Source organism: Mesoplodon mirus (genome assembly GCF_964341445.2).
Source record: "Mesoplodon mirus genome assembly, chromosome: 18".
Lineage (NCBI taxonomy): Eukaryota > Metazoa > Chordata > Mammalia > Artiodactyla > Ziphiidae > Mesoplodon > Mesoplodon mirus.
In genome coordinates this window covers 48,631,041-48,752,936 of record NC_138994.1, presented here as the reverse complement: position 1 = coordinate 48,752,936, position 121,896 = coordinate 48,631,041, and the positions used below count along the sequence as shown (strand labels likewise).

Genomic DNA, 121,896 nt, shown 5'->3' with positions numbered 1-121,896 from the left:
CTCAAGTGCTCTCCTTGCCTCTTTGCTCTTGTGTTCTTCCTGCCTACAGCCCTGTGCCTCTTCTTGCCTTGCCCTCGAAGCCAAACACTCGGCAACACTTAGCCATTCCTTTGGCTGCCCTTGGCCACGCATCTGGTTCCCCCTCCAGCTTATCCCCCTGGGCCGCCTCAGAGAGCTGTCCCTTTTGGCCACGGGACTAACTGCACGGTGGACAGTGGTCCTGTACGCTTGCTCTAGGGCTCCCAGTGCCACCAGAACCTGCTGAACTGGACCACATCCTTAAGGGGCAGGCGGATGAAGTATTACTAGCCTCGGTTTGTTGTTGTTGTTTTGTTTTTTGGCTGCACTGGGTCTTCTTTGCTGCGCACGGGCTTTCTCTAGTTGCGGTGAGCAGGGGCTACTCTTCCATGCGGTGCACGGGCTTCTCATCATGGTGGCTTCTCTTATTGCGGAGCACGGGCTCTAGGCACACGGGCTCAGTAGTTGCGGCTCGCAGGTTCTAGAGCGCAGGCTCAGTAGTTGTGGCGCACGGGCTTAGCTGCTCCACGGCATGTGGGATCTTCCCGGACCAGGGTGCGAACCCGTGTCCCCTGCATTGGCAGGTGGATTCTTAACCACTGCGCCACCAGGGAAGTCTACTAGTCTTGTTTTGCAGATGAAAAAGTTGAGGTCTACAGAAATGAAGAGGTCATATGGACACACAGTGACAGAACCAAAACTCAATCTGCATCTTTTGACTTCAGACCTAGTAACCTTTCCATTCTGTGACACCATTTGGTCTTTCTCTCAAGCAGATGACTCTTAGATGGTCTAGAAAGTCTTAGTAGATGTAATTGTAAGTGGAATCTGCATGGTCCTGCACCCTGCCAGGCACTAGGCTTAGTTTGGGGCCTACAGAGATGACTCAGATGCATTTCCCACCTTCCTGACGCAGCATCCCCACTGCCCAGAGCTGAGCCGCCGCCTCAGTCTCCATCATCTGCCTCCCTCGTCCCCTGCGCTCCTGCCGGGGCTGAACCCTGCCCAGAACTCAGCCCACAGAGTAATGATAATTATCCACTGCTTGAGTGCTGACCAGGTAGCACTGACCTGCTGACCAGGTAGATTTACACGATCTCATTTGATTCTCACACTAAACTGAAATAGAGATTATGAACCTGTTTTACAGATAAAACTGAAGCCAAGTGAGAAGGAGATTTTCCCAATGAGACAGTGGTTCTGGGTCTGCTTATAAATTTGGGCTCTGCCCAGTGTACCGCAGTGGACCCCCCTGGGCCCTGGCATCCTGCCTGCCTCTCAGGCTCCTCCCCCAGACGGAGGCTGGGCGTCCGCTCAGAAGGCAGCCGAAGCCACAGCTGCGGCCTCGCCTCCTGTGCCCGGGGCATGTGCCGAATTGGACGTGCTGGTACAACCCTCGCCTGGGCGGTACCTGGGCTTTTGCTCTACCTGCCAAGCACTGTTCACAAAAGGCCTCTGCCCCGTGCAGGCCAGCCTCAGGGGCAAAGCCAGTGTCCCCGCCCTCCGGTCTAATTTCCTCCTTTGCCTCCTCAAGGCATCATTCTCAGGCAGCCCCTCCCCACGTAGCGTCACGCGGGGCCCCAGCGGCCCCAGCTGGACATTTCTCCCCTTGGCAACCTCAGCAGAGAGAAGCCCTTCTCTCCCAGGAGTGCCACGAAGGCTGCAGGGTCACTGCTCATTGGTCGAATAGGCCCAACCCACGTAACAGACCCATCCCTGACCTAATGCCTGTGCTCTGATTGGTCAGATCTTAGTCACGTGCACCTGGAAAAGAGGATGGATCAGCAGCATCCCAACGACATGGACTGGACATGGAGAAGCGGCAGGAGGAAAACAGAGGCCGCGTTACCTGAAGCTGGAGAGTCTGCGGGTGCACACTACAAAAAGTAGCATGTCTTCTTAAGACTAGGTCACAAGATGCATTTTAATTTTCATTAACAGTCATTCAAAGTTTACTACATCTATGGAAATCCAGAGATAAGTAAGGCACAGACCCTCGTTAAGCAGAATGAAAATTAAGGTGAAACAGAGGGAAGCAACAGAGCATGGTTGTGCGTTCAAAGGAGTGACTCATTTTTATTGAGCGAAGGTTGCAATCCTGGTGGTCTTCATGGAGGACATGGCATTTGAATGAGACCTTGAAAGAAAATTGAAACTCTAGTAATTATAGAAGTAGGGGAAGGACACCCCAGGCAGAGGGAACAGCAGGGCAAGGATTGAGCTCTCGAAAGGGGAGGGCATATGTGACTATAATGCGATTAGGCTAAGGTGCTAGAGGGGTTTAGCCAGAGCTGAGAGGCCTGCACTGGGAGCCTGTGTGCCCGAGATTGAGTGCATCTGAGGCAGTGAGGAGTGGCCTTGGCAGCTCATGACTCCTGCCGACAAAGAATTTTTGTCCGGCTTCGAGAAGATGCCCTTGAACAGAAACAAGCAGTTTCCCTGGGAGAGCGTCCACCCTCACTGCCCTTGAAAGCAGGATTTGCCCCAGATTGCCCCTTGCTCAAGCTTCCTAATCTTTAATCTGTTTCCAGATGGGGGGAGTCTACCGGGAGCCCCAGGCCCCTGCCAAGTGCTCCATCTGTATTTAATCAATCCCTCCTCTGAAATCCAATCCGTCATAAATTCCAGCCTCACAATAAATGTGCCGAGAGGTCTGTAGGGACGGACTTTTATAGTGAATGAGAAACAGAATCGCTGCCCAAACTGTTGAACTGAGAACAATGGGGATCCGAAGGAGGTGCTGCAAGAGGGGCAAATATTGAAGGCTGAGCAGCAGAGGGGGAGCCCGCGGAGCCCCACCCGCCCGGGCCCGCTGCGCCCTCTGCTTGTCCTCAGCCTGGTCTCCTCGCCTTTATTAGCTCTTGGTAATGGATTTTATATCTGCTCAGTGTGACGGAGGAGTCTTGGCAAGCCTCAAAGACCTGCAGAGTTTCCTCCCGGCCCTCCAATGAGAAGCCGGCAGCCTCCGTCAGCCACGTAGGTGGCTCTCCAGCCAACATTTACTTTAGTGTCAAAAAGAAATCCCAGGCATGTTTGGAACAGATGCAGGGCCCGCTGAGCCATGGGGTCTTTGCGAGGACAATCTAGGCCAGGCCTCGGGGTGTCGGTCTTCCTGTCAGTGTTGATCCCGTCGTCCTTGCCTGGGGAGGGCACAGGGATGCGGGCTTAGCTCTGCCAACACTTTTAATTAACTCACATAATCGTTCACAGGTTAGAAATGAACATGCCCCAGACTCCCCACACTAACTCAGGGGGCTTGTTTCCCATCCGCACAAAGCGATGGACGAAATAGGAGTTCTTGCTGTTTCAGTAAATATCCCTTTAAAAGTCTGGAAAAAGCTATGGGCCCTCTCCTCAGAAACACACACAAACACATGTACATACACATACATATACATGCACACACACATTATATGCACACATACACATATGTGCATGTACATACACACACCTGCAGTGTCATGTCAAGGGGCTGGCAATCCCCAGATCCAGGCTGGCCTGGATGCCTGGTTAAGGAACCCTGAACTGAATGATTCTGGGGTCCAGCCTCTTCCCCTGTAATTCTCTCCAAAGCCGTCTAGGTACAAGCCGTGCCCCCATCACAAAGCATTTTCTAACCTCTTACTCTGAGGTAGACAGAGGAGGGTTTATTACCCCCTTTTCTGCAGAGCGGGGACAGGTCTGATAGGAAATCAATAGTGAAAGTGGGGCCCATCAGCTCCACCACTGTTTCCTCTAACTTTTTTAGGCCATGCTCCCTTTTGATGCACAGAAAAAAATCTCATTTCCCCACCCCAGGAATTTCTAATAACTCCTGGTGGGGAGGGGAGCAGAAATCTACTGAATCTCAGGCCAAGTTGTTGAATTTTACTCTCTATAGCTTGAAATATAATTTGAACTCTGAAAATCATAGTGGTGCTTAATTCCCAAGTATGAAATATTGTAACGCTGGAACATTTAAAGCCATACAGCCTGCGGCAGCCTGGACTAAAAAGCACTGTGGAAGGACTGACAGACTCCGTGTAGTTGTGCGGTTAAGCCAACCCCTTCCCAGAACTTTCCTGCCGGGGACACACCAGGACCCTCGTGCACGGAGGATGCCAGTGCCAGATGACTCTAAACGGCAGACAACAGCACTCTGCTGAAGACTTTTGGAACCCTTAACTTTGGCAAGTCTTCAGGATTGAGTTTTTGGGGGATTGCAGGGGCTATGTCATCCATGAGATGACGCAGCCCCCAATAACCAAGTGATTTGGAACTCACGCTGCAGCCTTTCATGTGCGACACCCCCAGTGCCCTTGGACTAGAGTCCTGGGAATGCAGGAGCCCACCTGCCATGGCAGGATTCTCAGAGCTCCCTCTCCCACTGCTGGAACCTGGGACGTGCTGCCACGTCCCAGCCTCGGCCAATCAGGCCGGGCTTGAATGAGTGGTGCAAAGATGAGGTTCCTCTGGAACCCACTCAGCGGTGGGGCTGTCCAAGGTGCAGGGAGTGACGCTCAGGCCAAATTGTTCTGCGACGAGATGGCTGTTGGGCTTTACAGTTCTCTGCCCTCTGAGCTACCTTTGTTCCTCTCTGCTCTCCAAGCCTGTCCTTGCAGCCTCAGCCCCGGCAGCCTGCCAATAAATTCCCTTTTGCTTAAGAGAGCCCGAGTCTGTGCCTGCTACAGTAGGAAGCATCCGTGTTGCATGCACACCGTCTGGACCTCATGTTACTTCCGCAAGCAAATGCTACCTGGGCACCAGCAACACCCCCGCTGCTCCTGGCAGGATGGGGTGGAGGGGGTCAAAGAGAGTAGAAAAGACTCCTTTCCACAAGCCAGCGACACTCCCTCCACCTCCACGCAGGAGTGTGAGGAGAGAGCCCTGAGAGATGAACCTGGAGACCCTCTGCCACCAATGCCCTGTTTTTGACTCCCCCCTTCCCACCCCCAGTACCTGGGGCCCAGCTTCCCCATCTGTACAGTGAGGTGCTGGGTCCGCTGAGTTGGAGTTGGATGCGGTGAGTGGGGTCTGGAGGTCCTTCCAACTCCAGCCCTGAATCCAGATACCCTTCAAACTGTCCAACGTCCGCAGAGGCATAGACGAACAACCTCCCGGCCCCTGCCCACCTAGGACTCACTCCCCTAGGACTCTGAGTCTGAAAACAAGCAGTGTCTTGACCCCTACCTGGCATCGGTCCTGTGCGTCACATTCTGGAGCACCAAACACCCTTCATCCCTCTCTCTCCCTTACACATTTCATGACCAAAAGTCAAGTCTTCCTGTGAATACTTTCCTTGTAGTCTTTGCCTTCCTGCCTGTAGAAATGGATTTGCATAAAATAACCAGAGGGGATTTCTACAGCTGCCTCTTTATTCACCTGCAGCCCTTCTAGACCAGGATGTTTCCTTGATGGACTGCGATCCTTCAGCCGGTAATTTAATTGACACCTGCCCAGTGCAATGTCTCCCCCAGTGGTTTACTGGGAGCTCCTGGGCTCCGAAAGGGATGTTTCTGTCTTCGAGAAAGGTCTGGAGTCCCCGGAGCATCCTTTCACTCAGCAAGTAATCTAGTATATCTTTAATAAGTGGAGTCAATTCACTTTCAAAACCCTTGTAAAATTCAGCCTTTTAGTCACTCTGACCTGAAGCATTCAAATTCCAATAAGAATAGATAGCCCCAGCAGCACCCACCCACGAGATCCGGCCAGGGGATGAGATCCGGCCAGGGGATACGGGCCGATAGCCCCAGGAGGCCTCTGCCCGGGCCAAGGCCGCATCATCTGTGCCCCGGAGACTCCTGCTGACTCAGCTTCTCCACCTGCCAGAGCATCTTGAATGTGGGCTTTGGAAAACCACGGGGTCAGAGCCCAGCAGAAAGGTTCTGGGAAACCTGTGAATCTAGTATAGACAGGGCAGGGCAGTGAGCTGTCTGAGGCTGTACCTGGAGTTAGTGGCAGAGCCTCAGCCTCTCAGTTTCCTGTGTCTTGCTTTTGTCTTATTTATTTCTTGTCTTCTTCTCTCTAGAGGTTAAGGTGAGAATCACAGACATCCTAGGGCTTGGGTTGGAATACTTGGTCCAACCACTTACTAACTGTGTGAACTAAAGAAAGATACCTAGCCTCTCTGAGCCTCAGTTTCTTTCTTTTTTTTTTTTTTTTTGTGGTACGCGGGCCTCTCACTGTTGTGGCTTCTCCCGCTGCGGAGCACAGGCTCCGGACGCCCAGGCTCAGCGGCCGTGGCTCACGGGCCCAGCCGCTCCATGGCATGTGGGATCCTCCCGGACCGGGGCACGGACCCGTGTCCCCTGCATCGGCAGGCGGACTCTCAACCACTGCGCCACCAGGGAAGCCCGAGCCTCAGTTTCTTACCTGTGAAATGGGGACGGTTAGAATAATGCCTCCCTCATTATGTTGCTATAAGGATTAAATGAGGTAACACATGAAAAGTACTTAAAACATTTCCAGGTACATAGTAGTCACTCAGCAAATCTATTCCTGTTATTGTTGTTATTGTGTTGTTGTTACAGCTGGAGAGAAATAGAGCAGCTGTGAAGAAGAGCTTCCCAGCTAGCCTAACAGAGAGAGCTGAAGGTTGTAGCAAAGTCTGGAGGCAGAAGGATGCACAGAATGACCCTTTCTTAGGGGTTCCCTCCCCCCCAGTGACTCTGTCTTGGTTTCTCTTCAGCAGCTGCCTGAGCCCCAGCCGTGTGGGGTCCTCTCTGGGGAGATAAGACTAATACACTTTGAGATCTGTATCAGCAAGTTCAGATGATGCCTCTGTGGAGAGGGCAGGGTGGGGCAGGTCTGCAGCGGGAGCTTGTACCACACTCGGGCCATGGGGGCTGCCAGGGTTTGTTCCTGTTGAGTAGGAGGCCTTTCTCTGCTGACTTCAGCTCAGACTGCCCACCTTCTTCTCCATCCCCTCCCGGGGAGGCACGTGGTGGGTACCGCTGTGCTCGGACCTGGAGGAGAGAGATGAAATTTGTATCGCAGGCCGAGCTTCCTGCTCAACGAGGCTGCAGCTGCCCTGCTCTCTCCATGGGAGACAGGGAGTGTGTGGAGTGTTCTGAGCGGATGGAGACTGGGCTGGAAGTCAGAACAATTGGGTTCTAAACTAGGACAAGGCCCTTCCCTGCTCTGGGCCTCGGTCTTAATATCCATCAAATGAGGGTATTGGCAGAACACTCACTCTCTCTCTCTCTCTCTCTCTCTCTCTCTCTCTCTCTCTCTCGACAGCAGCTTACTGATGCGGTGATTAGGGAAATCCGCGTGTTCCCAACGGCCCTACAGTTCCAGTGCTGTGTATGTGCCCCAGAGAATCTCTGACACAGAAACCCAAGAAATGCAGGGGATGTTTGTTGCAGCAGCATCTGTAGCAGCGAAGAGCTGTGAAAACTAAATGCCCATCAAGAGGGGATGAGGAAATACAAGATGAGGTCTTATCACACTAGGAAACATTATCATCGAAAGGAACCCGCCAAATCCACAAATATCAGTATGAATAGGTCTGAAAACAATATTAAAGGGGGGAAAGGAAGAAGCAGAACGGGCTAGCCATGGTGCCATTATGTAATGTTTTAAATGCATCCATGAAGGTATATAATGTTTAGGCTACACAGACAGGAGAAAGAGCTTCTGAAGTTAGATGGGAAAAGCACACAGCATTTGGAAGAGAGGAATGGACTGGGGGTGAGGACAAAAAGAGACCAAAAAAAAAAAAAAAGACTCTGCTGAGACTGCTCGGAGATGCCATGAGCTGGTAATAATACCAAAATCCTATTATATCCGATTAGGTGCGTGTTCAAACAAAATGGATAAAGATGGTTTGGGTCCAGATGATTCCCTCAGGACCTTCCAGCATTGCCATCCTGGTACTCAGCCAGCATGGCCAGAGCTGGGACCTTGTAGGGGTCCAGAGTAAGGACCATGCCGAGTTGTGAAGCCTGAGCAAAGCCGTATCTGAAGAAAGGTGCACAAGAGCCCTAATAGGTGTAGATATTCTACTAGGTGCAGATAAAGTCTGTTACATCATCTATTTACATAATCTGGTTGTGATTTCCTGCCTCGTCAATACAGTTACTTTAGTAATCAGGACCCACGGGCTGATCTATTGTTTCCTTAGTGCCTTATCATCTATACCTGCGTTTGCTTCTCTGCGTTCTGGAATCTGTCATAAACAATGTCGTGGGGGGGGGGCAGGGCAGGGGAGCAACGAGTCTGAGGTTGGAGCTTTGGTACGTGCTTGTTTTGGGCCGCTGGCACTGATGCATGTTTGCAGGAGTGTAGACTCCAAGGACCACTCTTGCAGTGCGTTTTAGATTTTCAGCCAGTTCCTCATTTGTATTTGGTCTAAATATAACTTGAAGACAACTGGTCTTGCTTGAGGCCAATCTCAACAGTCTTGACATCAAACAAACACAAAACACAGCTCCAACTGCAAGCGCTGGAGGAGGAGATAAATCGCTAACCCATTGGGCAGCCTCTTAAATCAGCTCATTCCTTAGAGCAGCGGCCACATCTCTCTGCCTCCACCCAACCCCCTCTTTTCTTAAAAAATCTCCCTTCGGCCTCTCCAGACCCTCTCTCCAAAATCCCATCTACCAGCGCACCCCACTCGGAAGAACGGCAAAGCCAGCTAAACAGCAATTGATGAAATAAAATCTAAACTTGAGCCTCGGGTCATCTCAGCACTCAAGTAAAATTGGGAGAGGTCTTGTTCAACAGTTTCTGCAAGATGTCTCCAAGCATCTTTCGAAAATACTGAGGATGCAGGAATGTGAATGTCATCTAGATTTTGCGGCCCACCCTTGTGGGCATAGAGTGGGGACCATGGTCTATGTAAAGGTAGAGCATTCAGCTTGGTCTACTAGGTCGGCAGGGCGCGGGGGGGTCTTTGCTGGCCAGGGGTTCTTACACAGGGGTCTAGGGCTCACCTAAGGGGTCATTTGTGTTGATCTTAAGGGAATCTTCCTGCCTCTGTGTGAGATCACAAATGAGAACCTTGGTGACCCAGTGCCTCCTTCACAGGATCTGCTGTGAAAGTGAGGCTGGGGTTATTAGTGTAACTGCTGGGAATGGGCCCTTGCCAGCAGGGAAGGGGACAGGCAGGGTCCTAACCCTTCTTGAGGTTGAAGGTGGAAGCACGGACTAGATAAGCCACAGCTCCCAGCAAGGAGAAGAAGAAGAGCTCTAGATGCGAAGGCACATTCTACCCAGTGTCCCGGATGGTGGGCAGAAGTGGGGGGCAGCCTGGTGCGAGAAGGCGCTGGTGAGAACAAACCAGCCACTCCCGGTTGTTCTGGAAGGCTCCAAAGAAAAGCATCTATTCCTAGGGCTGTTTTTGTGATTGGGGGCCATCCTCATGGCAGTGGACAACCCCTAAGTTTCTTTAAAGTGTGGGAACCAGCGAGGAGGGGCCCAGAAGGCTAGAGCCAGGCAGGAGACACTGCAGGGAAGGGAGGCGTTTCCAGCAGCTCGGGTGAGAGAGACCCACGTGACACCGGCAGAGGCCGAGGGACTCACTGGCACCTTTGCTGCCGGGCTTGAGCTGGCCCTAGTCCTGCCGCAGGCCTCCTCTGCTGGCATCCATCAGCAATGGGCAGGGGTAAGTCACTTAACCAGACCACTGTCCTGCACCTGACTCCGGTGCAAGTCACCATCAGAGATCTGGACAGCGGCCATGCCAGGCCCAGCAGGCACTGCAATACCGAACTCCACCGGTTGCAATGTGTCCAAAAAGGAAATGAGTGTAACCTGGCGTGGCTGCCTTTCTACGGGGCCACGTTGGCTCTTGATGACGGCCACTTACCTCTCCAAGTGCCTGGACACCACCTGCCCAGGATGGATACCCAGGCCTTGGGTCTGTCATATGGAGGGGTCACCCCAGCCATGTTCCTCTCCACACCCGCCTGCACCTCTTCGCTCCATCCACATCTGTGTTCACATTCTCCTGGGGAACAGGTAGCACTGGCCTCTGCACTTTTTCCCCAGTTCTCTAGGCTGGAGTGCTTGGCTGGGCCCGGAGGGCAACTGGCTACTCCAGAGGCGGAAGCTGAACAGGCTGTGGGCAGAGAAAAGGGTCTGGGCAGCGGGTCCCAGAGGAAAGATCCTGTCTGGAACCCTGACCCCGTCTCTCAGTCACAGAGCTGGGAGGCCCAGGAAGCACCGGTGGACTCTGGCTTCTCTCTCCTGCAGGCAGCTGAGGTCAGCGTCTCTAAATTGCTAGTTATTCCTTTCTTCAATTAAGGACAATTCTTCTGACACAGGAAAACTCCCACCAGTTAATCGAATGGCCTTGAGTCCTGATGTGTTTACTCTATCCGAAGGCAGGGCCAGAACTTCCTTGGTAGCAGGTCACAGCCCACGCATTCAGGAGCTGCCCTGGGGGGCCAGGGCCCCACATTCCCTGTTGGACTCCAGATCCACGCAGCAGCACTGATCTTCAGACAGGGACTGGGGCTGCGGTGGAGGTCCAAAGTGGAGAAGCCACGGATGGATCCCGGAAGTGGGTTGTCACGTGGCAAGCCTCCTCCATCTCTGGCCCATTGTCTTCCCATCTGAGAAATGGGGGCGTGGAGGAGGGTCTGGCTAGATGATTTCTATAACTCCCATCAACTCGGCGTCTCCCCTAACCTGCCCCACCCACCCCCTCCCAAGGGTTTGTGGTGACTGGACGGAGAGGTGGGAAGGGTCTCAGTGCCCACCTCAGGGAGCATCTTCCCTGAGCAGGATGTGTTTGCCTATGAAATACACACACACACACACACACACGCACGTGCACGCAGTGCTGCCTGGAAGTAGGGCCCCTGCCAGACTGTGGTCACTGCTGCCGCTGTGAGCCAAGGGCCCCAGGAGGTGCTCAGGCCCGGGTGTGTCCCCTCTGAGGCTGCTTTATTGTTCCTCTGTGACAACTCACACCCACAGACCAGGTGGCCGAACCTGGACATTATCCAGGCAGTCAGGCCTGTGACTGTGCCCTGCCTGCAGGGGAGGGTGAGAACCAGGCCCAAGGGATAGAACATAGGCTCTAAATTTATCCTACATAACCACAAGCACGGAACTTTCTCAGCCTCCCTTTCCTTATGTGTAAACTGGGGATAATACAAGACATCCGAGGGTATTATGTACCAACTGCCTGAGGTTAAAAGACATGATATATGTGAAGCCCCGAGCATACTGCCTGTCCACTCATTGCTATCCCTGCCTCCACCATGCCCTAGTAATGAGGAAAGGCTGCAGGGATTCACTCACACACTCCCAGCTGGTGACGGATGGCACACACCGGCCAAGAGCTCTGGCTTCAACCTCAGAGCTTCTGAAATTTTGTCTATTGGTCAGCCCTGCTGTCTGGTTCTGGGATCCAGAACTCTGGGGACTGAGGGGTTCCCTGGGATGTGGGACTTTCAGTGCTAAAACCAGGAGTCTCTGGCAAACCAGGATGGTTGGTCCCTCTTGGTGAAGCCACACTAGGGAGTTTAGACAGAGGGCCCTTGGTTTTGTTGAGTGAGGTCCCAGAAGGACCCACAGGTGGGTCAACTGAGGTGCAGATTTCAGCTCAAATGAGGGGAAACCTTCTCACGGTCAGCAGTGCCCAAAGATGGAAGAACTCTTGCTTGAGGTACTGAGTTCCCTGTCCTTGGATATAATACACCAGGAGCTGAAGGGCCACTTGATGGGGATCCGGTGGATGGAGACAAAGCCCCGGGGGGTGGGGTGCTGGGCTAAATGCCCACTGAGGACCCTTTCAGCACCATATGTGCCCCGTTTCCATAGAGGGGCTAATGGGACCCTGGAGTTGGGACAGTGGCTACCCTAAGGGTGGAATTATCCTTTTTCCTGGAAGGCGGGTGTGGGGCGGGGTGTGTGAGGTGCCTGGCTACAGACGGTAACTGGGCTTTAGCTTCCCAGTTCCTCAGAAGGAAGCAGAGGGCATCTTCTCAAGGGATGGTTTGGTGGGAATTGAAAGGTCATCTGAGAGCAGATACCCCCTAGCCCTTTCCAGCAGCTGAGCCAGGCAGCCGGCTTTGGGGATGTTGGGAGCTGCCAAAGGCTGGGCAGACATCTGCTGGGCCCACCGACCTGGCCCAGCCTTGAGCTAGGGAGAGGTCTGCTCTCTCCTGGGGCCTCCCATCTGGCTACCACCCAGGCGCCACCAAAACGGCTGGCCTTCTCCCGCCCCCTGCTGGGGCTGGGCTGTGAATCCCCGGCCACCACCAGGCAGAAGCCACAACCCCAGTCTCCCCAGCCTCCGCTGGGCCTGTTCACCAGGATGTCTGAGTCCCAGGTGTGGGAAGCAAAGGGGGCTACAGCTCACAGCTAGGCTCCTGGCCTCCCCAGACTGCTCCAGCCTGGAATCCCAGGTGGGCTTTTCGTGTATTTTACAAGTTCCTTTAGAACTAAGGGCACAGAAATCCCTTCCCCTCTGAGGCTAGTTCAGGTCCAGGTTGTGGATCCTAGAAATGATAGCCTGGAGCTGGGGCTGATGGAGGGGACCATCTCTTGCCTCGGATCCCTGGAGACACCTCCCTCTTGGCTTCGCGGGAGCCTCCCGGTGCCCGTTCTTCCTTTCTCTCTTTCCTCTCTGCTCTCTGTCACTCTCCAGGTGCCAGGGTCTCGAATCTCCTCCGAATTTCTCTCCCCCTCTCCCCGTCGGTGTTTCGGCCCCAGGGGTGTCTCTAGCGCCCAGTCTCAGTGGCTCTCGCCCCCGACTCGCGGTCCGCGTGCGCATCTCCCCCTGGACCGCAGCGCCTCCGCGTCTCTGCGCCCGTCCGGGGCTCGGAGCGGAGCGTTTTGGAGCGGTGGCCGCGGCCCCGGGCAGGGGTGCGGGCCCGCGGGGGCGGCGTTGGGCGCCTTCCTCCGTCAGTCCCTCCCCGGCGGCGCGGGGGGGCCGGCGCGGCCGCCGCTCGGCGCCTTTAAGGGAGCGGGAGGGAGCGGCGAGGCGGCGGCGGCTGCGGTGGCGGCGGCCGCGGCGAGCGGGGCGGGGGCGCGGCGCGCGGCGCTCGGAGTCCGCTCGCGGCCGGAGGCGGCTGGGCAGCCGGGGCCGGGCTGGGAGCCGCGAGGAGAGCGGGCAGCGCCGCCGGAGCCCGCCGGCCGGGCCATGGCCAAGGCGGGCCGTGCAGGTGAGGGCGGGCGCCGGGAGGGCTGGGCCGCCGGCGGGGGGAGGGACCCGCGCGTCTCGAGGGGGGGTCGCCGGCCCAGGTGAGCCCCCGGCGCAGGTGGGCGGAGGTTCCGGGCGGGCTGAGGGGGCGGCGGTGCGGCCGGTTCCCGGGAGAGTGGAGAGGGGGCTCCGCGCGCCCCGCTCCCTTCCTGCGCCCCCGGTCACCTCGTGGGACACCGCGTCCCCTCGCCACCGCCCCGCCGGAAAGGGCCAGGTCTGCGGCGCCTCTGCCCAGCCTGGCGGTGGGGAGCGATCGCCGCCTTCCCGGGGCTCTGGGCAGAACCGGGCGCGGGGACCGAAGGCGAGGTCCCGCGGCCGCCGCTCCATCCCACGCCCCCCAGCGCCAACCAGGACGCGCCCCCTTGTCCGGCCGCTCGCTCTATCCAGGACGCGACAACCACCCCCCCCCCGCCCCCAGCTCAGTCAGGAGACCCAGATTTCTTCTGGGGAAGGAGGGGTGCCCCGCTCCGCACCGGCTAGTGAGCCGTTCCCCCCTCCCCCCTCCCGGACCCTGGGAGGCAGAGCCTCAGGTGCGGAGGTCGGAAGCGGGGCCTCTTCTGGGGTCCCCAGGGCTCTGCCCTCCCCCAGACACAGGCCGTGTGGCCCGTGATGTGAGGGAGTGGGCGTTAGTCATTCGTTCATTCATTCAGCCAGACGTTCATTCACCAACATCTGCTTTGTGCCAGGCCCCGTGCTGGGCACTGGGACCAGGAGGTGGTGGACACTCTGCTCCTTTTTGCACTCTTTGGGCCCATGGTGCCTTGGGAGGGCGGCGGAACGACGGTGGCAGCAAGCCTGGACACAGCAGGGCTGGCTTGGGAGGCTGGCATGTGTAAATCTACCGTGAACTCACACCCAGCCTGTGACGTTGGCAGGTGCCATGCCATCCCCTTGGACTCGACATTGGTCTGGCACGAACCCCACCCTCTACCCACCAGCGATGACATGATGGCATGAGTGTGAGTTCACCCCTGCGCACACCTGGGCTGGATACCGCTGGGCTGTGTAAATCCACTGCCACCCCACAAGTGCTGCCCTGGCCAAGGGCCGGGTCCGGATGCCCCTGTACGTATGCTGGGTGTGTGATTTGGATGCCTGAGAATACACTCCCATTCTGTCCCTGAGGAGTCTTCTTGGGGTGGGGCTGGTTGTGTGAGACACAGCAAGTACGAACACATGTAAACACCCCCTTTCTCACTTCCCTCCCCTTTCCCCCCAGGCAGCTGGAAAAGGCTGTCTCCCTGGGTCCTTACCCACCCCCGCTCCTCCCATAGGGCACATGGCAGGGTGTGTGTCCCGCCCACTGCCCCCGCGCCTCTGCTGCCTGTGTGTGTGCAAGTACATGCACACCCCTTGCACAGATCACCTGCTGCGAGCACTGTCATCACAACAGCAGTTAACAATTGCTGCTTGTCCTAGGTACCAGGCCATGTTGACAGCCATGCCGGGAGGCAGGAAGTGTTACTCTTCCCTTTTTAAAACATCTCGAAACAGGTACTTGGAGAAATAGCTCCCTCCAGGTTGCCCAGAGGGTCTGGGCAGAGCCTAGATGTAGACCCAGGCTGTAAGGACTCCGAGTACTGGATTTTCTCCATTGCTACCCTCGTAGGTTGCCCCCCTCACAGAACAAAGATGCGGTTCCAGCCCCTCCACCTTGGTCTGTGGGTCCTTTGGTCTCTAGACTGAGAGTCCGTGGGAATTTGTTCCAGTGACGGGTGAAAAACTGCTCTGCTTTGAGCATCAGTGCCTGGTGTTCTAACATTTTGTCTTTCCTGCTGCAGTTTCATGCTTGGCCCTTTCCCTCAGGGCAGCACAGACTCCCCTCCTCTGTGGATCAAGAGCCCAGGCTCTTCCCTCCCACCCTCAGCCGCCACCCCAAGGAGCCTTTGGGATTGACCCCAGCAAGATGGGATTTCTCCTCCTCTTCTTAGCTCTTCCAGGCTGCTTTGCATTTTGTAAAGGTCCCTTCTCTTCCTAAGGCTTCTAACTGACTTGAAGACAACTTGTGGTGATGTGTGCACGGATGTCAAAATCTGTGTAGGATGGACTGGTGAGCTTTAGAACAGAGGGAATCCTCAGAGGTAGGAGCTCCAGTCCCCCTCTTTACAGCTAGAGAAACTGAGGCCCAAGGAAGGGCTGTAACTCAGACAGGAGTGGCTATTCAGGATCATCTACCGCGGATGGACAGGCTGATGGTCAATCAGAAATGATCAGGCCTTCACTCTGGTGGGGAAGAGGGTGCTGTTAGAACCAAAGGAGGCTGAAGGCTGTGAGAAGCTGGACTGTGAATGAGGGAGTGTGCTCTCTGACCTGTGAGGTGTTCCGTCTAAAACTGGTCAGGGGAGCCACTGACTAGAGATAGGGGTTTGGGCCTCAGGGCCACCATAGGGCATGACTCCAAGGTCATCACATTGTGGTCTAGTGAAGGCGTCCCAGACCTGTGCAGTGCACAGCCTGAGCAGCCAGCCATGGCCATGTCCACCATGTCACACGGGAGCTGAAGGAAGGCAGTGAAAAGGACTTCCATGCTGCCAGGAGAACCCAGGTACAAGAGAAAATGTCATCAAGTCCTAGAAAGGATTGGATCAATGGCAGAGGGTGGATCCCCAACGGGTGACTACCAAATCTCCGGGGAGATTTCAGCACACAGAACAGGATCGTTACAGTGCCCCGTGTCCAGTCTTGAGAGAAAAGGTGAGAGGAGGGGAGCCATTGGTCTTGCCCTGAGGGAGCGCTCCGTCTAGGGGACAAAGGAGGAGAGAGGCCTACCTTGGGGATGAAAGTCTGCAGTAGGGAGGTGAGGGCTGGCAGAGGGGAGGGGCCAGGAAATGCACGGAGCTACCTGGGGCGGCAGGCCCCAAGTGCAGTGCAGACAGAGAGGAGGCCAGTGGGGGCTGGAAACAGCGAAGGCTGAGTAGCTCTAGAAGTTGGGCCTTAAAGGCTGGCAGAATTTGGACAGGCAGGTGGCAAGGAGCAGGCTTCCACGGGCAGGTGAGGCTAGGAGGGTGGGATGGGAAAGGTGTAGTTATGGCGGGTGGGAATGGGGGTGGGTGGGGAGGAGGTGCCCAAGGGTGGCCAAACCTGGCTGGCTGGGCTGAAGCATCCCTAAGGGGGTGCAGAAGGCCGAGAGGAGCTCCGGAGAGCACGGAGGATGGGAGGGTTGTGTAAGGCTTGGGTGTTTTGACAGATCCCTCTGGCTGCTCCTGTGGGGGCAAAGCGAGGCCAGCCTGGCAGGGCTGTCTTAGTTGGGAAGAGTTTGTGCTGGTTCTTGCCAGCCGCACGGCCCCTCCCTTCCTCCCTGGCCCCCTCTACCCCTCCCTCCACACCCCAGCAGGTTGACAGGGGTGTCTGCCCATCCGGGGGCAGGGCAGGTGGAAGGCCGTGCCGGGGCAGGAACAGAGACAACAGCCAAGAGGGTCTTGGAACCTCTCAGGCTGGGCCAGGGCCATCTGGAGAGGCTGGGCTGGGGCCACAGGGCTGGGCCTTCCAGGCTGGAGGAGCCAGTTTATTTGCTCCCAGGTGTTGGCCTCTGCTCTGAGGGGCGGAGCCAGCGGGCTGGACTGTATCAAACCCAGTAATTCGAGTGAGTAAAATACTGATCCTATAGTGGCAGAGCTGAGAGGACGCTTCCAGAAACTCATGTTCAAAGCCCTCACCACGAGGGGACACTGAGGCCTGCGGTGTGGGGTGGAGGTATTTGCCCAAGGCCACAGAAAAAGGTGGTGGCAGAGCTGGGCCCAGAACCTGTGTTTCCAGAGTTTTGGCTGGGACCTTGTTCTGCTGAGTCAGCCGCCCCCTCACATCCCAAAGCCAGACCTTCTTCTGGGCCCCCTGCTTCACTGCTCCCAGGTGGTGGTGTGGGGAGTGGCCGGAGCTCTCAGAGGACAGAACGTTTGGAAACTTGGGAAAGGGACCGACTCTGGGATTCTCAGGACTTTGGGGAGGTGCCAGGAGATTTGAGGCGCGACTCAGAAACTCCCAGGCCGAGGGTGCTGGGATGGCTTCGCTGTGTATCTGGGGAAGCGCATCACGTTTCTGCGGGGAGGTTGCAAATGCACCTTTTCAGGTTCTGAGGGAGAAGGCTAGGGCCAAATCAGATGACCGTGTCCCAACTCAAGGCCTTTCTAAAACTGCCTCCCAGGAAGCCTTTGGGACCTTCCGTGCAGTCGGGGAAGTGCTGGAGCTTGGGCCAGTCTCTGGTTCCTCTGCTGAGTTACCTGTCACAGCAGCCGACCTGGCAGGTCCCAGCAGGCCCCAGATTGAGACCCTTTGCTGCCTCTTAGTCCTGGCTGTGGTGTGGTGTGGTGAGTCAAAGACAGTACAGTTAAAACAGAGTCCTACCCCCAGCGCATGAAGCCCCAGTCCTAGCTGGTGTTCGAGTGGTGGAACACAGAGTATGAGGACATGGCTAGGCCCCCCTTGCTGGGGCCATGTCTGTGTCGGACTGGCCAGAAAGTGGGATGTTTCTCGTATACATCTTAGTATACAGTGGTAATTCATGGCTAGAAGAGGCTTGGAGATCTTCTGGTGCTACCTGTTAATTATGCAAGTGGGACACCGAGGCCAGAAAGGCAAAGGGTTTTTCTCCGAGCTCTGGTGTCTTCAACAACAGAGGGTGTGAACTCCCAAGACCAGTGAGGCTTTGAGGACTGGGAGCTACTCAGTAGGATCTGGGTGCCCCCCAGAAATTCTCTGGGATTCCAGGCTTGGGAGAGGAAGGGAGAGGGTCAGGGATTATCATCTTGGGGACAGTCTGGCTCATTTTTTGGTAGCAGTCAACATGCTTTACTGTCCAATGGCACGGCAGCATCTCTTTGAAGTAGGGCTGATGTTATTCCCATTTTATGGATGAGAAAACTGAGGCCTGGAAATGTTAAGTGTCTGGTTCTAGGGTCACACATAAAGTCAGAGGCAGAGCTGGAACTAGAACTTAGGTCTCTTCTTCTCTTGGATTCAGCATTCCTAGGAGTTGGACTGTGTAACAAAGAACAGACCTGGCTCTGTCACTGGTTGCCCTTGAACTGCCCCTCTGGTCGCAGTGTCCTCGTTTGTAAAAGGGGAATGGGAAGGAAAGAGTTCGGGGGACAGGACAGCTCTGAGTTTGCTCCAGCTCAAACACTGCTCTCTTTTCCTTCTTAGTCTCGCTCCCCACCGGCTTTACTGTGCCTTTCGGGCCCTCACCTCCTTCCTCCTCCTCCCTCACAAGGGTGGTGGGGATGGGAGGACAAATGGGAAGCTGAGGACCAGGACATGGAGAGCACCTGCCTCTTCGGGGTCCCGGGGCCCCAGCCTATCACCAGATCTGCAGCCAGGAGCCTCGTGGAAGGTGGTGGCCAGGGCCCCCAGGGGAAGGGCTGGGTGTGGTAGGGGGGAGGAGAGAATGCATAACAGATGAGTTTGGAAATCAAATGGGATCTGAGCTCCCCACCCACTCCCTCAAATCTCTTTATACTCCCTCTTCTACAATTCTTGTTTTCTAAAGAGAAGGGAAATGCTACACTGCAGCCCCTTTCGCAAACGAATGGGAGCCTTAGTGAGTCACCCCGGAGGTAAATGCCACCTCCAGGGCCCCGCGTCTGCCTGCCTGCGGAGGCCTGCTCAGCCGTGTGGCCACCGGGGGGCGCGCGTGTGAGGTGCCCCTGCCTGTCAGCGGCTGTGGGAGGGCGCTGGGTCCCTGCAGTGGGGCCCTCACCCCGCCTGCTCCAGACTCTCCCCAGGGTGGCATTTGTGAGGTTCGTTCGCGGATGGGGTCACGGCTCAGGCTGGGGCTCGGCTGAGGCTGGGGGTGGCATGTAGGGACTTGGGCTGTGACCTGAGAGTGGGGTGAATACAGGACCTGCGGGGGAGGGCGTTGTGGTTCTGGGGCGGTCAGGGCCGGCAGGGGGGCAGGAGCTAATGCATCTGCCTCTGGAAACCGGAGTTCTCGGGCATTAAGCTGTTCTCTCCAGGTATCCTGGTGGAGGGCTGTGTGTGTGCTTGTCTGGAGCCTCAGCTTCCGTTTTGAGGGTCAGCCTGTTAATTTGCAGACCTGGGGCAGGGAAGGCCAGCGAGGAGGTGTTCCCCCTCCTAGATGACCCGTTGTTCGGGAGGGAGGGAAGTAGCCGTCTGCTAGCCGGGGATGCCAAACAAGGGTTGAAAGCAAAAATAGAAACGCATTGGGTTCTGTCTGGGAGGGGCGTGGAGTTCTGGTGGATCCGAGAGGCCTCTTCTGAGCTGTCTGCCGCCGATGCTGTGTTTGCTCGGCTCAGTACTTGCAGAGCACGTCATGTCCTGCGCTCCTGACCTCCTCAGGGATCTAGGTGTGCAGGATCCGGGCTGCGGGCTCGAGGGGCTGCAGCTGTTCCACGAGTCTGTCTTTGGGAGGTTTGGGGCTGCTGTGGCCATGGTCCAGCTTGCTGCCCTCCTGATCAGAACTCCCTTTGGCCTGCCATACCCGCCCCCGGCCGCCAGTCCTCCAACTTCCCACCTCCCGTGAGGCTGGTCTCAGCTGAGCAATTCTGAAATCATCCCTTGTGGTAAAAGGAGCTATTTTCAGCCTTCCCATTACTGCCCAGTGGGGGTTGGGGTGGGGTGGTGTTTATCCCTTTGCTGCCTTTTTCTTTCCTTCTTGTACAGTGTAATCTGGAGCAGTGGTGAGAGCATTACGCAGCCCTGCCTCCGGGGTCCCGGCTGGCAATTCCCGGTGCTGTGATATGGCACCAAATGCAGAGCCTGGGGCAGCGGCAACCTGGGGCCCCATCCTTGCTCTGTAGTAACTCCAGAGTGGCAGGTAGCACAAATGGCCTGTCGGAGTCACCTTGGCCCTGGCTGGTGGGGACAGCTCCCCTGCTGCCGCTTGCTTCAGGCTGACGGTAGCCTTTGGTCACCTTACCAAAAAGCTGGCCAGCTCATTGAGGTGGCGGCTCTAAAGGAGCCCCCAGCGTCCTTCGCTGACCCTGTGACCCTCCCCAATCTGGTCTCCCCATGCCCCGATTGGATGCCTGGGTCCCTCCTGGTCTCTTGTTCCCTGCTCCCTGCAGTGGGTCCTGGGGTGATCTGGAGGGGCCCCTCTGTCCTGTCTTTTGGGCTCCCCCGCCCTCCTGAGGAGCCTGCAGGTGGAATTGGCAGGTGCTCTGGGAGCTCCCTTTAGAGGGAGGAGAAAGCCTCTCCCTTATGGAGCAAGAGTCTGGTGGGACAGAGCTGGGACATCTGGGGCTTGAGAGAATTGTTCCAAATAACTCAGAACTGCGGGGAGCCGAACTGGCAGAGCAAATGAAAGTACAATAGAGAGCCAAAGCTATTAATCACTAATTCTCTCCTAAATCAGGTAATTAATGGGTATTTAAGTGGCATATTTATGAGATACCAGCAGGTCTTCAAAAAGCACATTTTTTCCCAAAGCGACTGGTTGGCCCAACTGTGTCCTGCTGGGAGACTGGGGTTGTCATCCCACCCCCAGGCCACCCCCAGGCGCAGGGAGCATGACGGGAGGCAGGTCCCGTCTGACCTTCCCTTTTGTCATCGCAAAGAGGGATCGGAGCCCTTCTGAACTGACCTCACTGGGCTGTCGTGAGGATGATAGGAAGTGAAGGCCATGCAAATCCCTGGCAGTGGTGTAAAATGCTGTACAGAATTTAGTGTTAGCTGTGAAAATAGCCTTGAAGTTATATGATACAGTGCCTGGTGCTGTTTATGGCCAGGGTCAGGCCTCAGTCGGTGGCTAGAGGCATTCCTTTTATTTGAGTCATTGCCGAACGTGTGTCTGGGTCTGTGACTGGGTCAAGGCTTAGTGTGTGGCTTGGCCTGTGCTCAGCTTCATGGCCTGGTTTGAGATCAGGTCCCAGTTCTGTGATTGGGGTTGTGACTTGATGTGGGGTCAGCTCGAGGTTAGGCTGTGGTTGAGGTCAAGGTTGGGCCATGGCTAGTCTCAGGAAAATTCTGCATCCCGGAGCCTCAGCCTCAATTCTTGAGTCCACCCCTGGACTGATGGAGCTACGTGGGTTCCCTGGAAGCTGGATTCCTTCAGGGTCCTCCAGGATCTGGGCTCCAGGCGCTGGGAACCCCAGCACACAGGCCCTTCTGGGACTCCTGGCATGTGCCCTGAAACAGCCCAGCACACGAGCTCATCAGTGGCGCATACAGCAGTTTGGGAGATAGTTAGGACATGTTTCTATAGCAACCAACCCCCAACCAGCACTGGTTTCCTTCAATAATGCCTTTTTCTGGAAGCAGCTTCTCCTGGCCTCTTGTTTCTCCCTGGGTGGCCCCATAGCCCCTTGAAGGCTGAGCATGGGCTGGTTGGCCCTGATTGGTCCGGTCAGACTCATCCTGACCCAGAGAGGGGGCCTGAGGACATTCCCTATGGGATACTTCCCTGAGAGGGGGTCCTCCTGAGATCGACCCGGTGCTGGGCCATGCTGAGTGTAACAAGAGCTTTCTCTGTGCCCAGCCCTGGGCTGGGAGAGGCTATGGGCCTGGGGAGGATTCCTACCAGGTTTCTGCCTGGGGGAACCCACAGCCCAGTGAGACAGGCAGGCCTGGACCTACTCTGCAGATTGGTGCTCTGATGGGCACAGGATGTTATGGAAGTACAGAAGAGGCAGGCACCCAGACCAGCACTGGGGTCAAAGAAGGCTTTCAGCTGGGGTAGGGTGGGGATGGAGGGTATTTCAGGTACCAGGAGGTCCAGGAGCAAAGTCTTGGAGGGAAAGAACATGGTATGGGCTGGAGGGGGAGGGGGAGAGGGGCCTCTCCCAGTGGCGACGTGTTACTGGAACCCAGACTTTGGGTGGAGGGGCTTGCAGACAGAGCAGGTCCTGGCCTTAGGTAGCTCAAGGTTTGGGGGGCAGATGAGACACAGCCCCAGGAAGCTGCACCGGTGGAGAGGAGAGAAGGGCCAGCCATGCACCAGGAGCAGCTCCAAGACTGTCGGGGCTTCGGAGCTTCCAGCCTCAGGGTGAGGAGGGCAGTTCCTGCTCTGCCCTCTGGGCTCCCATTCCAGGGGCTGGAGAAGAAGGAGAGGGGCCCACTCTTGGGAGCTTCCACCTGTGTAAGGACCAAAGAAAGGCCCGTGGATATCATGATTTATTTATGTTATTTAACAAACCCTTTTATAGCACTGAGTGCCAGGCATCATGCCAAACCGTTTTCAAATATTCATTCACGTAATCTTCATAGCAACCCTAGGGAAGGACTATTATTACCCCCATTTTACAGAGGAGGAGACTGAAGCACAGAGTGGTGTAGTGACATTTATTAAGATCACCAGTTGAGAAGTGGCAGAGTTGACAGTGAGAGGAGGAAGGCAGGGCTACGGGAGGAGGGGCAGAGAGGAGGGGGGCCTTCAGAGTCCCCCCAGCCTGCCAGTAGGAGCCTCACTCAGACTCTGCATCTCTCACCCTGCATCCAGCAAGTGGATGGACCCCTGGGACCCCAGGCCAGAACTGTGAAGTGTGATTCTAAGTGTGTGTGTGGGGGGGGCTGTGTGGGCCACGTTTGGGCTCTGGACTCTACGTGTCCATGGGGCTCCCACTGCCCACGGGATGTCTGGCAGCCTGATGGTTTCCGCAGCATTGATTGTCAGCAGTTAGACCCAGATGCTTGTGCTTGTAGAAACTGCCATCCTCGTGCCTGTGTGTGTGTATGTGAGAGAGAGAGAGACAGAGGAGACACAGACAGACTGGAGACGAGGAACCTGCCTGAATGAGCCCACAGCCGAGCTCTTTTCTTCCCCTTGGCCCCGTCCTCTTCCGAGGCACAGATTGCTGGAATCCAGCAGGCCTGCCAGGCCGTGGTTTCAGATGTGGCCTCAGGCAGGACTGGGCACCGAAGCTGCGGCCACACTCATGGGCAGCAGGCTCAGTGCCAGGCAGCCCACCTTGGCCAGCTCAGAGGTGCTTGTGACTCCCTGGAGGTCTGGAAATTGGTAGGTGTTACTTGAACACCCACAGGGCCGTGGCTGTCACAGCAGACGCATATGTCCCCTCCCTTGATCTGATGAGCCAGACTTCTTACTCTTGAGGAGAAGGTTCTGGATCCAGCGTCTCTTGGAAATGGCCCGATGGCTTTGACCCATGTCTCTACTCCCTCCCACCCTGCCCCAGCCTGGCCAATCCTGCCCACCCTTCCTTTAAAGCTCAGATTGGGCCTCCTCCCCCAGGAAGGCCTCTGGGCCCTTCAGCCTGCAGGGTGTCTGCCTCTGGGAGGTCCTGTCCACACCTCTGAGACGAGGTAGGGGTGGCATTTAGCCCAGAGGCTAGGCTGCCCACCCCTCCTTTGTCCTGTGCCCTGTGCAGGGGCTGTGCAGGGCTGGGCCCCGAGGCTGGCACCCAGGAGCTGAGATTGAGCCCATTCAGTTCTGTCCCCAACTCCTTCCTCCTGGGCACCACCTGGCCCAAGGTCTGGCCCAGGAAGAGTCGGCCAATACCCGCCTCCCTCACTTTACTGTACCAGGGCTTTCCTTACTGTGAAATGTCTTTCCCCTCAGACTGGGCTCCTGAGAGCAGGGCAGTGACTCCCTTCTAGTGGGGCTGACCCTCAGGCCGGGGCTGCCCTGGGGTCCCCGGTACTGGGCAGAGTACCCACTGCTGGCTCCTGTCCATCTGTCCATCTGCCTGTTCCTGCGTCCCTGGGAGCCAGGGCCAAGGTGGGGAAGTGGGTGACCTCTGGCTGCACCCACGGTGGGGAGACCCAGGCCTGAGACAAGGTCGAGGAGACTGCACTGGACCTGATGGTGGTGGGTAGATGCGCCAGGAGAGAGGGCGGGGTTGGCTCCTAGCAGCCCCTCCCACTGCAGGCCCCCCACCTTACCCCGAGCTTTGCTGGGGGACCAGCGCATCGTGGGGTGTGAAGGATTGTTTGTTTCTCTCTGGATTGCTAGGAAGGATTGAGATATTCCCCTTTCTCTTTTATCCTGATTTAGAGGTTTTTTTAAAATTTGGCCATGCCTCGAGGCATGCGGGATCTTAGCTCCCCGACCAGGGATCGAACCCACACCCCCTGCATTGGAAGTGTGGAGTCTTAACCACTTGACCCCCAGGGAAGTCCCCTGATGTAGAGTTTTGAATAAGTGTGGTAGAGAAGGTGGGACAGGAGTCTGCTGGAAGAAGTAGGCTGAGCCTTGGGGTTGCGGAAGGGACTCTGCAGCCTGGGAAGGGAAGAGGAGAGGAGACCTGGGCCCCGTGCCCTGAGCTCTGCCACAGAGCACCCAGCATGGTGGTCCTGAGCACGGACCCTGGAGTCATGTGGACCTGGCTTCAAATCTTGCTTCCATCACTTATTAGCTTTATGACCTCAATCGAATGACTCCACACCTCTGAACTTTTATTTCCTGAGCTGTAAGATGGGGATTCATGACACCCACTCCACGAGGCTTGGTTAGGATTACTTTAGATAATACCTGTGAAGCAGCTTGCAGATCATTTGTGTTCATTCGCTTGTTTGCCAAACACCCCTTGGCCCTCTTTCACCTGGGACCCTGTACTGGACACAGAAAATGCAGAGAGGGGAAGGGCAGGGACCCACCTCGAAGAGATTGTGCTTCTGGGCCTTCGCCCTCGCTGTTCTGGGATCATGGCACCCACCTTCTCTGACCCTCAAGATCACGTGTGGCCTTTAGCAGCCTGACCTGTGCCCCCTATCTCTTGGGAGACTTCCTGACCCTCTTGGGCATCTGTGTTTCCCTCTGTCTGAAGCGTGCAGGTGATAGATGCTGGGTGGAGGTTGGAACCTTAAAATCCACCTGTTCTGAGCTCCCATCCACAACAAGCAAGCAACCCCCTACCTTATCCTAACCCTAAGCTTAACCCTAATCTTACCTGGTCTGGCTTCATTTCCTCTCTCACCTCCCCTTACACCTGTCTCCCCCTCCGTCACTTGTTCCAGCTCTCATCACAGGCTCTCATCCTCCTCCTCTGCCTGTCCATCCCACGCATGTGTGCCAGGAGCATGCATACACATACAGACGTACACACTCACGCTTAGCATGTCTGGCTCTTTCTCATCATTCAAGTCTCCACTGATCTCACACCTTTTCAGAAAAGTCTTCCCCTCACACCCCTCCCAAGATACTCTGTCTATCACTGTTTTCCTTTTTTGAAGTATGATCTTTGCCGTTCACTAAAAAGCCTGCACCCTGAAGGAAGAGATGAAGGGAACATCTTCCACCCAGAAGCCAGGTGACGGCTGCTTCTTAACACGATCCGTTCTTATAGGTTCTTTTTATCTTTTTTTTTTTTTTTTTTTTTGTCGTACGTGGGCCTCTCACCGCTGTGGCCTCCCCCGTTGCGGAGCACAGGCTCCGGATGCGCAGGCTCAGCGGCCATGGCTCACGAGCCCAGCCGCTCCGCGGCATGTGGGATCTTCCCGGACCGGGACACGAACCCGTGTCCCCTGCATCGGCAGGCGGACTCTCAACCACTGCGCCACCAGGGAAGCCCCCAATATAGGTTCTTTTTTACACCAGGGTAGATAACTGAGGTCCCTCCACACACCTAACTTTCCAGAGGTTGTTTGCAAGGAGGGAGGAACTGTAGCAGGTTTAAACAAACTTATAGTGTGTTTTTAAAAACCAGTGCAGGTATGCATTTTGAAAACAAAGAAGCTAAAAGTAAACCAGATAAAAGATGCCTTTGAAGAGAAAATCAACTGTAGATTTCAGCCACAAAGGAGAGTCCACAATCAGGTGAAGGGTTCATGTGGAAGGAGAAACAGCGCTGGTTCAGCGTTTATAACTCGAACAGGTGACAGGGTTCTTTTGATGACGGGGCCGATCGCCCTTGTCATCATCCCTCGGTGGATGTACAGATCCACGCATTCATGCCTGTCTATTCTCTAGGCTGTAATGACACTGTAGGAGACACTCAAGGAAGGAGGACATGTTGGAGGTAGGAAGGGACCGTTTTACTTTCTTCCCGGCACTTTCTACTGCTGAAATGATCTTTGCTGCTTCCTTGTTCCAGGTCTGCTTTCCCTGCCCACTGCCACCATCACCCACACCCCGCAGGGTGTAAGGGCTGGGAGGGCCCCATGGCAGGGCCCCGCCCTGTCCCTCTTATTCACCTCAGTGTCCCTGGCATCTCACACAGTGCCCTGCAGGATGGACAGCTCCCTTTGACACCCAGAAGCCCTTTCCCTCTCTGCCCACCTCTAGCTGGGAGAACATCTCCCTCAAATGGAGCTGAACTGGCCTCCCTGCAGCCTTCCCTCCTGGCGGGTTCTCCCCAAGGCCAGCCCATCACACATGTTATGGGTGTTGCGGTGACCTAAGATGATGGTGGCCTGCAAGGATGGATGTGGTGGTGGGAGTGAGGGAGGGACAACTTCCAGAGCTCTCCTCTTTTCCTCAGGCTCCAGCACACACTCTATTTAGGAGGGAGAGGTTGGCAGGAATATCCTTGCCCTTCTTCATTCTCAGGTGGAGTATATACTGCACAGGTATGAGACCCACCATAACCAGGACCTTCTTGCTGAACCCTCACTAGTCAAACTCAGGACCCAAATCGACTCAGATACAGCTTCAGACAAACCCATCGCTACTTAAACCCTTGCTGCTCACCATCCAAAACTCAGGAGCCAAGTAGATGAGGCTGATATGACTGTCCTGACTATCCAGATTCTTGCTTTCTTAGTAACGGAATAGATTTGGACAGCAAGGGATATTTGCACATTAATATAGGATGTCTGATAGTTTTTATACCTTTAGCATCTATAAAAGGGATAGGTTTATATGAGAAAACATATAAAATTAGTGTAAAATCGAGAAGAATTTTAAGTGATTGTATTTTTTGAATCACAGAAATCTTCACATACATTTGATTTATACCTAAGCACTTCTTTATTTTATTTTGATACTATTGTAAATGGTATTGTTTTTCAGATTTCAAATTCCAGTTCATTGCTGACATACAGGATTGCAACTGACTTTTGTATTTTGATCTTGTATCCTGCAATCTTGCTATACTCACTTATTAGTTCCAGTAGGTTCTTTTTTTGTAGTTTTTGCAGAGTTTTTGTTTTCTAGATAGACAAGCATGCCATCTGAGAGTAAAAGCAGTTTTGTTTTTTCTCTTCCAACATGTGTACCTTTTATTTCTTTTTCTTGTCTTGTTGCACTAACTAGAACTTCCCCCACATATATTTGGGAGACGGTCCCATATCCACGTTAGAAATACTCAGTTATGGTGAATCTGGATTCTCAAACGCCCTTGCAATAAATCCAGGGGTCACGGGCAGGAAATTGCTGATCAGCCTGTCATGCCATCCACACTGTTGGGTGAGAATCAAGAGCTTAGAGGGTCCCCACAGGGAGTGTATGGCAGACCCAGCTTTACACCTAGAAGTGACTCCCAGGTCAGTGTTCCCTGTGGCCTCTGCCTTTTCTGTGTTTCAGAAAGTGCTTTTGGCCTGGCTCCAAGCCATGGAGCTCAAGCTGGGTGTGTGTTTGGGAGTTTGTGGTGGGTGGGGCAGGAGGGACAGGCAGGAGGGCTGTGTCCCTGGGCTGACCTGTGCTGGCCTCTCCCTTCAGGAACAGTTTACGTTCTGAGATCTGAGCTCAGGGCAGGGAACAGTGCCAGCATCCTGCAGGGTGACTGGGTGTGGGGAGCTGAGGCTGCAGCCGATTTTCTGAGGACTGCATCGTGATGGGCATTCTAGCCATGGCTGGGGGAATGCCCACCCCTCACTGGTTCATTCACATCTACTATGTGCCAGACTGGCTCCTCAAACATCAGTCGGAGTTGAAAAGTTTCAGGGGAAAGTCTCTGTCAGATTCCTCATTGCACAGACGGGGAAACTGAGTTAGGGGCGTTGCTGATGCAAGAACCCACATGTACTGGATGACCAGGGCCGTACGGAGGAAGACGTACCTTGTGTGCATGGCGATTTTACTGTTTTCCATTGAATTAAGATGCAGTCAGTTGTAAGATGCGTCATTATTTTCTATACCCCAGGAAAGAATAAACAATGCCAACTAAATGAGGACATGCCATCAGGTAAGACACACCCCAATTTTAAAGATGTTGAAGTGTGAAAAAAATGTACGTCTTAGAACCAATAAGATGAATTTATAAAATTAATAGTCATATGGAATTATATGTGCAGGGTAAAAATTGAGTTTTCTCTGCTTCTTATCAAATTCTACTCTGTAGAGATCATCTCTGTTGATGTTTTGGTGCCTGTCCTTCCAGACATTTTAATGCTTGTGTAAGTATATTTATATAATAATTACTGTTATAAGCACTTGCTGTATGCTAGGCCCTGTGCTAAGCACCTCAATGTATTTTATTTCATCTTTACAATAAGCTCATGGGGCAGGTATGAGCTTTCCTCACTTTATAGCAGAGGAAAATGAGGCACAGAGAGGTGAAGGGACTCACTTGACATCACGCAGCTTCTAAGAGGCAAGGGCCTGAGCCTGAATCTAGGCCTCTTCCAACCTCAGACCCTGAGTTCTTAACTAACATGCTGTACATACCCTCAGTGTGCAGGTATAAGTATATTTTTCAAAAATGGGGTCAAAATATACCTACGGTTCTGGGACCAATGTGCATTTTTTTTCTTCTACCCATACTCCGTGGGCATCTTTCCATGTCAATACACAAGGAGCTACTTGATTTTCCTACCAGTTGCAAAGAATTCCCCTGATGACTGTGTATGAATGTATGTCTGGTCCTCTGTGGATGGACACTGGGATTTCTTCCAGTTTATTGGTATTACCAGAACACCAAGATGATCAACTATATAGTGCCATCTTTGTATACTTCTCTGATTATTTCCTCAGGAAAATTACCAGGTCAATTTTCTTCTAACACTTTATTATTATTTTTTATTATTATTATTTTTGCGGTACGCGGGCCTGTCACTGTTGTGGCCTCTCCCGTTGCGGAGCACAGGCTCCGGATGCGCAGGCTCAGCGGCCGTGGCTCACGGGCCCAGCCGCTCTGCGGCACGTGGGATCCTCCCGGACCGGGGCACAAACCCGTGTCCCCTGCATCGGCAGGCGGACTCTCAACCACTGCGCCACCAGGGAAGCCCTCTTCTAACACTTTTATGGTTTTAATGTTTACAATTAGATTGGAATTCATCTGCCATCTCCAGTAGCTCACGTGTCCAGGGAGCAGGTGGAGGGGTTCCTGGATGTGCCGGGCACCAGCTGGTTCCATGAGAGTCCCAAAGTGCCAAGTAAAGGGGGCTCTGAGAATGGGGGAGCAGGGGAGGAGGCTTCGGACCCAGCTCTGCCTCTGGCCTTCCTCCCTCCGGTCGTGGTGTAGGAGGTGGGTTGAGGCTGAGTTCAGGGCAAGGGGCCACGTTCTCTATGTGCACTTGCTCCTGCCTGCTCTGGAGATTCTCTCAGCCCCATGTCCTGGCCTCTGCAGATATTAATAATAATAGCAGTCACCATCACTGAGCGCCCTCCGAGATAGAGGCGCTGAGCATGCATTATTTCTGATCCTTTGAGCTCGGGATTGATTGTTGCCGGTACTTTGTAGAAGGGGAAACTGAGGCTGTGGTATGGAGAGGAAATGGCCGCAGAGGTTGCAAGTGGCAGAGACGGGGTGGAACTCAAGTTCAGGTCTCCCTTTTCTTAGTGTGGGGCTTTTTCCCCAGGGGAGGCTGCAGTCCTTCCCTGGCCTGCACACATGTGCAACAAAATCACTAGTGCCCTTCAGGGTGTCTGCTTCGCCTCTCCTCCGCCCTCTTAAAGCTGGGATTGGTCATGTGACTTGCTTTGGCCAATGACATGAGCAGAAGTGTGTCATGTGTGGGAAGACTCCTTTACGACTGGGCGTGCCTTTCTGTGCTCTCCTCCCCTGCTTCTGCAAAACTTGAAGTCTCGATTCGAGATGCTGGCATCATAAGGTGGCGTCTTTGAGTGACCGCCGTGGCCAGAGACCCCTTCCTACCTGTGTGTGAGTGAGGAATGAACCGTTATTTTTTTTATTTTTTATTTTTTTGCGGTACGCGGGCCTCTCACTGTTGTGGCCTCTCCCGTCGCGGAGCACAGGCTCCGGACGTGCAGGCCCAGCGGCCATGGCTCACGGGCCCAGCCGCTCCGCAGCATGTGGGATCCTCCCGGACCGGGGCACGAACCCGTGTCCCCTGCATCGGCAGGCGGACTCTCCACCACTGCGCCACCAGGGAAGCCCTTTTTTTTTCTTGCCACTGCTTCCTCCCGCCTCAGGCGGCCCGGGGGGAGACAGGGAAAGGCAACCTCCCTCCCGCCTACCCACAGCCCAGGCCCTCCCTCCGCTGAGCCGACCTGGCGCCAGCCGGGCGACGGCCGCAGGGGTCCACAAGCCCGGACACCGAAGGAGCCCGTTATTGTTTTAAGATCATTTATTAACCCAGCAAAACTTACCTGATGCTTCCTGATACACCGTGTCACCTTGGCAACATCTCTTAACTACCTCCGGTCTCGGTTTTGGTGTGTTCAAAATGGGCACCCTCGTTCCTGCCCCACTGAGCCGTCTCAGAAAGGAATTGGGGTCTTAAATGAAAGCATAGCGGTGGGAGGGCTCTGCGAGATCCTGTGCACTTGAAGTCAGGAGGGCAGGGACCTGCAGGATGCTGACTAAACCTTGGTCCAGGGGCAGTCTGGGTTTACCTCCTTCATGCCAGGACACGGCCTCAAGCTTGGCTAACAGGTGTGTTTCCTTCGGCAGGTGGCCCTCCTCCGGGCGGTGGTGCCCCCTGGCACCTTCGAAATGTCCTCAGCGACTCAGTGGAGAGCTCCGATGATGAATTCTTTGATGCCAGAGGTGAGTGAATCTCATCGTCCCATCATTGTCTGGGTGACCTTTTTAGAAGCTCCAAGAAGGGGATCCCTGTTGGGAGTTAGTATCTCTCCCCACTCAGACACTGCAATTCCGTGCTTCATTATTACCCAATCTGCGAGTCCCCTCAGGGCTGGGGCTCAGCGTCCCGTCATTCACTCTTTGAGATATTTGCTGAGTCCCTACAATATTTCAGGCGCTTACCATACTGCAGTAAACGGATGGGCGTGGCCACTGCCCTCATCAAGCTGATAGTCTAGTGGGAGAGGCAAACATCAAACAATTACATAAAGGAAAATACAGTCACAAATGGGAACTAACACCCCTGAGTAAAAAGCACCAAGTGTTAATAGAAAGAGAGATGATGGGGGTACCTGATTTAGGCTGGGGAAGTCCTTAATATCCTCTCTGCAGCACTGAGGGTAGGAGCTGGCTAGAAGAAGAGTGGGAGGAAAGAGCCTTAGGCAGAAGATGCAGCAGGGATGATGGTGCTGAAGCAGGAAAGACGGGGCTTTCCAGGAACTGGAGGCCCACGCGGCAGGGGGAAAGGAGAGATGAGGCTGCAAGTGACCTAGTAGGTGACTCTCAAGATCAGCCCCCAGATGGGAGGGGGATCTGGAGTGGAGATGTGGACGAGTTAGAAAGATTATTGCAGATGTTCAGGGGAGAGACGAGAGAGGGGAGGACATCAGCTCTGCATTTCAGTGCTGGGTGCATGGCCTGCCTGCCGGACATAGCAAGGGGCGCTATCTAAGTGAGGATGGGAAAACAAGAAACATTACAAGGATTGGAGAAGAGGGCACCAGATGGGGTGGGCATTTCAGGCAGAGAGCACGGTCTCAGAGATGAGGACGTGCAGGGCAGGTGTGGGGACCAGTGGAAGGCAGAGTCTGTCTGGACTTCAGGAGAGAGGACCCTCACAGTCATGCTGGCCTGGGCCATGCGGGGTTGGGTGAGACGCACAAGCCTAGGAGGGTCTCCAGGCTAGGAGGGTCCCCAAGTCTCACTTGGCTGGCTCAGCTCCACTCTGGGAAGTCACCATATTTGGGGGATTGACTTACTCCTGGGATGGGGCCAGCTTTGAAGTACTGGCTGAATGGGGTCTTGAAAGAGAAACAGAGCATGCGCTGGCAAGACCCCAGGACCCAGAGCAGGACACTTGGGACATGGTCTCAGCCGTGCCATTGACTCGTTCTGTGATCTTGGGCAAGTCTTTCACTTTCTCTGGGCCTCAGTTTCTCTATCAGCTCTGTGCCTCCAGAGATGGAGACTGTATCCAGTTCAGGTGATTTTCGGGGAGGCACGGTGGGGCGGGCAGTGGGATGCTGCCCCAGCCTGAGCCTCCCCCATTCTTGACTCTGGATGGAGTACCCCCTCCCTGATGCTAACCCCAAACCAGCCCATTTGGGCCTTCTTTCCTGTCTCCCACTGGCGTCTGATTGGAGTGGCAGCCGGGGCTGACTTTCTCCATAGCAACTCACCCAAAGTGTGACAACAACGGCTTCAATATTTTCATGCTTAGAACACTTTCATTTAAAATATTTTTGCAGTTCATCAGGGCTCTGCAGTCCCAGATGACGATGATGGCTTCCTGCGGGAGGCGTCTGCGGGTGGCGCCGGTCAGCTCCGTCTCCATCCCTGTGGGCCCTATGCACCTGCTTTCCTTCTGAGCAGCTGTGGATCCATCCTCCTTCCCTCCCTGCGGACCCTCGGCATTCCGTCCTCTGCCCCCATGATCTCACTGCTCTGTCTGCAGTTCCCAAACTGGCTTCACCTCTCACTCCTCTCTTATGGGTGGCCCCACCTTCTCTTCTATTCCTTTGTCTCATCTCCTCCCCGCTCCCCTCACCTCCGTCTCTCCTTCTCTCCACTATCCCAGGATCCCACACTCTCCCATCTCTTTCCCTGTCTTCCACCTCTCAGCACTTCCTACCAGACCTCTGAACCTCGTGTCTCTGAACCTTTCCTATGTCACCTCTCCCAGAGCATCTGTAGCTCTCAGCCCCAAGATCCACCCACAGGCTGCTGGAACCTCTTTGGTTCTGCATTGCCAACTCCTCACCTCTTGTCTGTTCCCTGTGGTCTCCCTGGACAAGGCTTTTGCATATTTCCTCCACTCAGGGCAGAAAGAGGTAAAGCCATCCTCCTTCTCTGCTCCCAAGAGCTTTCTCAGCATCTGGGGCCAGGCCATGAGTGTCCGGCTTTCTGGGCATGCTCTGAAGGGGCACCTCCCTGCCTCTGTTCTCCAGCCCAGACTGAGCCCTGACCCTGGCCTGGGTGTGGTCTCTGTCCCCACCTGCAACCTGCTGCCTCTGCAGTTCCACCTCCAGTCATGGTAGAGCCACATTGTCAGGAACAGAGGCCAGAGCATGGAAGGGACCTCTCAAGATCACACAGCAAGGTGGGGGCAGAGGGGCTGGAGCCCAGGAGCTTAGTGTCCAGGTCAGGCCTTTTTCTTCGACTTATTACTGAAAATGGGGCCCTCCTCCCTCCCTTTCTTCCTTAAGCTCCATCCCACTTGTCCAGCACTAGGGTTAACCTGGTGGGACAAGAGACCTTCATGGCTCATGGTCTAGTAGCAGAGGAAGACTCTTAGGCTCTGGGGGCGGCTCTGGTTGTGTATGTAAGGCCTGGGAGGGACTGGGGGGAAGTCAGGTAGGAGTATGGAGCTATCCGGGACCATAACAATCCCCTGGGCAGGATGCCAGCTCCCTGGGCTGTGACAGCAGGCATGGGGCCTCAAGGCGGCTGGTACCCGTGATTGGATGCTGCAGGATGGGTGATGGGGTCCAGGCTCCCAGACCCAGAAGAAGCACCACTCCCCATCCTGTCAATACAGTCAAAGGGTATCTGGGGAGCCACAGTCTAGCAAGGTTGGAGTGCAGAGCGAGGGAAACCCATGGTGGCCAAGAGGGGACATGCCTCAAACCCATGTCAGAGCTAGGGGGCCCTTAAGGTCTTTGAGTTCAGCACCCTGACCTCATTTTACAGGCTGGAAAACTGAGGCCAAAGAACTGGGAAACTTGTTCAGGGTCACACAAAGGGTCAGGCAGAGCAGGGGCTAGAATTCAGAGTCATTTATTTACTCTCTCAAGTATTTATTGAGCATCTGTCCATCCCCCTATTCCAGGTGTAGGGGATGCAGGGCAAGTGGACACTGTCGTGGCCCCCATGGAGCTTACAGTTTAGTGGTGATGGGTGGGAAGACAACGTACAAGCAAGTGAGCTCTATTGATAGTTTCCATAAATAAAATAATGCAGAGGAACAGACACCTCACCAAAGAAGGTAGATAAATGAAAAATGAAAGGTGAAAAATGAAAATATGCTCAACATCATTAGTTATTAGGAAAAGGTAAACCGAAACCACAATGAGACACTGCCTCATACTTATTAGAATGACTAATTAAGACAACTGACCAGGATGTGGAGGAATTGGGACTTTTAAAGTCTGCTTGGTGGGAACGTACGATGGGACAGCCATTTTGGAACAGATTGCAGCTTCTTAAAAATTTAATCATAGTTAACTACCTTTCCACTCCTAGGTATGTACACAAGAAGTAAGCAAACATATGTCCACCTAAAGACATGGACCTGAATGTTCATAGCAGCTGTATTTATGATCGCCCCAAAGTGAAAACAACCCAAATGTACATCAATGGGTAAATGAATCAACAAATTGCGGTACATTCATGTATTCAGTATTCATGAAATACCACTTGGCAACAAGAAGGAATGAACTGAAACACACAACAATACAGATGAATCTCAAAATAACTGTGCTGAGTGAAAAAGAGTCAGACTGAGAAAGAGTGCATATGATGATTCCATTTATAGAAAACTCTAGAAAATGCAAACGAGTCTATGGCAACAGGAGCAGATCAGTGGTTGCCTGGGGGTGGGGAGGAGGGATCAAAAGGGCCAGGAGAAAACTTCTGGGTGGGATGGTTATATGTCCACTCTCTTGATTAGGGTGATGGCTTCCTGGGTGTGCACATATGTCAAAACTTATCAAATTGTACTTTTTTTTTTTTTTGGCTGCACTGCGCAGCTTGCAGGATCTCAGTTCTGTGACCAGGGATTGAACCCGGGCCCTCAGCAGTGAGAGCACCGAGTCCAACCACTGGACCGCCAGGGAATTCCCAAATTGTACATTTTAAATATGTGTAGTTTATTGAATGTCAGTTATAGCTTTAGTAATGCCGTTTAAAAAAAAATGGAGGCACTCCCCCCCCCCACCAGTATAACATAAGGAACTGTGATAGAGTGGCTGGGCAAGTTGGAGGCCCCCAGCGGATGTGGCCTTGACCTGAGAGCTGAATAACAAGAAATGAGCCAGGTGAGGATCTGGGGGAATAGTATTCTGGACAGTGGGAACAGCCAGTGCGAAGCTTTTACCGGAGGAGTGAATAGGAAGGCTGGTGTGGCCCGAGTGAGCAAGGGGGCGCCTGCTCGGCGCTGTGCGGGAGGGCAGACCCGGCCCAGTAGCCTCTGGATGTGCTTCCTGCCCAGGCTCTGGAGTGGCCCTGTGTACCCCTGCTCCTGCACCAGGACACCAGAGACTCAGGATCTCTGAGAGTAGAGGGAAGTGGCGCAGGTCATCTGGGGTCAGAGCAGCCAGGTTTTCCTCAGGGTTGGGGCAGTGACTGGCTACTGTCTGACCTCAGGCGAGTCTTGAGCCTCTGGACCCCGGGTCCCCCCTCTGGAGCACAGCCGGGGTGCAGGGTTTGTCTCGTGGCTGGAGTCGCTTTGGAAAGCTGGGCAAAGGAGCCCTCAGAGAAGCAAAGCACAGGTGTGTCGCTGACCCCTGACCCTCCCTCTTATTAGAGGATGGGACGTGGAGAAGCAAATGCCAAGGAGCTGCCCCAAAGGCTTCTGGGAATGGGCTGGGTGGGGTCCCCCTTGTGATGAAGAGAGGGTGGTGGTATGGCCGTAGGTGGGGCATGGGACAAGCGGTCCCCAGTCAGGGAGGTTAGCAATCTTGTGTCCCTGAAGCCCCAGAGCAGCGCATATCTGGTCCGTGGAGAGACTGGCCTGTCGGCCTCAGGCAAGGAGTGATGGAGGGACCTGGACCGGCTGATGGCCGAAGGTGACCGAGCCCTGGGCTCCATGAGCTGCAGGTGAAGCCTGCCTAGCATGGGACAAGGAGGTTCCCCGCTTTGAAGTCCTGTGAGTCCAGCAGACACAGAGGCCCCAGGGTAGGAAGAAAGGCTTTCGCTGTATCCAGGTTTTGTTCCGGGTTGGAGTCAGTCTGAGGTCAAGGCCAGGGGCGTGGTACTGGTGGGTGAGGCTGAGCCTGGCACCTAGAATGGGCAGGGACTGGGGCTCAGGGGGGTCGAAGTGGATGCAAAAACTCTGCCTGCACCAGGGGTCACCGGGGTTGAGCATTGGCACATAGGGAACAGTCACCAGAAGTCGAAAAGCAAAGTCAATAACCAGGACATTTATTCAGATAAGCCCTTGGCGGCCTTTGGCCTCCACTGGGAGTCTCGTACTATAATGAGGGGAAACAGAGCAGAGGCTCAGAGCTGAGGCACGCGTCTCCCTGGTTCTCCTGAGTGACTCCAAAAGGAGCTTTCTCGGCTGCTGCTTCCGTGTGTGTGTGTGTGTGTGTGTGTGTGTGTGTTTGTGTGTGTGTTTCTTGCTGTGTGTGTGTTTCTCGGGACAAGCCCATTGTTGCCAGAGTGAAGATCTAAGGCTGAGTACTGAGCGCAGGGGCAGAGGAGTGGCCCAGAGAGGGAGAGAAATCTCGTCTGTGAGGTGGGGGGCCGGGGAGCAGCTGGAGAGACAGGCAGGCTGAAGCCTGGGGTGGCGGTGGGGGGAGCAGCAGAGAGTGCAGGGAAGCCAGGGAAAATACGAGAAGGCAGAGAGGGAGAGAGAGCAAGAGAGACTCAGAGAGGATGGGAGAGAGGGACACATACACACACACACACACACACACACACACACACACACACACACAGACACCAAGAGGGCCACACCAAGAGAGCTGAAAGAGAGAGAGTGACCCAGGAGAGAGAGAGATCAGAGACGCCAAGAAGGCCTGCAGAGATGGAAAGCTCCTGAGGGGCAGGCACCCAGAGAAAGAAAGAGAAACCCAGAGAAGGAGAGAGGTCAAGAAAGAGACACAGGGCTTCCCTGGTGGCGCAGTGGTTGAGAGTCCGCCTGCCGATGCAGGGGACACGGGTTCGTGCCCTGGTCCGGGAAGATCCCACATGCCGTGGAGCAGCTGCCCGTGAGCCATGGCCGCTGAGCCTGGGCGTCTGGAGCCTGTGCTCCGCAACGGGAGAGGCCACAGCAGTGAGAGGCCTGCGTACCGCACAAGAAAAAAAAAAAAAAAGAGACACATCCACCCAGAGAGAGGAGAGAGACAGGTTCTGGGATAAAGACAGAGCAAGAGCAAAGAGTAATCGTGATCGAGGCCCAGAGGGAGGGACAGACACGGCAGAGAGCCTGAGACAGAGAAACCCCAGGACCCAGAGGGACAGAGATCAATGGGAAGGGACCTGGTCTGAGGGGGTCAGGGATGGGCTTCAAGCAGGGGGGAACACGGGGAGAGTCTGAGAGGAGATACATCTCCTAGAGAGACAGACAGAAGGCCGAGAGGGAAAGATGGAGGTGGGTCATGCTGATACAAGGAAGAGGGAAAAGATGCTGAAGCCTCTCGGGGTTCTGATAGCCTCACATACACCGTGGGATAGGGATTACGCATTATAGAAAAACCAGGATCTAGGACGTGTGAGCACCTGCTGTATACCCAGCACTGGACCGGGAGCCCCAGCTCACTCATCTGACTGTGTCAGTTTCCCATTGTGTTTTTTCACAAAGCTGAACTCCTACAGGATGGAGGTCGTGTCTCACACTGCCTACAGCAGCTGCTCAGGAATCCCTCTGTTGTAGAATGAATGTTAAATGAACAAGCAGAAAACTGCATGCTTGGGTAACTGAGCCAGGAGACATAGGCACTCAAGGTGGGCTGCAGGCTGACCCTGACGACCCCGCTCTGAAGCTGGGACAGAATGACATAGGGGTAGGCAGCAGCGTGACTGGAACTGGGGCAGAGCTCCACATGCTCTGGTGGTGGTGGTAATGGTGGTACCATCCTCCTCCCGTGCTGTTATCCACCTCTGTGCTCCTACTGTGTGCTAGTCATGCTTGTGCCCGCTTTACCTTCATTATCTCATTATCTGATTTAATCCTCACAGCAATTCTACGACGTGGGCATTACTATGATGTCATTTTATAGATGAGGAAATGGAGGCTCATAAAGCATAAGTTACTGTCCAAGGTCAGATAGCTAGCAGATGGTGCATCCAGGATTGAAAAGAGTCAATCTAACACCAGAATGGAGCTCTTAACCCCCTGCTGATCCTGCTTCCCCAGGAATAATACTACCTGATATTTGTTGACAGCATTTTGGCTTGTGTAGCCTTTTCACATTTACTACGTCAGTTGTCCTCATGAAAGTTTGCCAGAAAGAGTTGTGGAGCCAGAGCTGTTATTCCCATTTAAGCAATAAGAAAATAGGAACAGTTGAGGGACATCTGTAAAGGTACAGGCTCACAGGTAGCAGCTCAGGACGGGAACCCAGTCAGGGCTCTGCCCAGAGCATGATGCTGCCTAGAGGTGTAAACCATGCCCAGATGGAACACACCGGGTTCAGGAAATTGTCTGGTTGTGTGTGGTGCTTGGGCAGCCAATACAGGATGTCCAGGGCAGGCAGGCCATCAGGAGGGCAGGGTTTTAGGACTTTTGAAATAGTATATCTGGGTTTAAATCCCAGCTCTAGCCAGTGACCTTTGGCAAGTTACTGAACTATTCCATGCTTCAGTCTCCTTGTCTATACAATGGAGATAATAATAATTGTACATTTTTAGTATTGTTTAGTATAAATTAAATGAATTTGTATTTGTAAAACACTTATAACAACCTCAGTGCGTACTAAGGATTTGATAAGTGGTGTTAAATAGATCACATAAAATAATCAAATAAGGCAGGAGGAGGTGACCCAGCCAGAAATGGGGTCTGGATTACTGAGCTTGAGTGATTCAGAACTCTGGACAGATCCCCAAGCTTTAGATTCACCATATTGGTTCCATCTGCTCTGTGAAGTTCTTTGGCAGTGAAATGGGTCTTATCTCTTTCTTCTCGGTTATGATGAGTGTAAGGATTCTCCTCACGACCCTTTAATGTCTGTTCTATGAGAAAAGGCACAAAGCTCTTCACCAGGAAGGCCTGTCTCTTTAAAGAGAGAGAGGGGGCATTCCTGTGGGTTTGTTCTTGAGGAAATGTCCCTTCCTGGATGAGGGACTGCACCAGGTGTGTGTAATTGATGTGTGGGACCCAGGGGCTTGTGTTCAGCGTGTTAGGGAATATGACCTCACCAATTCCTCTGAGCTCAGACTGGGAAAGGGCAAGGATAGAGACAGGGTTGAGGGGAGGACTAAAGAGAGAATGGAAGCATTAAGGCTTCCGTTAAGACTTCTTCCATAGAGGCAGAAGTCTTCTGCTCTCTCAGTTACTCCAGAGCTGCTCCTGCACCACTCACATCCTGATCTGCTCGAACAAGGATGGCAACTCACTCCTCATGTGAAGAAGTAACCTTAATGTCTCCCATCTGTAAGCACCCCCTGTGCACCAAGACCTTTATATTCATTATCTCTCCTTTAATCCTTACAACAACTCTTTGATTAGACATTGCTAGTCCCATTTTACTGATAGGAAAACTGAGGCTCAGAGAAGCCAAGTAACTCATCCAAAGAAAAACTGCTACCTAGTGGTAAGGCTTTACTTTTTCTTCCCAAACACACTTGCCTTTCAAGAAATACCACTCTTAGTGCTAGGAATGGAGCCTTCTATGAGTTTTCAGCCTCTCTCATGACTGTTCCCTTGTTACTTTTTTTTGCTGTAACATGTGGAGACCCAGTAGGGTATAACAACAATGCCTTCTTGCAGTGAAAAATTCCTGGATGTCTTACACCTGTCTGTAACTATAGACACCTTCAATAGTTGACATCTTCCTCAACTCAAAGGAAGAAATAAATACTCCCTGAGATATAAGCTCCTGTTAGGGCTACCTCTACACAGCCCTGCCGGCTCATGCCCATCTTTACTTCTTTCCACAGAAGAGGTGGCTGAAGGGAAGAACGCCATCCTCATTGGGATGAGCCAGTGGAATTCAAATGACCTGGTGGAGCAGATCGAGACCATGGGGAAACTGGAGGAGCATCAAGGTAAGGTTCTGCTTCTCTCCTGGCTGGGTGTATACATATGTATGTTGCGGACAGTGCGCAGTTTGAAGTGATGGCAATTTGGGGCTAGAACCTGGGTTTTCTACGAAGAGTCATCTATCTGTCTGGGAACTTCGCCTACAACCCCTGAATTCTATGAGCTGCAGGAATCCTCATGGGGACTTCTGCAGGGTTTTCTGTGGCAGAAAAACTCTAGGGTACTTCAACCAACAGAGCTTCCTGTGTTCATTGGATGACCACCCAGGAGCATGGGTAATTAAGGGCAGGCGGCAGGCTCCAAGCTCCTTGGAATCTGCTAGTTAATGTAGGGTAGCACCTGGAAAGCCTTTGGGAATGGGCAGGGGAGAGGGTCAGCAGTTGGGGTTGTAACTTCCTTTGGTTGAATTGTTGAAGAAGGTTATGGCTGGGGATTCATCCAGAGGCTTTTGAAGGAGGTGAGTTTTGGCCAGGAGCTTAAACAGCAGACAAAGCAGGCCTATTCTTTTAGGCATCCATCCTTCTGTCCATCTGACCATTTCATATTATGAACAGAATGTTCGTTGAGCACCTACTATGTGCAAGTGCTTGGTAGGAGGGACCAAAGGTGATTTAACTAAGGTTTCTGCCTTGTGATGTGTCACAGAGTGTAAGTCAAAACATAAGGGGGTCAACCCTTAAGCTGAGGGTTGTTGGGCCCAGAGGGGAGAGGCAGGAAGTTTAGAAGGAGGCAAGAGAGGGGGTCTCAAGGAAGCGTTCTTGACAATGAACCTATGGACCCAGGCTTCACAAGGCAAGTGGAGGATGGAACCAAGGAGCTCATAAAATCTGAGATGGCATATGGGGAACCTGAGGCTCAGAGAGGGGCTGTAGTTGATTAAGGTCACACAGGAGTGAGAAGCAGAGCTGGGACTAGAACCCTATCCAGGGTCCAGGGTGCCTCTGCTTCTGTTAGCTTTTTCTATCCCTCCTCCCCACCCAATATATCACTCCTCCTACTTCCCCTCCTCCCCGTCTCCTCTTTTCCTTCCTCTCTTGGCCCCATCTTTCCCGTCATGGTCTGGGCCAGGCTACCTATCAGGAGACGCTCAGTGAGACAGTCCTGGTCTAGCCCAAGAGAATGACCATTTTGGTGTTGACCATCTTGGTGGTAGCCATCTTACCCCAGCATCTGTTCCTTTTCTTACCCTCCCCCATCCCGGCCTCCTTGGTTCAGAGCCCGCCCCATACCAGCTTGCCCATCCTGAGAAATGGACAGGCCTGGGATGACTGTTCCATTTTACAAATGAAGCACCCAAGGCTCAGAGGAGCTGCATCTTGCCCAGGGTCCTCCAAGTTGGGAGCAGCATCACACTTAGATCTCCAGGCTCCTGATTCCCAGACCAGGGCTTTGCGTCCCAAATTGGACCAAGGCTCAGCACAGTTCCGAGCCCCGGCAAAGTCAGGTCCGAGCAACCTGGAGTCTTAACGGCAAGGCCCTCCTGGGCCACTGTCACATTCACAGAACGAGTGGGCTCTGAGTCTGGTACCCAAGACCAGTCCAGAGGCAATTTCCCGGTCTTCCCTGCAACTCATCTGCAGACGGACCCTTTGTCTACTCTTTCCTTCACCCCAGGAACCCGGAGGGGGCCCAGAAGGGGTCATGGACTCCAAGTGCTTCCCTGGGACAATGCTTGGAGTGATGAAAAGACAAACCGAGACTTGTACTCACCACCCATCTGGCCATCCCCTCCCATCCCAACCCGCGCTTGTCTGCCAAGGAATGTGTGACTCAGACACAGTGTGAGCTAAGGAGGAGGTGAGTGAGAAGCAGTGTGAGCTGGGAGGGCAGGGGAGGAGGAAGCAGATGGAGGTCGATGGGCAAGGCTGAAACCGTAGCTTTAGGATCGAAGAGGTCTGGGTTTGAACCTTGGCCCTGCCACCCCATGGCTTTGTGGCCAGGAAAGTCACATCACCTCTCAGAGCCTCAGTTTCTTCATCTGCAGAATGGGGCTAGCACACAAATTGCACACATTAAATGAGCTGATACTTAAAAAGTGCCTTCAGTGCCTGGTCATTATAACATGGGAAGGGGGAGAGAAGAGTGAAAGATCTTTCACAAATACAGTTCTAACAAATGCATCATGGAGCTCATGAGAGGTTGGATTAGGGGCAGGGGCTTGCCTGAGTCCAAGAATTGATGCTGTTTCCTCCCAGTATGAAATGGGGAGCAAGAGGGAGAGAGAGAGAGAAGGAGGGGTGAGGAAGAGGAAACCAGCCGTGTTTCTGGTTCCTTCTGAGTCCCATTCCCGTGTGGATTCATGATGTGAATTCCCACAACATGGCAGAGCACACACGCCAATTTCATTCATTCCAGCAGCCACTTCTGGAGCCGAGACATGGGCTCAGCCCAGGATGGTGGGGAAATAAAGACAAGCAGGCTGGCCTTGTTACCCCTGTAGGAGCTCACAGCAGAGAGAAAGAGGATCATGGCCATGGCTACAGTGCAATAAGACAGGCTGAGTCAGGGGCCTGAGGAGAGAGCCTCTGGGGACTCTTTTGGGGAGAGGAAGTTCTAAAAACACTTTCTGGAAAAGGCTGCAATCCAAATTGGTGTTATAGATTGAGCTCTACCCCTGCCTCCTTCTACATTCCTGCCCTTAAACGCAGGGCTCACTGCAGAGACAGCCCCCACCATGGTTCAGGCCCTGGCCAATCACAACTACCCCTGGTGATGACCCCCAAGTTCATCTCTAGCCAAGACCTACCCCCTGGGCTCCAGACTCATATTCTCAGGAGGCTCCTACTTCCCTCTCCCTGGACATCTCAAAACCACTTAATGCTCTGCAAGTTCCAAATGGAGCTGAGCTTCTTCCTTCTGAACCTTAATTATGCTCTATGGCCCATCTTTAATCTCAGTCATTTGGAGCCTGTGTTGCATAGGTACGTTCAGGCTGCTCTGGTATCTCCAGTTCTTGAGGGCGCTAATTCTGGTATGTGTGTGTGCATGTGTGTGTACCTGCGCACATGCTACCTGTACCTCATGGGTTTTGTTTCTTCATTTTTTATTGTGAACTCATCTTGGTCAACACCCCACCCTTTTCTTTTCTATGGGAATCTTGTGTCCCCCAGGTCTTGAAAACGTCCTTCTAGTGATTGGTCTTGTGTCTCTGCTGGGCCTGAGTGTTTCACTAATCGTGGACATTTTATATGCTAAATTTACAGCTTTGCGGTTCCATTCTACTTGAGTGGTGTAAATTTAGACCCTACACCCATAGGTGGCAAGGGCTTAGGGTTTTAATTACTCATGTGTGACTTTTTTCTTTCCCACTGTCTGTGAATGGTTTTTTGGCTGCTTCCCCAGAGGACTTTTTTTTTAATGTTTCTTTATGGGTGGAGCAGCCCTTCATGGATCCCCACTACACAGGGGGCTCTGCTCTAGCTCCTCACCTTCCACAGGCTGAGGCCAAGTCTGTGGAGTTAACAGCAATACTGTTCCCAGCCTCTAGCCCTGGAGCCTTTATCCATCTGAATCTTCCAGGGGTCTTCTCTACATTAGCTTCTGCTTTTGTGTCTGGATTGTAGTTCCCTCTTTGTTTCTGGCACTTGTATATTATCCATTCTTTATTTTGAGCTTGGTTACATATTTACTTTTTTTTGTGGATATTTATTGCCCAGTATTTTTTTTTAATATTTACTTATTTATTTGGTTGCACCGGGTCTTAGTTGTGGCGGGCAGGCTCCTTAATTGTGACATGCGAACTCTTAGTTGCAGCGTGCATGTGGGATCTAGTTCCCTGACCAGGGATTGAACCTGGGCCCCCTGCATTGGGAGAGTGGAGTCTTACCCACTGCGCCACCAGGGGAAGTCCCTATTGCCCAGTGTTTTCATGGAAAGGGATCCTTTGGCATCAGTTCAGTCCACCTTATTATTACTTTTACAATTGCTTGTCTTGTTATTTTTATTTAGTGTTTTAAAAAATTTGGTAAAATATATAAAACGTACCATTTTAGCCATTTTCAAGTGTACAGCTTAGTGGCATTAATATATTCACACTGTTGTGCAGTCATCACCAGCAGGATGAAGAAGCTCCAGAACTTTCTCATCTTCTCAAACTGAAACTCTGTCCCCATTAAACAATAACTCCCCATTCCCCGCTTCCCCCAGCCCCTGGGAACTGCCATTCTACATTCTGTTCCTATGAATCTGACCACCCTAGGTGCCTCATATAAGTAGAATCAAGCAGAATTTGTCTTTTTATGTCTGGCTTGTTTCACTTAGCATGTCTTCAAGGGTCATTCATGTTGTAGCATGTGACAGGATTTTCTTCCTTTTTGAGGCTGAATAATATTCCATTGCATGTATCTACCATGTGTTGTTTATCCATTCATCTATTGATGGACATGTTTTCACCTTTTAGCTATTGTGAATAATGGTGCTATGAACATTGGTGTACAAATAACCATATTATTTCTTGAATACATTCTTCCTCTTGTTTTTTTGGCCGCGCCTTGCAGCGTACGGGATCTTAGTTCCCTGACCAGGGATTGAACCCGTGCCCTCGGCAGTGAAAACACAGAGTCCTAACCACTGGACCGCCAGGGAATTCCCACTTGAATACATTCTTGTTGTAAACAAACAAACAATACAAATAAACAATCAATACGAATAAACCAGTCTTCCTTATCTACTTTTTCAATTGCAGACCTCACTTCAAAGTTTATCAACGTGGAGGGTATCTCTCTAGAGATAGATATTAGATGTCATTGTTGCAAGTTAACTTATTTTTTCCATTTAATAGTAGATCTAGGAGAGCTTTTCCTATGAGTATTTATAGATTTGACTCATTATTTTTACCTGTACTATAGTATTGTCTACAATAGATGTACCATAATTTATCTAACCACTGTGTAGTGATAAACATTGGAATTTTTCATCATTAAAACAATGATACATGGGTTAAGAGTATAAGCATTGAAACTTGTAATAGATACTGCTAAACAGTTTTCCAAAAAGACTGTGCAAATTTATATTCACACCAGCTGTGGATTAGGTAAGCCATTTCCCCACAATGTCACCAGACTTGATATCATCAGCTTGACGGATGAAGACATTTTCTTGTTTTGCTTTGTCCTTACTTGATTGCTAGTGAGAGCGATCACCTTTCCATAAATGCGTTGCCCAGCTCTATTTTCTTTTTTTCTGAGTTTCTTAATCATGCTTTTTGTTCATCTTCTATTGAATTGTCTTTTTCTTATTGGTTTTTAGGAGTTCTTTACTTGTATTTTGGATATAAATTATTTGTCTGCTATGTATTTGAAATCTTTGTGCCTTGAATTCCTGCCACTTGGCTGAATTTTCTTATTTTCTAATAGTTTGTCAGTTAATCTCTTGGGTTTATTTAGGTAGAGTGTCACATTGTTTACAAATCTCAACAATTATATCCTTGCCAATATTTACCCAGCTTACTTATTTTTCTTATTAAATTGCATTGCATAGGATCTCCAGATAGATGCTGAGTGGTAAGAGTGATCCAGGCTTTCTTATTTGATCCTGACTGTAATGCTCTAATCCCCTCCCCCTTCTCCTCCCACCCTTCCCTCTCCCCTTTCCTCCTCCCCCTCCTCAGTTAAGTGTATTGAGGTACGATTTACATTAGGTAAACATTCACCCTGTTTTGTTTTGTTTTTTCCGGCTGGGCCTGCGGGATCTCAGTTCCCAGACCAGGGATTGAACCCACGCCCCCTGCAGTGGAAGCGTGGAGTCTTAACCACTGGACTGCCAGGGAAGTGCCAGCATTCACCCTTTTTAGTGTATAGTTTTCACCGCTGCTTCTTAAATTCCATGACTTCCTCTTGGATTTACTTCCTCTGTTAATTAGAATATCTCCTCAAATAATTCTTTCAGGTAGGGACTGTCGTTAAGGATAGTCATTTTCCAAGCCCTTGCATTTCTCAGCATGTGTTCATTGTGCCTTTACACCTGAATGCAAGTTTGCCTGCATTCATAATAGTATTCCAAACTATCTTTGAAGACATTCCTCATGGCCTCGCATTTAGTGTTGTTGGTGAGAAGTCTGAGGCAAATTTGTGGGTAATCTGTTTTTCCCTCTTGTTGAAGCTTTCAGTTTTTGTGTGTGTGTGTGTGATATGCGGGCCTCTCACTGTTGTGGCCTCTCCCGTTGCGGAGCACAGGCTCCGGACGCGCAGGCTCAGCGGCCATGGCTCACGGGCCCAACCGCTCCGCGGCATGTGGGATCTTCCCGGACCGGGGCACGAACCCATGTCCCCTGCATCGGCAGGCGGACTCTCAACCACTGCGCCACCAGGGAAGCCCTGAAGCTTTCCGTTTTTAAAAGCTTTATTCTTTGCATTCTGAAGTCACAGCCAAGTTTGCAGATGAGGTTTTGTTGTTTGTTGTGCCTGAACCTAGTGTCCTCTTCATTACTGTGACATTTTCTTTTGATTATTTCTTCAAGTATTTCTTTCACTATGTTTTCTCCTTCCCAAACTTAGATAGTTGCTGGAACCATGTCTCAACTTGCCCTGCCTATTCTTATTTCTTGGTTCTTGCTGGGTTCTGGAAGTAGTCCTTTCTTCCAACTAATCAACAGCTCCCCAATTTTTCTCTTCTTTGGCTGTTTCCGTTCTTCTGATCAACTCTTTTTTTTTTTTTTAACAATCATCTTTTCATTTTCATGTGCTCTGGTTGGTTCTTTTTCATAACAATCTGATACGGATTCATAGATGTCATGGACTCATTCCATGCTTTTTAGAGTCTCTGTTTCCTTGTTCTTTTAAGTTTCAGTTTTCTGGTCGGTCAGAAGTGGATGGGAATTGACCACACACACTTCAGATTGGATTAATTAGCCAAAGATCCATAAGTGAGATTATAACACAGAGCAGGATTGAGCTTGGTTCTAATTGTCTAAGGAAACACACAGCTGTCATTAACATTGTCCAAGTAAAGCAGGTCTTGCCAAATTCTTTTTTAAATTGAGACATAATTCACATATCATAAAATTCATCCTTTTAAAGTGTACAATTTTATGGTTTTAATATATTATTGAAGTTGTGCAATTATCGCTATTATCTAGCGCTAAAACATTTTTGTCACTCCCCCCAAAAACACCCCATATCCATGAGCAGTCAATCCCCATTTTCCTCTCCCCAAACCCCTGGAATTTCATATACATGAAGTCAAACACTGTGGTCTTTTGTGGCTGCTGTCTTTGTCTAGCATAATGTTTTTGAGATTCATGCATGTTGTAGCATGAATCAGGACTTCATTCCACTTTGTGTCTGAATACTATTCTATAGTATGGATATATCACATATTGGTTATCCATTCATCAGTCAATGGACATTTGGATTGTTTCCACTTTTTGACAACTATAAATAATGCTGTCAAAAATATCTGTGTACAGGTTTTTGTGTGGACATATTTTCTCTTGGGTGTATATGTCTATGAGTGGAATTGATGTGTATCGTATGGTAACTGTTTAACTTTTGGAAGAACTGACAAACTCTTTTGCAAGGGGGCTGCACCACTTTACATTCCTACCAGTACTTTATAAGGGTTCACATTTCTCTACATTCTTGCCAACACCTGTTATTGTCTGTCTTTTTGGTTATAGCCATCCTAGAGGGTGTGAAGTGGTATATAATTGTGGTTTTGATTTGCATCTCCCTAATGACTAATTATGTTGAGCTTCTTTTCATGTGCTTATTGGTCACTGTTCATCTTCTTTGAAGAAATGTCTATTCAAATCTTTTGCCCATTTAAAAACTGGGTTGTCTTGGGAATTCCCTGCAGGTTCAGTGGTTAGGATTCCAAGCTTCCACTGCAGAGGCCATGGGTTCAGTCGCTGGTCAGGGAGCTAAGATCTCACATGCTGTGCAGCACAGCCAAAAAAAAAATTGGGTTGTCTTTTTATTGTTGAGTTGTAAGGGTTCTGTATATATTCCGGATGCTAGACCCTTATCAGTTGTATAATTTACAAATATTTCTCCCATTCTGCAGATTGTCCTTTCACTTCCTTGATAATGTCCTTTGGAGCACAAATTTTTAAAAATTTTACAAAGTCCAATTTATCTATTTTTTATCTTATTGTATGTGCTTTTGGTGCCATATCTAAAACACCATTGCCTAATGCAAGGTCATGAAGGTTTACCCCTATGTCTTCTCTTAAGAGTTTTATAGTTTTAGCTTTTATATTTAGGTCTTGGATCCACTTCGGGTTAATTTTTGTATATGCTGTGAGGTAGGGACTCGAGTTCATTCTTTTGCATGTGGGTAACCAGTGGTACTCGTACCATTTATTGAAAAAAATTATTCTTTCCTCCATTGAATTACCTTGGTGCGCTTGTCAAAAATCAATTAATCATAAACATATGGGTTTATTTCTGGACATTCAATCCTGTTCCACTTATATATATGTCTATCTTTGCGCCAGTACCACAGAGTCTTTATAACTGTACACTTGTAGAAGTTTGAAATCAGGAAGTGGGAGTCCACCAACTTTTTTTTTTGCACGTTCTTTTCTTGCAAGTTTGGCTCTTCTGTGTTCCTTGCACTTCCACGTGGATTTCAGAATCAGCTCATCAGTTTCTGCAAAAAATCCAGCTGGGATTTTTTTTTTTTTTTTCCTTTTGCGGTACTCGGGCCTCTCACTGTTGTGGCCTCTCCCGCCACGGAGCACAGGCTCTGGATGCGCAGGCCCAGCGGCCATGGCTCACGGGCCCAGCCGCTCCGCGGCATGTGGGATCCCCCCAGACCGGGGCACGAACCCATGTCCCCTGCATCGGCAGGCGGACTCTCAACCACTGCACCACCAGGGAAGCCCCCAGCTGGGATTTTGATAGGGATTGTTGTTGAATCTTACAGATCAATTTTGGAAGTATTGCTAGCTTAACAATATTAGTTTTCTAATGCATGAACATGCAATGTCTTTCCATTTATTTAGGTCTTCTTTAATTTCTTTTAATGACGTTTTATAGTTTTCAGTGTACAAGTCTTACACTTGTTTTGTTAAATTCATTCCTAAGCGTTTTATTCTTTTCGATGCTATTGTAACCAAAATTGTTTTCTTAATTTCATTTATAGATTGTTTATTGCAAGTGTGTAGAAATACAATTTATTTTTGTAAATTGATGTTGTATACCTCAACTTTGCTGAACTCGTTTATTGGTTTTATTTTGGGGGGATTCATTAGGATTTTCTATATATACAATCTCCAATTAGAGGTAGTCCAATCTGTCCGAACTGGATGCCTTTTATTTCCTTTCATTGTCTAATTTTCCTGGTAGACTCTCCAGTATAATATTGAATAGAAATGATGAGAACCAACATCTTGTCTTGTTCCTGATCTTAGGGGAAAACTTTTCAGTCTTTCACCATTAAATATGATGTTAGCTGTGGGTTTTTTGTTGTTGTAGTCCTTTCTGTGGTTGAAGAGATTCCCTCCAGTTTCTTGAGAGCTTTTATGAAAGGATGTTACATTTTGCCAAATGCTTTTTCTGCATCTATTGAGATGATCATGTGGTTTTTGTCCTTTATTGTATTAATATAGCGTATTACACTGATGGATTTTCATATATTGACCAATCTTTCATTCCTGGGATAAATTCCACTTGGATCTTGCCATGTCACTAATCTTTTTTGCTCAGGATTTACATATCTCTTCCGGAATAATTTGTGCTAATAGTCTATGAGCTGTCACTTAAGAGACTCTTTACAATCAGGGCCCTTCTTGTTTTTGAAACAAACTTAGGTCATCAAGGCCACATTCTCATAGAGACAAAGGGAGCAGTCACTGCCTAGGTGTCCCTGATCAATTTCTCTGCCTCGAGCTTTCCAGAGAGCTGTTTCTTCCTGCCACTCACCTTCTGACTCTAGTTTATACCCTTATTTCTAGATATGTGATTCTTAAAGAGTGGTCCCTGGACCAACACGATTAGCATCACTTGGAGACCATCAGAAATACGAATTGTGTGGGACTTCCCTGGTGGCGCAGTGGTTAAGAATCCTCCTGCCAATGCAGGGGACAGGGGTTCGAGCCCTGGTCCGGGAAGATCCCACATGCCATGGAGCAACTAAGCTGTGTGCCACAACTACTGAGCCTGCGCTCTAGAGTCCACGAGCCACAACTACTGAGCCCGTGTGCCACAGCTACTGAAGCCCGCGCCTAGAGCCCATGCTCCGCAACAAGAGAAGCCACCGCAGTGAGAAGCCTGCGCACTGCAATGAAGAGTAGCCCCCGCTCACCGCAACTAGAGAAAGCCCGCACGCAGCAACGAAGACCCAACGCAGCCCCAAATAAATAAATAAATAATTAGAAATATGAATTGTGGACTTACCGAATCAGAAATCAGTAGGGCTCAGAATCTGTGTTTTAACTGGCCCTTTGGGAGATTCTGGTGCTTGCTAAATTTGAGAGCCATTCATAATTATGACACTAAGTTGGTTGAAGGAACCCACAGATCCATTTTCCTGTACTCTCCTTCAGGCATTGAGTTTGGTATCTTTCTTTCACATTGTTGGTTTTCCTCTTATGTTTAGTAATATTTGGATACATACTGCACTTCGTGTTTGCAGTTAGCCTGTCTCTGAGTGATGTGATATGTCTATTGACTGCAAGCTGCTATCATCTTATTATTGGGAAGGGTAGGAAATGCTGCAGGGTGACTTGAGCCATTAGCTTCTGCTTTGCCCCTCTTGGGTATTTTCAGCCCCGCAGGGTGTCCGGTCCCTCAAACTCAGCCCTTCTCACACCTGGGGACAGATGCCTCTGCTTGGTACAAGCAGCGGTTGGTGGGCAGGGTGAGCGGGGAGCCCAGTCACCTGGCTTCTCTACAATGGAAGCCCGGACAGTTGCAAAACCTTCCTTTGTTCCTGTGTTCTCCGCCCATGACCCTGACATTCCCTCTGAGCTGCCCCTACCTTTGGCTCCAGACCTTTCTTTACAGGGTTGAGGTTATGGTTTCCTCTCTCCTGGCCTGGTTTTCTGGGCATTTGACCTTAGCAGTCACACAAGTCTCCATGCATAGCAGAGTCTCACACTCGAGCTTATGCTCTGCTGTTACCATCTTGAAATTCTTAGTCATTTTGAAGAAGGGGCCCCACAAACTATGTAGTCAGTCCTACCCCCCTCCATCAGATCTCTCTGCCTTCTGCCTTTTGAGGGTACCTCAGAATTTCTGATCTGCCAGGACATCCCTTCCTGTTTTACAATGCTACTAAAGATTACTTCATACAAAATAGTTAATGACGTTTTCTGGGGGTATGGGACAGGAGAAAAAGGCCGGATCTCGTTGCCAGTTGGCCAACTTTATCCAATCCTACTGTGATGGTTCTAAAATATAAATCCAGTAACATCATTCTGCTATGGAGTCGGCAACTAGGTGTTTGTTGGCTGCAGAAGGAAGTATAGGGACTTCCCTGGTGGCACAGTGGTTAAGAATCCGCCTGCCAATGCAGGGGACACAGGTTCGAGCCCTGGTCCGGGAAGATCCCACATGCCATGGAGCAACTAAGCCCGTGCGCCACAACTACTGAGCCTGCGCTCTAGAGCCCACAAGCCACAACTACTGAGCCCGCATGCCACAACTACTGAAGCCCATGCGCCTAGAGCCTGTGCTCCAGAACAAGAGAAGCCACAGCAATGAGAAGCCTGCGCACCACAACGAAGAGTATCCCCCGCTCACCACAACTAGAGAAAGCCTGCAAGCAGCAACGAAGACCCAACGCAGCCAAAAAAAATAATAAGTGAATAAAAATTAAAAAAAAAAAGAGGGAAGTATAACCCCCCCCAAGCCTGGCATGTGAGGCCATCCTGGTTCTAGCCTTCCTTCTAACAATTATAATTGTCTAGGGTTAGTACGTTCCCCATCCCTGCAGGAGTCGAACAGCCCTAGAATGACTACCATGAGGGAGGCTACACAGGGGCTGTCAGGTCATTGCTAAATCTGGCGATCTCAAGGTTATCTCTAATACTCATGACTTCTGGGCTATACCTCTCGCTTCCCTTCACGCTGTGTTCCAGCCAAATGCCCAGGGGCTGCTTGCTGACTCTCAAGCCCACTTGAGCTCTGCCTGCTTTTCCCCTTGCCTTTCCCCTGATTTCCTCTCCAGCTCTCGTAATCCTGTGCTCTTCCCCAGGGGGCCTCCCCGATGGCCCAGCCTCTCCCAGAGCACCTCCCTCTTGCTTAGCACTGCTTACTTGGGCCGCCCCTGCAGCGCTAACCCGTCTGTTTGCAACTGTGCCTTTCTGGGTGGTGATGCTTTGCCTCCTTTTCTGAACCCGAAGCAGTGAGGTGCTCATCACGCATTCGTGCCCTCCCTCCCTCACTTATGCATTCAGGACACACGTACTGGTACTTACTCTGTGTCAGACCCTGTGCCGGTCAATGCTAGGGACACATTGATGACTCAGAAATGGACTCAGAATTGACTGGCTCCCAGACTTGGGGGTGGGGCGGTTCCAGGCTGAGCTAATTACTCTAACGAGAGTGGGAACAAGGTCCAGAGGGATCAGAGAAGGACATGGAGCTGGAGCTGAGATGTGAGGCATGAAGGAGGCCTTTCGGGGCTCTGGACAGACCCGTGAGGGTGCAGCAGGCAGAGGGAACAGCAGGTGCAAAGGTCCGGAGGGAGGTATGAGAAGGCAGGGACATTTGGGGAGCTACTCAGAGTTCATCTTGACTGAAGTTGGGATGCTAGGCATTGGGCTGGGGGGGTGGCCAGAGGGATGGGGGGTCTCGGAGAAGAGGTAGGAGCGGGGAAGCTGAAGGGAAGGCCTTGAACATCGGGAGTGCCCCTGGGGACCCACGGAATAGTTTCAGCAGGAGGGACAAGCTACATTTTAGAGAGATCATTCTGGAAGCCAATGCAGAAGATAATAAATAGGAGGGACCAGGGAATGAGTGTAGAGGGCGTTGTGATGGGCCGGGTGAGAGGTGATCAGGGTGAATCTTGACCTTGCAGCTCAGCAGAGGCTCAGTGTCTGGGGAGCACCCCGAGCAGGGGGGAGCTTGTGGGTCTTTCCTTCTCAGCCCCACTGCATGAGCTGAGTTAGCAGGCTGGCCAGAGCCTGGTTTGGGCCCCCAAGGCCTGGCAGATCACAGGGCTTCAGTTGCCCCCATTCCTGCTCCATGGGGCCTGCTCAGACCCTTTCTGGCATATCAGGAGGAGAATTCCCAATTCCTTCTTCCCCGAGGCCCAGTCTGCCTGAATTGCTCCCTCAGCGGCCACCAGATCCTCCTGTTTCAGGTGTTTGGTGAGAGCGTTTCTGTTCTTGGCCACACATTTTGCTTCTCTTGCTCTCAGGGAGCTCACAGTTTGTTGGAAGGGGATTGGAAAGAGGAAATATAAAATCACTCAGGAAACCACGGGCGGGATATGGAAGCATCTTCTTGGAGGAAATGATGGGGCTCAGATGCGCGGGGGTGTGAGGTTGGGACACGCAGGATTAGTGGGCGACAGAGGCCCTGCCCTCCCTGTGTAGCCTGTCGTGTTTGCGGGAGTTGCTGGCAGCTTCTGCATTTGAAGAAAGCTCCAGCCGAGGCGAGCCTATTGGGCCCAGGGGCCCTGGAAAGCTTAGGCCAAGTCGGGTCTCATTTAGACAGTGGCTGAAGCAGCGGCACATCTGGTTAATCACCCTCGTCCTGGGAGCCTGCTAATCAGGAGGCCGGCTTCACCGCGCTTGCCTGCTGGTGGCTGGGAGGGACGGCGGAGCTGGATGCTTTTCCCCAGCAGCCCTTACAAACAATCCCTTCTCCATTCCCCCTGCTCCCCACTCCTCAGCCCCTGACCCCCCGACTTCAGGAAGCACTGCCCACACTGCCTGCCTGAGCCATCCCAGGAAGCCCCTGCTCTAGAAAGCCCCTCCCCCAATAGGGGGCAGAGGTCATGGGAAGAGCCCCCATGTGAGGGTGTTGAAAGGGACCAGATATAAAATTGGGTAAGTGACTTTATCCTTCTGAGCCTCAGCTTCCTCTTCTGTGAAGGCACCCTTCTCCGCACAGGTGTGAGATCTTAGTGATCAAACAGGTGGGAAAGCACTGGGCAAACCACAAGCTCTGCAGCCCAGGGACAGCCTTTCTGGTTTCCACAACTGAGCCCGCACTGCTGGGGCCGGCCCTGACCTCCCCAACATTCTTCCTTCTACCCATGTGACACCAGTGTGAATCCTGTGTACCAGCTTCTCAGTGACATTCCCTCCTGGCTTCTTTCCGCCTCTGCACCCCTGCTTCCCCGCTACCCCCAGCTTTAATGACCCAGCTCCACTCCCCCAGCAGGCATTATTGCCCACTGAAGTCCTGCCTGGGCTACAAATCCTATTTCCTTTATGATAATGAAGTATTGCTTGGCAGCAGCATCTTGTAAGCCATCTAGGTGAGTTGCTCTAAGGGCCTGGCCTGAGAACAGTGAGGTGATGAGCTAGACCTGGCCCATTGCCTCCCCTTCCCCCAGGGTCTGGCACAGAGCAGGTACTAGAGAAACACCAGGGGTGTATGTGTTGCAGTCAGGGCTGTGACCAGTGTTCTGAAAGGACTGGGGCTTGGGGTTTAATGATCTCAGTTCTGAATGATTTTGTCTTCAGATCTGTGTTTTGTAAGTGCCGCTTGATGGGACAGTGGAGCGTGTGCTGGGGCTGGGAGCTTGGTTCATGCGTTGGGCCGCCTCCCACCCCCTCCCTGCCTCCCAGGATGGGCTCTTGGCCTCCCGCTCTCCTGCCCTCTGCCACCCAGCTTCCTCCTCCCTGCACCTGCCCAGAGACAGCTACTGTCCTCCCCCAAGCAGGGGCCTAGGTGCCAGGACGGTTGGGGTCAGAGGCATGGGGCCCAGTGTCAGTACAGAGCAGCCGTCCCCACCCTGGGCTGGCAGAGCTGCGGTGCCTTCAGCGGGTGACTCAGAGAGGGCAGGCCTCTCACCCACCCCGTCCAGGGTCCCAGAGTGTTTTGATGCGGAGGCCGCAGTACCCTTGGGGGCCACCTGCCTGCCCGGGGGGTCGGGGCAGCAGGCAGTGGGAAGGGTGGACGCATGGCCCAGCTTTCCTGCTCTCGGTCACGGCACGGTGCCAGGGTCCAGCCGCTGGCGGGAGGGGGACTCTGGTAGCTGGTGGCCCATGTGCCTGGGTGCCACGCTGAGAAGCGGGCGCCCCCGGGCACCTGTGAGGGTCTACACTCACCCCTCAGGTATCCCTGTGCACGAGGGAGCACACATTAAGTAGCAAATAAAAAACACCAGGACAGGTCAGGAAAGGACAAAGGGAAAAACAGTATTTTAGTACCTTTAACAGTTATTTTTCTTCTTTTTTCTTTTTTTTTTTTTTTTTTGGTTGGGCCTCATGGCTCGTGGGATCTTAGTTCTCGACTCGGGATTAAACCTGTGTGCCCTTGGCAGTGAAAGCGCGGGTCCTACCTACTGGACCGCCAGGGAATCCCCAGGTTTTTTTTTTTTTTTTTTTTGCTTTTTGAACGAGGGCCCCTGCCTTTTCATTTGCACTGGGCCCTGCTCATTATGTAGTTGGTTTGGGGCACAGTAGAAATGGCAGGAGACTTGGGTTTGGAAGAGCTAGTGAATCCCTCCGCCTCTCCAAGCTGCAGTTTTCTTATCTGCCCCGGGCCCCGCTCCCCTACAGCTGCCTTTCCTTGGTTCTGCGTGCTGCGGACGCGGTCTTGCTGGCTGCTTGCAGTGTCCTGCTCGGTCCTCTCCCGGTCAAAGCTGTGTTTGCCCCGAGGCTCTCAAGTCGTGGCTCTGACGCGCCTTCCCCAGGGTCGCTGGGTCAGAGCGAGTCTCTCCCTCCTCCTCTCTCATCTCACCTTGACTTTTTCATCTCTGCGTCCCCCACAGCCCCTGGCACAGTGCTTGGCAGATAGATAAATAGAAGGGGTTTTATAAGTGAGCGTCTACATCTCGATGTGAGGCATCTGTCCTGCTGGGTGACGGGAGCTGGCTTTCCCCCTGGACTCAGCTGGTGCTCAGACAGGATGCTCGTGTTCCGTACTGACCTTCGCATCTGACATCTGATGTGGGATCTCCCTTCCTCTGTCTGCATCAGTGCTGCTCTGGCACCCGGGGAAGCGGTCTGCGCGCACCTTGTCATGCTGTCGGGGAGCTACTCTGCGAGGGTGCCCAGGCCTCTGTTCTCCACCTGGGCCTCTGCGGAGCACGGGCTCTGCCATGACCCCTGGGCCCAGGGAGCACTGTGAGCTGGCACCCAGCACTAACCATTGAGTCTCTCTACCTGACTCCACCTGGAGTCGTGATGGTGACAAAAGAGATGAGGTCTTGAGCCAGTTGTTAAAAGTAAATAAGTAAATGAAGCAACACTAAGACCACTCCTCACACCTTGAATGGCTCCTGTGTGCTGGGCTGTGTGCTAAGGGCTTTACACACATTAATCATTTGATATTCACAATAACCCTCTGAGGTAGGTAGCACTCCTGTCCCCATTTTATAGATTAGAAGACTGAGGCATGCAGAGGTTAAGTAACTTGTCCAAGGGTACACGGTTACCAAGATTTGAGTCCAGGTGTTTAACCTAAATGCAGTACAACCAAGGGCTTTCAGTACTTGTAGGGTCCTTAGAGAGTACTGGACCCACACTGGATTGTGGGAATGAGGCCCAGAGAGGGAAAGTGACTTGCCTCGGGTCACACAGTGAGTCTGAGTCCATGGGAACCTGGAAAGGAATCTCAGCCTCCTGACTCCAAGTCTATGCTCTTTCCATTCCCTACTCCTGCCTTTGAGAGTGCCCAGAGGCCCTGATCCCATGGAGGAGGGAGACAGATTAGGATTCAGGTGACATGAGCCATGAAGGCAGCCCTAGCAGGCAGAGGCTGCAGAAACAGGGCGATGGATGCCGGTGCATGGCATCTGGGATGGTTTATTCCCTTGGAAGGGAGTCGCCCATCAGCCCCTGGATCGTTGGCGGGGAGGTGGTGGCATTTCCTACACTGAAGTCGTCCTTGAGTCTGCAGGGGAGGGACCGGCAGCTTTGCACGAGGAAGGGCATTCAAGGCCCCTGGCAGAGGCCTGGAGCTGGCTTCTCTTTGTGCCCTGGAACCTTCCTTGGAGAACTGGGGAAGGTTCTCCAAGGAAGAACCTTCTTCTTCTTCTTGGGGAAGCTGTGGACACATTTTTGGGGGTGACTTCAGACTTGCTCAGGAAGCCGGGGATGCCAGACCTGGTATCTGTAGGTTCTGCTGGCATGGTCAGGGTCAGGAGAGAGGGTCCCACCTGGGCAGCAGGATCCTGCCTCTAGCTAGAGTTTTCAGGCTGGAGGCATGACTTCTACATTGCTTGGCCCATGCCCTAGACTCCAGTCTGGCCACTTTTGTGCTGTCCCCCTGGCCCTGGACCCCTGTCCTGGCAGAGCTGGAGGACCCTTCAGCAGAGTGGAGTGAGACTGTCCATTGAACAGGTGTGTATAATCGAGGCCCAAAACATGGTGCCACAGAGCCAGGGCTAGGTCTCCGGATGCCAAGGGGCTCCCCTGGCTGAAGATCTCTGAGGGCCTCAGACAGAACTGCTGACCGACTGGGCTCTCAGTGGGCTGAGGTCAGCTGAGGGCCGGGGATTCCACTTCTCAGATTCCAGCCTCACTCTGGCCACAGAGAATTTTCTAGCTCCTGGGTTTTGGCTTGGGTCCCTTTCTGAGCCTTCCAGTTAGGTGGGGTGGGCTCGAGGGGAGCATTCGCGATGGAAGGGAACTGGCCTTTGCTGAACCTGACCCTGTGAGTCCCTTGGGATGCAGAGCTGACCTTTGAGGACAAAGGTCCTGAGAATTGAGCCCTTTGAGGAAGGATCAAAGTCTTCGTGGAAGAGGTGGCGTTGGGTTGGTTCTCCACCCAGCCCGCAGGATACAGCGTGTTCGACAGAGAAAGATGGAAGAGCCCCAATGGTGTGCAGGTCCTTTGGCTGATGGAGATGAGGCAGGAAGGGGTGGGCAGAGGCTGAGGACATGGGCAGGGGCCACTTTACAGAGAGGCTTGCTTGCCAGGCTGAGAATTTGATGATGGCGAGTCACTGGAGGGCTTGGAGCAAGAGAGTGGCCTGGGCAGGCCAGTTTTCGAAAGATTAATCTGGTGAAACTAGAGGCAGAGAAATTTGACAGACCAATGTAAATGCTGGGGAGGTGAGTGTCTGTTAAGAGCAGCCCTTACTTCTGCTGCGACTGGGTGTGTAAATCAGAACATACGCCTCTCTGGAAAGCAATCAGGCAATAAACATTGGGAGCCTTAAAAATGTTCTTACCCCTTTTTTTTTCTTGCGGTACGCGGGCCTCTCACTGTTGTGGCCTCTCCCGTTGCGGAGCACAGGCTCCGGACGCGCAGGCTCAGTGGCCATGGCTCTCGGGCCCAGCCGCTCCATGGCATGTGGGATCCTCCCGGACCGGGGCACGAACCCGTGTCCCCTGCATCAGCAGGCGGACTGTCAGCCACTGCGCCACCAGGGAAGCCCTGTTCTTACCTTTTGACCCCAAATTTTCCTTCTGTGGCTGTATTTTAAGGAAATCATAAAACAGAAAGAGCTTCAGCCACAAAGATGTTCCTTGCAGCAGTAATTATAATGGTGAAATTTTGAAACTTTCTGCCAATAGGATAATTTAAAAGTCAACCATGATGTATCCTCTCAATAGAATGTTCTATAGCTGTTGGAGTGATGTTTACAGAGGTTTCATAGCTTTATTTATTTATTCATGCTTCAGCTTGAAGTACAGAAAGTGTATTTTGTGCTTCTTTATCATCTATGATACCTTCCACGAGCCAACCATTGATCTATTTGTTGGGGATACAGAGATAAATGACATAATCCTTGCCCACAGAGAGATGATATGATCTCAGTTGGCCCCCAAAAAATGTTTATGGAAAGAAGCCTGGAAGGAATGACATAGAACGGGGACCAGCAGTTTTCCTTCAGTCATGGGATTATAAGGAATCTTTTCCCTTTTGTCTGATGGTTGGTGTTTTTCAAAATATCCATAAGGATCTTGTGTTACTTTCATAATTGTAGAAAAAAAGCTTCTCATCAAAAGGAGGAGCTACTGCAATAGTCCAGGGAGACGGGATGGAGTACTGTATTTGGGGAGTGGTGTGTGTGTGTGTGTGTGTGTGTGTGTGTGTGTGTTTGTGTTTGTGGGTGTTTGTGTGTATGTATTTGTGTGTGTGTGTATGTGTTTGTGTGTGTGTTTCATTTATTCATCCAACAGATATTGACTGAGACGCACTGTTTTAGGCCTGGAAACACACCAGTGAACAGCACAGAAACCCCTTCCACTGGGGAGTCCAAATCCGGTGGAGAAGGAGAGAGTAAGGAGGAGAGAATGAGGCAGATGGCCCCAGCACTCTGTGACTGACTGAAAGTGGGGACGAGGCAGGGAAAGGGGTCACGGGTGATTCCCAGGCTTGGGGAGAAGGTGGTGCCTTCACTGAGGTGGGGACTTGGGAACAGGGGCAGTTCCAGGACTCTGTCTGTGGTCGTGGTGCACATGCGCCACCTGCTGAGCTGAGGTCCAGGAGGCGGTGGGGGACATGGGTCAAGGACTTAGGAGACTAGAGGCTGGCCTAGAGGCAGAGATTTCCAGTTGTCTGCAGGGCGGCGGTGACCCTCAGAGATGAGAGTAAGTGTAGGAAAGGGCCACCCCAGACAAGCAGCTGCTTTATGCAGGTGGGCGGAGGTGGCCAGGACACGCCTCCCCAGGCAGTGGCGTCAGGGCTCGGGCTTTGTCGTGTAGAAAGGGTATGAAGAGCGGAGAGCTGAGTGTGGCAGGGGCCGGGCAGGGCGTGAGGGGCTGGGGGTTCCCTGGTGCCCACCTCCGGCTCTTGGCTCCGGGAGGGGGCAGCTGGACAGGAGGGGCCAGTGGGGCCACAGTAGCCTCCCAGGGTCTGGCCGACAGTGAGGCAGAGTCTGCTCACCTCTCTTCTCTTCTTCTGCAGGAGAAGGGAACGTGCCGTGCACATCCAGCATCCTCCAGGAGAAGCAACGTGAGTTAAACCTGGCCTCCAGGAGTCTTTTCTTCACCTTGGATGGGTCCAAGCTCCTTGGGCCGGGGGCCCCCTCATCCACTCAGGTGGTAGGGTCTTCACGGCTGTGCGGGCTCGGAGGGCCGGGGCCACTCTCTGCCCCAGGAGCTGAGCTCCACGGGCTCCCAACTTCCTACACGCTGGGCAGCTCGGGTCAGGGCCAGAGAGAGGGGCCTGAGGGGACTCCGGGGGTGCCCTGGAATCCTCCCTCCTCTGCCAGGCAGCCCAGCCTTCATCCTGCAGCTGCACAGGTGCGCTGGCAACCTGCTGCCTCTGGCCTGTGCTTGCAGTTTGGAACCAGACTTGAGGAAGCCTAGGGAACCAGTGCGGAGGGGCCGGTGGCGGCAGAGGGGAGAGAGGGGCTCGGACCAGGGTGCAGGAGACCTGGGCCCCCCACCCCTCCAGCTAACTGGCTGGGCAGCCTCAGCGCCTGCCTGTGGCCGGTCTCCTGGCCCGTCTGTACGTAGAGCCCCTTCTAGCTCTGACGTTCTAGCGCTCTCTGATTTTCCGTCGCTGCCTCTGTCTCCTGGTTTCCTTTGCTTGCACGTCTGGCTGTTCTGCCGTGTTCACGCTACTCCACAGCAGAGCCGACATTTACCGAGCACTTCTGGCACCTGACGTGGCGCTGGGTGTAAGGACTCGGGGAGCTTAGTACCTGCTCATTGAACCGCACACCTGTTCTTCTGTACAAAATGAATGGCGCCATTTTCCGCAAACTCACGCCAGACACCTGGGCGTCCGTCTAAACTTCCCCTTCTCTGCCACCTTCCAGAGTCAGATCAGACCCCTGAGAGCATCCATTCTACCCGCAGCAGATCTCTCATGCCTCCACCCGCTCCATCCCCCATCCCTTCTCCAGCTGAGGCCACCATCTTCTCTCTTCTGGATGGATCCATCCTCCCACGCTGGCCTCCCTGCCTCCGATCTCTCCCACTTTGGTTCTTCCTCCAGAGTGTGAGAGAGACCTTCGCAGGAGGCAGACCTGTCCTCATGGCCTCCTGATGCCCTCTAGTGAGTCCTCTCCGATAAAGGATGAGACCGGCCTCCGCATGACCCACCTGCCCACCTTCCCCACCAGCCCTCCCCTTCCTTTCCAGACGGACTTCTAGAAGGAGGATGCAGGCTCCAAGCACAGTTTTCTCTTAAGCTAGTTGGAAAACTCGAGCAGTGCATCCAGCCCCGTGGAGGGGACACTAGCAGCCCCCTCCGCAGCAGATGGTAGGAAGGACCTGGGGCTCCAGAGCGATTCCCTTGGGACCCAGCCCTGTTGGTCTCTGCCCTCTACTCCATTCATCACTTCCTGGGTCAGGGAGCTGGGTCCGCCCCTTCCTGCCAGAACCTACTGTCATCACAGAGGAGGCTGAGGGCACAGCTGTCGGCCCAGTGGGCGTAGTAACTCTCCTTCCTCTGTCCCCCGGCTCCATCTCCAGGGAGGAGCAGCCTCTCCCAGGAGAGCCGTGGCTGCCTCACTCTCTCACCCCCCCTCCCTTCCCCTCTCAGCAGCTTCGCAGTATGCAGGGCGCTGCACACTGATCTTCATGGCCACCTGGATGCTGGGAAAGGTTACCATCATTACAACCGTGTCACATTGAGAAGATAAAGACTAGGGGTAAATAACCTTCCAAGGAAGGTGCTCAAACACAGACCTCCGTGCCCCTCCCTCTCCAGAGCTCAGTCCCATGTCTGGTCTGAGCTCCCATTTTCCTGAAGTTTCTCCTTTCTGGTCACCCCAGGTACACGGGGAGGTGCCCCATTGTCCCCTGTGTCACACAGGTACCCCCTTCAAGAGCCAGCTCCACGAGCCCCCCAAAAAACTTGGGGTCCAGGATGTGCACAGTAAAGTGCAAGCTGGAGAGACTTTCTCTACCTCATGTCCACCTGTGTGGGTCGGGGGGGTGGGAGGAGGGTGAAGATTCCAGGGCAGGAGGACTTGCTGTTGGGCCCTCTGAGTTGGACCCAGTCTGTGTGGAGTACAGCTTGACCTGCACATGTGACTTACACTTGTGGTCGTCAGATGGCTTTCTCAGGGCCAGTGCCAGGCTTCAGATGCAGGGGTGGGGGCAGCAGGTGGTGCCCCCAGTGTGGGGAGGGTCTGCCCGTGGCCATGCCTGTTTGTTAGAGCGGGCTGAGCAGTGGGTCTCTGAACTTTCTCTCGTCCTTGCCAGTGGTCCACACTGAGTCCCAATCCTGGCCCCCAGAAGGACCCTTGATCTTCATCCCAGACTGAGCCTCTACCCTAGGCACCAGCAGAGCCCCGATTTGTCCCAGCCTGTATCCTGGCTCCAGTCCCTGGTCCTGGACTGAGCTTGGTTCCTTGACCCCAATAACTGTCAGAAAAACCTGTGTGGTTGTCCCACAGAGGCAGAGGGGGAAGATGAGGATGCTCTCATGGGGGTGTGGCTTGACCTCACATCCCACTGTCTGGGATTAGGGACCAGAGGAGCAGCTCTGAACCTCCAGACCAGCCACCAAGGGGCTACCCCTCCTGCATACCCTCAGCCCCATGGCCTCCCCAGCAGCCCTACACAGGCGTGGTGCACGAAGCCCCCTGCCCACGGCTGGCCTCCCCACTCCTCTGCCTGGTAACTGGTGTCTTTTCCTGGCCTGTGTGGGCAGCTTGCTGAGCACAGCTGCAGACGGGCTATATTTAGCGGCTTTAATGAGCTCAGGGTGGCAGACGTCCGCCTTGGGAGCACTTTTCTTGCGTGCGTGTGCGTATGCCTATGTTTGGCACGGTCCGTTCGTGTGTGTGTGTGCACGCACAGGGAAACGTGCGCCTGTGCATTTGTGTGTGTGCATTAGCATGTGTGTCCCAGCATCAGTGCAGTCATCTACACAAGGCTCCGTGTGCATCTATGTGAGTCTGTGCCGCATCTGCATTGCCAGGGACGTGTGCAGCTTCTGACACGTGTAGGGGCACAAAATAGGAACAAATTATTAGTTCATTCACTTGTTTGAAAAATATTTAATGAGTCTCTTTTATATGCCAGCACCTTAATAGTCTCTGGGGATAAAATGGAACAAAAACAAATCCAGTTCCAGCCTTTAAGGATCTTACAATCTGGGGGTTGGAGGAGGGGAAGACAAATGAAATAACCACAAAACTAAAAGTATAAGGATTAGTCCTAGGACACAGAAAGCCATGGTGCTTTCGGGAGGAGGAGAGTAAGAAGGGAAGGTCCCCAGGAGTAAGGAACACTGAGGTTTCTGTAGGGACTATTCTCTAGGGACTATCCAGGCATAGGGAACAGGATGTGCAAAGGCCCTGTGGCGAGAGGAACATGGGATCCTTGACAACTGTCAAAAAGGCCGACGTGGTTGAGCTCAGAGAGGGTGGGGCAAGTGGTGGGAGAGGTGAGTGGAGAGTCGGGCCTGTGGGCAGACCACACGGGCCTTGGTCAGGATGGGGAAGCCGCAGGAAAGGACAGTGTAGGCTGACATGATAAGATTTTTGTAGGGCAGTTAAGAGTCTAGTCATGATTCGGTCGGGGGTTCTAGCAGGAAAAGGAAGGCTCTCAAGCAGCATGACTGGAGGAGAGTCCAGTAGGGGTTTCTTCAATCTCAGGTAAAGGAAACCCGCCAGGCACAGGACGATGCCCTGGGCCACTCCCAGCCCTGAAGGTCGCTGCGTGGAGAGCCTCCCCCTCTGTCCCTGCCCCACCTGTGCAGGAGCTTGGCCTTCGGGAGGGACAGGAGAGGGACAGCCTGTGGTGAGCGGGCAGGGAGGGAGCCTCACTGGGGATGGTGGAGGTGGACCTGGAGGGGAGAATGGAGACCATCCTGCACAGTCCACTGACTTATACATGAACAAACCACCTTTTCCTTTATTTTTCTATAAGCCCCTTTGTAATTTCGACTCTGCATACCCATCCGGCTGGACTCGTGACAGAGCCCCGCTCTGTGATTCCAGGGGTTTCCCTCTTCCTCATTTTCCTGCCCTTGTTCCAAAGCCCCCAGGGGTCTTCCCCGCCACCCTGGTGGGGAAACAGTGTGTGCACGTGCGAATGTGTGCAGGAAGCTCTCCGTCCACACTCGTGGATGCTGCGGGGCTCCGGGCCCCAGCCTGGTACTCCCTTCCGTCCTGGTCTGCCTAGGGGCCAGGCTCCTTGGGGCACAGGGTGGCCAGACCGTGAAAATCATTCTGTCTCCTCCTGGACTTGTGAGAGTCCCCCACGCTGTGAGGGCACCGCACCTGGTTCTGTCTCCTCCCCTCAGCCTGGGGCAGGGGGTGGGGATCTCTTTTTAGTCTCAGGGAACCTCTGTCTCCTCAAATCCCTTTCTCCTGGGGACAAAAGGGCTTTTAATCACCCTGGTACAAGCCCTTTGAAAAAATTCTTATTTTTAATCTGTCTCTTGAGTAGGTTGCACATGTACATGGTATAAAATTCTAAAGGAACGAAGATGATGAGGGTTCCTCCCTCTCCCCAGAAGCCATGATTGTGACTAGGTTCTTCTAGAACATTCCAGAGATATTCTCTGCATATATGAGCATCTCCCTAAATATTCATTTATATATATATCTTTATATATACCCCACACAGATGGGAGCATTCGGTGCCTTCCACTCTGTACCTTGCTTTTCTCAGATAACAATATATCCGGAGTATTTTACTATCTAAGACATTCAGAAGGGCATCGTTCTCTGCAACGGGTGTGTCATATTTCACGGTGGCCTAGTTTATTGAACCAGGCCCCTATTTGTGGGCACATAGGTTGCTTTCTGTCTCTTGTCTATATCTTAGAAAGTGTGGCAGTGGTTAGTGTTGTACCCATGTCATTTTGCACATGGACTTGGAATTGCTGGGTCAAGGGCATTCTGTATGTGGAATGACCTTGCCAGACTGCCCTCCACAGAGGCTGTACTGGTTTTTGCTTTCACCCGCAATGAATGAGGAGAGGCTGCTTTCCCACACCCTGGGCGGCTGGGTGTTGATAACTGCTAAGGTGAAAAAAAGGCGTTTTAGAGTGATTTCAATGAGTGTTCCTGCAGTTTAGGGTTCTAAGGTTGAGCACCTTTTCATATGTTTAAGGGCCCTGCCCCTCTCCTTTTCTGGAGCCCACCTTCATTTTGAGGGGATTACCTTCAGGGAGTGTGCTTTGGGGTTCCTTTGTGTGCTGACTTCCAAGCTGGGCCAGGGCAGGCTTGACGGGTTCCTTAGGGGGTAGGACCCAGAGGTTCAGGCAGGCTTCTGCTCCTGATAACCACCTCTCTTCCCATTTCCTTCCCTGCCAGGGATGGCTCTGCTGGCAGAGCCAGTATGGAGGTATTTAAAAGACTGACAAGAACACCCCTTTCTTAACCCCTGCCTTTGTGGGGTGATGCTTCAAGAGGATGAAAGAGCCCTTGCCGGGTGACCTGGGTTCAAATCCCCACCCCTTCACTTAACCTCTCTGAGCCTCAGTTTTCTCATCTGTAAAATGGGCAGAGCACCCCTGTCCTCTCAGGATGAATGTGAAGTTTGCCTGAGATGCTGGGCGAGGACTAGAAACTCAAGACCCACCTGAGGAAGACTGCATTTATTACAGAGAGTCACCAGATAGGGGACGCCAAGCCCTTCTAGCATCACTGTGTAGTGGCAGGAGAGGTTCTTATGGTTGTATATCTGAAAACTTCCCTGGGCCTGATTCAAGATGGGGACACTGGGTTCCCCCAAGGGGAGTGGCTCCTCAGAGCTATCCCCAAGCTCTCTTGGGGTGGCCAAAAGTGTGTTTTCAAGAGGCAGGATCTGGGGCCCAGATCCTAGCAAGGGACAGGACTTAGTGGGGACAAGCAACTCTGTGGGGGGCTAATTGGCCCCTGGGGTTTGGCCTCATTAGCCAGATGAATGCAGGCTGACTTGATTGGCTTCTGACCCTGAAAGGCTTAAGGAGTCATAGGAGGGGCCTCGGCCTCTAGATCCCACAGCCCTGGGTAAACATCCCCTGTCAGCATCCCTGCCAAGTGACCACTTGCACTCCTTGCTTGTACAACCTCCTGAAGGGGAGAGAACACCCTGCCACTGGGCCAGCACGGGTCACTCTTGTACTATTGTAAACATTTCCTTAGTTGTGCTGAAATTCAGAACTCTTCAGAAACTATCCGCACCCCCACTCATCCCGACTCTGTCTTCTGCTCCTGTGACCCAAACACAGCTCAGCTGGGATTTGCAGGCAGCAAATGTCCCATAGAGCCTGCTATTCCCCAGTCTGGGCCCCCTTCCACAGCTTTCCTGCCCAGTTATTGGGCTCCAGATGTGCCCTCAAAGTGACCTGAGCTGCAGGGAGCAGGACGGGGACGTCCCCTCCTCATTCCATAGTCTCTAGTGTGCGCAGCCTCAGAGGCTGACTACCTTTTGGGGGTCCCATTACCCTGGCTCAGGCTGGTTGCAGCCTTTGGTCATGTGACTGGGCTGGGTCACATGACGTAGGCCTTGATCATGTGACCCTAGGGGCTTGAGAGATCCTTGAAGGCACCTGCTATATATCTGATTCATCTTGGTACTTCCAGCCCCGACCCAAGTTTGGGCAATAACCAGTGGAGGAGGAATTGGCAAGTCATTTCAAGTTGGATTTTTAACCCAAATGCAGGATGGTGATTCACTCATCGTGTTTCACATTCGTTCTTTCCTTCCATAAGCATGTCATTTCCTTTTGCATTCTGTCATTTGCTGTCAGCTCCCAGAGGGCAGGGCATTTCACTTTGTTTTGTCTGTAGTGTTTGCATTTAGCAGAGTCAGGGGTAGTAGCTTGTTGAAAATGTTCTTATCGTAAACACGACACAAGCCTGTAGTGCATTCAATCGATGTATTCATAAATAGTTGTAAACTAAAAGAAATATGAGTTTGCTAGAGAAAAATTGGAAAATAGAGAAAAGCAGAAAGTTAAAAAAAATCACCCATTGTTCCACCATCCAGAGAAAACCACTTATAAACATTTTGGTGTGCTTTCTTCCAATATCAGGCCTCCAAACCATCCTCAGAAAACCACTTATAAACATTTTGGTGTGCTTTCTTCCAATATCAGGCCTCCAACCCATCCTCCACCCCCTCCACCTAGATTGCTGTTTTTGCATAAAGCCAGGGGCTGGGGCACCGTGGAGGAGGGTGGCCTGGAGTCTGGCTGGTGAACAAAGTTGGTGGCTTTTTAATTGTTCTCTGGAGCCCTCAGTGGCTGCCTAGGTCAAGGGTGAGGGGGAGTAAGGAAGCGGGGCTCTGGGCCCCCCAACCTTTTTCAGTCAGAGCCGTCCACTTTCACCTGTTCTGCAAATTGGGTTTCTAAGGAAAATTTCACTGGGCAAAAGATTTCACCGTTAATTTTTTTAAAGTTTTAAAACCATCCAGCGTGGGCCCATTCTTTCCCTTTCTTCACACTGTCCCATCCGCATCGTGGCCCCGTTCATGAACCTGCACTCCTTGAGCTGCTATGAGAGCTGCGGGTTCCAACCTGGTTTGTCTTTCTGCCAGTGTCCCCTCCTCCCCAGATGTCCTAAGCCCTTGGCACTACCTTGGGCTCCCAGCCCAGTGACCCTACCCAACAAGCAATGAGGTGGGGTTGGCCAGAGATGTCCGAGTGAGCCTATCAGGGCTCTGGGGGACCATTGCTTCCTTTTCTAAGGGTCCCCAAACACTTGTTTGTTAATTTGCAACAGGTCTTGCCTGGAAATTGACATGCAGCTCCCTAGATAGACTCAACCACTTTGAAAATCCAGGTGACATTTGCCACCTGCCATTTCTTGTTCCTCTTCCTTCCTCTGGCATCCCTCAAAGCAACTCGCGCATCATGCCTGCAGGTCCCATTAGGGTCTAAGAGTCTAATTCTGCTGGGCATGGAGGCTTGAGCTCACACAGCCTGCTTGGACTCATGGAATCTCCGACTGCCTGACTCCTAAGAGGGAATGAGGTCTGACCCCCTCATTTTGCGGTCGCGGGGAGGGTGCCCGAGGTCACCCTCTGACTAGGGTACTCATTTCCCATCCCAGGACTCGTCCATGCCTGTCTCCCGTGTGTGTGTCCTTCTCCATGTGGGTCTACCTGGGGGATTGGGGCCGTGATCTGAGCCTCCTGCTTGCAGCTGAATGAAGCTCTAGATCTTCCCAGACATTTGTAGGTATATGCCGTGCATCTCACACAGAGCAAGATAGCCAAGCCATTGGGTTTATGCAAACACACACGTGTGTGTGTGTTTGCCCATGCATGTGCTTCCGTGTGCTCTAAAGGATTAGATACTTTTGCAGATATGTCTCAGGACGTGTCATGTGGCCTCAAGCTGGGCCCAGCTCTGCTCAGTTGACCCCAGGAGTGACTAAGAGAGGTGGGGCGACTGCCAGGGCTGGTAGAATGGAGGGTAAAATTGAGGGGTCAGCTTTAGCCCGGGGGCACCCCCAGCACCCACTCCTTGTGGGTCCCAGTGGCGGGTGGCGAGGGAGATGGAGTCTTTGGGCGAACTGGGTGATGCTTTGCTTAGGGTGCTGAGTGCATGGGTGACGACCTTGGCTTTTGTCTTGAGAGGAGTGTAGCACATCAGTGATTAGAGGGATGATCATGATTTGTGCCTTTCCAAGGATGTGATTAAGCAAAAATAGCCTCTATTCTTCAGGCGGCAGGAGGCGCCATGGTGAGCTGCGGGGGGCCACTGGTCCTGGTGCCAGGGCTGGCAGGGGTGCTGGGAGCAGGCGTTGTAGTAGCTGGCCTGCCTCAGAGCTTGTCACAAAACATTGTCACAAAAACAGTTGTGGGCTCACCCCGCCCCAGATCTGGGCACGGCAGGGACCCAGCCTGAATAGCGCCATGCAAACAGAAATGAACAGGAAGTGGGAAGAAACAGGCAGCCTGCTAATGAGGTCCTAGGGCCCCTGGAATGTGGCTCCCCACCACCCAGGAACCCCTGCCAGCAGCTCTTGTCACCAGAGGCTCTGGGGAAGCCTCTAGGGGCAGAGTGATAAGACCCCAGCCAGGAAGCTCTAGAATTCCCAGAGGTTCCCTGATACCACTTCCCTGGGGACTTTCAAGCAATGTGCCTCCTGGTGGATGATGCTCCCCTGATCCCAATTTCTCCTGGGGGTTTGACAGCATAGAGATGTCTCACAGGTCATGTGTACCCTGGGATCTTCACTTGCAGTAAGTTTTCACAAAAATGTCATGCTAGGTCCTGACCGCTGGTAAACCTTGCTCTCAAGGTGTCCACAGTCTGATGAGGAAATTAGACAAATAATCTCACAGCAGCAAGCCAGGCCCAGCCAGGCACCCTGTGAGATAACCATCTCTGCCTGAGTAGATCTAAGAAAGCTTTCCAGAGGTGGTGACAATTGAGCAGGTTCGTAGGTTAGGTAGGAGTTTGCTGGTCTGCAGAGGGAGGAAGGGCTTCCCAGGCAGAGGGCTCAGCATGAGCAAAGGCATGGAAGAGTGAAAGGGTTGTGTCTCGTGGGTGAGTCAGAGCCAGTGGCCTCAGTCACTGTGGTGGGAATGTCTGGTTCTTAGAAGAGCAGAACCCTTGTGGGCAAGGTACTGGCAGGTGGGTTCTAGCTGCCTTTCTGTTGGTCTACAGAGACCTCTTCTAAGACTGAAGATGGGGAAACTCTGGTCCTGTTAGTCAGCTCTCAAGGGGCCAGAATCCAGATCTGGCAGGCGAGGTCTCCCCACCTCCATCTTCCAGAGCAAAGCATTTCTGGCTTTTGTGCATTAAAAGGAAGCCAGTCTCCATCTTCAAACAGCATGGGAGGCCAGACTCTTCCCCTTGGCTAGGGAAGGGGTGAGGGATGCTGAAGACAACCCTGCTGGTCTCCCATCTCCACTGAGCCAGGAACTGCCTCAGCATCATTCGTGGCCAGGACACAGCACAGATTTGATGCCCAGGGCATCACATGGGCCCCAAGGGAGCTGGCCACAGGAAGATCAAGGATGCGGGTCCTCTCGGTCTGTGTAATCAGTGAGGGTGCAGGATGCAGTCCCCACATACTGGAGGACGTGGTGCCCAGGAGATGGCAGGACCCTCATGTCTTCCCTGCAACTTATTTATAGCCTCGCTATGGTAATTTGTGGCAATCACAGCATTTAATTCTGTAATCACACTGCAAGCAGGCATCCAGCCCAGTGAGGCTGGGGAGCCTGCCAGGGCTCAGGGAGGAACTTGGGGGCAGGGCAGGAGTGTGGAGGCGGTGATGTCCCCATCAGCCTCCGGCCCCATTGTGTCAGCTGTGGCTCTGGCTGTGTGCCCCCCGATGCACCCTGGATAATAGTAATAATAATAATAATAAACTATTAACATTTATATAGCACCTACCATGTTCCAGGCCCTGTCCTAAGCACGTTGTATGTATGGGCTCATTTATCCTCATCACCGCTCTGTGAGGTAGCTACTATTATTATGTCCATGTTCCAGATGAGGAAACTGAGACCCAGGGCACACAGCTGGTAAGAGCCTAGATTTGTACTCAGGCATTCTGGCTCCAAAGTCCATGGTCCCAACTAGGTTTCTCCCGGCCCCAGAAGTGAGGGGTCTCCCAGGCTCCCCGCCCATGACCTCAGCTCTGCCCAGCTCCTGGTTCCTCCTGGTCCAGCCGCCCCAGGGCTGCACACATGAGGCTGCACACACCACGAAGTATGGTTGCTTCATCCTGGGGAAGCGACACTCAGCTTCCCTCCTGGACACTCTCGGGGTTTCCTACTAGCAAACTTTCACGTGCGGTGGGAAGAAGTCTCGGGGGCTTTAGTCTTCAGGGTGTCACATCAATTTGTGCTCCAGTTTTTTCTCCTGCAGAATGGGGATTGTCGTGTCTACCTCACTGGGAAGCTGTGGAGATCAGTGGGGATGGGAGGGGAGCCACTTTGTCAAGCATCGTCTTCTGCTGAGTGTGGGGCAGCTCACTCAGTCTTTAATTAGTTGTGTGGTTTGGGGCAAGTGACCTTGGTTGTTCGAGCCTCAGTTTTCTCATCTGTAAAATGGGGCTAATAATAAGAGGACCACAGCTCAGAGGATAACTGTGGGGACTAGATGAGATGGTACCTGTAAAGCTCATTGTGCCTGGGACGTAATAAGCGCTCAACAAAATGGAGCCATTTACTGGTGTCTTTTAGCATAATCCTGTCCTGAAGGCAGGACCCAGACCTCTTCTAGCCAAGCCCAGGGCAAGGTCTACAGGATGTTCGAATTAAGGCAGAAGAGTCTGAGCCACTGAAGGCGTCTCAGTAAGCACAGGGCAGAGTCCGGCCTCAAAACAAGTTTTTTCTCGTCTTCCTCCAAGCCAAACCTCTCCATCATTTGGGAAACGATTTCCTGTCTGTGTGGGCAGCAGCTCCGAGCTCATAAAACAGTTACCCTAAGACCAAGGTTGTGTCTGTGAGGACAGAATATTTCAGAAATGCACTTGCTGACTGAGAAAAGCTTCTCACTTGGAATTCTTTGCACGCTCCCTCCCCTGGGGCCAGTAGTGGCTGAGAAGATGTTGACTCAGAAACATGTTGGCCAGGGCTCTCGCCCACGCCTACTGCAGGGTTGCCTGTAAAGCCCCTGGGAAGGCCCCTCCCCAGATGTGACTCCTAGTGGGTGCTGCAGGCTCGTGGCAGGGGGTGGGGGTGGAGTGGGAAGGAGAAAGGGCCATCCTGTCTAGAACCGGATGCTTTAGAGATGAACCGCTTGAAGGCAAACAAGTGGTTGGTTCACAGTCTAGCTTTGTGGTTCAGCCACACAGAGAAAATAGTATCCTTCTCATGGGGAGAAAGGAGAGGTGGTGAGGATTCCTCAGTGTGGCCGGCATCACCGGGTGGGCCATGACGGGGCCGTTGGATGTCTTGGAGGTGCCTCTCCACCGGAGAGTCCAGTGCAGTGACATTCAGAAATGCGGGTGTTAGATCAGATAAACTGTTCTGTAAGGAGACAGATGGCCCATAGTTTCGGCTTTGCCAGCTGTAAGAACTCTGTGGCAATTACTTAACTCTGCTTCTGTGGCACAAAAGCAGCCATAGACAATACATAAATGAAAAAGTCGGTTGTGTCCCAATAAAACTTTATTTACAAAAACAGACGGTGGGCCAGATTTGGCCCACGGCTGTAGTTTACATGTTAGAGGAATGAGAGCTCAGCCAGGGCTGGATGCTGAGGAGCGCTTACTGGAGGAGGACATGGCAGCCGAGAGAAGCAAGAAAAACATTCCTGGCAGTGGCTGGCTTCACCCCAAATCTCGTGTGTGATGGTGAGTGTGCTCCTGGATGCTGGCCTTGCCTCTCGGAGGATCCACCTTCCCTGGACCGGGGTCCCATAATTTAAGGCCTTGCTGTCACTCCGAGAGCTTCAAACAGACCTTTAAAAAATACTTTACCCAGCTCCTCTAGTCGTTTTCAGAGGGATGCTTGGCCCAAGTTTCCCTCCGTAACTGGTAGTCACCAGATGGCATCTGTCCTGTTGCTCTCTCGTTACTGGTGAGAAAAGCAGAATAGTTCCTTTCTGGGACACCCCTCTTGGCCTCAGGGACAGACAGCATCCATGATGGCCTCACACTGCCAGCCTCCCTTTCTTTTTCTTCCTTTTTTTTTTTTTTTTAAATAAATTTATTTATTTTTGGCTGCGTTGGGTCTTCGTTGCTGCGCGCGGGCTTTCTCTAGTTGCGGCGAGCAGGGACTACTCTTTGTTGCAGTGCATGGGCTTCTCACTGCAGTGGCTTCTCTTGTTGCAGAGCATGGGCTCTAGGTGCACGGGCTTCAGTAGTTGTGGCACACGGGCTTCAGTAGATGTGTCTCGCGGGCTCTAGAGCGCAGGCTCAGTAGTTGTGGCGCACGGGCTTAGTTGCTCCGCGACATGTGGGATCTTCCCGGGCCAGGGCTCGAACCCGTGTTCCCTGCATTGGCAGGCAGATTCTTGACCACTGCGCCACCAGGGAAGTCCCCAGCCTCCCTTTCTTCAGGAGGAGAAAGGTTTCAGGTTGTGTATCTGTCAGCGGCAGGGGCTGGGCAGCGTGACCCTCCCGAGCTGGGGACGCTGTCGTTCCAGCTCACCTGGGAGCCCAGGCCTCATGCCAGCTGGGCCCAGGGAACATCCAGTCACTGTGAGGGAGGCCTGGAGATGCTGAGGCCTCTGTCCACCCCACAGGAGAACTGTACCGGGTTTCCTTGAGGAGACGGAGGTTCCCAGCCCAGGGAAGCATCGAGATCCACGAAGACAATGAGGTGGGTTTCTGAGGGTGTCTGGGCCACCTCTGTGGTCAGGATGTCAGGAGGAGCCCCGAGCTGGTAGACAGGCCACCCAGTTTTCACTCAGCTCTTCATCTGACTTGCTGTGTGATGTCATGCTGGTCCCTGTCCTTCTCTGGGCTTCTGGATCCCGCATGAACTAAAAGAGTCTCTTGGGACTCTTCCCACCCTGACACGGAGGGGCTTGCCCTCCTAGCAGCCTGTGCCCCTCACTCTGAATGCACAGGAGGTGCCGTCAGAGTCCCCCTGTGTGTGTGTGATTCTCTGTGTGCCCCCTGCCCCCACCTCCCCATTGCCGGTCTCTGTCTCTCCTGACTGATGTCCCTCTTAGGAAGGCTGCCCGCAGCGCTCCTGCAAGACGCACGTCCTCCTGCTGGTGCTGCACGGGGGGAACATCCTGGACACGGGCTCGGGGGACCCGTCCTGCAAGGTGGCCGACATCCACACCTTCAGCTCCGTGCTGGAGAAGGTCACGCGCGCCCACTTCCCCGCAGCCCTGGGCCACATCCTCATCAAGTTCGTCCCCTGTCCCGCCATCTGCTCTGAGGCTTTCTCACTCGTCTCCAAGTGAGTCCCTTTCTGCTTGTTTGGACTGGCTGGGGTTGGTGGGGGGGGACGAAGCGGAGGGGCTGCCCCTGCCACATGGGTACGTGGTGGGCAGGTAGGTGCCTTCCTAGGCCTCTCTGGGCTGTCAGGTCCCGATCAACCACGAGCATCACCAGTGGGAAGTGGTCAGCTAGAGTCCAAAGTGATTAACACTTGCGCACCGAATCCTCCTCTGCCCGGGGCTGGGTGGCACTCAGACCCACTTCCTGTGCTCAACAGGCCCTGGTCTCCTTGGCCCAGACAAGGAAGCTGAGGCATTGAGAGGTCAAGCAATGTCCCCAGGGTTACGCAGCCCATGGACCCAGGAGTCAAACCCAGGCAGCCCCACTCTCGAGCCACACAATTAAGAGCCAGTAGAGATGTGTGCTATGATGGAGGGGGCACAGGGCACTGCGGACACTCAGAGAGAGGGCCAGGGAGGCTTCCTGGAGGAGGTGACTTTTGGGTGTGCTTTGAGAGTAGCGTAACATCTTAAGGGTGCGGGCTCTCCGGTCAGCCTGGATTTGAGTTCCGGCTGTTTAACCTCTCCCTGTGTGTTTCCTTATCTGTAAAATGGGGATGATCATGATATTAACCACCTCCTAGAGTTATCGTGAGGATTCTGTGTGCTAGTGCGTGTGAAGCACGTGGCAAGGCGCAGGCATTAGCTGAGACTCACATCACCATCTTGGTAGGGGTGAAGGCACTGTCCTTGTTGGTGGACAGTGGGCCGGGGCAGGAGAAGAGAACCCTGCTGGCTGGGAATAAGGCAGTGTGCTTGCAGGGCTTAGTTCTTCACGAACCTGCCCTGGAACCAGTACGGGACAGATTGTGAAACTGGGGGCCCTCAGAACCTGGGGGACTTTGGGAGATCCTGCTCACTGCTCCAGGACCCGGGGGCTCCCTCAGGTGCTCCCCAGATGCCTGCCCTGTTGAACCAGCTGAAGGTGGTGCCTGGAGCCAGCTGGGAGTCCTGGCTGCTCAGCAGTGATATAGGCAAACAAGACCCTGAGCACCTGTGTGGCAAACGGCTGGCTCTCGAGCCTGGAGCCTGGAACTTTCTGCAGCTGGGGTGAAAGGGAGGCCAGTGGCACCTCGGTCTCGCCCCTCACCCCCTTTCATAGCTTCTGCAGAGGAGCCCCCATCCATGTGGGGTTTGGGGAGGGTGGAGAGGGATCCCCAGTCTGGTGCCAACTCCCCAGGGGGATGGAGTGGGTGCTCTGGATCAGGTGTGGCTCTAAGGAGAGGGGCTCAGCATCAGGCTGCTTCAGGGGGAACATGGGGAGGGCATGCGGGGAGTCCCCTCTGAGAGAGAGTTCTCCCCTCTGAAAGAGAAAGGAAAGTCTCCTCTGCCTTCTAGATTTATCCGTGTTCCCAGGACACGGGCTGGGCAGATCCCAACCAGAGTTGGAAGGAAGGAGATTCGGTCAGGAAGGAGAGTAGTTCCCCAACCTGGTTAATGGCCCAGACTCCGGATATGTTTTTTGTTAAACTGCTAGGCGGTCGGGCCTCCCCCTGGGTGGGCTGAGTCCGGAGGGGAGGAGCCCTAGAATCTGCATCCCGACTTCCTCCAGGCTTTTGCTCTGCAGCGGGTTTGGGAAGCAGAGCTGGAAGAAGGCTCTGTCCCTCACTGCCAGTAGTCGGAGTTAATTGTGTTCCTTCATCATCAATCTCAGGACTCCCCACCCCTCCCCCCTCTCCCCCAGGACATCTGACCTCCAGGGCTGGGTCACCCGGCTCAGGCCTGATCTCCAGGAAGACAAATGGCCCGGCATCCACTGGAGGGGCCAGCCGGAGGGAGCCTAGCTGTCCCCCAGGCAGCTCCTTACCCCAGCCATCGATCACCCCTAATCACTGCTGGGAAGGAGGTCTTTCTCAGCTAATTAAAATCTCTCCGGCTGCAATTGAGGGCTGTTTCCTCTAATTTGTGTTTCTTTTGGAGATGAGGAATGGCTGTTAGGCCCGCCTGGCACACCATGAGGTTTCTGCCTCCTGTCCAGGGTGCCCTGAGCCCTGTCACCTTCCCCAGTTTCTGTCAGGTCCCTGTTGGGCCCTGGGATGACCTGAGCTTGGACTATGGGGGAAGGGCAGGCTCTGGGGAGGGGACGTACAGTCCCTCCCTCTGTTGTCCCTCCCGGCCAGCTGGGTCTGGTACCCCAGGGGACAGAGGTAGGATGGGTGGGGTGCAGGCAGGCACAGGCAGCTGGGAGCTGGTCCCTATTGGGGCTGAGCTGCCCAGAGAGAGGGAGGCAGGAAGTGAGGGGCCCACGCAGCGGCTGAGGATCAATCCACTGGTGTGGGGGGGGTGCTGTAGGACAGGCTCTCTCAGTCCTTTCTGGGGTCACAGACCTTTCTGCAAAGCCCTTGATGGCTCTGATCCTCTCCCCAGAAAGATGGACACGATATCATGTGTGCAGCTGCGTGTCCAAGCTGTGGCCGATGTGTGATACCCATGCCTGGCATGCCCTCTCACCTCCCTTCTAGCTTCCCTAAAGCCTTTCTTGAGGCCTAGTTCAAACCTCACCTCCTCCAGGAAGTCTGCCATGATGACATGTCCCCATCCTGATCCACACCAGAGGCTTCCTCCATAACTGGGATGTCCTTTGAAGCCATACAGAAAAGGGCAGAGAGCACTGCTATCATAAGAGGCACAGGGCCCACATCATGGCTGGCACGGGATGGACATACAGGGGATTCAGCAGAGGCTTGCCCCTCCCTCCACCCCCACCCCATTGCCTGTGCTTTGTCTCGTCCGGCTCCTGCCTGTGTCCTCCTGAAGAGTCCCCAAGCCGAACGCCCAATTCCTGGCCAGCATGTGCTCTCTTTTGCCCGGCTGGGCTTACCTTGGCCCCCTGTCTGCAGCCTGAATCCCTACAGCCACGATGAGGGCTGTCTCAGCAACAGCCAGGACCACATCCCTCTGGCCGCCCTGCCCCTGTTGGCCATCTCCTCCCCGCAGTACCAGGATGCAGTTGCCACCGTCATCGAGCGAGCCAACCAGGTGTACATGGAGTTCCTCAAATCCCCCGATGGGATTGGCTTCAGTGGGCAGGTAGGACAGCCTGCCTTCACCTCCCTGTCCTGGTCCCTGCCTGGAGAGAGGCTGGGGTCTTCCAGAAGGATCTAGACCAGGGTGCCCTGGAGCCCTAGCTTCTGAGATCCAAAGAGGCTTTTGAGATCTTTGAGTTTATCCTCATTTTACAGATAGAAAAACTGAGGCCAACATCTGAGTTCTGATGTTCAGCCCATGCTGATCTGTGGCCCAAGTCTGACCCCTGACTATAGCCTGCCTCCTGTCCTCAAGCTGACCCTCCCATCCCCCTGTTGGGGCTCTCAGTGCCTCCCTGGGAGAGGCTCCTTGTTCCCCCGAGGACAGGCGACCCACGCTCTGGCTGGGTGTGGAGTGGGGGTGGGGGGTGGCAGCGGGCAGGCCTGCAGTCCCAGCTCTGCCTTCTCCAGGTGTGTCTCATCGGGGACTGTGTGGGGGGCCTCCTGGCCTTCGATGCCATCTGCTACAGCGCGGGGCCCTCAGGTGACAGCCCTGGCAGCAGCAGCCGGAAGGGGAGCGTCAGCAGCACCCAGGTGCGGGCCAGATAGTGGGAATGGGGGAGGGTCTGTCCTTGGGAGCCCCAGCCCCGGCCCCAGGGGAACAGGGCCTTTCTTGGGGGAGTAGTGTTAGCTTTTCATGTTTGTGCTGTGACATCCACGTTACAAGGTATCGTATCACAGTCCTGCAAGAGTAGTGGGAGATGATTATTACAGGTGAAGAAACTGAAGCCCAGAGAGGGCTCATGCCGGGTTTGGTCCCTAGACAGCTGTCCGGAGTCCTGCTGGGTTGCTGAGCCCTTTGGACTTGGGGGAAAGCCCTGTGCCTAAAATCCCACCGTTACTGTGCTGTGGCTCCCATGCCCCTTTTGGAAGAAGTACTGCCTCTCACACCGTAGGAGAAAGGGGTTCATCTGTGCTGGGGGAGGAGGCGGGGCCCCAGAGTCTCTGGTGACCGAAGTGTCCTCCTGTCCTCTGCTCGGCCGCAAAGGACACACCGGTTGTGGTGGAGGAGGAATGCAGCCTGGCCGGCAGCAAGCGACTCAGCAAGAGCAGCATCGATGTCTCCAGCGCGTTGGAGGATGAAGAACCCAAGAGGCCATTGCCCCGGAAACAGAGCGACTCCTCCACCTATGACTGCGAGGCCATCACCCAGCATCACGCCTTCCTATCAAGGTAACCGCTCCTTGTGCCTGCTGCCTTCCAGCAAAGTGTCCAGCGGGACAGGACCTCGGCCCATAGTCATCTGGGAGGCCTGTGACTCCCAGGCCCTTGCATTGGGGTGGGGGAAGGGAGCAGCACTGAAATGCTGGGACCAAGGCCATTTCCCACGGACCCTGCGCCAAGACCCGGGACTCTGCACCCTGTGTCCGCCCCACTCCCCAGCTTACAGAGAGCTGGGGGCAATCGGTCCCACCAAGAGAGTAGATGCTGCTCTTCCGCCTACTTCACTGATGGTCTTAAGAATCTGGTGAAAGAACAGATGTAGGTGTGTTTTGTATTTCTTAGTATTGTGTTCTTGGTATTTCTCAGATGGGGCAGCAGAGGCCAAGGAGGTTAGGAACTTTCCAGGGATCACACAGCCAGTTTACTGGAGAGCTGGGGTCAGCAGTTTGGTCTCCCAGGGCCCAGCACCCAATGCACTTTCATTCAAAGGCCAGCCGGGCCCCTCCATGGAACTGCCCACCCTTTAACTTTCTAGAAGAGGCATGTTAACAGACACTGGCTAAATGAATTATCTGTACATTTATTCAGGATTCAGATGGGTATTGAACATAGATCCAGATGGGAAGGAACGCCTCTTTTCTTCTTCCCTTTCTCCTCAATTCTCTCCTCCCATCCTCCCTCCTCTTTTCTACCCAGATGATAAGTAGCATGAGGTCATCCCAACATTTGGAAAGTGTATCCTCTCACCATTGCTGACTTCGGAGTATTTCCTTGCAGTATATTTTTTACTTGCTTTGCCTATAGTTTTACTTTAAAAAACCCTCTTATATTGTGGTCTTTTCCCCATATAATTAATTAAAAATAGTTGGTAAATATTCTTTTTTAAAAAAATTATTATTATTTTATTTATTTTTTTAAACTTTTTATTTATTTTTTCTTTTTTACATCTTTATTGGAGTATAATTGCTTTACAATGGTGTGTTAGTTTCTGCTTTATAACAAAGTGAATCAGTTATACATATACATATGTCCCCATATCTCTTCCCTCTTGCATCTCCCTCCCTCCCACCCTCCCTATCCCACCCCTCCAGGCGGTCACAAAGCACCGAGCTGATCTCCCTGTGCTATGCGGCTGCTTCCCACTAGCTATCTACCTTACGTTTGGTAGTGTATATATGTCCATGCCTCTCTCTAGCTTTGTCACAGCTTACCCTTCCCCCTCCCCATTCTTAAAAATATTTTTTTGAGTGAATGGATGACATCTTACTTAGTCCCAGTAACTGGACACTTTGGCTTTTTCCAGTTCTTTGCAATTATAAACAGCACTCCAGAAACATCTTTGTGCATAAATATTTTATATATATATATATATATATATATATATGGGTTATTTCATTCAGATGGATTCCTGGAGGAAGAATTATTAAGTCAAAGACTCTGCATATTCAAATCATATTTAAAGCCCCTTGGAAAGATTATTCTTTAGAAAAGCAGCTACATTTCAAGTCAGGTTGCAAGGTAAAATCATACCATTTCTGGTTCATCCTTGAAAAATCCTTTAAGAAAGCCCCAAATTTGGAGAGTGACATGAAGTTGGAGGCTCTCGATAGCTGGTCCAACACAGCCAGCTCTTCCTTCTGGTGTAGGGACAGATGGCTGTTTCTCTGGCAGTTAAGTAGTTGGTGTGTGTTTAGGGACCACGCTGTACATGAAATACGAATTGTTAAACACCAGGGTGGTCATCCTCACAGCAAGATGCTCACACTGCGAGAGGCGGAGGGTGTGTGGGGATTCAGATTCAACTGCCCAGACCCTCGCCCACAGGGGATGGGGGACTGGCACACATTATTTCGATTGTTATTTCTAGGATTCCCTTTCTCCTCCAACTTGAGTATTTTAGTAGAATTTGCATTCCATTAATGGATTCATAGATCATGCGATCCTGCTGGACTTTCTTAAACCCCGAGCAGTACCTAAATGCAGCTGGAAGGTCAGGGAGGTCCCCAGTTTTCTGCCCATTCTCAGCAGCCCACTCTGGGTCTGTGGCTAAACATCAGCTTGAAGTCTTTGGGGCAACGGGCACCTGGGATGGGAACGGCTGGAATTCTGTGTGTCTCATGTTTTTCTCTTTAAGCTCAGCTTCCTTTGTGGGCTAGAGGGGAGGGAAGACAAAGCTCTTTGCATCTGTGTTTGCAAGTTGCCTGGAACATGAGTTACCATGAAAGCCCTCATCCTGGCAGAACTGATGTCACCCAGCTGTCTGGCCAGGCCGGGCTTCTCTGCTGGACAGGGCAGGAATTCACAGTGTGGCCATCACAAGACCAGTACGATGGGGCAGACCTGCCAATGTGCAGGGGGCTTAGGTTTTCAGGTGCTCAGTCTATTTTAGTGAAGAAAGTTTGATTGGATCATGGCCACGCGTGTTTGTTCAAGTAGCGTCTGTGGCTGCCCGCGTGCCACGTGGCAGAGTTGAGTTAAGTAGATGTGATGGAGGCCATATGGCCCCCGAAGTCTGAAATATTTACCATCTGGCCCTTTACAGGAAAAGTTGGCTGACTGCTGCCTTACCCAAACGTTGGCCAGGCCTTGGTGTTGGATGCTGAGATGGTCGCCATCTCGTGTCGGTGATCCATCAAGTGGACTCCGGGTCTGAGCCCCGCCCCAGAGACAGAGGGCTGGGCGCTGCACCGCGGACCTCAGGCTGCTCTGCTAAGTGCTCACCCCCCGTGCTTGGTCCTCCCCTAACCTGCGCTCCCCTGTCTTCCTCCCTCGGCCAGCATCCACTCGAGCGTGCTGAAGGATGAGGCTGAGCCCCCTGCAGCCGGGGGGCCCCAGCTCCCCGAGGTCAGCCTGGGCCGCTTGGATTTTGAGGTGTCCGACTTCTTCCTCTTTGGCTCGCCCCTGGGCCTGGTCCTGGCCATGCGGAGGACGGTGCTGCCCGGACTGGATGGTGGGTATGGTGTGGGCTGGGGTCCAAGATGCCTTTGGGTCACTAGGCCACTGTGTGAGGGCCTGGAACTGGGGAGAGTGGGGGCGGGGAGGGCCACAGAGTTGGGGTAGATGAAGAGAGAGGTGAGGAAGAAGAAGGAGGGGTCGGTGGGGAGGAGAGTGGGGCAGTTTCCCTAGATGGGTAAAGGTGAGGCAGCTCCTGGTGGATTTCGCTGTCCCTGTCACATGCCCCAGACTGATTTGTGCCCCCATTGTCCAGTTGTCATGCTGTCAGGGAAGAGAAACCCTATTGCACCCACCCCCTCCATCCCCAGCGCCCAGGCAGGCCCTCTGCAGCCGGGTTGGTCTCACTGCCCCCTGCAGATGCCCTGCTCACCTCAGTGCGTTTGCTCTTGCAGTCCCTGCAGCCTTCAGTGCCTTCTCCCCATTCCTCTAAAATACACACGGAGGTGATTTGCACCAGCAGATGGCTTAGCAATGACTCTGAGGATATAAGAGGCTGGAGGCACCTCAGAGAACAATGGATCAAGGATTCTCGAATTTCCTTAGCACCAAAGTTTACCAACAACCTGCACTATGGAACAGATAAAAAGTTGGGGGGGGGTCTGCTAGAAGTGGGGAGAGGAGGCAGAATCCCACGGCCGTCCTTAACGTTGCTAAGGAAACCTAGGGCTCCCTGGATGCTGGACTGTCCAGTCCTCTAAGAGGGACAGGGAGGTGCGTTGATGAGCTGAAGCCTCAGTGGAGACACCTGCTGGTCAATGGGAGAAGTGTTCTGTCAGCTCTGGCAAACTAAGAAGTCTACTTACTACTGGGCTTGGGAATTGAGCGGGCCGAAGGAAGGGGTGCTGATCCTGACTGAAAGATCCTAGGTCCGCTTCATAGATCAGGTAGCAACTAAGTGGCAGCTAGAAGAATTTAAAGGTGTTTGACCAGTGGAAATAGTGGAGGGCGTCCTGCTAGGAGGAGGGGCAGCTTGAGCAGAAGCACAGAGAAAGGAAAGCAGCAAGCCTGGCTGGGGAGTCACTGACGTCCACCATGGCTGTAGTGCTGGGCGCCTACAGCGGTTTTTCTAGGTGGGGCAGGTTGGCAAGGCATTGAAGGCCAAGCTGAACCTCATGGCTTTGATCCTGTTGGTAGCAGGGAGCCATGGCAGGTTCTTGAGCAGAGGAGTAGGCTACTCAAAGCTGCAGTCAAGGGAGCCTCCTAGGGCCAAGGGAGCAGGTGCTCAAGGGGTTTCCCCCATGTATCCTCCCACTTCCCACCCCCACCCAGGTTTCCAGGTACGTCCTGCCTGCAGTCAGGTCTACAGCTTTTTCCACTGCGCAGACCCCTCTGCCTCCCGGCTTGAACCACTGCTGGAGCCCAAGTTCCACCTGGTGTCGCCCGTCAGCGTGCCCCGCTACCAGAGGTTCCCGCTGGGTGACGGACATTCCCTCCTCCTTGGTAGGCCCTCAGGAGTATAAGAGTGTGCTGAGCCGGAGGCTGGGCCCCAGCTAGGAGGTGCCCCAGGACACCCTCTCTGGTCCAGCCCCTCCAAGCTAGTCAGCTGTCAGAGTTGACTAGACTCACCTGAACAAGGTCTATGTGCTTGGTGCGGGGGGGGACAGGAAGACAGCTGACTCACCTGCCTTCCGAGCAGCCCACCTGTGTGAGCACCTGTTCTGCAGGAGGCATCTTTGGGCTCTGCCCCGTGACCAGCTCCCATGGCCGGGACCAGCATCATACTTGAGTTGTCAGACCTGATTGTAAGTCCAGGGATCCATGCTGAGTACTATTCCTAGAGCCCAGCCTGGACTCTGGAGGGGCAGGGCACGGAGTGGGTCACCCTGGAGGGCTTCATGGAAGAGGGGACCTTCAACCAAGGCATTGGACAGGTGGAGAAGAGCTGGAGGATGGGGGTTGGAGAGATCTTCTGGGTGGAGGGAACATCAGGAGCAAGGGCAGGTGGGTTTGGGGGAGGGCCAATGGCCTCCAGGGCTTAAGTGGGGTGAGCCAGGCATGGACTGGGGTGAGGCCAAGGGGAGGCCTCTATTGGACAGTCAGGGGCTTGGAGATCAGAGCCTTGGCTCCGTACCACAGTTCAGGAAGTTTAGCCAAGCCTGTTCATAGACTTGGGCCAGATTGGGGGCGGGGGCTGCCATGCACGTGGCTCATCCAGGATTAAAATCCAATTTACCGGGCTTCCCTGGTGGCGCAGTGGTTGGGAGTCCGCCTGCCGGCGCAGGGCGCGCGGGTTCGTGCCCCGGTCCGGGAGGGTCCCGCGTGCCGCGGAGCGGCTGGGCCCGTGAGCCGTGGCCGCTGGGCCTGCGCGTCCGGGGCCTGTGCTCCGCAATGGGAGAGGCCGCAGCGGTGAGAGGCCCGCGTAACGCAAAAAAAAAAAAAAAAAAAAAAAATCCAATGTACCCCCCTTGCCCCCATTTCAATGGAAACTTAATTTCCAAAGTCCTCTTTTGTCAGGAGTTTCCATAGATAGAAGGGGCTCTAAAACCTTCCCACATCTTAAAATGTGTCACTCTCTGCTCAGGGCATCCCCCTGCCCCCAGGGGGCGCCCGCGCTCCCAGGCTGGAGGCCCCATTCATTTCCAAGCTCAGCCACAGTCCTCTGTGGCTCAGGGAGGAGTCTGATACAAGAGTACATGGTAATGTGCCACCGGTGACCTCAGCTGGTGCTTTTGAGGCAGGGTCCCAGACGCGCCCTCGGCAGCTCTACTGGGGCTGGACGTGATGGTTGGGACCCTGACTCGTGTCTGCCTAACCCATGGCTTGGAGGAGGTGAAATCTGACTGCATACTATGGTGAGGGGGTCCTGTCAGGCCCTGGGGTAAGAGGTGCGGGCTGCCCGCTGGGCAGGTGAGGGAGCAGGCCGGGCTCAGCCTCCTGCCCAGCATGGGGCTGGGGCACACGGGCAGCTTCATCTGAGGCCCACCACTCGGCCTTGACTGTGAAATTCCCCCTCCAGCTGACGCCCTGCACACCCACAGCTCCCTCTTCCTGGAGGGCAGCTCCCGGGGCAGCCCGCCGCTTCTGGAGGCCCCTGCCTCACCCCCTCAGGCCCCGAGGTCCCAGCGCCCGGGGCGGAGGATAAGCCAGGGCAGCTCCCACAGTGAGAGCTCGGAGTCCTCGGACAGCCTGGCCCCCGTGGGCACCTCCCGCAGTGAGTGAGGGTCTCCCGGGCCCTGCCTGGATTCGCGGGAGAGGGAACCCTCCTCCGGGTGGCCGCTGGCCCACTGCCGGGGCTGCTGAGGGCGGGGGAGGAGGGGAAAAGGGAATCCAGACCGAGCTCTGACCTCAGAACTGTGACCTCTGACCCTGGACAGGGGCCCTGACCTCTGACCGTGGACTGAGATGTGACCTTGCCAGGCCTCGACTTAATCCCAACGTTCAGTTTTCCCCCGGGAGTTCCTGTGACCAACAGCCCTGGGATGAGACTGTGCACGTCTCCGTGGGTCAGGCCCCCATCCTGGGGACCAGTTTGCAGCACGCGTCCTGGGGGAGGGGTGGGTATGCGAGGGGGCTGGGGGGTCGTTGAAGGTGGAGGAGGACCGGCACATTTCCCAGAGCTCATTCTGAGCGGAGCGCTCTGGCCCCAGACTTGTGCCCCGAGTGGCACATCCACCCCTGGATCCGGGCCCTGGGGTCCCACGCTGCCCCTTGGGTCAAAGCCCCGGGCAGGCCGCTCTGACTTTGCCCCACTCTTGGACCCGCAGTCACAGCCAAGTGGTGGGGCAGCAAGCGCATCGACTACGCCCTGTACTGCCCCGACGTCCTCACCGCCTTCCCCACCGTGGCCCTACCCCACCTCTTCCACGCCAGCTACTGGGAGTCCACGGACGTGGTGGCCTTCATCCTGAGACAGGTACTGTCGTCCCTTCTTGGGAGGGCCCGTCCTTCTGGGGAGAAGAGGCTGACCTTGCGGGCCACGTTGGACACTGGGAAGGCACTGAAGCGCGATGAGTTGGGGGGGGGTGACCTGGACAGACAACGGTTTTCCTAAGGAACGCTGGCTTCTGGCCAATGGCGTGGTACTTTCTAGAAAATTAAATAGACACCACATAGGAGAATGTACCTATGTTTCAGCTTGGAGACTGGAGTCATCATGCCTGTTCCCCTGTGGGTCTCAAGGTCCTCGTCTCTAAAATAGGTGGAGAGAGAGGCCAGTGACTGAGGGAGAGCCTGGTGGGGAAGAGGATGGGAGGTGAGGGTCGGATCACATGCACCCTTCACGGCCAAGGTCAGAGGGGGGTTTTATACTGGGTCCAATGAGAAGCCACTGCAGAGTTTTGAGCAAGGGAGAGATACTGATATTTTAGAAGGAAGTCCTGTGGCTGCTGCTTGGAGGGCAGGAGAGCAAGCGTGAGGCCCCGCTATGAGGCAAGCATGGGATCCCAACCTTGAGGTGGCGGCTTGGGCTAGGAAGCCGGTGGCGGAGGTGCCGAGGAGCTGCCGGGTTGGAGGTGTGGTGACAGGACCTGCTGACGTTCGGGCTTTGAGGGAAGGAGGGGGGGGTCCCACGAATCCTGGTTTCCACTCGATTAACTATGGTGACACCATGCCCTAGGGCTGGGGGAGAGTGGGGCTGGGCGGGAGGGGATACTGAGTCTTGGGTCTGGACCTGGGAAGATGAGATGCCTGTTAGATGTTGGGAGGGAAGGTGAGTGGAGAGTCTGGAGCTTAGCTGGCTTGGAGATAAAAATGTGGAGTCATCAGAGCTTGGATGGCATTTAAAGCCAGCGATGGGTTGCCCTGCTTCTCACACCAATTCCCGTGTGTGGGTTTTTTCCCCACACCAGGCAAGTCTCTGACCTCAGCTGGGTGTCCTGCAATTTCACTCAGTTTTGACATTATCTACCTAGAGATAGGGCCAGATCCCACAGGTTAAGGGCTCAGCCCTGCAACTGCCCGCTCCTCCCCCATGAGATGTCAATCTTCAGGTCGTCACCTGGGTTTCTCTCTCTCTTTTTTTTTAAACATCATGAAAAATTTTTTTCTATTTTTTTTTTTTGGTTGCGTCAGGTCTTAGTTGGCGCACATGAGATCTTCATTGAGGCATGTGGGTCCTTTCGTTGCAGCACGTGGGCTTCTCTCTAGTTGTGGCATGCAGGTTTTTCTCTCTCTAGTTGTGGCGCGCGGGCTCTGTAGTTTGTGGCACACGGGCTCTCTTGTTGAGGCGTGTGGGCTCAGTAGTTGTGGCACGTGGGTTTTAGTTGCCCCGCAGCATGTGGGATCTTAGTTCCCCGACCGGGGACTGAACCCACGTCCCCTGCATTGGAAGGTGGATTCTCTACCACTGGACCACCAGGGAAGTCCCTCACCTGGGTTTTCTGACACACGGGCTATAGAATGGAGGTTCCAAAGATCCTCTCCTTGGATTCAGTTAATTTGCTAGAGTGGCTCACAGAACTCAGTTTATTTACTAGATTACTGGTTAATTATAAAAGGATTTTATAAAAGGAACAGCCAGATGGAAGAGATGCAAGGGGCAGGGTATGGGGAAAGGAGTTGGAGCTTCCATGCCCTCTCTGAGGGCACCACTGTCCCCAAATTCCCATGTGTTCACCAACCTGGAAGATCTCCAAATCCCATCCTTTTGGGTTTTTGTGGAGGCTTCATTACATAGACATGATGGATTAAATCACTGGCTTTCGGTGATTGAACTCCAGCCTCCAGCCCCTCTCCCCTCTCTGGAGGTGGTGATGTGGGTCTGGGGCGGGACTGGAGGTGGTGATATGGGGCTGGGGCGGGACTGAACGTTCCAACCCTCTGATCACAAGGTTGGTTCTCCTGGCAACCAGCCCCATCCTTAGATGCGGTTCAAGTCACCTCATTAACATATCAAAAGACACCTTTGTCCCTCTCACTTAGGAAATTCCAAGGATTTGAGGAGCTTTGTGCCAGAAATTGGACAAAGACCAAATACATACTTCTTCTTATAAATCACAATATCACAGATACCGAGGGAGTTACTGTAGATGGAGAAGTTCAGGGAGGAGTCCTGGAGCTCCTCTGGGGAGAGAGGAAGAGCCACCGAAGGGAACGGAGGAGGACATCCCTTGAGGTCGGAGGAGGACCAGAGCAGATAGACGGGAGGGGGCCGCTGAGCTGGGCAGGGTGGAGGTCACAGGACCTTGGCAAGAATGGCTTCAGGGGAGACACAGGGTCAGAAGCCTGCCTGGAGTGAGGGAGGGGAGAAGGCAGGGGGGACGTGGAGACAGTGCAGGGCGAGTCTTCTGTGGACTTTTGCTGTCAGGGAGAACAGGAACATGTGATGGTGGTTGAGACGGGTCCTAGGGAGAGGCGCTATGACGGCATATTTAGATGCTAAGGAGAAGGATCCAGTAGTGAGGGACTAGCCAGCAACGTAGGGTTCAGAGGGGAGCTGGCTCCATTATGTTCTTGAGGGGGTGGGTGGGGCTGGGTGGGACCAGGGCTCCAGCTGGCCTTCAATAAGGGTCATCCACCGTAATGGGGGAAGGCAGAGAAGTGGTACGGACGCAGGTGGCTGCTAGGTTTGGGTGTTGAGAGCAGAGGCTGCTTCCAGGCCAGAGCATTTGAGAGACAGTGGTCTGGCCCCAGCCGTCAGGACCGGTGGGCAGAGTGGTAGGTGCTGGGGGCTCCCGGCCTCCTGAGGGTCCCAGGCTGGGAGGTGGGGAGGCCTGGGGGAGGGCCTGACTGGCTGCAAGCTGGAGGGCCCTGACACCGTGGGGAGGAGGGAGAGGGGTCCAGATGGCCTGACCCAGAGTCCTGCTGGGCCGCTAATCAGGTGATGCGCTATGAGAGCGTGAACGTCAAGGAGAGTGCTGGCTTGGACCCCGCAGCACTGAGCCCCGCCAACCCCCGTGAGAAGTGGCTTCGTAAGAGGACCCAGGTCAAGCTGCGGGTATGTGCTTGTTGGAGGTGCCTACGGGTTGAGGCTGTGGTCTCGGGGAGGTGGGGCTGCCCCCGGGGGCTGGGGCATCCACACGGCGGGGAAGGGCTTTGGTTCGCTCCTCAGATCACCGTGCTCGTACATGCTGGGATTCAGGCTTAGACGAGGCCCCCGGGGCGGCAGTGGATGGGGAGGGGGGAGTAGGTGAGATGGGGAGCTGGTTGCCCGTGGCCTGGCTCCGCAGGAGCACCACGGGTGGGGCTCCAGGGCGCTGGGGATGGTGAGGAGATGCCAATTGTGGAGCAATTGCTGTATGCCAGGGCTCTGTAGATGTACTCAGGGGTCCGAAAGAGTCCTACACACAACCACGGGGCTCACAGCCCAGTGTGGCATTTGCCATCATATAGAGGGAGGCACAGATTAGGAAGAAGATGAAGAGAAGGATTGTCGGGGCAGGCCGTGCGGTGCTTCCCTGAAGAAGAAGCATCTCTGCGAGGTATTGACATACGAATAGGAGTTCGGTAGGCATACATTCATTTACTCAGCAAACGATGGTCAATACCCACTGTGTCCCAGACCCTTTGCCAGGCAGTGGGGCACAGGGATTTACAAGCACAGCCACTGCTGTGGTGGGCACTTCCAGTCCTGTGGGAACATCAGACATGGACCCCAAGAACAGTCCTAAATGGTACAAGGTGATCAGTGATCCACAAATCAACTCTTTTTTTGGTAAACATATTTATTGAGCTATAATCACATTTTATACAATTCACCCACTTAAAGTGTGCAATTCAAGGTATCTTAGTATATTCACCGATGTGTGCAGCCATCATCATGGTTAATTTTAGATCATTTTCATCACCTCCAAAAGAAATCCCTTAACCTTTAGCTACCACCCCCCTCCCCCAGCCCCCTACTGCCACCCCTAACCTTAAACAACCACTAATCTACTTTCTGTCTCTATAGATTTGCCTATTCTGGACATTTCATAGAATGGAATCATACAATATGTGGTTCCTTGTGTCTGGCTTCTTTCACTGAGCACCTTTTTCAAGGTTCATCCACGTTGTGGTTTTTGTCAGTACTTAATTCCTTTTTATGGCATCTTTCCATGTGTTTATTTCCATGAATGAGCTCTTCCCTTATCAGTATTCTTGTAAGCAGGCCTGCATCTCCCACTTGACTGAGGGTTTCCAGGTCAGGGTCCATGACTGGTTCCTCTCTGCATCCCCAGAGCCCAGCTCTGGGACCAGTGCAGATGAGGTGCCTGCAAATGTTTGTTGAATTGAATTAAAATACCATGGGAATTGAGAGGAGGTAGAGACCATCTCTGGGGAGTCCACCAGTGCTTCTTGGAGAGGACGAAGTTGAGTCAGGTCTTAGTGGATGGGCTGGAAGAAGGAGGCAGGGGACCAGGGATGCCATAGAAAGTGGGGGGACCAGTGTGAGCAAAGGCCCAGAGGCCTCTGCAGAGCCTGACCTGAAAGAACCAGTGGGGCTTCAAAGGGCGGCAGCAGGAGATGGGACTGAAAAGATTGCCCAGCAAAGTTTTGATGCCAGGCTCAGGATTTGTACTTCATCCCAAGGGCCCCGGGGGGTTAAAAGATCTGTGCTTTATAAAGACGGTTGACCTGCCACGGGGAATGTTTTTGAATAAGGGGGCTCCTTTAAGATGCTACTAGCAGAGCCCAGGTAAGGGGTACCTGGGTGTGGGAAAAGACACAGATGTGGGTGGTTCTGTACAGATAGAGTGGTTGGGGTCTTGAAGCCAGGCTGGGAGTGGTGGGCAGCTGGGGCCAATGTAGGCCTCTGAGCTACGGAATGAATTGAAACCAGACGTGAAGAAGGATGGGGATGCTGGGATAGTTAGAGACAAGTGACGCAACGTGCAGCATTGCTCCAGAATGATCTGGAGCGGGGTGGGGGAATCCAGCCAGGGAAGAACAGAACCAAAATGGCCGTGACTGGTTTCCGGCCACACAAGACTTCCTACACTGTTTTCTCTACTCTTGACATTTAAATCGCCCACGAAGCAGAGACGGATGGTAAACGGCTACTGGATGTGAGTCGTGATGAGGAAGGAAGAAGTGAAGGTGACCCTCAGTTTCCAGCCTGGGGGTCTAGAAGGATGCCAGGCTCTGAGGACTGGCTGTTACCTCCGGGCCATGGGGAGAATCAAGAGCGGAGAATGCTGGTCTGCAGGAGCCCAGGGCTCCTTGGAGACAACGTGAGGGTCTAAGGGTCTGTTTCCCTCGTGGATTCCATGGGGACACATCTCGGAAACTCTAATGAGGTTAATAGGAAGGAAGGCAATATCCGGCAAGTGCGCATCCCTCCGGCTGACCCTGGGCTGACGTAAGGAAAAAACCAGGTCAAGTCCCCTTGCAGAAGCTGAGCTGGTTTCTGTCCTTCCAGAATGTCACCGCCAACCACCGGGCCAACGACGTGATTGCTGCCGAAGACGGCCCCCAGGTCCTGGTGGGGCGGTTCATGTACGGGCCCCTCGACATGGTGGCCCTGACCGGGGAGAAGGTACAGAGAGGCTGGGCCATCCCCTCCTGGGTACCACATGGCACGTGGGGTGAGGGCTGCGGAAGCCCTGGCTGCACGAGGTGGGAGACGCTCATGCAGGTCAGGGAGGGAGAGCGGGAGTGAGGGATGGACTGGGTGCCTCGGAGAAGCTGGTGCAGCTGCCGTGGAAAGAGGAAAGGTGGTTGGAGCCAGGAACTAGCATCGGACAGGACCCCAAGCCCTGCTGTCTTGGCAGAGAAGAGCTCCCAAGCCCAGCCCCAGCCCCCCAGCCTTCAGCGATTCCCCTGGTCCCCTCACTGCCTGCAGGTGGACATCCTGGTGATGGCAGAGCCTTCCTCCGGCCGCTGGGTGCACTTGGACACGGAGATCACCAACAGCAGCGGCCGAATCACGTACAGCGTGCCGCGGCCCCGGCGCCTGGGGGTCGGAGTCTACCCCGTGAAGATGGTCGTCAGGTAAGACCCAGGGAACATTCTCGTGCTTTCACCCAGTTCCTTGGCCCTGCCAGCCAGGCCTGTCCAGAAGATGGGGTCCTCGAGGTACTGTCTTTTGGACCTTGTCCTTGTCTGCAGGGAGAGAGGAAAATGGGATGCGGTCACAGCTGTAGCATCAGGAGATGCCATCCAGGTTCTCTCTCAACCTGGCCCCAACTGAGCTCTGACCCCGGCTGTGGGCTGACCTTGGCCTCAGACTGACACCTGACCTTGAGCTCACGGCTGGCCATATCTTTCAGGGGCGACCAGACCTGCGCGATGAGCTACCTCACGGTGCTGCCCCGGGGCATGGAGTGCGTGGTCTTCAGCATCGACGGCTCCTTTGCGGCCAGCGTGTCCATCATGGGAAGCGACCCCAAGGTCCGGCCGGGGGCAGTGGACGTTGTCCGGTGAGTGCTCCCTCCCTGCAGGGGATGTGTCCCCCGGGGCAGGGGCCAGCAGCCCTGGGGGTTATGGGCCCGGAGCCGGGAGTCCTGGCTTCATCTCCAGGAGTAATACTGAGGGCCCTTGAGAAACTCGGATGCCCTCCCTCCCTCCTTCTCTGTCTTCCTCCCTGTGTTTATTCTAACGCTGTCTGAGCATTCTGTGCAGTGAATCAGGCCTGGTCTCTTGCATTCAGATCCCAATCAGGATAAAATTGGTGTGTTCTGATTACCGGTTGCTGTGTAGCAAATGGCTCCATACTTAGCAACTGAAGATCATGCTTTATTATTCTGTCACGTCGTTGACTGGGTTCTGCTGCGAGTTTCTCACGTGGGGTCTCTCCAGCAGTGGCAGTCAGGTGGTGGTCCAGGCTGGGGGTCATCTAAGGGCTCCACAGGGCTGGAGGTTCAAGATGTCCGAGATGGATGATGAACTCACGTGTCTCGTTCCTCGGCTGGGGTGTCTCTCTCTCTCTCCATGTGGCTGTTCCATGTGGCCAGCCAGGGGGTCTCAGACTAGCCAGACTTTGTACCTGGTGGCTGACTTCCACCATGGTGACCAGCCTCCTCTGGTTCCTAGAGACCCAGCTGGAAGCTACAAGCATTCTTAGGACCCAGCCTTGGAATTCAGTGTCCTTTCCACTACGTTCTATTGGTTATAAGTGAGGCGCAGGATCGAACCAGATTCGAGGGGAAGGGACCACATAAAGGTGTGAATGCTGGGACACGTGGCTCACTGGGAGGCCATCTTTCAAGACTAGCTAACACACAGGGCTAATCGAGAGATTGCAGCTACTACAGCTGATTGGAGAAAGCAGAGCAGACTTCCTGGGGCAGGTGACATTTGAGGCAACTCCTGAAGGATGGAGATAGATATATATATATATATATATATTGCAGTCCATGCCATTGTACAAATATTAGCACATGCAGAAAGACAAAAAGAAGAAAATACAAAACTGTGGGGTTTTTTTTTTTTTTTTTTTGCGGTACGCGGGCCTCTCACTGTTGTGGCCTCTCCCGTTGCGGAGCACAGGCTCCGGACGCGCAGGCTCAGCGGCCATGGCTCACGGGCCCAGCCGCTCCGCGGCACGTGGGATCTTCCCGGACCGGGGCACGAACCCGTGTCCCCTGCATAGGCAGGCGGACTCTCAACCACTGCGCCACCAGGGAAGCCCACAAAACTGGTTTTGATAGGCCAAGAAAGTGACAGGGGCAGGGAAGAACAGACTATGTGTGGGGAAGAGGTGGGGCAAGTTTAGGGCCATTGGATGTTGGAGGCCAGGTTGGGACAGGGCAGGAGGTGTGGCAGGAAGCACAGATTCCTAGGGCTACTGTACTGCTGAGAGAGGTGCAAACGGGTTTTTGCCAATAGAAAAGCAAAAGAGGTACCACTTTAGTCTCTCCCTCTCTCCCTGCCTCTCTCCATCCCCTCTTTTCTGAGGCTGGCTCTGGGCCAGGCTCTAGGCTGGGCAGTGATGCAGAAAGAGATCCTAGTTAGAGAAGATTCACAGTCCAGTGGAGAAAACAAGTCATGGGCATGAGAAACCATACTCCAGGACTCCAAGTGATCAGAACACCAAGAGTGGGACCGATCCCGGGTCCTGGGAGCTCTTGGGGACTGGGTCAGGGGACTGCCCTGCATCACGCCAGCAGCAGTGGTCACTTTGGGGAGAGAAAACTAGTCTGGCTCGAGGACTCCTATGAGACTGCTCACCTCAAGATGCCCACTGGCCTTGTGGAAACGGGCCCTGGACCTGCTCAGTTCAGGGGTCGACCTCCTCCTTATAAGCCTGTGTCCTTTATTCCCAGTATATCTTCTCCAAGCCCCTCCCAAGTCAGTGTCCCCCTCCCACACCTGGGAAGGGGAGGCTGTGGTCCTTCCTCTCTGGGGGACAGTCCATCGGGTGCCCTCACCTCTTCACATGGGCTCCTGGGGCCGCTGCGGTGCTCTCCAAACCTTGCTAAGCATCAGAAGCTGCTTTTTGTAATCACAGATCACTGGGTACCCCCTCAGAATTAACCAGAACTCTGGAGGTGACACCTGAGCCTGTGCATTCTTACAAAACCTCCCCAAATCTCTCAGAGCATCTTCCAGTGTTTGGAAACCCCCAATCTACGGTGGCCAGTCAGTGGCTAGCGCCACAAAAGCCTGCAATCAGGCCTGGGCTCATCTGACATCTTGCAGACAGGATTCCATGTCAACGGAGAGCACTTGCCCACTGTGAGAGCACAGAGAAGAGAGAAGCAGATCCTGCTTGGAAAGCAGGGAAGGCTTCCTGGAGGAGGTGGCCTTGAAAGATGGGGGCATGGGAACATAAGGAGATGGAGCCACAAAGCCTCTCTAGGGCAGGGGTCTGCAGCAGAAGAGCACAGGGCTTGTCTGGGGCAGCAAAGCAGCTCCATGTGGCTGGGGAGCTGCCATGCTCAAGGGCAGAGTGTGGAGGACCACCAGTGCAGGGGGGCCTTGCGACCTCAGGGCACCGGGGAGCCAGGAATGGCTTTAGGCAAAGGAGTAGTGGGGTCAGATGTGCAATTTACAGAAATCACCATGGAAACAGTACCAAGGATAACAAGAAAGTCACTGCCAGGCTTGTTTGGGATGAATTTATTTCATCCTTCAGAAAACCCTAGGTGGTAATTGTTGTTATCCCCATTTTACAGATGGGGAAACTGAAATCCTGGGGGCGTTAAGTAACCTGCTTGAAGTTGCACAGCCCAGGTTGGATTGGAATTGGGGGCACTGGAGGGAAAGGGGCCTCCCAGGAGGGTTTTGTAGTGGCCCAGGAGAGCGATGGGTCCTGAGCTAAGGCTAAGAAGTGGAGTTAAAGTGAGAGGATGGAGTGAAGGTCCTGCCGGGTAGAATCAAAGGCTCCTTGATTGGAGGAGGAAGGAGGCGGGACGGAAGGAAAGGGAGGAATCAAAGGGGCTTCTCTCGCTCCAGAAACTTGAGTGATGATGGCGCATCACAGAGGAGGGGACCCAAGCAGAGGGGGCAGGAGTGGGGGGATCATTTGTGTTGTGGGCATGTGGTTGGTGCCTGTGGGCCATCCGGGGGAGATGGCCAGGACTCACAGGGTTCAACTGGGGGTGCGGACTTCAGGGTGCCCCCTTGTTTTCCCCTAGTGCTCCTGGGAACAGCCCCTCCGGCTTCTGGGGCAGGGGGAAGTGGGGAGTGGGGTGGGCTGCTGGGCAGGGTGTGGCCCGCACGGGGCAGGGCTGGACCCTGCAATGCCGTTTTGCCAGGCACTGGCAGGACCTGGGCTACATGATCCTCTACATCACGGGGCGGCCGGACATGCAGAAGCAGCGGGTGGTGTCGTGGCTGTCCCAGCACAACTTCCCACAGGGTATGATCTTCTTCTCGGACGGGCTGGTGCACGACCCGCTGCGGCAGAAGGCCATCTTCCTGCGCAACCTCATGCAGGAGGTGAGCGTCCCGGCTGGGCAGGGCTTCCTCCACCGCCCTCCCCCTCCCCCCTCCCCTCCTCCCTCAACCCGGGGTGGGGGGGCCTCCTCCTTTACCCCACATCCTCCGATTGTCCAAGTGGATGCCCAGTTTGCAAAGCACATTCACGTGCACCTCACTGGTCCTTTTACTGCCCAGTGAGGTGTGTCTTACTATCCCTCCAGGCAAGTAAGAAAGGTGAGGCTTAGGGATGTGCCCAGGCTCTCAGAGTCACCCTTTCATCCTTTATCTTCTGACCCGAAAGCCTAAACTCTTGTCTCTGCATCTGGTTATCCCTTCAACAGACACTTAAGTGCCTAGTGTGTTCCCTCCCCTGTCCTGGGTGTTGGGGGTGCACAGAGGCAAACAGAACTCGGGATGTCCTAGAGCTGTGATTTTCACTGTGTGCCCTGTGGCACAGGGTTCCCTGGGACCTCATTAGACATGCAGAGTCTCTGGCCCCCCTTGGAGACCTACTGAATCTGAAACTCTGGGAGGGGGGCCCAGCAATCTGTATTTTAACAAACCCGCCAGGGGATTCTGATGCTTACAAAATTTTGAGAACTGCTGATCTAGAGCTGGGGTTGATAAATCATGGCCCAGGGGCTGGCTGAATCTGGCCCATGGTTTTTATATGACGTTTGAGCTAAGAATGGTTTTAATTCTCTTACATGGTTGGGGGAAAAAAATCAAAAGAAGAATAAGGTTTCATGACATGTGAAAATTATATGAAAGTCAAATTTCCATGTCCATAAATAAAGTATTACTGGAACACAGCCATGCTCATTTGCTTACGGGTTGTTTATGGCTGCTTTTCAGCTACAATGGAATAGTTGAGTAGTTGCAACAGAGTGCAAAGCCTAAAATATTTAGTATCTGGTCTTTCACCAAAAGAGTCTGCCAATCCCTGATCTACAGGAAGAAAAACATGGAAATTGATAGTTTACTGGTGGGCGATTAGAAAAGACCCTTTAGGAAAACAGAGGAGAAAGGACCTAGCTTTGTCTGGAGAGGCCAGGGAAGGCTTCTAGGAGGTGGTAACTTTTGAGCTGAGTCTTGAAGCATGAGTATGAGTTTGTCCGGTGGCCAAAGAAACAGCATGTGCAAAGGCACTGAGGTAGGAAAGAGCCTGGGATATTCTCAGAGCTGCAGGTATTCAGGATGGGGGTATGTGCTGGATCAGATTCAGGTCAAGTAGGGGCTGAGGTCCCCAAAGTGATCAGGGGCCTGGGCTGGGCAGGCTGTGAAAACCTTAGAAACTGGGCAAGACCATGGACTCTCTGCTGAGGGTAATGGTGAGCCATGGAAAAGCTTAAGGCAGGGGAGTGGCAGTGTCTAATTTGGGTGGTAGAAAGATCGTTTTGGCAGCTGTATGGAGAACAGATTGGCGGGAGAAACGAGGGGCAGGAAGGCCAGCTGGGAGGCTGTTGCCCAAGCAAGAGACAGAAGACCAGAATCCAGGTGGTAGTCATGGAGTGGAGAGAAAGGCACGGACAGGCAGGAGAACCAGAGGGCAGAATTGTCAGGACAGAACTGGCCTCCAGCCCTGGCCCTGGATTGTGTCAACTTGGCCCTCAATTTCCTGTCCACAGAGGAGCACTTTGCCCCACTGTTCATAACCTACGGATCGTGCTCCTCATGTGGGGTCAGCAAATCGTGGGGCTGTGATTCACAGGTGGAGCCCGTATCAGGCTTTCGGTGCAGGGGGTGGGGCGGGAGGGGAGACCACTGCAGGGGGTGGTTCCTGATGCAGGGTGGACCCATGACTTGGAGTCTATAAGTGTGCAGATAAAGGGTCCCCCAGCAGTGCTCCCTGGGGGGACATCTGGGAATCCTTTGTGGGGATGCGCTGGGCCCCCTCTCCCTCCATCAGCTGCCCTGTGTTTCAGTGCTTCATCAAAATCAGTGCGGCCTATGGCTCCACGAAGGACATCTCCGTCTACAGCGTGCTAGGCCTGCCACCCTCCCAGATCTTCATTGTGGGCCGGCCCACCAAGAAGTATCAAACCCAGTGCCAGGTGGGAAGTGGTGGGGCTGGGGGTTGGGGGGTGAGGGGGTGGAACCAACAAAAGGGGAGTGGGGGGAGGAGGTTTATTCCAGTGTTTGCTCATTCAGTCATTTGTTTGTTCCTTCCTTCCTTCCTTCCTTCAACAAACACGACTGGGTACCTGCTTTGGGCCAGGCCCTGCGCTGGGTGCAGGGGAGATCCACGGTGGAATAGGATGTCATGTCATCCAGTCTAGTGGGGGAGATGGAAAAATTAGCAGACAATAACAGTGCAGTGTGGCAGGAGCCATAATGAATGACAGGGAGCACAGAGGACTGTGGGGTCCCAGAGAGGAGCAGCTAAGCCGGACTCGGGGACAAGGTTGGTTTCTGGGAGTTTGAAGGAATTGTCCAGGAAGGGCCTGAGGTTGGAGGAGCCTTTGTGACAGAGGCAGCAGCGAAAGCCACAGTCAGGAGACGGCAGAGCACGTGTATATTATGGGAACTGCAAGTGACTCAGCTTGGCTGAGCGTGATGTGGGAGGGAAAGGGAGAGAGGGCTGGAGCAGCGGGTCCTGGATGGCCTGTGTGTCTCGCCAAGCTGGGACTCTACGGCTCTGGAGTGAGTTTGTGATTCAGAGAGATCATCAGGCTGCAGGTGGAAGGCGAGTCAGAGGGAGGGGAGAGGGGAGGGAAGCAGTGGCAGGGCCGTGGCAGGGCAGAGAAGGCCAAGGGTCTGAGAGGCACTTCTAAGGCAGGATGGGTTGGATTTGGTAACGAGGGGATCAGACGCCTGGGTCGAGAGAAAGGGAAAGTCAAAGATGACGCCCGGTTTCTGACCTGGGTGACCAGGTAGGTGGTACCATTACTGGGATTGAAAAGCAGGCGACTGAATGGAAGGCGATGATCTCTTTGGGCCACGTTGAGTGGGAGGTGCCTGAAAGTGACCAGCGCAGGTGGGGGGGCAGAGATGGTGGGACCTCAGAGTGGGGACCGTTAGAGCAGGGCTTCTCAACTCTAAGGTGCACACAGATCACCTGGAGACCTCGTTTAAATGCAGGTTCAGATTCCTAGGCCTGGGCTGGGGCCTGACATTCTGCCCGTCGAGGGTCCAGGTCGTGCTGATGCTGTTGATCCACGGCCCACACTTTGAGTTAGCAAAGGCTCTGAGGACCTAAGGAGAGGGAATGGCAAGAAGCGCAGCTGCGGGGCCGGAAAATAACGAGGTTCTGTGCGGTGGAAGCTGGAGGAGGGGAGAGGGAGACTTACCTTTCGGGGGATTTTAGTGAAGGTGACAAGGATGGGAGCTTCACCCCATCAGGGATCCAGGGAACTCTGGCGTGACCCGTGGGTACAGACAGAAGCGCTCAGTTGCCCAAAGCCGGGCGGGGAGCCTTGACCGGTCATGGGCTCCCCAGGTCCCGGAGCAGCTGGGTGTTCCGGGGAGAGGGCGACGTTGGGGTGTGGGGAAGGGCAGGACCATGGCCCGCCTGCCCCTCTGGCCTGATGCCTGTCCCCTCCGCAGTTCCTGAGCGAGGGCTACGCCGCGCACTTGGCCGCGCTGGAGGCCGGCCACCGCTCGCGCCCCAAGAAGAACAGCTCGCGTATGATCCTGCGCAAGGGCAGCTTCGGCCTCCATGCGCAGCCCGAGTTCCTGCGGAAGCGCAACCACCTGCGCCGGACCATGTCGGTGCAGCAGCCCGACCCGCCCGCCAACCCCAAGCCCGAACGGGCCCAGAGCCAGCCCGAGTCCGACAAGGAACACGAGCGGCCCCTGCCCGCGCTCAGCTGGGCGCGCGGGCCCCCCAAGTTTGAGTCGGTGCCCTGAGGGCCAGGCTGTGCGCAGAGCAGGGGTGCCCCAGCGGGCTGCCTTCTCCCCGGCAGACACAGGCCTTTTCCTGCTTTTTCCCTCCCGTGTCTGTCCAGCAGTGTCCGACCAGCGAGGGGGGCAGGACCCTGCCTGGCCTTGGGGGGCTCCCTGGGCTGCGAAGGGGTGAGATCCAGGGGTCTCAGTGCAGTCGCTGCTGCTCCGTCACGCCTGCAGCGCAAGCCCCAGCTAGGGTGGATGTTTGTATAATCCCGGGGGCAGGCCTGCCCGGAGCCGGAGCGTTTGACAAAGTCGACCATCTTTCTGAGTTCCTGAGGCTTCCACAGCGATGCTACGCAGGCCCTCACGGGGGGAGCCCCCAGACCAGGGACCAACAGCCGCTGGCAGGTACAGCTTCTTGGCTGCCTGCTGGAGGGTCGAGTGGCATTTGTGTCCGCCCTCCGTGTGACGTCCCGGGTCACCATCTTGGGCCTGGCTCTCCTGTGGCAAAGTAGCCACGTTCTGGGAGTGAGAGGATGTCCCCTGGGCTCATCCTATGTTTGAGTCATTTGCCCACGGCCCTTGGGGGGCGGGGTCTGGTGCTGACGGTCTGTCCTCCTGCAGCTGTCCATTGTCCCCTCTTTCTTGTCCTCAGTATCCTCACCTTTCTCCCGTGGCCCTTGAGGACAGTTATGCCTCTTCCCGGAGTCCTGCCTGGTGCCCTCCCCTGTGAGGCTGTGGCCCTGGGTTCTGGCCTAGCTGGGCTGGCTGTGAGCCCTCGAGCCTGTTGCTTGCCCTCTCTGGGCCCTGCCTGCCTTCTGTAATTGGAGGGGTCTCCGCAGCTGAGATGGGTGGGAGTTTCTGACTCCTAGGCTGTCCTGCACGTCTGCCTTCCGAGGCTTTTCAGGCCTGAGAGCCTCTCAGAGTGCCCGGTGATCTGGACCTTCCTTGCAGACTAAGAGAGGGGCTGGGGCGGTGGGGGGGAGGGCAAGAGGGAGCCGCCGTTGCCCCATCACTTGAAAGGAAGCCCCTCTGTGGGGTTGCTCGGAAGGGGTCCCTGCTCCATAGAGAGGTTTGGTTTGCACTGATGTCCAAACCTGGTGTCCCAGGGACAGAGACATTCCCCAAAGGGCACTGGTCGGGCTCCCCCTCCCCAGCTCTGCTCAGAGTGATTTCTCCCTTTGGCTCCTGGAAGGCGTAACAGCTGAGGTCCCAGAGCTCCGGGGGTTCATGTAATTTTGGCTCAAACTGTTGTGTTCTCTTCCCTTCCCCCTGCCACTCAGCTTGGTTTGGTGCCCGTAACCTCCTCTTGGGTCATGCCCTGAGGTTGGCAAGGCTTGGCTCTCCTGGGGCCCCTCAAATTCTGCCCAGGCCTTCCTCCTGCTGAGCCCCTGGCCCAGGCGTTGGTCTCCTGCACTCCCCCCCCCCCGCTCCCTGGCCCAGACCCACACCTGCTGTGTTGGGCTACCCGGGCTGCCTCTGAGCCCTCCGGGCTGTCACTGAGGCTGATCCAGCTCTTGCAGCCGAGGCTCTGGGTCACGGGCCGGGCTGCCCAGGCCCAGACATCTGTATACCCAGCAGGCACCTGTGTCAGCTCAGTGTCGCTTCTGCTGTCTACCTCTTGCAGGTCCCATGTGGCCAGTGTCCTCCCCAGGGGCGGGTGCTGGTGGGGGCAGCTGGCACCGCTGTTGTGAATCAGCCGGTAAACTCGACGCGCCGCTGGGGCTGGACGGCTCCGGGCTCCCAGCCCCCACCCCCGCTCTCCACTGGAACTGGTTCTTCTCCAGCCTGCCAGCTCCCGTTCCACTTCCAGCGCCGCCTCTGCGCCCAGGCCCAGAGCTGCTGGCAAGTCTGCTGGGGAGGGGTGATCACCCCCGGCTTCCTCTCTGGTCCTGCCTCCTGGCGGTTCGCAGCGGGCCCATCCCTCCTTTAACATTTCATCCTTCTTGGCTCTCCGTGGAGCAGCAGCTCATATGGCACAGCCACGTCAACTCCAGTCTTTCCCCTCCTTTCCAAAGCAGACGTTGCATTACACTCGGGCAGAGTTGGTCTGCTTCTCTGAAATTCCATCTCCTTTTTGCAGAAGCCACTGATGTGTGGCTCTCAAGTGATGAAATAATTAGCGTGAGATACTTCTCCCCCAGTTAGAGTCCCTCTGTCCTTTTTTCTGAGAACCCCAGGCTGGGAGCAAGAGATAGCAGGGACCCTGAGGAATTTGAAGTCCATGGGAGCAGGGTTCTGTGCTTGTGGGGATCGGAGCCGGGATGTGGGCCCCAGCAGGAGGGCCCGCACCCCTTCCCTCTGGAGCTCCGGTTTGGGGCTCTGACGACTTGCACCTCAGATGCTGAAGGTGTACAGTGAGATGTGGTGAACACAGCATTCTGGGAGCTTCGGTTGGTGTGTGTGAATGTGTGTATTTGGAGCTCTGTATAGTGATCAGACTCGACTTGTTTCACTACTGCTTTCACAGCAACTCTGTAACCAACGTGCACTTTCTCTGCTAGTGGTTTGTTTGATTTCCTCCTTCCAGTTAAGTTGGAGAAAAACAAAGAACCAACTTGTGTCGTTCTCCGGAGGGGGTGCCACTGCCTTTCCTGGAGTACTTCTGTGACCCCCAGTCTGGCTGTTTTCTAGAGAATCCTTTCAGCTCCCTGTGCCTGCTCCCCAGGAGCTGGAAAACACATCTTCCCGCCTGACCAAAGCTCCTTGTTCCTTGCGTGGCATGTTTGTTCTTCCTAGTTTGGGGTGGGGAGCGGCTGTCCCGGTAGAGGGCCTGCCTGCGGCCTCCCCTGCCTTCGCCCTGTTGGGGGTTCAGGGTGCATCTGTAGCCAGGGCCTGCTCTTCCGGCCTCATGGCATTTTTCTAAAGATCTCAACTCCTCTCTTAGGCTCTGCAACAGATACATTAAAAAAAAAAAAAAGTTAGACTCTTTCATGCATTTGGATAAAGGGCCCTCCAGTCTGGGTGCTGGGCCACAGAAAACCAACATATTTGAACCCCAGGATTCCAGACATGGGTGGGGTGTGCTCCCTGAAAGAGGGGAGGCTGGAACTCATGGGTTTTAAACTGTACTTTGATGGCTTTGGAGCGCAGACCCGCACCCCGGAAGTGCCCTGCCAGCAAAACGTGGCGCCGATTGTTAAATGAAAGGCGGCCCCCGAGGCAGGTGGAAATGGGTCCCGAGGTGGCGCCGGTTTTGGGGGGGCCACTCGCCCACCCAGCCCAGGTGCAGCCCTGCCCGGGAGGGGCGCCCTGCCTGCGGAGCCTCAGCTTGACCCCGCCTTAAATAACCAACTTTCCTGCCGAATCCTCGGGGGTTTGGGTGCCCAGTGCTCTGGAAACCTATTCTCTTTGGCTCAGCCAAAAGAAACCTCCCCTCCCCTGCCCCCTCCCCGCCCCAGTAGGGTTAAGTCCAAGCAGCGAGGCCTGGCCTGGGTCCTTGTCTCCTTGCTGAGAAATCAACAAGGTGGATGGGAAAAAAAAAATCAGGAATTTGACCGCCACCCTCACGGGCACAAGGAGAGGCAGGTGACACCAAGGTGGGGTGGGACGGTAGGGTGGCTTGCTCGTAGGGATTCCCACCCTCGGACCCCGCTGTCCTTTTCTATTTGTCTACTTGGTGGTGGCAGCCGGTCTGATCTTGTCCGTCTGACTGTTCCTAAGTATGTAACTCTCAGTATTATTTGTGGTGGACGGTTCTGTGGTGAAAAAGGTTTATTCTATTTCTCATGGCTGCCTTGTACAAAATCCGTTAGAAAAGAAAATGTAAAATATCAGATTTCTAACAAGACAGAAACAGCATTACGGAGTTAAAAGATTTTTACAGCTGGTCTTGATTTTGATGTGAGTTGGTTTTTAACTCTCAAATGTTGTCACTTAAATAAAAACCTTATTTGCCTTTAAAATGTGCTTTGCTCTGAACTAAGCCGAGAGACCTTTCCCGTTGCTCATGTTCCGCCTGAACTGGGGGCAGGCCGGCTTTGATTCGGGGTGGATGATGGCAACAAAGCCGGGCCCTAGACCACAGACCTATTGCTCAGAGTGGCGCAGGGGGTAGGGTGACAACAGAGAGACGTCAGATACAGAAAGAGAGTCTTTATTATGAAAAAGCAGTGTTGTCTAGGAAAGTCGTACACTGGTTTCTTTCGAATAAAATGACAAAGCAGATTTCTTAAATAATTTACAAAGGGCAGAAATTGCTATTGAACAGGGCTACCTCTCCCTGTACGCCCACGGTGCCCTGTGCTGAGAGTGTAAATAGGTACCTGTGGACTCAGGTCTTGGGGCCTGGAACTCTCTCCCACCCCTTCTTCCGGGGCTCTGCTGTGGGCAGCAGGGCTTAGAATCTGGGTTCCCAAGAGCCCCTGCGCTGGTGACACAGGAGATGACTCTTTGCAGACCTTACTCCTGGGTACACAGCTCAGAGCTCTCAAATATGACCTTGTGCTTGCACTTCACGTTACAAGTGAAGCAACTGTAAAGCTCACGTGTGGGATGAGTTTCTAAGCCCCAAAGGGGAGTAGAATGAGCAGTTCCCCCCGCCTCTCCGAGGCCTCCCCGAGTCACTCGCAGACTGCGGCAAGTGGTCACTGGCAGGTGGAGAAGTGGCTGGAGCAGGAGGGCAGAGACCCCCGAGCAGCCTCCACCTGGGCCCTTGTTAGTCCGGTCCCTGTTTGCAGCGGCCCAGGGGCACTGCCAGCTCCTGGGTCCTCCAGGAACTCCCGGGAAGCGTGGACCCTGGGGGTGAGGGCATGGTGGTCAGCTATGGCTTGCTTCCTGCAAGACAGAGCTCCCTTCATGCCCCTCACAGTGCTGAAGCCAGGGGAGGCGGGGACACCATAGACTGCCCCCCGAATGAGGCGCTAGAAGGTGGCTGCGGCTGCCTGGGGCCCCGGTATGCTTTGCTCCATCAGTGATGGGCCCAGTGAGGTCAGCAGCTCCGGCTCCGAGCAGCTCAGAAGACTTGCACCTTCCTGCTCTGTGGGGCCCATCGGCTGTGTGGCTTTTTCCAGAAAAGACTCAGTTCTTTAACATGCCTCCAAGTATGTCTACGGGCTCGTGCAAGAGGAGGAGGAGGGGGAGGAGGAGGGGGGGAGGGGGAGGACACAGAGAAAGATGCTTAGGAGGAGGGCATTACCTGAAGGATGCTGTCCTCAGTCATGAATGAGAGAAACAGTCATGTCGCCACTAGAGGTGGGAAAGCAGGAGGGACAGATGCCACTGGGTGCCGCAGGCTTTGAGGGACCCTCCCCGCCTGAGCTAGACAAGAGCAGACCTGGCAGCGTGGCGGGGACATGGCCCACTCAGCATGTAGTCAGAGCCGGCAGGGCCCCGCCTCAGAGGCCGTCACAGCCACGTACAAACGGCCCCCCAGTTAGGGCAGCTCCAGGCCCAGGCCCTGCCCCTGGGACGCTGTCCTAAGCAGACAGACCAGGCATTTCACAGCAGCCAGGATGCTTTCCCCAGTTCTGTGGGCGGGCAGGGCTGAGAGGAGCCATGGGGAGTGGCAGAGGAAGGGTGGGTCTTTCAGGAACCAGGGACCCAGCCACATGTGATGGACAAATGTGGGGGACCAAGGCCCAGGGGGCCACATACATGCAGGGTATGTCCTTAACCACCACCCCAATCTAGGTCTTTCATCAAGGAGGAGACCGAGGCATGTTGCAGAGGAGACAGAGGCTCAGAGAGGGAGAGGGGCAACCAGGGTCACACAGCAGGGCAGAGCCAGAGCCCGCCTGAAAAAAAGTGGCTGCTTCAAGGCGGACCCTCCCGGCCATGTCCCTTTGAAGCATGGTATACCAGCTCACCTCTCCTCGGCTATGATGGCCTCATCCAGCTCTTGGGACAGCTTCTGGAGATGCTGGATTCCTGCCCCCACGGGCTCTAGGTCACTGTCAGACTCGCTGAACGGAAGGAAAAGCCACACATATCAGTCATTAGTTGGAAACCTGTGACAGGAGCCCTTCCCATCCAGCACCGGGCCTGGTGAATAGGCCCAGATGACCCACACGGGCTGGGAACGTGTCACCGCAGACCCCCATTCCAGGAAGTGACATCAGAGCAGCTTGGAGCAGATGGCAGAGAAAAGCTGGATCAAGGCCCACAAGGTCAAGGGCAGGTGATCTTGTAGACAGGTGAGCCTCAGCCCCCCAGATAGCTTCAAAAGTTGCTTTTGGGCTCCCCACCCCAGGAGGCTTAGGTGACTGTGATACTCCCAGAGTTAAGCTTGCCTCTTCCTTTGGCAGACGGGGAAACTAAGGCCCTGAAGGACCTCCCCAGATCCCCCACTAGCAGGGCGCAGAGCTGGGCCGGAGCGCGGATGTGACTCCGCTCAGGGTGTCCCTGGCTCCAGGGAGCCGCAGGAGGGGCTCAGCAGCCCCCAGGGCCCAGTTAGTGTTTGCGGGGCAGGCGCTACTGCACGTACCTGGGGGAGCAGAGGGCCTCTGCCGAGGAGTAGGGGCTCCGGAGGGCAGCCTCTCTCCTGGACCGCCGCCGAGGGTGGGCACGTGGGCCCATCCGGGTGGAGAGGCGGCGATGCTCCCTCTCCCGGGGGTCCAGGGTTGAGCCGGCAGGGGCAGCCACTGATAGCCGGGTGCTCCTGTGGCTCAGGCTGCGATCCAGGGGGCCACTGCCCTTCTGTGCCCCTCTCTTCCTCCTCCTGGCTTTCACCTGGGTTTCCACCAGCCACTTGGTGCCACTTTGGCAGGACTCCTGGATTCTCTGTGACAGGTACATGGAAAGGTCAGCATGGACAAGCCAAGAGTGAGCTACCCCAGAGTCCCCAGGCCATACCCCCAACACTTCGGCCCACCAGCTGGTCCTACAAATTCAGGCAGCTTTTAGTCTCAAGGTGAGGGTTGCAGATGAGTCCATGTGGAATGGGTCCACGGCAAGGACCCAGCTCAGGGCCCCCAGGGATAAGTGCGTGGCCAGCAGCAGAACCATGCTGGCTCATGGAGTCTGCGTTTGGTCTAAGTCCAAACCCTCTTTTGGGACAGACTGACCCAGACTCAAAGGCGAGGCCCAGAGGAGAGCAGGCCTGCCCACAGGATACCGTGAAAAAATTTCTCTCCTGGCTTCTGGTCTCCCTGACTCTAATCTACCGTCCACATTGTTGCACAGAGATCCTTCTCAGGGACTGACATTTGGCTCAGAAACTTCTCAAAGGGTCCAGAAATGCTTCCCTCTCCCAAACCTTCAGATTCCCACTCAGACAGCAAGGAGATGCCCTGCCCACCCCCAGTTCTCTCCTTGGAGGCCTGTCCACTCTCATAGCTCCTGTCCTTCCTAGGTGACACCTCCCCACACCTCCAGCTCTAGGTTTGGAGACACAGCCACTTGGGAGGCCCAGGGACCCATCACCCCCAGCACACATGGCCTCTTCCTGCCCACACCTCTCATCTGATACCAAATCCTCTCAAAGCTACCTTCTGAGCAGTTCTTGAAGTTGCTCACTCCTCTGCAAGGCCAGACCCCCAGGCCCCCTCAGGCGAATCTTCTTCTAACCCCCTTTTCATCAAGTAGCTAGAGAACAAGTTCTAATATTGCTAATCGGACCCAATTCCCACCATGTTGCAAATTCTTCCCACTGGTTCCCAGGGCTCCCAGTCGCTCTTGGGAGCATCTACACGTGTTCGGCACACCCAGCCCCTCTCATGTCCCACTCTGCTCTCTGTCCTCCGGCCACACATAGGCTAAGTTCCTGCCAGTTCTCTTCAGCATCTTGCCCTCCCTCAGCCCTGGGTCTGGACTATTTCACCTGCCTTGTACACTCATACTTCCCCCTTTCCTGGGCGAATTCCACAGGATCACCTCCTCTGGGAAGCCTTCACTGACTAAGCTTCTTTTTGGTGTTCTCCCACCCTTAGCCCCTTGAATGCAATTTCCTATCACAATACAGCTCTATCATCTTGTCTCTGTTCCCTCACAACACTGCTTTCATTCACTCATTCAGCTATCTGTTGAGCACCTGCTACGTGCCAGGAACTATTTGTTGTGCTGGGGACACAGCAATGAACAAATCAAAAGCCCTGTCTTCATAGAGTCTATATTCTTGGGGGCAGCTATCATCCAGCATCAAGAAAGCCCTCCATACCTGGACACGTTCGACATTACCTGGGACACGGCACCCAAGGCGTTCTTAGCTGAGCGAGCTGCAGCCTGGAGGCCCTGCTGTCCTGGCTGTGGGGTTTCCAGGCGTTTCCAGGAGGGGCCCGCCCTGAGGTTGAGGCTGACTGCTCTCAGGGGCAGCCTCCTTTGGAACTGTCTGCACAGGGAGTCCAGGGCCCCGCTGGAGGTGTCTGGGTGGCCAACTGCAGGCTGTAGGGCCTCGCTCTCCTCCAGCTGCCCCTGGTTCTGTAGGGACCTCCGACGCATGGAGGCCCCCACGGCCGGCCACCGAGAAGCCATCCGCCTGGCCGAGAGTCTGTTCTGCCCAGCAGACCCTGGAGAGGAGATCAAAGGGAGGTCAGCAAGGCATCCCCCCACTGTCCCATTCCCAGGCTTCAAAGACACCCTGAGTACCGGGGGAAGAGATGGGATGGGGGCCCATGGGGTGGGGCACTTGGCAACTGTGGGTGCAGGCAGGAGGATGCTTCCTGGAAGAGGGGTCAGCGAGGCCCAGAAGAGGGTAGAGGCTGAACAAGGCCGGTCAGCAATGTGTCCCGTGCTGCAAGTGTCTGAAACAAGCTGTCTTTTCATCCCAGCCTCCTTTCCGTTATCTGCCTCAGGCGGAGAGGGAGGCAGGACTTGCCGGCCGTCACCGAGCCTCAGCACTTGGTCCAGGGCAGGACCAGCGGTTCTTTCACGGGTTCGCCCTGACCCAGTGCGCTCTGACGGGCTGACCAGACACCCCAATGTCCATCCGGCTATATACCCAGAAGCCCCACATACCGTGTCTGTCCTAACGGGAGGTCCCCCCTCCCGTCCCTTCTTAACAGAGGCCCTACCACGCCCCTGCCCGCACTCACCCAACAGCGCCCAACGCAGACCAGAAGCCGAGCACAGCTGCTTCTCACCCATCCAGAAAATTTGAAACACCGGGCGGATCCGCCCCCTGGCCCTGTCCTCACAGCTGATTGGCTCCGTCCCCGCCTCGCTGCCACGTCGGGGATCCGATTGGACCCTGCGCCCCCGGCTGTGAATCTTGCTCTCGGATTGGCCCGCCCGTCCCCATTCATGCCTCTGGATGTCTGGCGGGCTGGGAGCAGCGCGTTGAGGTCTCTTTGTATTCTCCGGTCCCGCCCGCTCAGCCTGCGGAATCCTTCCCCCGCGCCGGCTCAGCCCCGGCGCCACCTCCTGACGCTCGGTCCCCGGTCGCTGGGCTCCCTCCTTAACTACAAAGGGCTCTGGCTGGTCTGACCGGGCGGGGCGGAGGCGGGGTCCCGAGCTCCTAGCGGCCCCTCCCATCCTGCTTGGAGGTCTCAGTGGTTTTGTCAGAAAGAGCCTGGGCTGGGGGAGCTCGGAGCCTTGGGTTCCTGTGGAAGTTTTGTTTCAAACTTCCCTCGTGACTCTGTGCCTTCCTGAGACTGACCCTCTGTCCCCCAAACTTGCCACCCGCGCTGACCCCCAGGAAAGTCCATCCTGGAAGAGGGGACAGATTGGGTGCACCTCCCCTCCTCCTCCAAGTACGCTCCCCGCCCCCTCCCTCCCCCGCCCCGTCCCCTCTATGCAGCTGAGTGCCTCCCTCCCTCCCTCCCTTTAGCATCCAAACTAAAAAGTCCACCATTTAGAAAGCCCCGTCCCCCCTCCACCTCAAGGCAGCACTGGCCATGCTCCCCCTTCCGTTTCCTTGCTGCCGTCCTCACCTAAAACCCCCCACCCCCCCACCCCGAGTTTCGACTGATGGGCACCTTGAAGCTCAGTCCTTAACCCCATTCTTCACCTCTGGGTGATCTCACCCACACCCTTGTGAAGGGACCCTCCCCATGGGAGGAGGACGATTAAAATACGAGGCACTTACTATACACCAGGTACTGGTGTTCCAAGCACTTTACAGGAGGATCTCATGAGCCCCTCATTGCAGCCAAGGACTAGATGAGGAAACGGAGGTGTGGGGAGGTCAGGTGGGGCCCCAATTTCCCCTGGTTAGTATGCAGCAAGGATTCAAACTCAGTCTGGGGCCAGGGTCCACGAGCCTCACCAGCGCACCACACTGCATCTCCTCAGCCTGCACCTCTCCCCGGCAGGTGTATCCAACCCTGGTCTCTCCCAGCCCCCCTTCTCCTCCTTCCCCACGTCCCCTCATGTGTCTTTCCAAATACCTAACTTGTGTCTTGATAGACTCAGCCCTGTGCTAACAATGGTCCACAAAGGTCAACAAAACGGATGCATTCCTTACCTCCAGGAGCTCAGATCCAGTGTGTGGGGAGAAACGGACATGAATAAATTAAAAAACCAGTAATCGATTCATCAAAGAAAATTATGACACAAAAGTTATGTCACTTAAAGCTGAGACCTAGAAAATGAGTTCACCAAGCAAAGAATGTGTGTGTTTGTGTGTGTTTGAGTGTGTATGTGGGGAGGCGGGAGGCAGGGGAGGAGACGCTCTTCTTGCACAAGGAACATCATGTTTGGGGGCCCAGGACCCAGGTGAGACCCCCAGCACACACACATACGTGTAACTAAAACAAAAGTTTCCTGAAACAATACTTGACTATGTGTGAGGTGCTTTGACATATTTTCTATTTCATTAAAAAAAAAAAAAAAGTCCTGGTGACAGCTCGCTAAGTTTACGTTACAGTGGCGCTCTAAGAGTTGTGAGCTGTGGTTTGAAAAACGCTGCTCAGTTTTGCCTGCTCAGCTTCCTCCCCTAGCTGAGTTGTTTCCCAAGCGTCGGAAGTGTGTGTTCCCACACTTCTTGTATGCTTGTTGTATTTATTATTGTAATTAGGGAATTTTTTTTTTTTTTTTTTTTTTTTTTTTTTTTTTTTTTTTGCGGTACGCGGGCCTCTCCCTTTGTGGCCTCCCCCATTGCGGAGCACAGGCTCTGGACGCGCAGGCTCAGAGGCCATGGCTCATGGGCCCAGCCACTCTGCGGCATGTGGGATCTTCCCGGACCGGGGCACGAACCCATGTCCCCTGCATCGGCAGGCGGACTCTCAACCACTGCGCCACCTGGGAAGCCCTGTAATTAGGGAATTTAATTCGTGTCCTCTACCAATGAAATATGAGGGGGGAAAGCAGGAGTTATTATTTTTCTGGAAACTAAGCTCAACGTGTGAGAAAGACTCGGAAGATGACACACGTAGAAACAAATCCTCCCAAATAGGTTGCCGTGTTGCAATTGTCCAGCCATACCTGTCTGCCTGTTGCAGTGCCTGGCTCGTACATCACGGGCATCTCTACGATAGCTTATATGTGTGAAGCCCTTATCATGTGTCTGCTAAGTGCATTTCCTTTCTTTAATCTTCCTTAATCCTCACAGCAACGCTATGAGGCAGGTACTATTTTTATTCCCGTTACAGATGACAAAACTGAGATTCAGACGGGTGAGGTGTCTCGCCCAAGATGGAGCAGAGAGTCGGAGCTGGAACTTAAACCCTGAAGGGCTGACTCTGAAACCTGAATTCTTAACCTTAGATTCCACGGCCTCATCAAGCATCAGAAACGAGGGATAGAACGCACGCTGAGGCCCTCCCTGCTTGAAGCTTTCAGCCCGCCTCCCTCAGCTCTGTGACTGGAAGGGCAGGTGAAGGAGAGCGGTCTCCATGGCAACAAGAGGAGGAAGAAACAATTTCTTTTGAATGAGGAACCTCTCTATTGGCCTCCTGTGGAGGGTGGAGCAAGGTGGTGGGAAGGAAAATGTACGGAGGCAAGCAGGCTCCCAGCGGAGAGGTGGTGGGTACAGGGGCTCCTGGCCCTCCTTGTAAGGAGGAAAAACCAGTCCGTCGTTCCAGGCTGAGGCTTTCGGGGTCCAGCTCCATCCTTGCCTCTGTTGGGGAGGAGATTGGAGAAGGAGAAGGAGCTCCAGACCTGCCCTGCCCTGCCCTGAAGGCTCCCTGTCCAACAGAAAACTTCCACCAGTTACCTTGACCTCATGGAGCGGCCAGTGTGATGGAAGAAGCAGACATTAAACTGTGCAAAATGTCATGAATGTGAAGTGCTAGGGGCTGATGAGAGGGTGTAAAAGGAATGGGGAACCCACTGGAGCTGGGGGGTCGGGGCAGGCTTCCCTTAGCATATGATGTTTTAGCTGATGAGTTAGGGAGACAAAGCCGAAGAGGATTTCCAACAGAGGGGTCTGCAAAGGCTGATGTTGGGAGGCCAGAGCTCCATCAGGTTCCAGGAGCAGAGGAAGCCTGAGCGAGATGGAGAGGCCAGGAGCCGGATGGCAAGAGGCAGGGCTTGAAGGACCCCATCAGCCAGGGAAAGAGCTTAGAATTTATCCTGATGGTGGTGGGAAGCCTTTGTTGAATTTTCAGAGGGGACTGAGGTTATTAGAGTTGCATTTTTATGAAGTCCATTAGGAGGTTAGTTTGTGGGCCAAACAGTGGCTGGGGTCCCTCTGGAGGCTGTGGCCTGAGCACCTCATTTTTCTCAGCAGTGAAACTGAAACTTCCGGCATCAGCTTCAACACCCCCTTCTGCTCATACCCCTCAGCCTCACCAACCATGGGCCAAATTTGTCAGTTCAACCCCTAGGTATTTCTGCAATCCATGTGCGCCTTTCTTTCTTTCTTTCTTTCTTTTTTTTGGCCACACCATCTGGCATGCAGGATCTTATATCCCTGACCAGGGATTGAACCCACGTCCCCTACAGTGGGAGCGTGGGGTCCTAACCACTGGACCACAGGGAAGTCCCCATGTGTGCTTTTCGACTCCTGCAAAGGGAAGCAATTGAAACAGAAGGAGAGTTTTGAGCAATGTGAGACCCAGTTAGAACTTTTTCTTCCATTGTGAATGATATCATGGACAGAAAGATGCCTAAAACGTAAAGGCTAGTAGCATGAATACTTATAAAGCCAACACCCATGTAACCATCAGCTGGGTGAAGAAACAGTGTATTGCCAGGACCCCAGAAGCAACCACTGCCCCTGCTCTGTGTCCTCTCTCCCTTGACTTTTATGGGAATCTCTCTGATTTTTCTTTGTAGTTTTACCATCTAAGTATCCATCTTGCCTCCTACGCATGCAGACTGCTCTAGGTTGCTATGTGGCTGCAGAAAGAATGGAACAGAAAAGAAGGACCTCTGCAACCCCTCTCCACCTTATCCCCTGTCCCCAGAGAGACATGGAGCTGGGCCCACAGTGGGGAGGTTCTCAACACTCAGGGAGGGGTCCTGGAGGGGTGATTGGGCTGCTCCAGTCTGGGTTTGTGACCCAGACCAGTTGGCCCAGGCTTGGCCCTGCTGTATGCCAGTGGTTCCTCATGGGAGTCAAAACTTTTAGGGATGCTGGGTTTTGGGGTCCCACTCACTTTTCAGGGAAGCTTCTCAATTTCATAGAGAGGGAGGCAGGAGAGGTCGAGTTTCCCATTTCAGTTGGGAAAATAGAGATAGGGTGGGAGATACCCAAAGCCACATGGTCAGGAAATAAGAGGTGGGACCAGCCCTTTGAACGCAGCTCTCTTGGGCTCCTAGTGCCGTGTCCTCGTCTCTCCCTGCGGCAGGGTCACGTGTCCCTGCTCCCGGTAACATAGCCTCTGGTCAAGAAGAGAAAGTTCTGTGCTGTTCAGAATCCTTCTCACCCTCAAGGCCTGGGGGAGCCGGGGCATGAGAACTTGAATTGGCCACAAGGTGGCGCCAAACACCACGTCTTCACATCATTTTTCACTTTTAAACCCCAAATGCCCAGAATAAGCTCTGCCTGGGTGCCAGGGCACAGGGATGAGACCCTGCAAAGGGGACGGGAGAGCTCACTGTCCTCAGCCAGACCTTGTAGGGGAGACAGGAGCAGGGCTGGTGGGGGTTCCTCAACTTTCTCCAAACCTGCTCCCCTTCTCTTACTCCTTCTTAGTGCTCTCCCAAGCCAGAAACCTGCGGGCAGATCTTGGGGAGGAGATAGCGGGACACAGGAAAGAGGGAAGCAGGACTGCACTCCGGCCTGGGCTCCAAAGGGACAAAGAGTCTGAGACCAGGACCAACGCCCCAGGACCAGGCAGGGCAAAGGGGGCTTCCGGTGCCCCCTGCTTTCCTCCTTCAGTGGCCTGAAGCCTCTCTGCTGCCGCTCACTCCTGATCCCCTGTCTTCTTCTTCCCTTTTTTTTTTTTTTTTAATATTTATTTATTTGGCTGCACGGGGTCTTAGTTGCAGCATGCGGATCTTTGTTGCCACGTGTGGGATGTTCTCCGCGGTGTGTGTGATCTAGTTCCTTGACCAGGGATCGAACCCAGCCCCCCTGCATTGGGAGCGGGGAGTCTTAACCACTGGACCACCAGGGAAGTCCCCTCCTGTCTTCTTTAAGAAAGCTCCAGCTGTCTTCCCTCCTTCTTAGGGTGGGATAGAACACAAGCTGAGGCAGTAACAGTGGATGTCAGGCAGGGTCCCTGCGTCACTGCTAGAAGCAGAGGATGGGACAGCGGCCAGGCTGCAGGGAGTGGCTCCACCTTATTCCTCTCATTCGCACCCAACCCCCACTCCGCCCCCCACTGCCCTTCCCCGCCCCCCCCCCCCCAAGACTCAGCCACCTAAGTGCCTTCCTCCAGGCAGATTATCTCAACTGGGCTGGACGTCACCCTGCACCTGGAGCCATGGATGCCGCTCTGCTGCTCAACGTGGAAGGGATCAAGAAAACCATTCTGCATGGGGGCACGGGGGAGCTCCCAAACTTCATCACCGGAGCCCGAGTGAGTGGGGCCCGCCCCCCAGACCAGTTAAAAGCCCCCATGGCAGCCTTCTGCATTCCAGCTTGGCCACAGGGCACTGCAAACAGCCTTCGTCAGCTTTGCCAACAAATGGCCAGGAGGTCCTTGCTGGAATTATCAACCGCCCCTCCCCTTGCCTCTGCCCCAGGCATCTGGGTAGCTCTGAAGTGGTGCCCATTCACGGGGTGTTTTTGATACTTTGCAAATTAAACTTCAGTGTGGAATGCGGGTGGGGCTTTGGGAATTTTCTGATGTCCCAAAATGCTGAGGGAGAAGGAAGGGCCTTCAAGGCTCAGGGTGTTTGTCCGGGAATCTCTGGTGGGCTCCTAGATGGGTGATGGATGTGTCTGGGTCTGCGGCCTCAGATCTAGGGCATGTTTAAGGCAGGACTTCCTGACCTGCAGAGCTGTCGAGAGTGGGATGGGGTTCTTTAGGAGGGAGTGGGGGAGTGCAGGCTGGGGGGGGGGATGCTCTAACGTCTGATTGGGGTTGGGGGAGGACAGCCCAGGGAGTCAGTGACAGGGGGTGGCTTCTGCTGGGCCTCGGGAGGTATGTCTAGACCAGGGTCTGCTCTCTTGGTGACCAGGTGACCTTTCATTTCCGAACCCTGAAATGTGATGAGGAGCGGACAGTGATAGATGACAGTAAGCAGGTGGGCCATCCCATGCACATCATCATCGGGAACATGTTCAAGCTGGAGGTCTGGGAGATCCTGCTGACCTCCATGCGATTCAGCGAGGTGGCCGAGTTCTGGTGTGACACCATCGTAAGTAGGCCTCGCCCACCCGCTTTGCAGGGCTGCTGTGTTTCAGGAAAGTGAGGGTAAAACAAAACTCTGGAGAAAGAACCCTGCCCGTTCCTTCTCAGCTATGGTAGCGACGAAGATGGATTCCCCCAAAAGAATAGGTGCTGCTAAAGTGACAATCGGTGTCAAGGCTGGCTGGTGGGATGTGGGTGCAGGGCCCACCTCACAGCCCTCACTTTTGGGCAGGATTATTGGATCCTGGAGACTTTTGGCCACGGGTCATCTTCTGCCCTCCTCCCCACTCCTACCAACACTGCAAAATTGTTTTCTCATTTATGGCACCCTTAGCAATCATCCAGACAAGGCATTCTCCTCGGTGGTCCAGATAGAAATGGCAAAACTCACTGACCTTTAAACAAACATTTCTTGTGGAAACTTTCAAACTTATACAAAAGTCGACAAAAAGGTATAATCAACTTCCAAATACCCATCACCCTATGCCAGGCACCATCACTCCACGGCCAGTCTTGTTTCATCTAAACCCATCCACTTTCCTTCCTCATCCCCTATGGTTAAAGCACATTCCAAACACCGTAGCATTTCATCTGTAAATACTACAATTTGTGTCTCTAAAAAGAAGGATATTAAAAAACATGACCTCAATATCCTTATTACATTAAAAAACCCCAATAATTCCTTAATGCCATCTAATATCCAGCCACTGCTCAAATTTCTCCAATTTTCACTCCTGCTGGTTGGTTTGCTCAAATCAGGATCCAAACAAAGTCCATGCACAGAGCTTTGTTAATACATCTCTTAAGTCTCCTTTCGTTTATGGGTTCTCTTCTCTCTTTTGTTTCCTGGACTTAGATTTGTTGAAGAAACTGGGTAACTAGTCTCGAAGTTCCCATGTTCTGATTTTGCTGGTTGCTTTGCCATGGAGTTGTCTAACACATTCCTCGATCCCCAGTATTTTCTATAAACTGTGTACCTCCACATCTGCTTACCTCTCTTACTGTGATGTTAGGATTGGTTGGTGGGCTCAGGTGTTGACAGCCTGACCCAGCCATTACCAAGCTCCTTCTTTTTTTTTTTTTTCTTTGCGGTACATGGGCCTCTCATTGTTGTGGCCTCTCCCGTTGTGGAGCACAGTCTCCAGATGCGCAGACCCAGTGGCCATGGCTCACGGGCCCAGCCGCTCCGCGGCATGTGGGATCTTCCTGGCCCGGGGCACGAACCTGCGTCCCCTGCATCAGCAGGCGGACTCTCAACCACTGCGCCACCACGGAAGCCCAGGCTGGTAATTTTTATGCCACGATGATTACTGGTTTTTCAAATAGTCCCCCTCATCTCCCCCCAGCTCACAGCTGCTATGATTGTGCGCACACGCACACACACACACACACACACACATTCTTTCCAGAGTCATTTACCCACCTATACATCCATGTTTTATCCATCCTTCTATCCACACACTTAGGCATCAATTCATCCATCCTTCCCTTCAACCAGAATTATTCCTAATCCATTCTTCCATCACTAAGCATCCACCCATCATCTATCTGTAGGTCTATCTAACTGAAAACATTCAGTGCACCAGGTTTGGCCTGTGCTAGGTGTTAAGAGACTAAACAGGCAAAGTTCCCATCCCTCAAGGAACTTGAATTCTGGAGGAGGAGCAGACACCTAAGCAATTACAATGCAGGGCAGGTAGCACCACGATATACATGAGTGAGGACAGAGTGGTTTAGAGCCACAGGAGGGGAGCAACTACTGCTTGAGGATCATAGGAGGAATTTTTTCAAGAAGATGACATTGAGCTGGGTATTGAAGGATGAATAGGAGTTCACCAGGCCTAGAAGTGGGAAGAGAGGTAGCATCCAGGCCAGGGAGTGTGAAGCGGCAGGGGCCGTCAGGGGCTCTGGGAGCTTCTGCCCTGAAATATACTACCACCCCCTCTACCCAGGGAGCACACTGGTCTCCATGAGGAATTTTCTGCTGGTGCCCAGCCTGGTGAGGCCAGGGGTTGCAAACTCAAATACCACAAGGGCCAGGGCCCCTGGGTGACTGAAGGTCATCTGCTCCATCCACAGGGGGCAGCTGCTCCTGAGCTCCCACGGGATGGCTGCTGTGAGAAAGGGGCAGGTCCGGTGTGGCTGGATAGTCTGAGTCTTATAGACAAACCAGAGATTTTCATTAGTCCGTGATTTCTCTCAGTGCTTAAGTGTTGGCAACTAATTACGTGAAAGATAAAACAAAACGAATCTGGGAGCTGAATGTGGCCTCCAGGATGCCAGTTTGCAATTTCCAGATAGACAGAGCCCCTCAGACAGAAACAGGCTGTGGCCTTGAAGCCCCAGAGAGGCGCAGTGGTCCTGGGGTCCCCCTGCCCAGTCTCAGCGGAGGTGCTGCAGAGGTGGGTGCAGGGCCCTGGAGTTCTGCTCCCTCTTCTGGCCTGCATTCTTCTTCTTGGGATGTCTGCCCACTCCCGGTGGCATCCTACAGTCCACCGTGCCAACCAGCATCCCTGGTAGTGCTAGGGTGGCAGGTGGCTAATGGGACAAGGCATTGGTCTGAGGTCATGTCCAAGCAGCCTCCCATTCCCGGGGTCAGCAGCTAAGCACTGACTTTCTGGGAGGCAGGGGGCTGCGAGCTGGGGCTGCCGTGTGAGGACCAGGACTGCGCCCCCCCGCAGCAAGCCGTTCCCGGGGGGCGCCTCCCTCCCTTCATCCAGCTTTAATCTCAACAGGCTTAACTGCCATCTGGTCACCCAGCTCACAAAGAAGCCGAAGGTACTCCAGGCTAATCCTGGCTGGTGGAGGCAGGGAGGGGGTGACCTTCATGTCCTTGCTGGTGACTTGGAGACCAAGCTGAACCATTCCCGCCCCTTCACTTTCCCAGTGCTGTGTCTTTACTGGAGTTGTGGTGCAGGAGCCTGAGATGGGCCATCTCAGGACCCAGCCCCTGGAGAGCGGCTCTCAGAGCTCGTCTGTGGGGCATCCCAGCTCACAGATGGGGCAGCTGAGGCCTAAGATGGCCTAAAATGCCACAGGCCTTGCCTGAGGCCAAGCAGCTGATTTTCCTAGCCTTCTTCCACCCTGAGGGTGGCCACCCCAGCTCCTGGTGCTGGGTGAAGCTGTGATGAGCTGGTCCTATATCTGCGCCATCTCATTTATTTAACCCCTACACCAGCCTATCAGAGAGGTGCAATCCAGGGGGCGGGAGCTCAGGGAGCTGCAGTGACCTGGACTCACTGCCAGTCAGCAGCACCATCAGGACACCAACCCGGCCCTCTTGGGCCCAGAGCCCTGCTCCTTCCACAGCTCTCCATGCTCCTGTCCCTGCGGGTCACAGGCTTCACAGACTGAGGGTCTCCTTGGAAAAGAAACCCGTTTGAGTCGACCACAAGGGCCAGCAAGAGGCAGCATAGCATTGCGGCTAAAGCATGGTCCCCGGAGCTGGGTTTGAATCCTGACTCTCATTTCCTAGCTGTGTGACCTTAAGCAAATCACTTAACCTCTCTGGGCTCTAGTTCCCACATCTCTAAAATGGGGAGAATAGTAGGGCCTCCCTTGTTGGGTCACCTTAAGGATTAAAGGAGCTAATAGGTGTAGCGTGCTCTCCCTGGCACACAGGTAACCACAGTGATTAGTGGGGGTACGCTGGGGTGATGAGTAGTAACAGCCATAGGGCAGGTGTAGGGAGAGAGCAGGAGTCCTTCTCTGGGGGTCCCAGAGTGGGGCTCTCTGTGGCCCAGCTGGCTCTGAGCAGACAGCCTGATGCCATCCGCCCAATTTTCCCCACAGCACACTGGGGTCTACCCCATCCTGTCCCGGAGCCTGCGGCAGATGGCGGAGGGCAAGGACCCCACTGAGTGGCACGTGCACACGTGTGGGTTGGCCAACATGTTCGCCTACCACACTCTGGGCTACGAGGACCTGGATGAGCTGCAGAAGGAGCCGCAGCCACTGATCTTCGTAATAGAGCTGCTGCAGGTGTGACCCTGGGGCATGGGAGGCGGGGTAGGTACTGTCCCAGCATCAAAGAGCAACAGGGGTCAGTGGGCATCAAGGGGAGCCCAGCCCCACGGGTCACTGGACATCACCCAGTTCCTCTTCAGAGAACGATAAAGCATTCATAAACCACAGGGGAACTGGAATTGGACCCTTCCCCCCAAAAAACGGTACTTTGCCTTTTCCAAGGGAAAAGCCCTTTTGGGACTAATTTTTAAAAATGTTATTTTCTCCTTGGAGGCATTTTATTTCTATTGGTTATCAACTTCCATTTTTTTCCAAAAGTCTAGAATTACATCCTCAGCCTCAGTCCCTATGGTTTGTGGGTTCCGATCTCATTCTCCAATAGTGGGAGAGGCTGCATGGAACCATCCACAATCTCTCCCCCAGACCCCAGAATGATTGATGGCCCTTGTCTGTGGGGTGGTGGGAGAGGGTCAAACCAGGGCAGGACTCAGCTAATGGCCAAGGCTGAGGCTCAGCCTGAGGGCAAATAAATAAGAACTGTGTCACCAAGGGGCCTGCTTGAACAGTTGTGCGGCTTGGGCACTGCAAGAAGGCATCCCCTATAAGGTGCTCATTAGAGACATTATATATCTGTGCTTTTATAATAATATTTTTCCAACAGGTGGCAATAAAGTGTCCTGTTCTAATGAAACGAGTATCATGGCAATTTTCTGAATATTAGAAGTAAAGTGTGTTGACAAAGGAGTACCTTTTCTTAATTTGCACAAAGGCTCTGATCTAGGGTAAGGCCCTGGGTGGGGGGCGTGTTGCTTCCTTCCCCTGTTTGTATGTGTTTGGCCAGCAAGCATGATTCTGCCCGCGATCTTCACTGTGGAAAATGAAGAGCTGACTTCAGCAAGATGTGCTGGGTCCACTTTCTCTGGTCCCCTGCAAGGGAAAGGGCCTGCCCTGCTGGGCTTCGAGCACTCGGGGTCCCTGCCTTACTGACCTGCAGCTCTTGGGGCAGGTGGAGGCCCCCAGCGAGTACCAGAGGGAGACCTGGAACCTGAGTAAAGATGAGAAGATGCAGGTGGTGCCCATCCTCCATGGAGAAGGAAACAGGCTCTTCAAGCTGGGCCGCTACGAGGAGGCTTCTACCAAGTACCAGGAAGCCATCGTCTGCCTGAGGAACCTGCAGATCAAGGTGGGAGGCTGCCCGCCAGGGGGTTGGGAAGTGGGGTGCATGTGGGGGGAGCAGCCCTGCACTGGCCCTGGCCGCGGGGGAGAGGGGTGGGGGCAGGGCAGCAGCAGACCTTTCTTCACCGGGCAGGAGAAACCCTGGGAGGTGCAGTGGCTGAAGCTGGAGAAGATGATCAACACCCTGATCCTGAACTACTGCCAGTGTCTGCTGAAGAGGGAGGAGTACTATGAGGTGCTGGAGCACACCAGTGACATCCTCCGGCACCACCCAGGTGAGTGGCGTGAAGCGGGTCCGGGGTTGTGGGGGGGAGGGTGTCCAATCCCGCCCAGGGGCCCAGAGTCACGTTTACAGACCTCCGGTGGCCTTCTCTTCTGACCCTGTCAGGGCGTCAAAACTCGCCTCCACGCAGCAGGGTTTTCCCAAGCCTATAACGATATCACAGATAACGGATGAGCTGTGCTTATTGTGGGAGGTATTTTATTTTAAGGTGCATTAGGGCAAAATATAAGCAGTTCACCAAACCTGTGTGGAGCAGTAAACAGGTTTTAAAAACGGGAGCAATCAATACAGAGAACAATATTAAGTACATTCTAGGATCCGTGATGCGCGGAAATGGCGATACTTGTGAAGACGATGTTTGAGGAACGTTACAACATCACTTACTCTGCGTCACACGCTAAATTCTCTGCATTTATCATTTCATTTATCCTTATAGTGACCGTAACGGACAGGTGCAGGGATTGGGCCTGGAGCTTGTACCATTTGGGGCGCTTCTGTAAGAAAAGAATAGAAAGTTGTGAATGTAAAATAAGGTGCAGGGCCTTGGAAGGGTCCGCGGAAGGGAGGGAAGTAGGTACTGCGATTATTATCGTCCGTATTTTATAGTGGAGGAGACGGGCTCTGGAGGTACAGAGAGGTTAAGGATCAGGGTCAAGGTTAAGGGTTGTGTAAGCTGGTCAAGCCCCGCCAGGCGCGGGGTCGGGGCTGCCTCTGGGGCTGGGTGGCGGGTCCAGCTGGATCTTCCCCGCAGGCATCGCGAAGGCCTACTACTTGAGGGCCCGGGCTCACGCCGAGGTGTGGAATGAGGCAGAGGCCAAGGCGGACCTGGAGAAAGTGCTGGAGCTGGAGCCGTCCATGCGGAAGGTGGTGCGCAGGGAGCTGAGGCTGCTGGAGAACCGCCTGGAGGAGAAACGCGAGGAGGAGCGGCTGCGCTGCAGGAACATGCTGGGCTAGTGCGCAGGCGCCAGGCCTCCCGCCTCAGGCCCCCACCGCCATCGGCCCCTCCCCTCACCCTCCCCAGCCCGCCGCCACTTTGCCACACACCGACCCCTCCGGCCCAGCCGGACTGCAGGGCACTGGGCAGCTAGCAGATGGCCTGGCCGTTTCTGGTTCAGTTGGCCAGGATTTTGGTGTCACTTTTTAAACTTTTAATTTTAAAAGTCAAAATAATGTATGTGTCGACTGAAAAAGTAATGCACAACCTAGAGGTTGAGAATTCTGTTTTATTCAGCGGACTTTCTGAGGACTCCCGCCCCAGAAGACAGCCTCTCAGATAGCCCTGAGGGACTGCTCCGAAGAGGTAAGGGAGGAGCCAGGATGTATAGGAGTTTTTGCAACAAAGACCAGATAGTCGGAACTTCAAAAGATTACCGTTAATGAAAGAAAATCAGACATCTCAAGTTAATGAGTTTAGCACTTTTCTAGGTGTGGGAAGATGCAAAAGTCTGGGCTCCTTGAAAACATCCCTTTGAGATACACCTTAACTATTATATGTAGGCTCAGCATCCTGCTTTTCTCCATCCTGAATCCTCTCAGGGTGCACATTGTGGGTGGCTGCAACATCCTTTGTTTACTAACGTGGCAAGCAACATTTTTTACTGATACATGCCAGGGTTAACAAAAAAAAAAAAAAAAAAAACCCAAACCCCAAAGGGCACAGAAGAGCTTATGGATAAAAATGAAGTTTCCTGCCCTATCTCTCCCATCCCTTAGCCTAGAGCTAGCAGTTTTTTGTTGTTGTTGTTTTGTTTTTGCGGGACGCAGGCCTCTCACTGCCGCGGCCTCTCCCGCCGCGGAGCACAGGCTCTGGACGCGCAGGCTCAGCAGCCATGGCTCACGGGCCCAGCCGCTCCGCGTCACGTGGGATCCTCCCGGACCGGGGCACGAACCCGCGGCCCCACCCCCGCCTCGGCAGGCGGACTCCCAACCACTGCTCCACCAGCTAGCAGTTTTAATGGACCCTGTGTTTTACTCTTTTGGTAGTTTTCTCTATCTCCCTATGTTTAAATCAGCTTCCCCACGTGTGCTTTTTTTTTCTTTTTTCTTTTTTTTTTTCTGTACGCGGGCCTCTCACTGTTGCAGTCTCTCCTGTTGCGGAGCACAGGCTCTGGACGCGCAGGCTCAGCGGCCGTGGCTCACGGGCCCAGCCGCTCCGCGGCATGTGGGATCTTCCCGGACCGGGGCACGAACCCATGTCTCCTGCATCGGCAGGCGGACGACTCTCAACCACTGCGCCACCAGGGAAGCCCCCCCAACCACGTGTGCTTTTTACCCCACGTCAATGAAAAGTGAGAATTGAATGCTTTGA

At 53.9% G+C, this 121,896-nt stretch overlaps 3 protein-coding genes across 7 annotated transcripts; 2 read left to right on the top strand and 1 right to left on the bottom strand.

Moving 5' to 3' along the window:
- Positions 1 to 13,038: 13,038 nt before the first annotated feature.
- PITPNM3 (PITPNM family member 3) lies at positions 13,039 to 98,624 on the top strand (the record flags this gene model as incomplete). The annotated part of the gene is made up of 20 exons (XM_082604066.1): positions 13,039 to 13,118; positions 30,796 to 30,891; positions 40,030 to 40,137; positions 60,055 to 60,102; positions 73,201 to 73,277; positions 73,633 to 73,868; positions 76,749 to 76,938; positions 77,346 to 77,468; positions 77,923 to 78,107; positions 80,876 to 81,048; positions 82,323 to 82,493; positions 84,010 to 84,204; positions 84,758 to 84,906; positions 87,811 to 87,927; positions 90,331 to 90,447; positions 90,754 to 90,902; positions 91,181 to 91,330; positions 94,610 to 94,793; positions 96,701 to 96,829; positions 98,322 to 98,624. Exons 1-20 carry the CDS (start codon positions 13,097 to 13,099, stop codon positions 98,622 to 98,624), a joined length of 2,922 nt encoding a protein of 973 aa, XP_082460192.1. The 5' UTR covers positions 13,039 to 13,096.
- A 4,059-nt stretch (positions 98,625 to 102,683) lies between these two features.
- Positions 102,684 to 107,895, bottom strand: PIMREG (PICALM interacting mitotic regulator). Of its 5 annotated transcripts, none has more exons than XM_082603695.1 (6): positions 107,573 to 107,890; positions 106,719 to 107,047; positions 105,028 to 105,323; positions 104,411 to 104,506; positions 103,741 to 103,790; positions 102,684 to 103,379 (listed from the first exon to the last, which is right to left on the bottom strand). In XM_082603695.1, the coding sequence occupies exons 1-5, from the start codon at positions 107,622 to 107,624 to the stop codon at positions 103,757 to 103,759; spliced, it is 807 nt and encodes a 268-aa protein (XP_082459821.1). In that variant the 5' UTR covers positions 107,625 to 107,890; the 3' UTR covers positions 102,684 to 103,379; positions 103,741 to 103,756. The 5 variants fall into 5 exon arrangements, with proteins under 5 accessions (XP_082459821.1, XP_082459820.1, XP_082459818.1 ...); XM_082603694.1 differs by having other exon boundaries at positions 102,684 to 103,340; positions 107,573 to 107,889; XM_082603692.1 differs by lacking the exons at positions 102,684 to 103,379; positions 103,741 to 103,790 and adding an exon at positions 103,390 to 103,651 and having other exon boundaries at positions 107,573 to 107,895.
- Positions 107,896 to 113,290: 5,395 nt separating this feature from the next.
- Positions 113,291 to 120,542, top strand: AIPL1 (AIP like 1 HSP90 co-chaperone; the record flags this gene model as incomplete). Its single annotated transcript, XM_082604399.1, has 6 exons — positions 113,291 to 113,386; positions 113,991 to 114,170; positions 117,956 to 118,144; positions 119,136 to 119,312; positions 119,439 to 119,580; positions 120,340 to 120,542. The coding sequence occupies 6 exons, from the start codon at positions 113,291 to 113,293 to the stop codon at positions 120,540 to 120,542; spliced, it is 987 nt and encodes a 328-aa protein (XP_082460525.1).
- Between the last annotated feature and the right edge of the window lie 1,354 nt (positions 120,543 to 121,896).

Bases quoted from the DNA above. Each gene is read 5' to 3' on its own strand.
- PIMREG (XM_082603692.1), bottom strand. From the start codon at position 107,624: ATGGGTGAGAAGCAGCTGTGCTCGGCTTCTGGTCTGCGTTGGGCGCTG. The intron at 105,324-106,718 runs GTAATGTCGAAC...TACCTGTCACAG, and splicing joins CCTTGGGTGCCGTGTCCCAG to AGAATCCAGGAGTCCTGCCA. The intron at 103,652-104,410 runs GTGAGCTGGTAT...ACGAGCCCGTAG, and splicing joins GCCATCATAGCCGAGGAGAG to ACATACTTGGAGGCATGTTA.